The sequence below is a fragment of the Taudactylus pleione genome, unplaced genomic scaffold (assembly GCF_031769625.1).
Source record: "Taudactylus pleione unplaced genomic scaffold, aTauple2 ptg000953l, whole genome shotgun sequence".
Taxonomy (NCBI): Eukaryota; Metazoa; Chordata; class Amphibia; order Anura; family Myobatrachidae; genus Taudactylus; species Taudactylus pleione.
In genome coordinates, this window is record NW_028285354.1 from 1,711,015 (window position 1) to 1,855,193 (window position 144,179).

Below are 144,179 nucleotides of genomic sequence, written 5' to 3' on the forward strand. Positions count from 1 at the left end.
ATAAGGACCACTCCTAGATTTCCCCTGAATCTGTCCCCATTTGAAATATTGTTTGGTAGACAACCTCATTTGATTATAAGTCCACAGGAAGATCTAAAGGGTAACAACGAGGTAACTGTAAAGTATCTTATATTAATGAGTAAGCAGTTAAAGCAACAGCAGCAGAAACTGAAAATGTTGTCCCATGATATGCCTGAAATGAACTGCCATGATGTTGAACCTGGAGAATATGTAATGATCCGAAATTTCTTACGTTCAGGTTGTTTGACTGATCGGTGGGAAGGTCCGTACCAGGTGCTGCTGACGAGTACTACATCTTTGAAAGTGGCCGAGAGAGATACCTGGGTCCATTCCACTCACTGCAAAAAGGTCAATCAACCGGTGGAGAAACAAGTCGGAGACAAAGGTGATAGTGTGGATCTGTCGCTCGCGAGCTTGTTCCGGGAGGATTGAAAAGGTCGTAGTGAGATACCTGAACTGAGAGAAATTTGCAGGTCTTGTTGTGACAATGGACGGGCCTGCCTGCTGTGTTAATTTTCATATTCTCTTTCAGAGTGTTCACCATCCTGGTCGGTTCGGGAATATCCAGTTTCTGTGATTGAGGAAACGGGAACTGATTGCAGTGCTGATGGAGTGGAGAAAGGAGGAGTGCAATGCCAATCAGGGGAGTGTCTGACCAATCTTAGTACTGTTATTGTTAAGAGAGCTGTCATTCCGGATACTCGGGGAAGGTGCGGAGGGTTATCGTCTGAAGATTCCTGTATTTGTGAGTTTTGTGGGTCCCTAGTTCAAGAGAACTGTATTCAACAGTGCCAACCTAAATATAACCTGTACTGGGGAGGGTATCCTTTAGAGGATTATCACAGCATGGTAGGCAAACTGTTAAATCAAACCGATTGCTGGGTGTGTTCACATGTGCCACAGGCACAGCATAATGTAGGGTTGGTGCCATTTCCGCTGAATATCACGGAAATTTTAGAATTACAAAAAGGGAAAACATTGGATGGAAAATTCCTCTCATCCAAACCACCTCATTTCAAACTCTATCAATTCCAAGTAGATAAATCACTTTTGTGTTTAAACATAACCAACCCCAATAAACCCGGAGGTTGGGAAGTGACGGGGAATAATCAGACGATGACCTTCTCACAAAGAGCTGATAATGAGTCCATAAACTATGATCTGCTACGCTCAATTAGATCAAGTTGGAAATATTTTAGGTACCGGTATACATTGAGTTCCACCAAAGAAATGATTGGTAAAGTACCAGATGGTTATTGTGCTAAAATAATACAACCAGAAACTTGAGATAGGATTGTTTGCAAGAGAAATGTGTTTAATGATAATGATGCATACCATTCCTTATGTTCTCCCTGATAATGTATATTTTATATGTGGAAGAAAAGCGTATAAATGGCTCTCCCCGAGTTCCGAAGGTTTGTGTTACCTGGGAAGAGTAGTCCCAGAAGTTATGACCCTCACACATGTTGAAATGTTGGGAATACATAAAAACACACCGTCACCATATCTTCACACACAATATGAGCACAGAGGCAAGAGAAATATGATACCTGGTGATATGCATAAAGCCGCTCAGTTAATCAGTGAGACAACTGGCTTCCAAGTTTTAGTCGCCCTGGATCCCACCAGAATTGCTAGGGGTACATAAAATTTTAGGTATATCCAGGAACTTGCTAAATTAATAGATAATATCACCGAGATGTACGATGACACATTCAGGTACACAGGGAGAGAATTGCAAGCGTACAAGAAAGAACTAGTGCAACACAGGCTAGTGTTAAATGATTTAACTGCTGTTACTGGAGGGTATTGCGTAACGTTAGCCACCCAATTTGGAGTAAAGTGTTGCACTTATGTCACCAATGATACCAGCGACCCTAAGGAGGTGATAGACCAGAAGATGGATGACATTCTGCAGCTAAAGTGGGAATTTCGTAAGAACCATAACGCATCAGTGGCTGAAGCAGGGGAAAAGATAGAAGGATGGGTGTCATGGCTGAACCCAGTGAAATGGTTCTCGGGTCTAGGAGAATGGGTCAAGGAAGTGATCGCCAGCATAGGCAAATTCTTAATCCTTATACTGATTGTCATTATAGTAATTGGCATATGCGTCCGGTGTGTTCCTATTGTGTTGAAGTGTGGAAAATGTGAAAACAGAGTGAAACGAAGGAATTAAACTATGATGGTGGTCAGAAATGATAATATGTATACTGAGGTAGATACAGAACTGCATTACAACCCTGAGCTAGGAAGTACCATCATTTAAATGTATAATATTTAGACATGCATAAAAGATATTATTGAAATGTTATTTATAGAACACCCAGACAATGTAAAGTCTCAAATTCCCCTTCAAGACTGCTGTTATAAGACTGGTGCATTCCCACACCTGTCACATGATCTCCCAAGATCCGCGGTGTGCGTATAATAGTAGTTTTATGCCCCCGCCCAGAGACACATTATTGATGGATTAAGAACCACCTTGTGCCATCCCATAATAACACTAAATAATATGTGAATGTAAGCCTAAAATAAATTTATATAGCAGATTGTGATAGCATGTTGTTTGCTATCAAAGGGTGGACTGTCGAAGCTGAATAATTGGCTGAGACAAGTTCAGTTTAAAATTTAATCGCATCGACGCCATCTTGCGAATGGCCGCAAGACTCCATTTTAGAAAATGCGATCGCAAGACGCCATTTTGCGAATGGCCGCCTAAGCGCCATTTTAGGTGAACTCACAACATAGTACATGTGGCGATATTTTTATTAGCACTATGCGATCGCTTCTTTCGCCATTTTTCATACGCACAATTATACTCACAAGGGCGCTATTAAATAATCGCAATTAGCGAATGCATAAGACTTTGTATGATACCGCTGAAAAAGTAGCTTTATGCGCACGCATCTGCCCCAAGTTAACTAGCGTCCTTATACCAAACCCTGAATACTCACATATTACATATTCACACACAAGGTTCCATAAGCATCAAAATGTATGATTCAAGTTGGTTAAGTTAGTTTAAATGCTAAGAAATACAGGTTTTTGATAACTAAGGTATTATACATGATAAGCAAGGTGTGTTTGGTTTTGTTCTGATGCATACGCTTTTTACAGCATCCCGGTGTTATCTGTGGAGAGATCGCATCATGCAAACTCAAGTTACGGATCACAGAACTTACAAGCAACAAAATGTTTAGCTGATGAAATGTTACAGGAGGCGTTACTAGAAAGACCCCTGTTGTTGGAGGCAGGGAAAGTCTATTTGAAACAACCTGTTAAATGTGCCGTAACATATGCTTCTCCTCTGGGAACCAATGATATCAGCAGGAAGTTCTCCCTTTGTCCAGCTTCAGTCTGGGGGGAATAAATACATGTGTCCGAATACTGATTTCCCAGGTCATGCTGAATTTTCGGTGTACTGAGGATCTCTAGTCTGAGGTCTATCTCTGGGTCCAGAGGCGCAGCGTATGTATAACCGTACTTGGGTCTGTATTATTTCCTTTTACGCCTAACTTGTGTATGTATAGATTGCGTGTAACTGACTGTACTTTTACCTGAATAATACTTGTGCGTTGGAACCACAGATTCCACTCCTGTCTTTATTTGCGGTCATACTGCGTACGCAATTAGCGTTATGTTTAGAGGTTATAGGCAGGTTTTGTCTTAGAGGTTCTAGGCAGGTGAATCTTAGAGGTTTATAGACAGGAATATACTAAAGGTTAATACTGACAATTCAACAACTGTGACGGAAACAAACAGTATTCCTGCTATTCTGCTACATTGCTATAACATGCAAAACTGCTACACATTGTTAATAGCAAAAGTCTTGCACCAGAAAAAGTGTTTTATGCTTACATCCAAATTCATCACAGTATATCACTTTTTTTTAACTATTAAAATACATATATTCACAATTAATTATTTCAGCCCTCCGACCATATTCCCTACATTCTCTCAGCATCCACCATTGCCTTTGCCATCTACATTGTACATACTAATGAGTGGGAACCCTATAATGCTAAGGAAGCAGGGAGTTTACGACTGGGTTTGTGTAGTTACGATTTTCTAGAACTTGAAAATTAATGTTGCTATTGCTAACACCTCTTGTTTAAACATTATCGCTACATAGTAGCTGAATGCTCACCAAACACCTGTGTAATAATCATTAGCAGAACAGAAATTAGGCAGATTTTTCAAGTATTACCATTATTCATGTCATATCTCTTGTACAGTATACGAGTTTCTTGAATTCGATATCACCCAGACTAGGCTGAACATTATATCCTATCCAACCACTTGACAGTCACTACAGGTTTCCACGGGTCTGTAAAAAAAGGAAATATCCAGGAGCGAATGTGTTAAAGTGTCCAACATCAAACAAACCAGTTAGCTTTACACACACCTGGTGCTCACCTCAAAAGTGGGTGCTGATGCTTACAAAACATTAAACAGAAGAAAAACAAACAGGGAGCACTTATGTAGAGCAATAAGTTTTACTGATAATATACAACAAAAATAATAAAATTAACAATGGTTCCAGGAGGAAACAACCATATAAGTAGAGACAATTCCACCATATAGTCTCTAAAAAAGCAATTAATCTGGTGAGCACATATAAAACTAAAATTCCATATTAGCGCAGCATAATAAAGTAAATAGGTTAGTGAAGCAGCCTGTCTGTAAAGTTGAAGCTTTTAAAACATTACAAGAGCATCTGAAGATCACTGAAATGTAATGGCCAATGTGGAGGCAGATGTTAATGCAGTCTTTGTTAGTATCATCAGCCCAAACAGAGGTTGTAAATGTTCACCAGCACATAACATGGAATGGGTATGAAGTCCCGGCAGCTGAATAGCCACTTCATATCCAGACGCAGGCAGCCCAAAGGGAGAAGATGCCGACAGGACAGGCAAGTACCCTCTCTCTACCCCTCCCCCCTCCTAACCCTTCCTTAGTGGTGCCTAACCCTAACTGCCCCCCCCCCCCAAATAGGAAAAAGGTAATAGTATTGCTGTGCTCCTGTGTTGTGAAGCAGCTCAATTTTTAAACAAAAATCAATTATAGATACGATGGTATTGAGCGCTATTAAAAGACATATGGGAAATAAATAGGGAGAGAATAGGGTAGGAAGAATAAGAAAAATATAAATATGAAATAAATAAAGAATAAATAAAGTGAAAAAAAAAAGAAGAAAAAATGAAATAATAAAAATAAAAATGAATGCGATTGAAATTAAAAAAATATCCAAATACTAAAAAAAAGTGGGTGAAGGGAATAAATGCAATGTAGGTATGACCAATGTATAAATACAGTGTTTTAAAATGAAGCAATAATTACATATGACTTGCACTTAATAGTGCTAATGGATGTTTATAGCCTTTAATGGCAATGTGAGGAGTGAGCTCCGGGAAAAGGGGAAGCAGTCCCGCCTGGTAACAGATCGTTACCGGTACTAAGTGTCCCTGTTCTTACCCTACTCTGGGGATTTCACTTGTTGCGGCAGTCTCCGGCTGGTCTGTGGGAGCACGTGGTGCCGCGCCTCTCGATGACGTCGGACAGCCGCTGAATGTGCAGGTCTCTGCGATCTTGCTAGCTCCAGCTAGTATCTCTGCTTGTGGTCTCACTCCAAGTCCAACACGTTTCACACCGCCTAGGGTGCTTACCTGCCCCTGAGGGTGCCTAACCCTAACCCCCTCTTACCGCACCCTAAACCTAACTCTCACAGGGGGGTGCCTAACCCTCCCCCCCCCCCTCAAACCTAACCCAACTACGCTCCCTAAACCCACCCCCCCACGGCTAACGCTAAGGGAGCCCCTTTACCTCGTTCTTGCTGGCGTCCTTAGGCGCCGGGATTAAGACAGGCATCAGTATTTTGACGCCTATCTTTAGTCCCTTGTCAGCAGGGGCGGATTGGCCCTTACTTTTAGTGGGGAAAATCCCGGTGGGCCGATTGGTCTGTGGGGCCGCTTCTCAACCTTGGCCCCGCCCCCCGAATCGCGTCACCCGGCTGTGATTTTTTATTTTTTTTAAGCATGACGGCAGCCCGGCATAGAGAGCAGTAAGCTGCCCACGGCCCGTGACCTGCCCACCTCTAGCGCGAGAAGAGGCTTCTGAGCCTTGGCCCTGCCCCCCGAATCCCAGTCAGACACTGCGCCGGCCCGCGCGTCAGCACTTTGTAGGAAGAGTGCTCACTGCTCAGACGCGCGGGTCTGCAGCCGAAGTCTCCTGTGGCTGCAGCGGCGGATCCCTTCCCCTCTACCTCCTGTACGTTTGGAGCAGAGGGGAGCGAGACATGCGGGCGGATCCCTCCCCCCTGCACGTGTGGAGCCTGTGGAGTGAGACATGGAGGAGGAGTGATGGGGGAGTTTAGTGGCGGCTTGGTACTGGAGATCAGTGGAGTGGCTGGAGGAGAAGTGCATGGTCCCAAGGTAAGTGTTTGTGATTCTACCCCAGCAGCTCCATGGCACTGTCCTGTATGTGTGTGGGGTGAGGGGGGCTGGCACTGACCCCTGTGTGTGTGGATGAGGGGGACTGGCATTAACCCCTGTGTGTGTGGGTGAGGGGGGCTGGCAGTAACCCCTGTGTGTGTGGGTGAGGGGGGCTGGCACTAACCCCTGTGTGTGTGTTTGGGGTAAGGGGGGCTGGCACTGCCCCTATGTATGTGTTATGGTGAGGGGGGATGGCACTGACCCCTGTGTGTGTGTGGGGGGTGAGGGGGGCTGGCACTGACCCCTGTGTGTGTGTGTGTGTGTGTGTGTGGAGTGAGGGGGGCTGGCACTGACCCCTGTGTGTGTGTGTGGGGTGAGGGGGGATGGCACTGACCCCTGTGTGTGTGGGGGGAGAGGGTGAGGGAAACACACATAGAGGATGATAAGATCACTGGTACTATTAGAAGAAAAGACTAGGGGACAATAATCTTCAGTAAGACAACAATTGTAACAAAACCATATTACTGATGCAAAGGGAACCAAATTAGCAAATATATTTTATTAATATAAAATTGTTTGATATGGGAAACCCATATTTGTTCTGCCCCAAAACATCTGATTGAACCTCTGTTGAACGATAATGACATTGGCTTTATTACTACACAAACAGGCGGCTTCCGGACCATGTGATCTCCTGCATGAATAGTGATCACCGTCTCAAGACACTGCCTGTCCAGGGAGGATCAATTTCTTCAGAGGTTCCCTCGTTGCAGAGATATCATATAGGTAAGAAAATACTCATTGTCATTAACATGTTTGCTGTGCTTATTCACTACAAAGAGGGATTGGGGGCATGGCTATCAGCTTTTGGAGCGGTGGGAAAAGGGGGGGGAGTGGCTTGCGGGCATAACATTTCACATTAGGCCACACCCCTGCCACAAGGCCACACCCACTACGGCACGCGCGCATGGGGCCACTTTACGAGTTTTTTTTCCAGGGCCACTTTAAATTCCCAATCCGCCCCTGCTTGTCAGGATTTTGATGTAGGTATTGAGACCGGCGGCCATAAGATGTAGCTCAGCTGTACAGCTGAAAGTCAACAATTAGATTGCTGGGAATATCCAGGCTCAAAGGGGGGCACCTGTACAACAGAAATGTCCACTTTCTTGCTCCAAGGGACACCAATGTTGGTCTGGCCACATGTGCAGCTGGCAATAATTTGGAGTTAGTTTGTCCTGGTACAATGATGAATACTAGCCCTCAGCAAGGAAGCTCTGAGTACAAGGCACAGAAAATTGCACCTACTTATTGACACTTCCGTTGACTCCCTGTGTCTGTATTATGGTGCAAAAACACGAACAGATTTTCTGTCAGATTTGAACGATAACGATTTTAAAAATCGTTTAATCGTTCATATCTGAAAGAAAAATCTGACATGTGGGCAACAATGAACGATATGCGTTCCCGATTGTCAGATAACGATATCTGAAATTTGATGTGTTTGCAGTCAGATTTCGTTCATCATTTTATTGTTGAAATCGTTCAATGTGAACGATCAAATGCTTTAACGATGAACGATTTTTGCCAAGGTAGCCACTCCCCGGCATCCATTTTGTGAAGGTCGCTACGCTGACAGGAGCAACAAGTTGCAGCTCAGCAGGCACCTGCTTCCTCTCCCTAAAAGGTAAGTTTTTTTTTTGCTTTTTCCCAGACACCGCTGGACACCAATGTTGGGGGCACTGTATAGGGGTCCAACGGGGCCCAGTGCGGCGGGGCAGCAAACGTGGAATGTGTAGCAAACCTGGCATGTGTAGCAGACCGCAAACCTGGCATATTTAGCAAACCGCAAACCTGGCATGTGTTGCACCCTGCCATGTGTAGCAAACATGGCATGTGTTGCAAACCTGGCATGTGTAGCAAACTGCAAAACATGGCATGTGTTGCAAACCGCAAACCTGGCATGTGTTGCAAACCTGGCATGTGTAGCAAACTGCAAACCTGGCATGTGTTGCAAACCGCAAAACTGGCATGTGTTGCAAATCTGGCATGTGTAGCAAACCTGGCATGTGTAGCTGGAGTTGGGGCCACCATCGGTGGGGGCAGCAAACCTGGCATGTGTAGTAAACCTGGCATGAGTTGCAAACTGCAAAACTGGCATGTGTTGCAAACCTGGCATGTGTAATGTAGACAGCAGGGGGCACAGCATATATGGAGGCTTTAAATAAGGGGGCACAGCATATATGGGGGATATGCATAATATGCTATGCACGGAATTAGTGGGCATTGCATAAAGGGGCCATAGTATAAGGGGGCTGTGCATGATGGGGACAGGCACAGCAGGTGGCATAGCATAATGAGAGCACAGCAACATGGGGGTACAGCATAAGGGACTCTGCATTTTTTATGGGTCAGATGTAATGAAATGATTAATGTGGTTTTGAATTTTTTTTTAGATATAGTTTTTTTGGTTTGTAATGCCTCTTTTTTAACTTTCAAATTTCAGACATGACTGGTAAGCGCGAGTACTGGACAGGATTCCTGGACTGTACCAAGCCAAAGAGTGTCTGTGGAATGTGACAAGCCAAAGAGTGTCTGTGGAATGTGACAAGCCAAAGAGTGTCTGTGGAATGTGACAAGCCAAAGAGTGTCTGTGGAATGTGACAAGCCAAAGAGTGTCTGTGGAATGTGACAAGCCAAAGAATGTCTGTGGAATGTGACAAGCCAATGAGTGTCTGTGGAATGTGACAAGCCAATGAGTGTCTGTGGAATGTGACAAGCCAATGAGTGTCTGTGGAATGTGACAAGCCAATGAGTGTCTGTGGAATGTGACAAGCCAATGAGTGTCTGTGGAATGTGACAAGCCAATGAGTGTCTGTGGAATGTGAAATAAAGAGAGTACTCAGATCGGGGCCCTATAAAACAAGGCATATTTGAAGCTGCTGGAGTATTGCAGGTGCCTGAATAAGGATGCAGACACTGATTGGGTAAAGTAGACGATCAACAATTTCCGGACAAAATTCATGCGGGAGCACACAAAATATGTGAATGCCAAATGCTCTGGAGCAGGGGCAGATGAGGTGAAGAACCCAACTTTATGATACTATGACATGCTGTCCTTTGTCCTGGTGAAAGAGCCAGAGAGTCTGTCTATTAGCTCACTGGATGAGGACGTGGAGGAGGATCATCCTGTGGAAGTACTGGAGGAGTCAGGATTCCGTAAGTACATCAACCAGTTTCTAAGAAAAAAAATGTTTTTTCTAATTTTTGAGTTTACACATGGGATGTAGTCATGAAGCCACCAGTAGAAATGTCAATCATTGCTTTCTCAAGGGTGATTTTCCAGCATGGGAGTAATGATTGGCCATTTTAGTTTTGTATGTTATTGGATAATTAACATTTGTTTCTCTCCTAGATTCTTCTTACGGAGGAAGTGGATCCTGGCCCTCTGGCCAGTGAGCTATTGGAACTTGAGGAGACCATCGTGGAGGTGCCTCCATCACCTTCCCAGCCAGCCGTCAAGAAGCATAGGTCGGCGGGCAAGGCGTCTCAAGTTCCGGACTGGGTCGGCCAGATACATTTTTAAAGCATGCTGAGGAGGTTCTGCACACAAATTCGGATGATTTAACCGTTTTTGGTCTCAACATGAGCAATGAATTGAGGAACATGAAGCCCAAAACCCAGCATCTTTGCAGAAGGCTTATGTATGAGGTTGTCTGTCATGGTATGGTGGATGAGGTTGACGAAACCACGAAGCTAACCCCATACATACCCGTGCAAAGTGCTCCCACAGATTGCAGTACTTGTCACCACCAAGCACTGTATCCACAAAATCCTCCTCAGCAGTGTTATACACCTTCTGCATCGGGAACCCCTGCACCACCAACCAACCTCCCTAAGCCTTCCTCAAGTGGCATGCACTCAGCTTGGCGGAGTGCATTGTCCATCCTTGCTGAAGATTTTTTTGACACGTAATTCTTTCAGTGCATGTTTTTAAAATTGTTTCTGCCCGATTTTTCCTGCTCTTTCTTCAGGATGTGAATCAGTTGTGATTAGTATCATAAAGTTGGACTTTCTTCACCTCATTTGCCCTTGTTTTTGAATGTTTGGCATTCCATATTTTGTAGTGACTTCTGAACGCACTGTTCGGAAGTCTGTTGGATCTTCTGCTTTACCCAGTAAGTCTGCATTTTTCTATGGACCCCTGCAATACTTCATCAGAAGCTGATGTGCCTTGTTGCCCTGATCTGAGTACTCTTTATTTTGAAGACACTCATTGGCATGGCACAAAACAGGAGATCCTGTCCAGTACTCCCTTGGTTTTTCATAAACCTTATTTATATAAAAATTCAAACTCGAACAAAAATGGTTGTCTGTCTTTATTTACTACATATATTGTCTAAAAAATATTTTTACAAACGTATTTTAATGCTATTTTTTCAAATTTAAAATTTTTGTCCAACAATGGTTTACCATGTCACAAGTATCCCCTTGGAGATATTAATGAGCAATTGAAACATATAGCAACATCGTTATCATTCAATTGCTCAATAAAACCGGACATTATTTACACAATTTAATGTGAGAAAATACCGGTGATGTACACTCCCCGCTGGTCATTTTCCACATCATTCATTACCACAACATGACGCTCAATCTGAACAACATATTGTTTAGTGTAGGGAGTACAGGAACTGAGGAGCAATTGTACGATTACAAGGTTCTAATCAGTGATCAGGAAGAAAGGTCCTACAATGTGAGTCCCATGGCCTCCTGGCTTTTAAAAAAATTCTTGGCCTATTCCACCCTTTTTTCTGTCCTCAAAAATGTATGGCCCACTGTCTGTGGAGTGTATTAAAACATGCTATAATGCATATTTTGAATAGACAATTAAACAGGAAGAAGGGCACAGGGGTGGGAGGGGAGTGTACACAGGGGAGCAGAAGGGCTACAGAGATGGAGAGGTGGTAAGAGGGGGCACTGGAGAGGCAAAGTGGACCAAACATGGGGAGAGGGGAAGGGAGCACAGAGGTGGAAAGGAAGAGTACACAGGAGAGCTGATGTTTTATTAGCATTAGTGTTTGTACGGCAAACCATACTTATACCCTAAACATACCTCACTTTTTCAATTAAAAGGTACACAGTCTAAAACTGAATATAAAGTGTGTGTTTGTTTCCAAGTGTTTTTCATCTGTTATCAGCATGATGTTCTGCTATCCCTCCCCGGTAATAACACCCTGTGAAAATTTAGAGTTGTTATGGCCCACTGTTAACAGGACATTGCTGTGTACTTGAACACCCAGACACAAATTACCTGCAAGTGCCCTGTGCACCTGTCTCTCTCCCGCAGAGGATTCGCGGAGAACAGTGGAAGATGGGCCCCAGGAACACACCTCTTTCAGGACACCCTGAGATTCACTAACTCCATGGCGCACATCTTAATTGTGCGCAAGTGATGTGGAACCCACAGGCAGCAGCATTTGGTAGTGTGGCCGGCGGCAGTAATTGGCTGCTGCGGCTGCTGTGTGTGCACTGCAGCAGCCAGTCACTGCTGGCAGTATCTTCCCTGCTGCTCTGCGGTGCACCTATTAAACTGCGCTGTATATTTGGTTCTCTGCAGCGCAGCTGTGCTGGATACCTGGTGACACCCTGTGCTGTGGTTAATCCTTCACAGTTTGTAATGGTTTGTCCACAGCACAGCACAGCACGTCCCCTTTTTAAAAGGGAGTCCCTTGTCTGCAAACCTTGGTAAAAAAAACACGCTATAGTGTATTTTACATTGTGCATTTGTCATTTAGATACTCAATATAGTAGGGTGCAATAACCAGGGTATATTATGGTTTAGGAACGCATTTAGTGGGGGGGAGGAGGGGGGGACAAATCACAAACCTACGTGTACTTTAGTGAAAAAGAAAACACAGAGTGGGTATTTAACCAACAGTGAAGTAGGTTTGTGGTGTGTTAGGAAGAGGGGTGGTTTGGGGGGTACCTACCACTTGAAGTCAGACTCTGCGTTGTTCCAGTTTTGTGGGTGCACCTACAGTAGGGGTGACCAATAAGCGGCCCCACAGCTGTTATGGAACTACACATCCCAACATGCCCTGCCAGAGTCTTGTTATTTGGACATGGTAAAGCTGTTGCAAGGCATGCTGGAATTTGTAGTTTAACAGCAGGTTGAGGTCCGAGTATTGACCATATATATATTTAACATGTTTAAACAGATAGATATATATATATATATATATATATATATACACACACACACACACATTAAAAAAAAATAAATTGCCCTCCAGCACACTGCACATAAATCAAAAAAACTTGAATCCTACATGATAATAGAAATTCAGAGATATTGGTTTACATACATTTGCAAATATATGAATAAGCGCTGGGCCGTCGTCAAGGCTCCTCTATACCAGTGTCCCTAAAATTAAGGGGTTCACGTCCGAGAAGCAAGGCACCCCAAAAAATTCCAGCCAAGGACCACCCCCAGGGCATCACACGAAAAGGGGAAAAAAGTTCATAGTGAAGTGTTAAAGGATAGGTGTGTAAAGATAAATCAATAAGTGTTAATGAGATGTATATATTAAGCTGATTGAGCAACTACCATATTTTTTGCTTGCAGTTTGGAGGCATGAAAGGAGTCAGCATTAGGAGGAGGTGCTGATCCTTATAGTGCCATGTGGAGGTTTTTTGGGGTACCTCCAAGGTAAGTTAGCTCTCAGCTCATACATGTACTGTTATCTTGCAGTACATCAATTTATTATATGACCCAGAGTGGGTGCTACTATTATGTAGCAATAATTATTTTGGGGTGAGCGTTTGGGAGTGGGGCCCCCGGGATTGTTCTGGCTGGACCTTGCTCATGGCATCACCACTTAATTCACATAGAATATTTTTTCACTTTTCTATGCGTTTGTGTATTATTTATGTCATTTTAATTCTTTTACATCTCATTAACACTTATTGATTTATCTTTACACACCTATCCTTTAACACTTCACTATCACCTTTTTTCCCCTTTTCGTGTGATGCCCTGGGGGTGGTCCTTGGCTGGAATTTTTTGGGGTGCCTTGCTTCTCGGACGTGAACCCCTTAATTTTAGGGACGCTGGTATAGAGGAGCCTTGACGACGGCCCAGCGCTTATTCATATATTTGCAAATGTATGTAAACCAATACCTCTGAATTTCTATTATCATGTAGGATTCAAGTATTTTTGATTTATCTGCAGTGTGCTGGGGGGCAATTTTCTTTTTTCTGTGTTCAGTGTAAACCCCGCCCTTTACAAGCACCTGTAGTATATTAAGCTGATTGAGCAACTACCATATTTCTTGCATACATACATACATGGTTACAACAAAATACCTAGCATCACTTATTAAAGGCTGAGACAAGAAAACATTTTCCAAAGTTGTGTTTAATTAACAATTCCTTCTAATTTTGGTACTGCACAGTTTAGTTTTTGAAAACTTTGAACATTAGGCAGAACACTCTGCCTGCCAGGGAATGGCACCTTCAGCGTTGAAATATGCAAGGTACTGCTCCCTGATTTCCTTTGCCCCTGCTGTGCCAATTTGTGGAAGTGAAGGGCGACTCATTGAGGGCCACTTGTGAACACCAGGTTCTGTGGAATTTCCAGCAGACAAACTCAATTGTCTTTGGGTGTTGCGCAGCAATAAATTATGTAGGACACATGATGTGAGGACCACCCAATTGATCTTATCGATCCTCATGTTGATTGGAGTGTGGAAAACTCTAAAGCGATTGCTGAGAATCCTAAAAGCATTCTCCACTGTCCGTGCTCGGGACAGCCGGTAATTAAATACACGTCTTTCTGGCATCAATGTCCGTTGGGCGTACGGTTTAAGTACACGTTCATGTAAGGCAAATGCCTCATCTGCAACAAAGACATATGACAAACCATGAGCACATTCATCTGCTGTTTGAAGATTTAGGGTCTTCTTCACCATCTGTCTTAAAATGTATTTTTAAAAGAACTCCCATCAGAGGCGAGACCATTCTTTCCAACGTCTACAAATATAAACTCATAATTTGCCGGAAACAATAGCCATAAGGACTATGCTAAAAATAGCCCTTGTAGTTAAAGTACAAGGAGCCACTGTTGCTTGTTTGGGTTATCCTGATATGCTTGCCATCAATGGCACCGCCACAGTTTGCAAAGTTCCATTTCCATTCGAAAACAGCAGCGATGCTCTGCCAATCAGAAACAGTAGAAGGAAACTGAAATTAGAAAAAGAAAGTGTTAATAAATGGATTACACATTTTATAGTTATAAATACATCAGCACATGTAAAAGGACTATTTAATTAAAGTGGGTGGACAGATACTGATCCGAATACAAAGGTGTATATGTATTATCAGATGAAGCCGCCTCAGCAAACGTTGTGTGCGATGATATGGCTTCACCACCATGTATGATTTGGGTTTTTGTTTAAAATTGGCAAAGGCACTCACCCCTACGGCGCTACCCGCTAGAGACCTCACCACATCAGCATAGTTGTCCCAGCTGTGAAGATACACCGTTGCCAGACTTTAGCTGTCCATAGTAACAGCTACAGCGACACGAATAAGACTATCGCCAATGCTATCTTGTAGGTAGCAGCGTTGATAACGCCATATGCATAGTGCCCGTATAATTTACTAGCCGGACCACCATTAATACGTAGGGGAAAAGCGGTGTCAGTTTACATAACGTACACTGATAACGCTTCTGCTGTTCATAGACCTGAACAGATATCACAAACAGGGACATAGTGAATTAGCTCTGAAAAATGCTGTCCTTTTTCTCAGCATCGCTGGTTTTCCATGTGAAGAAGTATCGTACTCGTCCCCACTTACAGTAAAAATGTCCCTAAAATATGCTGTTAAAGGTATTTGGGGTACTTAAATGCTGTCAAAAGCTACTAATTAGCTTCTTTGCATAAGTGGTTAAGAATAGCATTTAGCCATTTTTGAGTTAAAAAGAAGTACTCCTAGTAAATTTGGGTAACACAAAAATGGGTGCTAGCATAATTTTTAAGTTGATAAAGTGACATTTTACAAAACATAAAAAATAAACCTGCCGCAGACACATGCAAACTTACAAACACCTGGAGCATATTTGGGGACCCCCCTGGAGTCAATCATGCAACTTACGTTTGTCCCCAAATTTGGATTTTATCTCCCCCTTTTTCAAAGTCATTTTTAGGGGTCTTCTTAGGTTTTTTTTGCAATTTTTGGAACACAGTTTACCTTTGGGGGACTGTCCTAAGGCTGTACGGGGGTTCCTGCAACTTTGCACCCCAAATCTGCACTTTTTACCACCTCCATTCAGAGGCAAATATTTTATTACAATTCAAATGCATTGACTTTCCACACCGTCAAAATGTATTTAGAATTGAATACGGGGATAACATTTTGCTGGATGAAATGAAGTTACCGGGGAAACTTTTCCACAGAAATTGACTTTTCTGAGCTGATTGGATATGTCCCACAGTGTGTCATTGCATGCATTTATCTAAGTGCATAATGTGCAAATTTATCTTACCTTTAAGTACTCAGACTTGAGGGCCTGGTATATGGCCTTACACGTCTCGGGTATGATGACGCCCAAAGCCTGTGGTGAAATAAGGGAACCGAACTTAAGGTCTGCCAAGGATCTTCCAGCAGCTCAAAACCGCATGGTAGCCACCACAGCCTCTCCTCAGCCGATATCGCCAGGGTCACAACCTGCAGCAACTCCTGAAACATCACCTCGTCCATTCGCAAGAAATTCTGGTAGTCCGGATTATTCTCATGAATTTCCATCAATAAAGGCATGTGGGACATGGTATCCCTCCGCAGCAGCCACTCCTTTGTCCAAGCGAGGCTTTCTCCTCCTCTCGGCCCTCTCCTCAAACAAGATCGTGACACCTGCGTACGCAAACATGATTCGCTGACGAATGGGTTCCATGTCACAATATCAGAATAGACAGACTTTGTAAAAGGCAAGCCAAAAACAAAGCGGAGCAAATTAGCAATGCAACAATGTTTAGCAGGTATAAACCGAACCAAACTAGCCACAGAGCAAGAAATGCAGTTTTAAAATGGCCCCCACCTTCTTATTCCCTCATGGTAGCCCCTCCCACCATATCACACACATCTGCCCAGTATACACCCTTCAAGAATAGTTGGACCAATCATTGGAATTGGAATTATTCTTAATTTAAATACTGTCAGATATCGTTCATCGTTAATGAATAATTGTTCAAATCGTTTGTCGTTTTTGATAAATTGTCCAATGAAATCGTTGATCTGACAGACCTGACTGTGTGTATGCACCATAAGTGGCCTCCAGCACCTCAGTCAGCAATATCTGATGTATCAGTCAGAGGCTCTCAGCTTCCCAGTCAGCTGCTTTCAGTGGCTCAGTCAGCAGCTCATGGCGGTTCACAGATCAGTGCAGAGTACAGCTATACGCTGCTTCCTACTTCTTGGTCCTAGTCACATAGGGGGAGATGTATCAAAGCTCTGGAAAGTGATAAATTGGAAAGTGATAAACTACCAGCCACTCAGATCCAGTCATGTTACAGGCTGTATTTGAAAAACTACAGTTAGGAGCTGATTGGTTGGTAGTTTATCACTCTACAATTTATCACTTTCCAGAGTTTTATCAGAGGTAGAGTGTTGCTGGGGATAATCTTTATAAATGCGGTAAATAGAATACAGCTGAAGCTGATTAAACAATTGAAAGGTTTCATTATACAAGTGGGATACACCTATACAACCATTTTAAAATAAGTTTTAACTGAGGCTGGATAATAAATACTAACAGAATGAATGCTGTTGTAATGATATAGTATCTCATTAAAATAAAAGGACAGGAGTATTTAAAAAAAATCTATATAACATATTAAATTAAAAGGGACAATTCATAAGAGTAGATACAAATAGAAATAAAAACAAATTGACAAACATTAAACCTTAAAGTTGACAATGGAAAGCCTACATATGACCGATGGGGAACTAAAGTGTCACATGGAGGATGTTGATATAAATAATAAATAAAACTTAAATTTGATTTAGTTTCAGTGTCATTGAGACCATGGGGAACCAATGTATTTAATTGAAAAATCCAAAAGGCCTCATGTTTACACGTGTGGAAAAGGTCAATCCCACTTTTTGTACACTCTACTGTATTTTTCAGTGGCCTTAACTGTTAGACCATCTAAACTACACCCTTGGTAACTATTAATAGGATGAGATAAACTGTGTCTTCAGTTTAAGAATATTCTGTCTATGTTCAGAGAACCCAATAGAAGGTGTGGCTATTAAATAACAAGACTGTACAGGAGTCTCCCATATCCAAATATTCCGAAATACGGAATTATTTTGGAATGACTGAATTAATGAAACCTTTGATTTATGATGGTTCAATGTACACAAACTTTGTCTAAGGCACAAATTATTAAAACTATTGTATAAAATTACCTTCAGGCTTTGTGTATAAGGTGTATATGAAACAAAAATTAATTTAATTTCTGTACACAAACTTTGCTTGAGCCACAAAATTATTGAAAATATTGTATAAAATGACCTGGAGGCTGTGAGTATAAGGTGTATATGATACATAAATGCATTCTGTGTGTATTTTGGGGTCCCATTCCCAAGATATTTCATTATGATATGCAAATATTCCAAAATACGGAATATTCAGTTATCCAAAATACCCCTGGTCCCAAGCATTTTGGATATGGGAGACTCAACCTGTACTTGTACAAAATAAACCATACTGGGTGAATTAAAAGGGGATGGGAAAACATGGACTTTGGGCTATCCCAAAATCTTTTTGTAAGTTTCACCTCTATCACACAGATAGTTTGCTGTCACACAGCATTCAAAGAAGTTGTGTTTTTCCTGTGCGTGGTAAAAATGCTTAGTTCAAAAGTAGAGCAACATGTTAACTTAAAATTTTAGTTACATTGAACAAAACACCCATGGCATACTAACCAAAGCTTAAAGGGCAGATTATATGTCATGTGCACGTGTGTTTGAGTGGCACAAAAGATCTAGTGATGGGACGTGAGAATGTCAAAGGTGATGAACATCCCAGGAAGCTTTTGTACATCAAGAACAAAAGAAAATATGGAAAAAAAATGAGAAAAGTGTTCGAATTGACCGTCGACTCAGCATCCGAATGATAGCAGAAATGGTAAACATCAACAAAGAAACTATAATTTTTAGCAACAAAGAAACGGTTAGGTAAGTTTTGCATCAAGATCATAAAAAAAGTTTGTGCTAAGATGGTTCCAAGGATTCTCACTGCCAAGCAGAAAGAAATTGAAAGCAAATTTGTATAGACATTTTGTAACAGATTCAATTTTTTTAGATAAAGTTATTACTTGTGATGAAACATAGTACTCCTAGTACAATCCTGAGACAAAATGCCAATCCATGCACTGGAAAACACCATCACCAAGAATGAAGAAAGCATGTCAAAGCAAATCTAATTTCAAAGCCATGTTAATGGTTTTCTGAGATATCGAGGGTGCTATTTTGGAACAATGGGTACCAGAAGGCGTAACATTGAATCAATATTACTACAAAAATGTTCTAGCAACTTTGCGAGAAAGAATCAGAAGAGGCCAGAGTTGTGGAAAAATGGTTTCATCATCCATCAGGACAATGCACCAGCCCATACACAGCTCTTTCTGTGAAGTAGTTTTTGGCCGAAATACAGATTGCAGTGCTAGAACACTCTCCATACTTGCCAGACCTAGGCTTGCTTGACCTCCTGTTCGCCCATTCACTCTAAGAGACCTTGCATAACTAGAAAAGGATAAGGAACGTCAGCCTCAAACTAAGAGTGAAATTGTGAACCTTCTGTTCTGCTAGCTCACATGAGACCTGGAGTTTGATGGGCTTCATTCTAGAACATCCCACATGTAGCATCCCTCAGGTACACACAACTATGGCGCTCCTAGTGCCAAGTGGATCTAAATACTAAGGATCAGGCAAAGACAAGCCAGATGTCAGTAAGCACAGTACTGTTGCAATGCAGATTTCAAAGACAAAGTCCAGAAAATGGTAGTAGTGAAAACAAAAAAGTTACATCAGAAAAGTAAGCTAAAGTACTAATACCTGTTCATTACTTCAGTTTGCACTGAGCGGTTCTTTAAACCCAATGCCTGTTCAAAGCAGAGTGAACACACTCCTCTCCAGGTGGTACTGTGAGTAGGGATGGAGAGGTAATGAGACAGTGCTGCTAGCAATTTAAACAAGGGTAATAGACAGAAGATTACAATTTGCTGATGTTTTAGGTTGTTACTCCAACAATATTAAATAAAATATTGTTGTGTCTGAACCCATTTCCCATGTTTGTCAAAGAGGTAGGAAGATGAGAACTGTATGCTATACAATACACAAGAGCATTGTATAGCATGCCTACTGAGGAGAGTGTGAACTAGAAGTGTGTAGCAATTTTGGAGAAGTCTTCATTTGCCTTTTTTTCTTTTTAGCACTACTCGATTGTTTTATGTTATAGAAATAAAATATGAAAATGTTTATACTCACCACCATATATGTTTTCTTAGCACCTCTTATAGTTGTTGCTTCCCAATTGGTGTGTATGTGTATATATATATATATATATATATATATATATATATATATATATATATATTTACATAGGTAGGTAAACAAACCACACCATGCTTCAATTGTATTGAATTTTCAAATGAACCGCATTACAGCAACGTTTCTGGACCACACAGGGTCCTGTCCTCAGGCTGTCATAGATATCAACAATGTGCTAAAACTATTTCTTACCTTACAAACCCCACCAGTGTAGTGCATGCCACCCCGGAAACTGGAGGCGCGCTTCCATGCACTGGGTCGCTGCTCAGTGACGTAGGTGCGGTGCGCCTGCTGGTTGTCAAGCAACCTGTTTTCTTCTCCTGCTCCCGGATACGGTTGAAAAAAATTTGCAAAAAGTAAATAAATTGGCATATCTAATGGCAGGCTACTATACCGTCTAAACTATAAGCTAAATACATGATAAAGTTTACGCAGACACTGACAGAAAAATGTAAAACAATGAAAAATGTAGTAAACCATGGGAGATGACCACAATAGGGCACTGACATGAATACCACGCCATCAGTAACATTAATACCACTATAAGAGATAAGGATTTGGTCAAATTGGCCATAAGAAACAATGTGGCACGTCGATGTACATGAATCATATATACTAGAGGGGAACAGAGTCCCGCCAATTAATGTGTGTGATACTACAGTATCTCTGGTAAGTTTCGATCCAAAAGTGACTGGCAGATATATCACCCGTCATTGGAAAGCGTTCCAATTAACACGTTCATTCAGTCCCCTGGAATGTATGGTGTCCAATTTATATATATTTATATATCCATCGAGACATGTCCTTATGTGTTCATCTAAATTTGTTATTTATTACATTGTTTGCCCCTGCAGTCTTTATTACATAGGGATGACCAGCCGCATGTTCAAAGAGAGGATGGCCCTCGGCTATCAGGTCGGCTCTATCTGGAAAAGACAGTGACTTACCAGTGGCCCGCCACTTCAAGGTCAAAATCCATTCTTTGGCATCATTGAAATATCAAATTATAGACCATGTACCAACATTCCCTAGGGGAGGAGATCGGAATGCAGCGTTATTGAGACTGAAGTCTCGCATGGATATATAAATTGGACACCATAAATACCAGTGGATTGAATGAACATGTTTATTGGAACGCTTTCCAATGACGGATGATATATCAGCCAGCCACGTTTGGATCGAGACTTACCGGAGATAGTATCACACAAATTCATTGGCAGGACTCTGTTCCCCTCTAATATATATTATTTATGTACATCGACGTGCCACATTGTTTCATTAGGCCAATTTGACCAGATCCTTATCTCTTTTAGTTGCATTAATGTTACTGGTGGCATGGTATTCATGTCAGTGCCCTATTGTGGTCATCTCCCATGGTTTACTACATATTTCTGTGTTTTACATTTATCTGTCAGTGTCTACGTAAACTTTATAATGTATTTAGTTTATCCCATCTAGTAGCCTGCCATTATATTTTATTTATTTCCAGTTATTTATATAGCACATATTCCGCAGCGCTTTAGAATAATTGTCCATTCACATCAATCCCTTGATGAGACTACAATCTATATTCCCTACCGCATGTACACACACATACTTACACACTAGGGTTATTTGTTGTTTGGAGCCAATTAACCTGCCAATATATTTTTGGAGTGTGGGAGGAAACCGGAGCACCCAGTGGAAACCCACGCAAGCACAGGTAGAATATACAAACTCCGCACATGTGGGGCCGTGGTGGGAATCGAACCCATGACCTCAGTGCTGTGAGGCAGTAATACTAACCATTACACAGTCTGTGCTGCCCCTTATGCCACTTAATTTACTTTTTGCATTTTTTCAGCCGTATCCCGGAGTGGGAAACAACGCAGGTTGCTTGGCAATCAGCAGGCGCACCGCGCCTACGTCACTGAGCAGTGACCCGGTACATTGAAGCGCGCCTCCAGTCTCCGGGATGGCATGCACTACACTGGTGGGGTTTATAAGGTAAGAAATTGTTTTAGCACAAGGTTGATATCTATGACAGCCTGAGGACAGGACCCTGCGTGGTCCAGAAACGTTGCTGTAATGCGGTGCATTTGAAAATACAATCGCTTTATACTGTAGTGCCGAGCAGGGTGTGGTTTCTTTACCTACCTATGGAATACATATGATATGGGGCACGAGCATGCAGGGAGTTTTTGAGTTTAAGGGAGAGTGCCGGATTATACTGGAAATTATATACTCAATAACCTTTTATTTATTAATACCCTGTTTTACTACATAACATTGTATCCAGGTTATTATGGATTAAATATTGCCTCAGGGCTCAACAATGCTACCTGGCATTGCCCTAGGGCAAATCATTTTTTTGCAACTGGAAGTATGCAGATTTTTTCTTTCAAAAGGGTTTCATTGCGATCTTATACTTTTTCAATCACTGACGGTGAGTGATAAACATATTTCCTCTGATTCACCTTCTCTCTGCCAATGAATTACACTGTTTGTTTCGCTCTTTATGCTTGTATCACAGAGAATAAAAGGGAATTGAAGAATACATTTGATGTTGTTCACACACCCAACAGCGTGCAATGGTGTTGGATTGCCCAAAGTTTACCCACTGCATGGAATACTGTAGGTGGAAGTCCAAAATCACTGCACTTAATACTATATATCAGGAATACACTATGTACCAATTCTTTTTAATTTTCATTACCCGTCTGAAGGAACCTTATTTCTGGGGATATACGGTAGATGTGTGACTAGCGCTCATGTAACAGGGGGTGCTTGTGCTGGCTGCAGAAAGTGAGAATTGATCCCTCTCCTCCTGAAATAAATTGGAAAATAGTTGGTTTAAGCCGAACTCTGCTACAAGATCTCTCTATTCTAAATATGTAGAATTATCTCTTGCTTGGCTAGTGACAAAAAGCGAATAAAAGAAAACATTTTAAACTTCTTAATTAGTCATCAAGGTGTATGTATATACTTATATGCTGTGGTTAGTGAAATTGAGACCAATTGATCTATCTAAAAACACCAGATGGACACGCATGCTTGTTTCAAGAACTTTACTAAATAATGTTAAGTTGTATCACATAAAATAGTTAACCAAATGACGGCCTAGATAATGTTAAATTGTATCCTCAATAGTAACATAGGCACCTGTGAAAGAGCTCCAATATTAACTTATCTAAGTGCCATTAGATAGGTATGCAAGGGCCAGAAGATTTAGATTTTAAATAGCTCAAAACTCAAACAAAGGAACAAGCATGAATGTAATAGGAGCTACAGCAGGATATAACACCTTGCCTAGTTTCAGGCCATGTGGATGTGTGGGGGTTTGAGCAGGTGCAATGCATGATGGGAAGAGCTATATAAATTGAAAGAGCCCAAAAATCTCTTTCTTCCTCTGCCATTACCATCCAAGAGACACACACACCAGGCTTCCTGAGATCTGGATATACCACACTTGCTTAATAAGACACATACCTGGCTCACTGGACTTCCCTGACTATTCAAAGTACTCTGTATTAACTCTCCTCTGTAATAACTTGCCTGTACCTACTATAATAACTCCCCTCTGTAATACCTTTACTTTCTATAATAACTTGCCTGTATTGCCTAAACTTTCCTTCCCTGCCTATATCTGTAAAAGCTAATACTCACACTAGATAGGACAATGAATCTGAAATCCTCTCTCTCTCTTTCTCTTTGTCTCATCTAGTGTACATGCTCACAGGCATGCAACACCATCATGGCTACCAGGCCTTGCCATGAGGTTTCACCCCACCCCCACATACATAGCAACACAAAGACACAAGGATGCCATCATGGCTACCATGCCATGAGGCTGCAACACAAAGCACACTCTCTCTCTATACCCATACATGTATTCTCTATTTTCACATATGCACATCCATACACACAATTTGCCCTCCACAATTTATCTATAGACTATTAGTTTTGTCAGAAGAGCAAGGGGGAACAGTTATCCCTTAATTACAGTATATCATATATCCCCCATACACACACGCACACTTCTCACACTACTTCCAGCCATATGCTTTCTTCACATTTTTATACATGTACACAGAGAAGAGCAAAATTATATAACGCTTGCATACACTTTTCTTACATACACACATACATATAAACATATATACATATACAGTCAGGTGCATAAATATTGGGACATTGACAGAATTTTCAGATTTTGGCCTCTATTCACCACCACAATGGCTTTGAAATGAAACAAGATGTGCTTTAACTGCAGGCTTTCAGATTTAATTTGAAAGTAATTACATCCAAATCAGGTGAACGGTGTAGGAATTACAACGGTTTCTATATGTGCCTCCCACTTTTTAAGGGGCCAAAAGTAATGGGACTATCAACTCAAAAGCTATTTCATGGACAGGTGTGGGCTATTCCCTCGTTATTTCATTATCAATTAAGCAGGTAAAAGGTCTGGAGTTGATTCTAGGTGTGACATTTGCATTTGGAATCAGTTGCTGTCGACTCTCAATATGAGATCCAAAGAGCTGTCACTATCAGTGAAGCAAGTCATCATTAGGCTGAAAAATCAAAACAAACCCATCAGAGAAATAGCAAAAACATTAGGTGTGGCCAAATCAACTGTTTGGAATATTCTTAAAAAGAAAGAACGCACCGGAGAGCTAGCAACACCAAAAGACCCGGAAGACCACGGAAAACAACTGTGGTGGATGACAGAAGAATTATTTCCCTGGTGAAGAAAAACCCCTTCACAACAGTTGGCCAAATCAAGAACACTCCAGGAGGTAGGTGTATATTTGTCAAAGTCAACAATCAAGAGAAGACTTCACAAGAGTGAATATAGAGGGTTCACCACAAGATGTAAACCATTGGTGAGCCTCAAAAACAGGAACACCAGATTAGAGTTTGCCAAACATCATCTAAAGAAGCCATTACAGTTCTGGAACAACATCCTAATGACAGATGAGACAAATATCAACTTATACCAGAGTGATGGGAAGAGAAGAGTATGTAGAAGGAAAGGAACTGCTCATGATCCAAAACATACCACCTCATCAGTGAAGCATGGTGGTGGTAGTGTCATGGCATGGGCATGTATGGCTGCCAATGGAACTGGTTCCCTTGTATTTATTGATGATGTGACTACTGACAAAAGCAGCAGAATTAATTCTGAAGTGTTTCGGGCAATATTATATGCTCATATTCAGTCAAATGCTTCAGAACTCATTGGACAGCGCTTCACAGTGCAGATGGACAATGACCCGAAGCATACTGCAAAAACAACCAAAGAGTTCTTTAAGGCTAAAAAGTGGAATGTTATGCAATGGCCAAGTCAATCCCTGACCTGAATCCGATTGAGCATGCATTTCACTTGATGAAGACAAAACTGAAGGGAAAATGCCCCAAGAACAAGCAGGAACTGAAGACATTTGCAGTAGAGGCCTGGCAGAGCATCACCAGGGATGAAACCCAGTGTCTGGTGATGTCTATGTTCCAGACTTCAGGCTGTAATTGCCTGCAAAGGATTTGCAACAAAGTATTAAAAAGTGAAAGTTAGATTTAGGATTGTTTAGTTTGTCCCATTACTTTTGGCCCCATAAAAAGTGGGAGGCACATATAGAAACCGTTGTAATTCCTACACTGTTCACCTGATTTGGATGTAAGTACCCTCAAATTAAATCTGAAAGTCTGCAGTTAAAGCACATCTTGTTTGTTTCATTTCAAAGCCATTGTGGTGGTGAATAGAGGCAAAAATATGAAAATTTTGTCAATGTCCCAATATTTATGCACCTGACTGTATTTGAACGAACACTAAGGTTATATACTAGTGAAAGATTAAATAGAATCTGCATTGAAGTTTATTTAGCAACTGCATGGGGTAATTCATTACTAGGATTAAAGTTACAAATTCTCTTCTGAGGTTATGTACTGTACTGCATACTGTATTATTCGCATGTAAACCATCTATTACCTTGCAATTTCCGTTTATGGAGTAAAATACTTATATATCATGTACATGGTCTGTAGATAACTGAGAATGATTTCAAGGTTTAATTAACATGCAATAATACATTATGGGTAAGATAATCAGAGGACTTGATAGAGTTGTCAAGGAATATTTGGGAGGTTTCGGCCCCGTATAAGCCTGCATGTTTAGCTCACATGGAGCTTTGTTGTTATGCCTAGCATAACAATGGCAACCCTCTGTCTGGGTTTTTATGGTAAAGGATGGAATACGTAAGAAGACTGTATGGAGGATTAATAAAGTAATCTAGGGGGTCACAGATGTAGCAATATCAGACAGAGAAAATAGATTAAATAAGAAAATATTGTGTCATATTCCTATAATTATAATTGTCACTATTGCTGAAGAGAAGATTGTGTAACTATTAGATCCTCAGAGAGGAGTGGAGGTCATGCAGACCACCAAAAAATACACTTTTATGGAGCGTACACACGGTCTGATTTGTCAGACTTGTCAGATTTGTCAGATGAACGATTGAACGATTAAACGATTTGAACGATTTTACCAAAGTTTTGAACGATTTGAACGATTTTTGACTGCATTAAAATGAATGGAATCGTCCAAGTCTGACTGCAAACCCATCAGATGTCAGATATCGTTATCTGACAAACGGGAACGCGCATCGTTGATCGTCCATCGTTCAGGCATGTCAGATATGAACGATTTTCCTTCAGATATGAACGACTGAACGATTTTTAAATCGTTATCGTTCATATCTGAAGGAAAAATCTGATCGTGTGTATGCACCATTACAGTCCCCATTTACTAACGAGGTTTATCACCAAAATGAGTGATAAATGTCACTGTGTATGATAAATGAGGCTCCAGCCAATCAGCTCCCAAATGTCATTTTTCTAACAGTTGGGAGCTGATTGGCTGGAGCAGCATTTATCATACACAGTGACATTTATCACTCGTTTTGGTGATAAAACTCGTTAGTAAATGAGGCCCATAGTCTCTGTTCTGTTTATGGAAATGTCACTGTATTGCCAGCCAGCAGTTTGTTGGTCATTTTTATATAAGATGGGAAGTGGTCAGGGGTTTTGTCACCCCGCATTACTGAAGTTCCCATTCTTACACGCTCCTGGATTCAGATAGCCCTTCAGGTCCTGTTCTTTCCCCCACTCTATCAGATTCCTGGGATTACTGGTGGGATTTCTTTAGCCACAAGAACCTGATTCCTGGTGGCAATCCTGGCACATGTATTCCAATGTGTGTAGTACCACACACTGACGTGGTGCCGAGGTTTCCTTCTCAGCAGCCACAAGACTTCCGGGTACAAGTCTCAGAATACTTTTCTTTGTTTTTTTTCAGATGGCCATCTGTTTTGGTCTTCTCATTTCTGTAGTATTACTCATAGAAAATGTGCTGATGTTCGATCTGACGCGTAGTAGCTTCCTGGCCTTCTTCAGGGATGTTGGATTTGAAGGGATCAGTCCTTTTTATTCTCAAATGTCTGATGTCACATCATTGAAAGGAATCCCGGTTACCATAGAGATGTGACGTGTCCTTGTTTGGATTCAGAACTCGGCGGCTAACTCCCTCATTGCTGCATTCTGTGACTTGTAATAATCTTTGACAGTGGTTAATGTTTCATAATCTCTTCCATGGTTATATGTTGTTTTAATTGTTAACATACTGTCTCTAATCCAGTGGTTCCCAAACTGTGTGCCGTGGCATCCTGGGGTGCTCAGGGCACTTGCAGGGGTGCTTTGGGTTGGTGGTTCAGTACTAAATAAAATTATTTGTAGTCAGTGTGACAGGCAAAACCAGTGCTAATGACAGCTAATTAAAAACTGTATGGACAAAAAGAAGAGCAGCCCTGTCAACCACCACATAACTGAACCGGGTGACATATAAGCACAATTTAATTTCTGGTGAATTTCTCAATAAGAAACTTTTGGCCCAGGGGTTCCGTGGAAAAATGCTGATACTCTAGGGCGCTGTGATTAAAAAGGTTTGGAAACCACTGGTCTAAATCTATCGTCTTTACTTCAACTTCTAGCCGTCATCCTCATAGTTTTTAATAATCTTTGATCTGTATTTTCTTCCATTATAGATACTTAACATAAAATGATGTCTCTATTATGTTAATGATTCCCAGAGTGTTGTTATTGCTATACATGGTAATTGTGATACCTTTCATTTAATTTACCCTCATACCTTGAGGTCTTTAGTAAATAAGAAGCTCAAGAATTTTCCAAGAATATTTTGTGAATTTATTGAAGTGTTTAGTGTAAAGATTCATATTAATTCCTTCTTGTTTATAATCCTATCAAAGTCTCCTCCTCTCCTGTTTCTTTTAACAACAGGGTGGTACATAAGTGTGGAAACACCCTTATAAAAAGGAAATGAGTAAGGAAATATTAATCTAGTGTCTACACATGATACAGAATTCAGGGAAAACTTTTTAAAGTAGGTCACCAGTATGGCGGTCTTCTTGAATGCAACTGATTTTTTAAATTGGGAAGGTAGTCATGTGACATATCAAATAGATGCAGACTTTCATAAGAAAAACAAACAATGGTATTCTTCGTTTTAACGTATCTTTATTCATTCTCAAGTTTTAACAAAGTTTATAGGAAGTTTGAAGTGCTGTCCACCATGTTACAGTGTTAAGGCAATTCTCTTTTCCCAGTCCTGATGAACCTTGACCAACATTGTCTGGCTGATTCTGAGCACAAGCATCAACAATTTGTTGGTGCAGATGATAACGATCTTGTATCTTCACAGCATAAACACGTTCCTTCTGGTCATGCCAAGTTCTACTGTGCTTCATATACAGAGTCAGGTGCACACAGATATACAAGTGTTGCATATCAAATAAATCAGCGACTTAAAACACTTTCCGCAAAAAAAAAAAAAAGACCACCCATCGTTCCAGTAGTACGGGATCTGGCAGGTCGCTCACGCCAGGCAAGTCGTGCTGCATGGCATATTGAGGCCATATGATATATGCATGAGGACACATCTGTATTAAATTATAGAATCCCTTTTCCATGGACAATCTAGCTAAATTCTTATACTCCTCTTGTTATCAACTTGTATGCTGAATAAGAGGAGTTGATTGAAGAATCACTCACTGATATTTCTAATGTAACTTGTTCAACTGTTGGTGTCCGTACAGCTTCTGGTTGTACTCTTCTGTTCACTGTGTAATTTGGTCATTAACTGCTGATATATCAGATTTAATTTTTTGTATATTGGTTCGTACTTTCTGTCCTCCTAGCTCCTTTGTATCTCTTTTGGATCTAATTATTTTTGAAGGTTTAACCAGTGTATTAGTAAGATTTGCTTGACTCAATTTTTTGGTTGGATGTTTCTAACCTATTTTGCCTCTAATGATCTTAGAAGATTTGGCTGCTATATCTTCATTTTGCTTTAGCGAATTTCTAATTCTGCAAATTTTGTCACTCCTATGAGTCTAGTTGTTCATTCAGTTGTTGTATTCTTTGTCTATTATTTGAAGGTCTGATTCATGTTTCTATAATTAACTTTATGCCAATCCTTGAGCACTCATGTAAGATTGATTACCATATTGATTCTTAAACCCCTTGGTGTGTTTGTCAGATATCACTGGAGTTCTGTTGTCCCACCATAGTTTAGTTTCATTATTAATGAGTTTTTCTATTTCAAGGAAAGCATCACAATTTTTAAAATTTTTCATGTGGGGAAGTGGTTTCCCTAAGTTGTGTAAAAATATTGCAGGCTTTAGTAGCCCTATGTTCTCTAATCTCTTAAATTCCCATACGTAGGAAGCTGCTGGTCTTTGGATCCTGCAAACTGTAGAGGTGTGACTAGCGCTCACCTAACAGGGAGTGCTTGTGCTAGCTGCAGAATAGTGAGGATGCATCCCTCTCCTACTTAAATAAACGGCAAAATAATGGGTTTAAGCCACGCTGTTACAAGATCTCGGTTCTAATATGTAAAATTAGATCTTGCTTAGCTAGTGACAAAAAGCAAATAAAATTATTTTAATTAGAAATGTATACAGTATGTGTTCACCCACCTCTCGGGAGTTAAATCGTGATAAAAAGGATTGGTTACAAATTGACTACGAAACAAATATTGCACATTTACAGAAAGGATACTTTTTTGCATATGCAACTTTATCCAATTTTTAAACAAATGGACACAAACACAATACAATTGTTTGAGAATAAAGCACACAGCTGGTGCTCTTTATTGAGTTCTCTATGATATGTGTGTGTGTGTGTGTATGGATTTTTATATATGTACAGATCAGTTGACATTGAGCTGTTTTCATATTATCTACTGTTAAAATTTAATATGCAAGTTATCAATTTGTGATATATATTGAGTAAAATAACAGGAGATATGGTAAGAACTTACCTTTGTTATCTCTGTTTCTACGAAGTCCTTAGGGTCCACAGGGATACCTTGGGGTATAGGGCTTGGCTCCAGCCATGGGCACCACATAGTTAAAATCTCCATCCCAGGATGCACCGAGCCCCCTCCTATACCCCGCCCCCAGGCCAAGACACCTCAGTTTTAGTATCAAGCCATAGGCCGGGAGAGAGGAAAAAGGAAGAAGAAAGTCTGGAATACACAAGATTCACATTCTCACAGAAAAAGGAGACAGATACTGGCGACCAGAACAACACCCTACAGAAGCACAGGGCATCAGGGCGGGCGCCCTGTGGACCCTAAGGACTTCGTAGAAACAGAGATAACAAAGGTAAGTTCTTACCATATCTCCTGTTTTCTACCTCAGGGTCCTTAGGGATCCACAGGGATACCTTGGGGATGTCCCAAAGCAGTATCCTTCAAGGGAGGGAATGCTCCCGTGCCGAGAGGAGAACCCGCTGCCCGAAGGAAGCATCCTGAGAAGCAAATGTGTCCAAGGCGTACTGCTTGATGAAAGTATGGACAGAGGACCAGGTGACCGCCTTACAAAGCTGAACAGCTGAGGTGTCACGTCGAGCTGCCCACAAAGGTCCCACAGATCTTGTAGAATGAGCTTTCACAGAGGGTGGCACTGGAAGCCCCTCATGAGTGTATGCCTCAGAGATTGCCATGCAAATCCAGCGTGCCAAAGTCTGTTTATTGGCAGGCCAACTCCTCTTATGAAATCCATATAGGACAAACAGAGTCCGATTTTCTTAAAGAACTGGTACGGTCCATGTAAATTCGCAGAGCCCATACCACATCCTATGAAGCCTCACCAGCCGAGAGATCAGATGAATTAAAGGATGGGACCACAATTTCCTCATTAATGTGGAAACTAGACACTACTTTAGGAAGAAAGTTGGGACGGGTACGAAGTACCACCCTGTCCAAATAAAAAATTAGAAATGGGGGACGACAAGAAAGAGCCCCCAAATCCGACACCCTTCTGGCTGAAGCAATAGCCAAAAAGAACACTGTCTTTGACGTAAGCCATTTCAAATCCACAGAACTCAAAGGTTTGAAAGAAGGACCCTGGATCGCCTTCAGGACCACAGCCAGATCCCATGGAGCTACCGGATGGACATAGGGAGGCTGGGTGCGAAGGACACCCTGCATAAAGGTATGGATATCAGGCAGCGTAGCAATCCTATGTTGAAACCAAACATACAGGGCAGAAACATGCACCTTCAGCGAGGCAAGGCGTAGACCTAAATCCAAGCCCGCCTGTAGGAAAGCCAACACTCTTGATATCCGAAACTCGTGAGGATCATACGCTTTAGGACGACACCACTCAAAATAGGTATGCCACACCCTGTGGTAAATTCTAGCTGAAGCCGGCTTCCGAGCACGTAGCATGGTATTCACCACCGCTCTAGAAAAACCCTTGGACCTTAAGAGGGAAGACTCAAGAGCCACGCCGTCAAAGATAGTCGTCCGGGTAGAGAGACAAGGACCCTGAGACAACATGTCCGGTCTCTGAGGTAACAGCAATGGAGTGTCGATGGACAGACACTGAAGATCAGAGTACCAACTCCGTCTAGGCCACCAGCAGGATCTTGCCTCCTTCATGCCTGAACTTTCAAATTACTTGAGGCAGCAGGGAGAACGGAGGAAACAGGTACGCGAATTGGAAGTTCCATCGAGCCGACAGAGCGTCCACAAGGATAGCTCCTGCGTCTCTTGTTTGGGATCCGTACGCCCAGTTTGCGCTTGTGTCTGGAGGCCATGAGGTCTATTTCGGGAAGACCCCACTTGTCCACCAGGAGTTGGAACACCTCTTGGTGAAGAGACCATTCCCCCGGGTGTACATCGTGGCGGCTGAGGAAGTCCATTTCCCAGTTGAGCACACCCGGAATGGCATCCGTTAGAAGGACCCAATCCAAAATCCAAAACGGACGTCCCCTGCCGAAATGGGACTTTTGTAACCATCAAGTCAAAGACAGGCGCACTTCCAGAGTGAGCCTGATCATCTGCGTCTTTATTCAACGAGGATTTCTGTCCCACCTGGAGAGGATCAACATCTGCAGAAGCCTGGAATGGAACTGGGCATATTCCACCATGTCGAACGTTGACACCATGGAACCCAGTAACTTAATCGCTGAGAGAAGAGACACTCGGCAACTCCTTAGAACATTGCGTATCTTGGACTGCAATAGGGCTATCGTTTCCTCCGTCAAGAAGATCCTCTGTTGCTGAGAGTCCAACAATGCCCCGAGATGGACCATTCTCTGAGAAGGAATTAGAGAGGACTTCTTCCAGTTCACTATCCAGCCGTGAGCCTGCAATACTCATATTGTCAGTTGTAGATGGCTGCAAAGGACCTGTGGTGACCCTGCCAACAACAGAAGGTCGTCCAAGTAAGGTAACAGGCGAACCCCCTGCAACCACAGGTGTGCTGCCATGACCGCCATTACTTTTGTGAACACCTGAGGAGCCGTGGAGAGGGCAAACGGTAGAGCCTGAAACTGGTAATGGAGGTCAGACACCGCAAATCTGAGGTAATGCTGATGAGCCTTGGCAATGGGGATATGCAGGTAAGCATCCCGAATATACAGGGACACCATAAAGTCCCCAGGCTGCATAGCTAAAACAACAGAACGCAGAGTCCCCATTTGGAACCGAGGGACCCTTAAAAACTTGTTCAGGGACTTGAGGTTGAGGATAGGTCGGAATGATCCATTTGGTTTTTGAACCAGAAAAAGGTTGGAGTAATATCCGGTTCCCCTCAGGGATAACGGAACAGGCTCTATTACTCCCATCTGAAGCATAGAGGGCACCGCCTCTTGGATTGCTAGATCCTTCGTTGGATCTGAAGGACAGCCTGCTACAAAAAACTGATGAGGCCTTCTGCGGAAGGAGAGGGCATATCCCTGAGATACCACCTACCTCACTCAAGTGTCTGTGGTGGCTTGGAACCAACACTGGGCGTATCGCAGAAGTCGGCCTCCCACCTTGGGGTCCCCCAAGGGGAGGCCCAGCCCGTCAGGCTGAGGGTTTGCCCTCCGGCTTGGCGGCTGGACGTCTGGTACTCCAAGCTTGTTTCTTGGTCTTAGCGGCCTTTTTGGGGCCTGAAGGTCTCGGAAAGGACTGAACCTTAGGTTTTCCCGGAGGGCAATAGGGCCGAAAGGATGGATTTTTAGACTCAGACGGAGTCGGGGCTGAAGGTAGACATGCAGATTTGGCAGCTGCCGGCGTGTCCACTATCTTGTCCAAACAGGACCTGCCCATTGTAGGAAAATCATTCCAAGCCTTTCTTGGATTCAGCGTCCGCCCTCCAAGAACGTAACCACAAGGAGCATCGAGCGGCCACAGCCGCCGCGGAAATCCTAGAAGCAAGCAAGCTCAAATCCAAAGCTGCTTCGTTAATGTACATAGCGGAATCCCGTAGGTTACCCACTAACACCAACTGTTCGCTGGTACCCTCAGAAGTAAATGTCTCCAAAGCGTCCGCCCATCTTTCCATAGCCTGGGCCACCCAGACAGCCATAGCTGGTCTAGATGCTCCTACAGCGAGGGAATAGGTAGACTTAAGGCACACCTCCACCTTATGGTCTGCAGCATCCGTCAGCGAAGACATAGACGGCATAGGCAAAGTTGTGCTCTTTGCTAAGCGTGTCACATGGGAATACACCCCATTTAGTGAAATAATCTTCTGCAAAGGTATATGCACGGCCAGGCGCTTGTGAGGTTGAAATCTTTTTCCTGGAGATTTCCACGCCTCCTCCATGTGATCAACTAGCTGACCATAGTTGGAAAAACAGCTGCAGCTCCTTTATGCTCCTTAAAATAAGCATGAGTAGGCGCTGCAGGTAGGTTGTCGTCAGTAATTACCATGGCAGCACGGACTGCCCGTATGAGACCTGGAATGTAAATACTAGACTTAGCCTCTGCCCCTGCATGAGGAGTGTCAGTGTTTGACAGATCTAGAATTTCGCCCTCATCAGAAGACCCGTCATTCCTCATCATCCTGTGCGGATGTATATGACAATGGTCTTTTAGCAGGTCTATACTGATCCTGCTGAGTGTTCTGCACCCCAGAATTAGACAAACCTGGGTCTGCCAGAGTAAGGACCTGTTGCGGGGGGCACTGCGTAATTACTATTGGCCTTGGTACCCCTAGAACTGGAGGCGGGACTACCACCTGTTGTGCGAACCCCGATTGGGGAAACGTAGGAGGGACTGCCAACCTATTTACAAGGACAGTCAACGCTTGCGCAAAACAAGCCCAAGGTGGTTCCTGAGAGGTGCTGGGTACAGCAGAGGTACCAGGAATGGCCAAACATGCAGCACATAAACCATCCTGAAGTACCGCCCCCTCCCCCACACCTGCTTTACATCTGGAGCAGTAAAAATAGGTGTGCTCCTCTAACAGAGTCCTCACTGGACAGTGGTATGTGACACTTTCTCACAGTAATATATTTTAAACTGTGAGGCAGATTCCCACCCTGACAGTACTGGCACTGAGAGGTCTGGTCAGTAAGGAGAAATAGGGATAGCTAAAATGACTGACAGGTGAAATGTTCAGGCACACAGCGCTAGCATAAAGGCACATACAATGCAGAAAAATCTTGCACTAAGTGCACTATCACTTACACAGACTTACAGCCTGGCAGTGATAGCGCTACATACTCTGACCTTATCTGGAGAGGCATGTAAGGGGCACCCAGGCTCCAGACCCTGCACCACAGCGTCTGACACATAAGATGGCCACCGGAGGATGAAGGGAGGCGGGCCTGGGGAGGATCACTGTCTCAGCCCGCCAAAACCTCAATGTAAGGTGCTGGAGAGCAGTGAAGAGGAGGAGCCTCCTTTGTGCTACAGGGAAGGCATCCTCCCCTGGCAGGCCATTAACCCCCGGTATGCTGGAGCGCGTTCCGCAGCGCTCCAGCCCCGCATCCCTGGTGGTCTAGTGTGAGTGCAGGCATCCGCCTGGCTCCACTATACTGCCGCCCCCAGCCCTGGGGACACCGGACTGAGAGACAGCGGGCGCCTACCGCAGATGCCCGCTGCTTACCTTTTGCTGCCCCTCCATACATCCGGCCACAGTCCACGGCCCCCGGGGCTTCCGCTGGCTAGAATCCCCAAGAGACTGCCGAGTTCCTCGGATCACTACCGTGGTCGGCACCGGCAGGGGTGTCGGAGCGGTAGCATGGACGTCCGCTTGACTGTCCTATGCTACCGCTCTTGAAGATCTTCAGGGGCTGTTACACACAGCCCCCCTTTGTGATGACCCAGCTCCCGGCCGGGCACCTACTGAAACTGAGGTGCCTTGGCCTGGGTATAGGAGGGGGCCCGGTGCATCCTGGGATGGAGATTTTAACTATGTGGTGCCCATGGCTGCAGCCAAGCCCTATACCCCAAGGTATCCCTGTGAATCCCTAAGGACCCTGAGGTAGAAAAATGATCTTTGTATTTACTTGGATTGTGTTTTTTGGGTCCGGGATAGACACTGTGGCGCTATACTTTATTTACTAAAATTATTTTTAACTTCTTAATTAGCTATCAAGGTGTATGTATATACTTATATGCTGTGGTTAGTGAAACTGGGACTAAATTATCATTTATAAACACCAGGTGGAGACATGCTTGTTCAAAGATCTTTACTAAATAATGTTGTATCGCATAAAATAGTTAACCAAATGACAGCCTAGATAATGTCAAATTGTATCACTTGTAATCCCTAATAGTAAATGGTCTCTAGTTCTGTCTATGGAAAGGTCACTGTACTATCAGCCGGCAGTTTGTAGGTGAATTTTTATGTAAGATGGGAAGTGGTCAGGGGTTTTTCAGAGAGCATTGTCCCGCATTCTGGGTATGTTATTTTCTACGGTATCTTATTTTTTGAACACAGAAAACTACTACATTCTGGTTGCCTGAGCCAGCTAAACAAATGAGACACTGAACGAAGGGTCATAAAACAATAAAAAACAATCAACAGTAATGTGATTAAACTTTTCTCTTTAAAAGGCACGGAGGAAAAGCACTGGTGTGGTGGGGGGAATAAAGGGATTTTTGTGTATAAGGTCCCCATACTCCTTCAAGATGCTAGTTTTGGACATGCACGCACATACAAATGACCAGATCACGGTCACATGGGTGTGATAAAAAACCACTAGCAGAGTTGGATGATTACCACATACATGAGTAGTTGTTGCAATTTAATAATCATATTTGCTTTCAGTGCTAACCAACAGATCCCAATCAGATATTAGGATCAACAGACCACCCCTTAGCCACAGCATGATTGACATGCTGCAGCATTTGGAGGATGGAGACTTGGACTTTTGTACAAAATGGGGGGGGGGGGGTTTCGGCTAACACGGGATGGCCGAGGGCTATGACCGGTCGCGATGGTGAAGCAATGCTGTGTCCTTGGATGCAGCATTCAAGTCGCAGATGCATGCAGGAATTTGTCTATTTTCTACAGACACCTCCTGCTGAATTTACATTTTAGTTGTACGGTATTACACAGCCACTTCCCATGCTCACTGTACACCGTGTCAACTTCATGACTGCATTCTGAAGGGATGCAAAGCTTACATTATGTTCAAGGAATGAGAATATTTTTGCCATTCCAAACCATCTTTCTTGTTGGTCATACTTGAAAAGACCTAGACAAATGCATGATTTCACAAACCAGTAGTAATTGGGCAAAAAGAAAAAAAAAAAAAAAACATTAAAAATTAAGAATCAAAACACAAATATAACATTTCTAAATCGATACATTTGCTGAAATTTATTGTATTTAATTTTAAAGAATTCATTCTATTAGATTTTTTTTTCACAGAAGATTATTGGGAATGCTTTGTCATTCCATCTGTAAACATTGTAATACAGATCTGGGAGATCAAAAAAAGTGCATGTTACAAAATCAACGAAAATAAATTTTACATGTATTTAGTATCTTCCCCACCATGTTTAAAACTACCAACTGCATTTTCAGTTTTAAAAATGTCTTAATAGTTTAAGAGAAACGCAAAAAAAACAAAAACAAACAAACAAGATCAGTAAGCAAATACGCTGATAAAACTAGTACATTCTAAACGACCCACAACATGCTGCTAGAAGAGACTAGTAACTCACATTTAGCAGTGACATTGGCTTCTAACAAAGTATACATTCTGCTATGAAAATGTGCATTAGGGCAAATGTTTTTGGTGACATTTCACAATGAAACAGACACTCATTAGCAAATATAGTGTATGTATAAAGCTGGTCATTCATTTCACTGGTCTGAATAAATACTATACACAGAAATATTGCATCATGTATAGTTAACTCCTGATGACTTTCACAAATTGCTTACACTTGGATTAGTCCAATTCAAGATATGTCCAAACATAAGGTCCTAAACCTAACTTTAAATGCATTTAAGCTTATCTCCATTCAGTCGAGATCCAGACAATTGCATTTTACAAGGAAAGCAGGAAGGTACACAACATTTTTTGTCTACACTTATCCTGTATTCTTTTTAAAGTTCAGGTGTATGGTCACTACATTTTCAACAGATTACTTACTTTAAATCTAGCAGCTAAATCACAGAAAATACGCAGGTGCCTGCAACTTGCATGCTTTTACATGTACTGTAGCCCTAAAACTTATTTTTTTTGTAGATAGGTTTGTGTGTTAAACAAAATGGCCACCACTACTATTCATTCTTTTTTATTTACACTGGTGCATATGTTTTGGTTCAAACTTTTTTGTGACTTTAAAAAAAAATAAATGACAGTAAACTAAATAAGTTACTTGCCCTCTTCTGCAGTTTTTTGCCCAGGCAAATAAATAATATTAATTGTATTTCTTTTTTTATTACTTAACTGGATATGAGAAGATATTTGTATTAATTCTGAAGAGATGTATTCATTTACAAGGCATTATATTAATTTTGTAAGATGGTCAAATTATTTAAAAGTTAATGAATTTTTAATGTACAGTATGTTTATGCCTCATTATTTTGATTTAACATGTTACTAAATGTATTTTCTTTCATCATTGCAGCAATTTGGTTTTCTGCGCTTCATTCCAAATTCAAGCATTCTGAAATCCTGCGTTTGTACCTGCAATCTGTGAAGAGTGTATATCAGGAATGAAGGAAACAAAGAATATATCTGTGGCGAAATCTCATGAAAAATAACTAAAAAATTTTTCTTTTAAGAATTTTACTTTCTGATATATATTTATCCAACTGATGACTTGTTATATGGGTTTCTCCTGGTTTTACATAATTTCTCAAAATTATAACAATCTATAAACCCACTGTTTGACTAATCACTGCTTTTCACATTTAGTCTATTGAACCAAATAGTAGCACATTTTTGCAGCACACAATTCAGATCTCTGCTTCAGAGATGGGTTAACATGTAGAAAAACAATACAGGTTGAGTCTCCCATATCCAAATATTCCGAAATACGGAATAATTTTGGCATGACTGAGATAATGAAACCTTTGATTGTTGATGGTTCAATGTACACAAACTTTGTCTAAGGCACAAATTATTAAAAATAATGTATAAAATGACCTACAGGCTGTGTGTATAAGGTGTATATGAAACATAAATGCATTTCATTTCTGTACACAAACTTTGTTTTAGCCACAAAATTATTGAAAATATTGTATAGAATAACCTGCAGGCTGTGTGTATAAGGTGTATATAACACAAATGCATTCTGTGTGTAAATTTGGGTTCCATTTCCAAGATATTTTATTATTAAATGCAAATATTCCAAAATACGGAATAATATGAGATATGGTAAGAACTTACCCTTGTTATCTCTATTTCTACGAAGTCCATAGGGTTCCACAGGATACCTTGGGTATAGGTGTGACGTCAGTCATCGGGCACCATAGAGTTAAGCTTTCAGCCTCCCAGGATGCACTAGGGTCCCCCTCCTATACCCCGCCCCCGAGCCAAGGCACCTCAGTTAGTTACCAAGCCATAGGCCGGAGGAGGAGAAGGAAGAGAGAGAAAAAAGATCTGGACACACACAAGAATCACATTCTCACCAGAGGGAGACGGAAAAACCGGTGACCAGAGCAAAGCCCATCTGCAGCACTGGTGCGACAGGGCGGGAGTCCTGTGGAACCCTATGGACTTCGTAGAAATAGAGATAACAAGGGTAAGTTCTTACCATATCTCATATTTTCTACTTCAGGGTCCATAGGGTATCCACAGGATACCTTGGGGATGTCCCAAAGCAGTATCCTTTAAGGGTGGGGACGCTCCTGTGCAGAAAGGAGAATCCGCCGCCCAAAGGAAGCATCCTGAGAGGCGAAGGTGTCAAACCTGTAATACCTCACGAAGGTATGGACAGAGGACCACGTAGCAGCCTTGCAGATCTGGACTGCAGAGGCACCACGTCGAGCTGCCCACGAAGTACCCACAGACCTAGTGGAATGAGCCTTCACAGAAGGAGGAACCGGCAGGCCTTCATGAAGATAAGCTTCAGAAATAGCCATACGGATCCAGGCTGCCAAAGTTTGCTTTGAAGCAGGCCAACCCTTTTTACGGGAGCCATAGAGGACAAACAAGGCGTCCGACTTCCTAAACGAAGAAGTGCGGTCAACATAAGTCCTTAAGGCCCGCACAACATCCAAAGAGGCCTCACCCACGGAAAGACCAGGTGAGTTAAAGGCCGGAACAACGATTTCCTCGTTAACATGAAACTGGGAAACAACTTTGGGAAGAAACTCGGGCCGAGTGCGGAGCACTGCCCTGTTCCTATGAAAAACCAAGAAAGGGGGTCTACAAGAAAGAGCCCCTAAATCAGAAACACGTCTGGCCGAAGCAATAGCCAGAAGGAAAACAGTCTTAGCTGTTAGCCATTTAAGATCCACTGAGCCCAGTGGTCCAAACGGCGGTCCCTGGAGAGCCCTCAGGACCACAGCCAAATCCCAAGGCGCCACAGGTGGAACAAAGGGCGGCTGAATGCGTAGAACACCTTGCATAAAGGTGCGCACATCGGGGATTGTAGCAATCCTACGGTGAAACCAGACAGACAGGGCCGAAACCTGTACCTTCAAAGAAGCAAGGCGAAGCCCATGGTCTAGTCCCGCTTGTAGGAAGGAGAGTATCCGAGACAGACGAAACTCCCGCGGTGCATAACCTCTCGGTCGACACCACTGGAAGAACGTATGCCACACGCGATGGTATATCCTCGCGGAAGACGGTTTCCCAGCTCGTAACATGGTACGCACTACAGAACTGGAAAACCCCCTGGACCTCAGCATGGCTGTCTCAACAGCCACGCCGTCAAAGATAGCCGAGTCAGGTCCGGGTGAAGACAAGGACCCTGAGACAGAAGGTCCGGTCGTAGCGGCAACCGCAGAGGACTGTCCACGGACAGACCCTGAAGGTCTGAGAACCAGTGCCGTCTGGGCCACGCGGGAGCTATCAACAGGAGCGTCCCTCCTTCCTGTTTGAATTTCCGGATTACCCGTGGAAGAAGGGAGAACGGAGGGAACAGGAATGCGAACCGGAACGTCCACCGGACGGACAGAGCATCCACCAGAGACGCCCCTTCGTCTCTTGTGCGAGACCCGTACACCGGCAACTTGTTGTTGTGTCGGGACGCCATGAGGTCGATCTCTGGAAGACCCCATCTGTCCACCAGCAGTTGAAAAACGTCCGGGTGCAGGGACCATTCCCCCCGGATGAACGTCCTGGCGACTTAGAAAGTCCGCCTCCCAATTTAGCACTCCCGGAATGAAGACCGCTGATATGGCCGGAAGATTGCGCTCCGCCCATACCAGGATCCGAGAGACCTCCACGAGAGCCGCCCGACTAAAGGTTCCTCCTTGCCTGTTTATGTAGGCCACGGTGGTAGCGTTGTTCGACTGGACCTGTACCGGACGACCCTGGAGAACCCGATGTGCCTGCTGGAGAGCATTGAAGACCGCACGGAGTTCCAAGATATTGATTGGAAGCTCCGCTTCTGTCGGCGTCCACCTGCCCTGGAACAAGTGTGGACCCGAAACTGCTCCCCAGCCCCGAAGACTGGCGTCCGTTGTCAACAGGACCCAATTTGGAACCCAGAACGGACGTCCCTTGCTGAGATGGGTCGTCTGTAACCAACAGGCAAGGGACAGGCGAACCTCCGGGGTGAGCACAATCGTCTGGGACTTCAGAGACTGAGGCAGCCCGTTCCACTTGGACAGGATCAGGTGCTGCAGAGGTCTGGAGTGAAACTGGGCATATTTCACCATGTCGAACACCGACACCATGGAGCCCAGTAACCTCATCGCCGAGTGTAGACACACCCGGCGGCTGTGCAGACAACTGCGCACCCTCGACTGTAAAGCAGAGATCTTTTCCCCCGTCACGAAGATCCTTTGCTGTTCCGAGTCCAATATGGCTCCGAGGTGCAGAATCCGCCGAGACGGGATTAGAGTGGACTTCTGCCAGTTGATTAGCCAGCCGTGCCGTTGCAGTAGCGCAATGGTCAGGTCCAAGTGGCGTAGAAGGAGCTCTGGAGATCCCGCCACCAATAAAAGGTCGTCCAAGTACAGCAACATGCGGACTCCCTGCAGCCGCAGAGAAGCCGCTATGACCTTGGTGAACACACGTGGTGCTGTCGCCAGGCCAAAAGGTAACGCCCGAAACTGGAAGTGGTCGCTGCGGATTGCAAACCTGAGGAACTGTTGACGGCGCAAAAGAATAGGGACATGCAGGTAAGCGTCCTGTATGTCAAATGACACCATGTAGTCCCCAGGTTCCAGCGCCAGAATGATGGACCGTAGGGTCTCCATCCGAAACTTCGGTACCCGCAAAGACCTGTTGAGAACTTTGAGGTTGAGAATCGGACGATACGACCCATTGGGTTTCTGTACCAAAAAAAGATTTGAATAGAAACCCTGGCCCCTCTGGGAGAATGGAACAGGCACTATAACTCCAGCCTGGAGCATAGTGTGCTATACCGTCCGCAGCTCCGTAGCCTTGTTCCGGTCTGATGGTAGACCCGTGGTGAAGAATCGAGCCGGGGGTCTGTGCCAGAAAGAGGGCGTACCTGTGGGAGACCACCTCGAGAACCCAAGTGTCAGTCGTAGTGACCGACCAACACTGGGCGAACTGCAGAAGGCGGCCTCCCACTTTGGGATCCCCCAAAGGGAGGCCCGGACCGTCAGGCCGCAGGCTTGTCATCTGGCTTAGGGGCCGGATGTCTGGTACTCCATGCCTGCTTCCGGGGCTTGGCCGATTTCTTAGGGCCAGCCTGTCGAGGAAAAGACTGTGGTTTGGGCCTGCCCTGGGTCCTATAAGACCGAAAGGACGATGGTCCAGAACCAGAAGGAGCAGCGGCCGACGGGAGACAAGCCGATTTGGCTGCCGCCAGCGTGGCCACAATCTTGTCCAGATCCGGACCGAAGAGAACTTCTCCGGTAAATGGCAACGCCTCCAAACCCTTTTTGGAATCTGCGTCCGCCTCCCAGGATCGCAGCCACAAGGTGCGACGAGCAGCCATCGCTGCTGAAGAAATTCTAGACACCAGAGTACTAATGTCTAAGGCCGCCTCGTTGATACAAGTGGCCGAATCACGGAGATTACCAATCAACTCCGCCTGTTCGGCCGGACAGTCGGAATCAAAAGACGCCTCTAAAGAATCCGCCCAGCGCTCCATCGCTCTGGCAACCCAGCAAATGGCCATAGCCGGCCGTGCTGCCCCCCCGCAAAGGGAATAAGCGGACTTCAGGCAGATCTCCACCTTGCGGTCCGTAGCATCCTTAAGGGAGGACATGGATGGCATCGGCAATGTGGCACTACGGACAAGACGGGTCACGTGAGAATCCACCTGTGGAGGGGATTCCCACTTTGCAAAATAATTATCCGCGAACGGATAAGCCACTGCCAGGCGCCTCTGCGGCTGGTATCGCTTGCCAGGCTGTTTCCACGTCTCCTCTAAATGGTCCACTAACTGACCCGAAAGAGGAAAGACTGTGGCATCGCCCTTCACATCTTTAAAAAAGGCATACTTGGATTTAGCCGCTGGGGGAACTTCATCCTCAATCACCAAGGCTGTGCGGACTGCCCGAATAAGTCCAGGAATATATACTTTGGACTTCGCATCAGCGTCCTTAGTATGGAGAGGTTCCTGATCGTAAGGATCCAGAATCTCCCCATCATCAGACGTCCCCTCGTCATCCTCATAAGGAGCCGACAGACGCCACCGGCCGTTTATGTGGCCGCATCACAGACTCCCCTTGCAACACATCCGACAAGTGCTGTACAGAACTCGTCAGGGAGTTAACCCACGCCGGCTCCTGAGAAACCGGGAGCGGGTAAATAGGGAGACTGTGGGGTACCACCAATTGTCGTGGAAAACCCTGCATGGGTGACGACACCACTGACTGCTGGGACAAACCCATCGGCGTAAATGCGGGCTGCGGAGCTAACTGGCCCACTAAGGCTGTAAGCGCCTGAGCGAAACAAGCCCAGGGCGGCTCCTGTACCGGTGCTGTAACCGTAATAGGCCGCGCCATAGACAAACACTGCCGGCAGAGGCCCTCCGCGCTACCCTCCCCCTCCGCTAACGGTACTTTACACGTAGTACACTGTAGCCGGAGAGGAAAATCACTTTCAGACATGATGGCACCAAGTATGTGACCCCTCTCACCAATTATATATTAAATAGGCGAGAGACCACCCTGCAGCACCGCACCGCAAGGGCTTAGCAGAAAGGACAGGGACAGTAATAAAGCTGACAGTTAGAATAAAAGTTACAGGCAGCAGCGCTAGCACAGTCACATACAATGCAAAGAAAAATCAATTCCTGCACTAACAGCGCTGATCACTCAACTACGCAGACACAGGGCCTGGTAGGACACAGCACAGCATACACAGACCTGACCCAAATCGGAGGAGAGGTATGCGGGGGGACCTAGACCACGATGCTTCCGTCTAGTGCTTCCAGCAGCGTTCACCATGCGTTGGAAAGATGGCCGCCGAGGAGCAGAGAGGAGGCTGGCCTGGGGGAGGAGCGCTGCTACAGGACCAGTCGGCAGTGTGCAGAAAGGGCTGTGTGCAGCGGGGGAGGCACCGGCTGTGAGACAGGGAAGGCGCGCTCCCCTGGCATGCATTTAACCCCCGGGACGCCGCAGCGCTACCGCTCTGCTGCGGTGCGCTGGCCCAGGGGGTAGTGGAAGCGCAGGTTCATACCTGGCTCCACGCTGCAGCCAGTCCCCAGGGAGCCCCCTGCCTGGGGACTCTGGACCATGTAACAGCGGGGACCCACCGCGGGACCCCACTGCTTACCTGCTGTCCCCCTTGAATCCGGCCATGGTCCGGAACATCTGGGGTCACCGCTAGCTGTGACCCCAGATGCTCACCAGCATCCCCGGATCGGTACCGGCGTTCTGGTACCGGCGGGGGTGTAGGGAAGACAGCATGGACGTCAGGACTGACTGTCCATGCTGTTCATTCAGATGTGCAGCCACAGCTGCATGAAGAAAAAGCTTCAGGGGCTCTTCTAGCCCCCACTCCAACAGGTGCACCCGACTCCGGCCGGGCACCAAACGAAACTGAGGTGCCTTGGCTCGGGGGCGGGGTATAGGAGGGGGACCCTAGTGCATCCTGGGAGGCTGAAAAGCTTAACTCTATGGTGCCCAACGACTGACGTCACACCTATACCCAAGGTATCCTGTGGATACCCTATGGACCCTGAAGTAGAAATTCCGTTATCCAAAATACCCTTGGTCCCAAGCATTTTGGATATGGGAGACTCAACCTGTATTAGCATTTTGCTAAATGAAGCAATAATTTCAATACTCAAAAAGAGAGTGGTTATACTGTAACTATTGTGCATTGTTGGGAATGTGTAAAGTCGTCACTCTTTAAGGACAACTAAACTTTAATTACAAGTTGTCTTACATATTATTACTATGTAGAAAATTTGCTCTGCAGTTGTGGGCAATATACAGTTCTATAATACTTTCTGCCTAATGAAGGCCTATTGCAGTTTGCTTTCAACAAATTTTCTGCAGGAAGACTGCTGGGTATGAAAAAAAAAACAAAAAAAAAAAACATTTTTCTAAATGACCACATTAGCTCATACAAAAGAATGATTTCATATATTTTAAATAAAATGCTTATTAGAGAAACTGCCACATTATCGACTTAATTAAAGTATGTTCTTAACATATAGGAGGGGACCTGATTATAATCTTCCTCTGTCATCAGGCAATTTTATAGAAATCCCCGTCATGCAGGACTCGCCCTAGGATATTCACCTAAACATTTCCAAGTTTTAATCCCTGCCTCTAATCCTGTACTAATCAAAATAAGGATTTTTTTTTTCCATCAGACTACATTTTATATAAAAAATATTTATTGACATACTATTGCTAATTTTCCATAGTCAAAATTAAAATTGAGCAAAAAAGTAAATAGGGGTCATTGAAAGAATAAAGGAGGTTTAAAACTCTAAATATCACACAAACCATTGCCATGGAGGTAATGTCATGCATGAAGCACAGAAATTAACTACTATGTAGATGCTACATCAAGTACGCTGCCATATCTGAACTGAAATCAATGACTATATCAGTATAATGACACAATTAAAATGGCCTACAGAAGAAATAGCCTTTATCACAAACTGAAAATATAGGAACCACATTTGACAATTATATTAGAGTGTTTCAGGATTTATTAGTATAAACATTTTTCAGGCAGTGACACATGGGTCATAAATTATTACAGGTTGAGTCTCCCATATCCAAATATTCCGAAATACGGAATATTCCGAAATACGGAATAATTTTGGCATGACTGAGATAATGAAACCTTTGATTTTTGATGGTTCAATGTACACAAACTTTGTCTAAGGCACAAATTATCAAAAATATTGTATAAAATTACCTTCAGGCTGTGTGTATAAGGTGTATATGAAACATAAATGAATTTCATGCATGTACACAATCTTTGCTTGAGCCACAAAATTATTGAAAATATTGTATAAAATGACCTGCAGGCTGTGTGTATAAGGTGTATATATAACACATAATTGCATTCTGTGTGTATATTGGGGTCCCATTCTCAAGATATCTCATTATGGTATGCAATTATTCCAAAATCCGGAATATTCCGTTATCCAAAATGCCTCTGGTCCCAAGCATTTTGGATATGGGAGACTCAACCTGTACTAACTTTTAGGTGTCAGACAGTGCAAATGAATCTTGGGATTTTGCTAGAATGGAGTGTTCCCTAAAATTCTTGATTAATACCCCATCAGTGTATATGTAACAAAATAAAGTATGGATTACTTTTCCAGATAATAAAGGTTTGACCTTTGTTTAACCACTAAACTGAATATTTTTTCCAAAAACGCCCCCAAAATTGTAAATTTTTTTTAATAATCAAATTCTCAGTGTTAGAGTGGAACGGAGCTGTGCACAAAGAGAAACGGGAACAGGCAGTAGTCAAAGCAGGGAACAGAGTAACGAAGAGGGGTTAGGCCAGACAATGGGGGGCAGGGCAGACTGAGGTGATCTGGCAGGGGCGGATTGGGATGGAAAACCAGCCCGGGAAATTTATGGAAACAGCCCCAATGGGGGCGGGGTCTGTTGGTGGGGTGGGGCCTGTCAAGGGAGCGGGATCCCTCATCATAGGGTCTGATTCTGAGTTGGACACAGTCGCAGACTTTCTAGCGTCTTTTGCGTTGCATCAGCGACCTTTTTGCTAATGCTGCTACAAACCCCTTCCATGGTGTGCATTTATGCGGAAGAATGTGCAAAATAGAAATCTAAGACCAGAGACTGACTATAGCTGTGATAAAGAACTGGGACAGCTCTCGTCACTGCTAGGCTTTTTTCCCTGGGCTGACCTTCATTTTTTTCATTTCATTTTTTCCCCTGCCTACTGAGTCCTGTGTCTAGGAGCTGGGCTGGACTGGGAGGTCTCAACACATCTACAGACCACCTTGTATATTATCACTGCTGATGGAGGGTGAGAGCCTGGTTACCTGCCTGTGTGTGTCCCTGGGCCGGGCTGGGGAGCGTGTAATCTGCATCTATGGGCATTACTTCCCTTCCCTGGGCCAGGCTGGAAGCTATGTGTCCTCCCCTGTGCTGTCCCCGTTACTAGCCGCCACTGCCGTCTATCTTCCCAGGCTCCTGGCAAGGAGACCCAGGCAAGTTAGTAGAGCCAGACCCCGGTACCTGTAGAGCACGCCGACCGCCGGGATCACGTTGTGGGCTAGCTGCAGAGCTGTTCTTGGCTAACGGCACGCGGAAGTGCCTGCCAGCCGGAGCCTGTAACAACTTCCGGGTTTGCGATTCAGGTGGATAGCAAATCCCGGAAGTACACCAATCAGCCACTGGCAGTGACAGGCCAAAAGCATAAATCATCAGCACGGGCTGGTAGTCATAGCGGCTCGGCCCAGCAAACGGGGTAAGCCGGACCGGCAGAGGTGGGAATGGGACCGGCCCAGCGGGAAATTACCCGCTGTCCCAATCCGCCCCTGTGATCTGGTATATAAAAAATTCCAAACCGGTGGCACTCAGGAATAATATACACAGGATTTGATCCATTTCAAAGCTCTATCCACGCCAGCCTTAAACTTTTGCACAGTAATGTATATATATTTTTTTTGCAAGAGAAGTCAGCAGCAGTGTGTGGGAGTTTCTGGGTATCGCCTATAACTGCTGCTGGATGCCTGGAAGAGGGTCCACTGGGGGGAAGTGACACTTAACTGCCCCATTACTGTGGCCAGCAGTGATTGGGACACATTAGGTGCATAGCTGCGGCTGTCTTGCTTGTAGTGCACACTCAAGTGCACTAAAGGGGGTGTTGCTGGTCTCCCCAATTACTACTGGCCATAGTGATCAGGACAGACTGAGAGAAGCCATGCCTGCTATGTTTACTTTGCAGTCAAGCTACTCTGCAGCCGCCAGGTTGCCCGATTATTGCTGGCAACAATGATTGATTGGCGACGTGGCTGATCTGATTCCACCACTCCAGATAAGTGGTAAATACAAGGTGGGAAAGCGGTGCATTATGGGTACATTGTTCACTATTTGGATCTTCAGCCAATACAAGATGAGGCCAAATACTTTTATGGGTTAAACAACTTATACTAAAAACATGTTTTTTGAGAGGTTCTATGTTCTTTGCAAAATGTCACATAGGTTTAAGGTCTACTAAATAATTTATATATTTTTTAAATTTACTACAAATTCAGTTACACTGCATTTGAAGGAAAATGCATAACACCATTCTGTTATACATCTATTTTAGTTTGCAGAACACGTTTTTTCTTAAATAACATTTCTGAGATCCAGTTTGATGTGATATTTGCCTAGCAGAAGGGCCATCTGCAAAGGTTTTGCTGCATAAATTACAATTATAGGTGGAATGTAGATATAAGCCACTGAATTCAATTCCAACATTTTATAAAGATAATAATAAAAAAAAATAAATGCAATCTAGAATACAAACTTATTTTTATCATTGTCCGACAACACACATACTACATGGTCTCCTCTGCCATTACATATGATCATTTTATATTTTTTCTGTACATGACCAGCTACAATTAAAATGTGCAAATGTGGATATGTTACGTCCTAGTCTACAAAATGTTTGTGAATAAAAAGAAAACAAAGTGGCTTAAAGACTCGGATAGTTAAACACAAATCAATAAACAGAATTTTTAAATCTCATTGTTTGCATGTAGTCATGTCACAATAATTTAAGTATGCCCTGAAATATTCTGAAGTGTATATTTTAGCACTATTAGCTGCAGTAAAAATGTTGAACATATTTATCAATGCTGAAAAATTCATGCAGAGTACAACTGATCACATTGAAAGACTCCTATGCAGTTGCATGTTATAAATAAAACCAAGAAATAAATAAACGGAATGCATCTTAAAAATCTGCGCAGCACAAAAATTTAAGTATACACAGCGGGGGGAGTCTAAAGCATCAGGTTTTAATAATAGATGGATATCCTGTGTCAGGGATAAAAGGTGCGTAATTTAGTCTGCAGGCTAAAGAGCGATGTATCAAACCTTCTAAAAGGAGAAGTTGCCCATTACAATCAAACAGCTGCTAGCTATCATATCTAGTACATTCTATAAAATAAGTAGAATTTGATTGGTTGCCATGGGCAATTTCTCCACTTGTCCTCTTTAGGTTTGATACATCTCCCCATGAATCTGTACCCACTGCAAATCACTTCACATAATCTGCCTTAATTGACTTCTTATAGAATACTGTACATATTACTGTATGTATGTTTTTATAAATACAGTTTTATATTTCTTTGTTGCTTGAAGCATGTAGAATTGTTGTTTTTCTTGTTATTTTGCTATTTTTAATTGACCATAATTCACCTTAAAAAAGGGGACTAGATGGCCCTTTAGATAATTTTTGTCTGCATGAATCTAATGTGGAATACACACTTCAACAACAAATCGTTAGAACGGTTGGTGGATCAACCGTTCTAACAAACGATTTGGCACGGTTATGCACAAATTACCTTGTGCATACACTATTACCAATCAGCCGCCCAATAGGTTTGGCCGGTCGTATGTACACACAAGTTGATGTGAAAGATATATATTTCAGCTATATCGCATCTGCCGTGCAGTATGGCTGATGCAATATGTCTGTGAAAGAAGTATTTCACAGATATATTAGGTTTGCCAACTGCCAAATGTTGGCTGTACGAACCATATATTGTTTAGTGTACCCACCATTAGTTTATATTTTAACAAGACACTTTAAACCTCTTTTCACATCCTTCGATTGGGGTTAATATAGCATGTACCAAGTGGCATAACTATATTGACCCCGTTTTCGCTATTTTATAATTATATAAATCATGAGATCCTCCTTTGTGTTGGAAGCACTAAACTTAAATAAACATCCTCCTGTCATCTGTAGCTGGAGAACTACCCATTGGAGCGGTTGCGATCTTCTGAAACTCTGGAGGGTAAATTACCATAAACAAAGTGACTATTAGCAAAATTTCATTTAATACATAAGGTGTGTGCTGCAGTTTAATTTCCCATAATAAAATAATCAAAAGAACAAATGTCTACAATTTATAGAAATACTTTCATTGTAACTTCAAATTTTCAGAACTACACACATCTAACTATCATTTTTGGATAACTTTGGAAAAGGAAAAGGACAAATTATTTCTCAAAATTAAACAGTGTGCAGAAGTGTGCATGGCTGCAAATTCAAAATAGTCTCACTATTTTTAATGGAATATATATATATTTTTTTTTTCTTAAAAAAAACTTTCTACTATTAAGGAATCTAGGCAAGTGCTAGTATAAAATTTTAAACACTCAAGAGGAGAAAGAAACTGAATAATCAATCAACAGACAAACCTCACAAATTGCTTATGTGCTAAATTGTTCAAACTAGTCATTTAACATAATATAAATTCAAAAACCGTCAACATATTACATCACTTAAAGCTGCATTTCAAACTCTGGTACATTACATTTTTAAATAGTTCATAATGTTGAATGGTTAAGCGCAAAATAACAAAATATGTCAGTGAAGGGAGTCAGGTGATCCTGCTCTAAATAAAAAGTAAATTAAATTTAAAAATGTCACCTTTCCCAAAAAACCCTTGTAAATTATAAATGAATGCACTTTAAGTTCTTTTGGTAACAAACATATAACCAAAATTTAAATTCATTTTAGACAGCTCACAAAAAATATTTGGAACAAACCAGAATAAAATCACACAAAATGTTAAAAGCACTGTTGAAACACAACTGGTACTTATAATTTTAAATAAATATAATTTTTTTGCCATCATAGGCTTATTTTGAAAGCATTTGTAAATTCTGAGTATCTTGTGGTAATTGTTGCTACTCTACAATGAGTGGGTGGAAGATCCTGGCATATATTTACCAAAAAAGATGATCAAGAGCAGATTATAGATTTTGGCACGGAACACACAACTCATCTTTAACTTTCAAAGGTGTATGGACTGCCAGATTTTACACTTTTAGAAAAGTAGGCACAGGTCCAGGTGCACACTAGTATAGCCATTGTTTGCCTGCTGTGGTATTCAAGTGTTCAAACCATATTTAATTTAGCGGTCATGTTAACAAGAAAAAAAAAAAAACTTTTGTTTTGGCTGGAATTAGGTGACCTGAGAAAAACAAAGTTTTACTTACCACCACATAGTACAGGGGTTCCCAACCACGGTCCTCAAGGCACACTAACAGTCCAGGTTTTAAGGATAGCCATACTTGAGCACAGGTGACTTAAGTAGTACCTCAGTTATTTTGATTTAACATCTGTGCTCAAGCATGGACATCACTAAAACCAGGACTATTATAGTGTGCCTTGAGGACCGAGGTTGGGAATCACTGACAGAGTGGATCAGGTATTTAAGCTGGCAACCTGATGCTATCAATATGAGTGGGTCAATCCATATTAAATGGTCCAGAATTAAATTAATTGGTTGCTTGACCATTTTTAAAATGTTTTATTTTTTGCATGTGATAATCCCTGTAAGTTAGTAGTCAGAAACCACCATTACTTTATTTTTATTTACCTTCATATGAAGATGGCGGCAATTTTTGTATCATGGCGTATGACATTTTTCACAGTTGCAGACGTTTGGGGTAAATGCAATATCTCAGCTCACAAAAGTCATAGAAAGCTGGGATAAAAACCATTATTTTCAGCACATTTCAAGCTACATTTTTTGTCATATAATGTAACTATTTCCCTACCTCACTTCCTTATGACTGAAATTTAAGCCCAAAGTTAATAAGCAGATTTAAAAAAGTATATCCTTTGGATTGTATTTCAGTGGGAAGGAATAAAATTTCAGAGCTGTAATTTTTTTTGCAAACCGCTATATACTCAAAGATTTGCCAAACAAATTGTGATTAATTCATCTTGTCAATTTCTTTTTATTAGAGCACTTTACAATTACTATTTTTTTTCAGTTTTTCACCTAAATTGACCTTTAATCTCTGGTGGGGAACCTGATAAAAAATTTAAAATCACAGCATACACAGTACTCTATGAGGGATAACTGTAAAAATAACCTGGAGTTTGACAAAGCTACACTAAGAGAATATCAAAATCCAAATTTTTTACAGTTACCCCTCAGATTATATAGCCATTCCCAAAAAATTACAGCTCTGAAATGTTATTCGTTCCAATGGAAATACAATCCAAAAAATAGACTTTTTAACATCTGCCAATTAACTTTGGGCTTAAATTTCAGTCATAAGGAAGTAGAGAAATAGTCATATGACAAAAATGTAGCTTGAAATGTGCTGAAAATAATGTTTTTTTTATCCCAGATTTCTATGACTTTTCTGAGCTGAGATATTGCATTTACCCCAAACGTCCGCAGCAGTGAAAAGTGTCATACGCCATGATACAAAAATGGCCGCAATCTTCATATGAAGGTAAATAAAATAAAGTAATGGTGGTTTCTGACTACTAACTTACAGGGGTCATCACACACAAAAAATAAAATTATTAAAACAATGGTCAAGCAACCAGGGCTGGACCACTCCACATGGATTGACCCCAGCAGAAGATCGGCTCTCCTGTTTGATCAGGCCTTATTTAAAGTTGTCAAAAACATGTTCTACATAAACATTAGATTCATGTGAACGTCACTGTATGGGATTGCATTGCATTGCAAGGTACTGAGGGATTATGAGGCATGAAATACTGTTCTGAACATTACATGCTAGTAAGTAAAACTTTGAACTTTATTTCATGTTACTTAGTTTCACCAAAAACATATTATTTAGAGTGGAATTAGCCTTCTAAAATGGTATTATCCTACTACAGTAAGGTCACTTTGCCATAATGTTCTACCTATGTGCTCATTTATCTCCGAATATATATTTGAAAGATAATTATCACCATGGGCTTCTGTGACTATATATAAAAGGCATAATCTCTCTTGCCAAGTAACTATTATTCAGGATTCCAAGTTATCTCTAGTAGACTTGCCCAACAGAGTCTCCTAGGGTCACAACATTGGCAGAATTTTTTAAATTAAATTACCCTAAACTTCTATATACCCAGAGGCCTTGGTCCGTTAGGGGACCCCAAGGTTAAGAATTGGATTTATAACTACAAAAACACAATACAAGTGCTTTTATCTAGAAAGCACTGAAATTATAGTATTGTAGTTGGTCATTTTAGGCTTCGTTTTTTTCCAATTTTTACAATACAATTTAATAAAATAATCACATGAATAATTAGAGAGCAAGGCCCTGTATATAGATCCTCTAGCATCTGGCTCTATCACCTCTTTGGTATCATTATAAAAATAATAATATCCAAATTCTCTCTGGCTACACAGAATTCTTATAGCATTAAATATACTTTAGCATTTTATTCAAAGGTTTGTGCCCTTGCAACCCTAGTTCTCACGTTTAAAATTGGGCATTAAAACTGAACATGCAGAATTCTAATTTAAATGATTACAGCAAGAGTATGAAAACAGTGTGATAATTCATTCTTTGAATTAGTGCAAGCTACAAGTTTATCTACCAGTTATTCAGATTTAATTTAATGTATTCAGGTATAAATGTCCTTTGGTTTTTTTGTGTTTTTGTTGATTTAATTTTTACTATTAAAATTGAATAGCTGGTTCTTCCGATAAACAAAAGTATATCTAGATTGTATACACATAAGGCAAATGGCAAGTATATTGAGCAATCAGGTAGCAGTTTCTTAGCACAAGAGTAATGTCACTATTGGCGGCCAAGGAAAGAGGAATTTTTCTTTCTTTTGGACAAGTGACCTTTGTTAAAACACTAAATTTTTTTTTAGTAATCTATCATCACAGAGCAAGCCAGTACTTGTTACATGTATTATATTTAACCTCGCTCTACTACTTTCCACCCTACACAGACAAATGGGGACAATTGTTGTAGAACAATAAAAAGCAGCTTGTCTCTTGTACACACTATTCACTAACCAGTTTACTTTACTTTCCACTAAGAGAAAGGCCTGAAAAACAATCAAGTCTGACAGCTAAGAAGATATATATCTTTATCATAGAGAATACTGAAATATAATTTGGTTGGATGCAAAAAAATATATATATGATGAAGATTGACAATAGCTGATATCTGTAGTATCTACTCAGGGGTTGACATAAATGGGAAGAAAAACTGCTGGCAAACTGATAATTTAATTGTTGGGGAATATTATAAATTAAGTTAATAAAAGAAGAGGGTGTGCTCAGTCTGCAACAGGTCATTCTCAACACAAATGAGAAAGGCAACACAAAAAGAAAACAAATCCTGTCTGACCATGCAGAAGTAATGACACTTCTGTCTGGGTTTGACAGGGACCTGTGTGACACATTAAGGCATTTGAACCAAGCTTGGTCCATTCATGCACTAACATACATCCTTGCAAACATGATTCCTGACCTGAAGTACTGGCTTATGTTTCCCCAATATATATATAATATATATACTTTATTATATTTATATATATATATATATATATATATATATATATTTATGTTATATATTTTTTTCTCATTTTCATTTTTTATTTCTTTTTAATTACTGCTCATCTCTAACGAAGTGCTGTGCTTTCATCTGCTGAGTACTTGTACCAGTGTCTTTTCCTGAATCCAGAACCAAGAGGCTACTACAAGAGGTTCCCAACTCCCCTCTGTGCTTGGGGATGCTGCTGGGACGATGTCTGAAACAGTCTTGGGCCGCAGAGGCCTTGCACTCTTATGCCGCTTATGCATGTCAATGTGTCCTTCGGAAGCTGCAACTACTGAGGGTTCTTCAGGATACGACCATGTCTGAAATCGTACACATGTCGGCACAGGAATACTAGCTCTGCGTCGGTGCTGTCTGGAACCCTGCGATGTACTGGGGTGCAATACTCTTCTGAGGGAGGGACAATCAAGGCTTTCCTATTTGGACAGCCCTCCTTTCGACGCTTTACCAAGGCACAAAATCTAAAAGGAATTGCACAGTCAGAGTAATGTACTTTATCTCTCTAGCAATAAGTCAACAGCACATAGCAGGTAAGCATACAAAAATATTAAATTAAATAATTAAACTTAAGAAACATAATACACTTAAATAACAGTATGTTTTGCAAAACTCATTAAAACAAAGACAATCTTTATTAAAAAGCTGTTGTAAGGCAAACACATGCATCTGATCTATCATTTTGATGAATTATTTCCTTTTCTTCTGTCTGGGGAAGCAGCAACAGTACTAACTCATTAGTATTCTGCTGTTCTGTCTTGATACACCACCCCGTGTCCCTTCCCGCCCAGCTTGGTCCCCTCCTTCGTCTCACTCCAATACTTAACACATTCCCGGCAACCAGCTGGGTCCTACTCCCAGGACAGGTCTGTCTCATCTCCCTTGCAGTGGGAGCCATTGGAGCCCGTACCTCAGCTCTCACTGCACATGTATGTTGAAGACAGGGCAGAATTATTATATAGATGTATGCTTCAATATAGTCCCCTGATCAATGGGTACGGGATGCCAGCTGTCACAATCCAGACACCAGCATCCCGAAGCTTTGTCGGTCAGTATCCTAACCCTCCCCCCTCTCCCTCCCAGTTGCCTAGCCCTAACCCCCCACCCCAGTGCTTAAACATAACCTCCCCTACCCTAAACCTAACCCTCCCCCCTTAGCACCTAACCCTAACACCCCCCCTATTGCCTAACCCTAACATTCCCCCTTAACCTCGGGACTTACCTTCGGGATTCCGGCAGTCGGGATGCCGGCGCCGGGATTCTGATAGGTGTCGGGATTCCGGCGCAGGCATTCTGACCTCAGTCGGCATTTTAACCGCATCCTGTTCTATAAACCCATGTTAATGCAAATATGTAGAAAAATTTGCAACAATAACATAGCAGTGTCTTACTGAACATACCGACAAATATACACTGAAGTGACAAAAGTCATGGGATAGCAGTATGTAAAGGTAATGGTAGGTAACGTCACCGTACTGTGACGTCTTGGAAATGCACAGACCTGCATAAGCTGTACATCTTGTGAGTCAGTTTGAAGACTGGCTAGGCAGCTCATGACAAGGTGGCGTGAATTATCGGAGTTTGAACAGGAGAGGATAGTGGGTGCCCGACGGATGGGACATTTCATTTCGGAAGTTGTGCGGTCATTCAACATTCTTCGATCTATGGTGTCACATGTGTACAGGGAATACCGCATGGAAGGCATTACCGCCCACCATGGACAGCGCAGTGGCCAACAACGGGTGCTTAATGTTCACGGACCAGCTGTGTCTGGCAAGAATTGTCCATGGTAACAGACAAGCGACCCTGGGGGAGATGTATGAAGCTTCGAAGTGACATCAACACACGTTATGTGCGCTGATACTGCTTTGCCCAGATGTATTATCGGGGGGTTTCGCGGTAAATGACAGAGAAGTTATGCGCCCATCATTATAGCCTGGGCAATGTATGAACGGTCAGTTCGCCTGACCGTTCTGCCCGCTGCAGCTGTCGCTATCGACAGTTACAGCCTGGCGATGCCCTATCCCCACAGCAGGAATAGCGGTCACTGATACAGTGGCTGCCGGCTCCAGGGCTGCATGCGGGATCTCGCGATACTTGCGAGATCCTGTGCATGCTCAGTGAAGCCGGCCAGGACTAAGACATAGCGCATCAGCAATAGGCTCATTCGCTGTGTACTCAGGCAGGGATCGTCGGAGGGGGAGTTAACACAGCTCATAGTTAGTGCTTCCTGCTTCGTCTCGGTAAAGACGTGCCACTATAAATACATCACCTCCCACCGACTCCAATTACATCCACATTCAGTGCAGGAAGTAACAGATGCATATCTAGCAGATCAGTGCAGCGTTCTTTAGCTTCTATGGATCATGGGAACAGAAGACCTACCAGAGTGCCCCGTTAACACTACGACACCAGACACAGCTTCTCACCCGGGATTGTGACGTTGCCAATTGGACCCTGGAGGACTAACAACATTTGGTGTGGTCTGATGAGTCACAGTTCTAGTTGTTTCAAGCTGATCATAGGTTTTGGGTGTGGCGCAGAACCCATTAGGCCACAGGTTCTCAAGCTCGGTACTCAGGAACCCAAACAGTGCATGTTTTCTATTTCTCCTCACAGAATTGCAAGTGAAATAATTAGCTCCACCTGTGGATCTTTTAAACTGTGTCATTAAGTAATGAATACACCTGTGCACCTGCCAGTGGCCTGGAAAATGTGACCTGTGTGGGATCCTGGGGACCGAGTTTTAGAACCACTGCATTAGGCCATGGACCCCAGTAGTCAACAAGGCACCTGCAGGCTGGTGGTGGTTCCATAACGGTGTGGAGTTTCACGTGGCATAGGTTGGGTTAACCTGAACGCGTCGCTGAACGTTAACCGATATGTTGCGTTGCTTGATGACCATTTGCAGCCCTTCATGGACTTCATGTACCCCCACAACGAAGGACTATTCCAGGAGGTTAACAGTGTTATCGCTCCCAAGTTGTCCAGAATTGGTTAGAGGAGCATTCTGCAGAGTTATGATGAATGGTGTGGTCACCAAGTTCACCCCTCATGAACCCAATCAAATATTTAAGGGATGTGGTGGAGAAGTCCATTTGCACCCAAGATCCTGCACCCACAAATATCACGAGCTGTGGGAAACCATCCAGACTACATGGGTCAACATCTCTAGAGGTCTTCCGTCCACTTGTGGAACTGATGCCACGTCAAGTTGCTGCACTTCGCCAGGAAAGAGGGAATCCTACATGATACTAGGTATCTATCCCATGACTTTTGGCACTTCAGTGTATATCAGAAAATAACCTATAACATAATTACAGAGTGAACTATAATAATTACAAATGCACAAAATTCTTGTTTTAGGATTCAGCTGAATATAAAATCCTGGTGGACAAGATTTTTTTTTAATTATGCACTATATATAAATTTTTATTTATATTAAGCAGGAGTTACTAAAATTACTTTTTAGTAATTAATTATGTGCAGATCGATTTCTGCAATGTCACTCACAGTGCTCCAAAAGTCACAGCATGATTGACATACTGCTGGTGTATGGGGGCTGCAACAGGCAGCGTTACAGAAAACGGCGTCATTTCTGCCCCGTTTCTGGGTGTGCCCAAGCCAGTGCCTGTAACCTTGGACGCAGCTTCACTGGCCCTGGCATCATGATTTCACCGGACATCCTGAATAATCTAAGGGTTACTCCTTCACAATACCCACCATTTTTTTGAGCAAAATTTATAGTTACGCAACTTCGACTGCGGGTGTATCTGCATGCAAAATGCTACATTACACTATCAGTGACTGACACTAACGTAGTGTTTCGCATGCAGATACACCAACAGACACACACAGAATATAGGCATACTGCATATCATTTTAATCAGCAGAAGCGGCTTGTGAGTTCTATTCACATATTAGTGTTAATAAAACGCATCTGAAGGTAAAAAGTCACACAGAGATACACTCGTCAGTACAGTGTTAGGCCACTGCATGGCGTGACTAGAAGGGCTGTTTAACACGTAAGGAGGCTAGATGTATGTCGACACATCTACAGTATATATAGTGCTAGCTACTATGGAACAGCTTAATTACCCACATACATACAATGAGCTGTAGCACAACTAAATGTTCACTAGTGGAGGAAGCAGACAGTGACCATGAAACGTGCAGCTTTATGAACCTTCTAAAATTGAGAATACTTGTTTTTAATATTATGCTTTATTCTCTTATATATACACTTCATATTGTTCAATTCTACGTTCTAATTTTATCAATTGCCTTTTGTTTTTATTGTTAATGTATTAAGTGTTAATATTGACTTCTGGAACTGATATTTTATAACATTTAAGTGTCTACTATAGGGGCCCTCCCCAGGACACACTGTCATTATCACTGATATTACAGTACATTATTCCAGGGATTTTTACTCTCTCTGTATACCAATGGGAGCATTCAAACTCCAAAGTAAAGAAGTTCGTAATTGTCATTCAATAAAGAAAATTGTATTTGTTTCCACTTCCACTAGTGAACATCCATTGCATGTGAGTAATTGAGATGTTCCAGAGTGGGTTTGATTTTATCTATATAGAGTGGTGTTTTAGACAGAGCTGGGGATATTTTGCTTTCCTAATATACGCACACAAGCCCTCACAACGAATATTATATATATATATAAGACATAATTTTTTTTTTTTTTTTTTTAAGTGCCGTTTTTATTTGACTGCTAGAGAAAAAGTGTCAGATTTTATATATTTTATTTTAGTGCTGTTTTTTTAGTGCCGTTTTATTATTCTACCAATTTCTAGCCTACATTCAAAGTGATATTTTATGGAATATATTTTTTGCCTGATTTGGTTTTACTAAATAAAACTGATGTTATATTTTTAACACACTGCTCAGTCATAATTTTACGGGCTTGGGACACCAGAGGTCGCTGTCACCCTATTTTTTGTCTTACAATTTGTTTATAAAGGCCACTTACCATTGCCTGAGTGTCAAATATGACTGAGTTCTGCTAAATTGTGTGATAGAGACTGGTGTACTGTGGCGCTGTTTACATTACTATCTACAGTACTGGTTCAGCTGTGTTTTCCAATTGGTGGACATAAATCAGGCCAAAATACCACAGGTGGAGGCAAAGTAATCGATAGTCCGTTTCGGTACTGAAAATATATGCCTTCAGAGTACATCATTTTCTCTGTAGCAATATTAAAAACACATGATTTTGTATTTTTCATAAAGTTTGCAAAAACTGAAGAGAATTCAGCAATAGCCTCATAATTATGTGGTTGCAGAGATGCATCATTTAAAAAAAAACAAATAATGGGATGTTACTTCACTGTTTCTGGGGCCCATCATAATTTATAATTTTGACCTCCTTGTATGCCCTTTAAATGCCAGTCAGACCTCCCAACATGCACCTTGCATGCTCTCAGCCCTCTGCACATTTCTCATAATTGCCCCAAGACCCCCTCACAAGTCAAAACACTCTCTACATGCCCCTTATACCATCCTACATGCTAACTGACCACCTCATATGCCCGTTAAATGCTCATCAGACCTTTCTACAAGCCTCTTTATACAAAAGCACTTCCTTGTCTATCCTCCCTACACTGAGTTGTGCAACTCGGCCACGCCATGCGTCTTTCACCGCAAATGTGTCTTATTCGCAAGGCGATGCAAATAAGACCCACAAGCAGGTTTTGCTGAATACAATTAAATGCAGCATGTGTATGATCTGTGTGCGGCAGAGTGTGTCAAATCACAACAACGGAAAGTGGTGCGGAAAACAGCCGCTGACATTGCAATGTAGCATTTCGTATGCAGATACAGCTGCAGTCACACACAGAACATACACATACCGCATATCAATTTCATAAGCAAAGTCTGCTTGTGTGTTTATCTTGCCGCGCAATGCAAATATGATGCATTTGCGTTGAAAAGACGCATAAAAAGGCGCTAAGAATCAATAAACTTGCATGGGACTAGGCGCGACTAGAAGAGTTGACTAACGCGACTGCAGCAACAATGACACATCTGTATGTATTTTCTTTGCCTATGAAATCACCCAACATGATCTCAGACTGTCAGACCTCCAAACAGACACAGGATTTATATTATTCAAGAACCATGGACCTTACAACGTCTCAGAGCAGGACACGTTAGTACAATTGAACTATTGCCAGCTGCAACAAAACTATATAATTTACTTATATCATAGGTGCAACACTGAAATTTCCTTATTCACGAAGTAAGGATCAATAAGGGTTGAGGTAACAATATGTTTAAAAATGAGGCAGACTAGATGGGCCAAGTGGTGCTTATCTGCCGTCAAAGTTACAGCAGGAGCCTCATGAATCCTCTGAAGCAGGATTTAGGGAGCATTTATTTGGCAGCCCCAAAAGGCAGTGATTGGCAGTAGTGCAACCTGGTCTTTAGCCCCTCACAGCTATTTTATAGCAAAAGATACATTATAACGCATATCAGCAAACACTGACTTATTATTTTGTGGAAAGGGATGACCGATTTAACTTCAACTGAAATAACTTTATAAAAAGGGAAAAAGAAAGCAATGAAATACACTACAAAAATAGCAGTTACTAGCAATGGCTTTAACTAGAAGATATTAATGTTTAAAGAGCGACACCTACCTGCAGTACTCTGCAAATGTCAGGACATAGCACTTTTCCTCAATGCAGGCAATACTGTTCTCATCTTGATGACGGGAGGCGAAGATCTCATTCTGGGAATACAAAGATTCTATTTTGGATAAGTGGCAAAAAGAATATAAAACTGCACTGGGTCCCATATATTGTATAAAAGGGATTTGGAATAAAGCAGTGCATATAATGCTGCATGCTAGTATAATAAACACACACACACACACACACACATATATAGTGACACAGTTAGGTTAGGGGGTCCCTCTCCTGGGTAGAGGACTCCTTCCTTACACACACACACAGCAGCAGGGAAGCAGCACACCAGTCTGGATGCAAGTACAAGCTGGTCGGCGCCAGTCTTTATTGTACAATGACAGAAATATAAAGAAAACAAATATAAATCCTAGCCCTGTCGGGGCACTAACTTCACAGGTAGTTCCCTCACTACCAGAACCTGGCAGTGCCAAATGCCCTCGCCAGCAACAAAGCACAGCACAGTACTCACTGATAGGTTTTTCAAGTGTCTCTGAGCAAACTCCCTGCCTGCTCTCCCAGGTGAGACAATCAGCCCTAAACACACTAGGCTTATATTGGCCACCCTCAGGTGGGAACCCAATCAAGCCTGTTACCAGGCTGCGAGAACCAAAACCTGGAGTGGCCGTGGGTGGAGCCCTCCCTCTCCTCTCACCCAAAACCCCCAGGTCCCAAACCGGCTTTTCAAAAAACCGAAACTCAAGCCTGCTACACTGCAGACTTTCTCCTGGGGGTTTAAAACACAAAAGACAGGAATCTGGGACAAATGTACCTGCCACAGACCACTTTACCAGTGATCCTATCACATATCCCCCCCCCCCCCTTTGTTTCGACCTGTGGGGCGGAACAACTGAAGCCCCCAAACAATGAACGCGTGACAACGCGTCAGCATTGGCCAGCTGGCTTCCTGGCCTGTGTTCCACTGAAAATTTAAAAGTTTGTAACGCCAAGAACCATCTTGTAATTCTCGCATTACTGTCCTTATTTTCAGACATCCACTTCAGAGGGGCATGGTCAGTGATCAATTTGAACTTTCTTCCGACCAAGTAGTACCCGAGAGCCTCTAACGCCCACTTTATGGCCAACGCCTCCTTCTCCACTGTGGCATAGTTTCTCTCATGTACATTCAACTTTCTGCTAAGATAGAAAATAGGGTGTTCCTCACCCTCCTTGTTCAGGGACAGGACCGCTCCTATACCTACTTCTGATGCATCGGTTTGTACTATGAATTCCGTTTCAAAATTTGGAGTCATCAGGACTGGTTGGGAACACAATGCTACTTTGAACTCCTGAAAAGCTTTCTCTGCCTCAGGACTCCATTCTACCATGACTTTTTGTTTGCCTTTGGTCAGGTCAGTCAGTGGGACTGTCATGGTGGCAAAGTTGGGTATAAACCTCCTGTAGTACCCCGTAATTCCCAAGAAGGCTCTCACCTGCTTCTTATTCAGAGGCCGTGGCCAGTTTTGTATGGCATCAACTTTATTGAGCTGAGGCTTTATCAGGCCTCTGCCAATGCTGTATCCCAGATATTTTACTTCCTCCATGCCTAGACAACACTTTTTTGGGTTGGCTGTCAAACCTGCCTTATAGATGGAGTCCAACACTGCTTGTACCCTGGGTAAATGAGACTGCCAATCAGTACTATAAACGACCACGTCATCCAGATAAGCAGCCGCATACCGTCTATGGGGCCTTAGAATCCTGTCCATCATTCTTTGGAAGGTAGCAGGTGCCCCATGTAGCCCGAAGGGCAACATCTTGTACTGAAACAAGCCCTCTGGCGCTGAAAAAGCTGTCTTTTGTTTGGCGCTCTCGGTTAACGGTACTTGCCAATACCCTTTGGTTAGGTCAAGAGTGGTTAAATACCTTGCCGTCCCTAGTCTCTCAATCAGTTCATCCACTCTTGGCATCGGGTAGGCATCGAATTTTGAAACACTGTTCAACTTTCGGAAGTCATTGCAGAAACGCACACTCCCGTCGGGCTTTGGAATCAACACAATGGGACTTGACCATTCACTATGTGATTCTTCAATAACCCCTAACTCTAGCATATTTTTAATTTCTTTCGACACCGATTCTCTTTGTGCTTCTGGTAACCTATAGGGCTTTAGATTAACTTTAACCCCTGGGTCAGTGATGATGTCATGTTTAATGACCGAGGTTTTCCCAGGTACGTCAGAGAACAGCACCCTATTTCTAATTAGAAACTCCTTGACCTCTTGTTGTTGAATTGCCGACAGGGTTTTTGCCACTGTCACTTCGGGAACTAAGGGCCCTGGACTTACTGGAGGGTCTCGGACGGCCGACAGTACCGTTCTATCTTTCCAGGGCTTTAACAGATTTATATGGTATATCTGTTCCGGCTTTCTTTTCCCCGGCTGGTAAACTTTGTAATTGACCTGCCCCACTCTTTCTAAGATTTCAAAGGGCCCTTGCCATTTAGCCAAAAGTTTATTTTCCACAGTGGGAACCAATACTAACACTCTGTCCCCAGGAGCAAAGCTGCGTAACCGAGCATTGCGGTTGTATACCCTCTGCTGTGCCTGTTGAGCCTGTTCCAGGTGCTCTCTCACTATCGGCACTACAGCAGCAATTCTCTCCTGCATTTGAGAAACATACTCAATCACCGTTTTGTAAGGACTAGACTCCCCCACCCATGTCTCTTTGGCAATGTCTAGTAACCCCCTTGGGTGTCTCCCATACAACAAGTCGAAGGGTGAAAACCCGGTGGAGGACTGGGGAACTTCTCTTATGGCCAACAATAAATACGGCAATAAGTAGTCCCAATCCCTACCATCCTTGTCGACCACTTTCCTAAGCATGTGTTTTAACGTCTTGTTAAACCTCTCGACCAGCCCATCGGTTTGGGGGTGATAAACCGAAGTTCTTAACTGTTCGATTTTGAACAGGCGGCATAACTCTTTCATGACTTTGGACATAAACGGTGTACCCTGGTCAGTTAGTATCTCCTTAGGTATACCCAGCCTGCTAAAGACATGAACTAGCTCTCTGGCAATGGTCTTGGTTGACGTATTGCGCAACGGAATCGCTTCCGGGTACCTGGTAGCGTAATCCATTATGACCAGAATATACTGGTGTCCCCTGGCAGACTTCATTAAGGGTCCAACCAAATCCATCACTATTCTTTCAAACGGCACCTCTATGATAGGCAATGGAACTAGTGGACCCTTAAAATGTGGCCTGGGAGCATGATACTGACACTCAGGGCAGGATGCGCAAAAGTCAGATACCGCTTTATGAAGCCCGGGTCAGATAAACCTCTGCATTATTCGCTCAGTGGTTTTCTCTACCCCTAGATGGCCTGGCTGTATTCCGCTAAGGCCCGGCGGGTTTCCTCGATGGCAACCTGTTGTTGCCCCTGGGCTGTCTCCAAGGCCGACAGTTGCACCCTGGTGGATTCCTGCAGAGCCCTGGTAGATTCCTGCTGAGCTGCTGTAGCTTGGAGCAGGGCTTTAATAATGTCCTCCATTTTGTACTGGGGTGTAGGTTGGAAGCTGAACCTTTCCTCTCTGAGCATGGGCTGACGCCTCCTCTATGGGACTCCAAGGACACAGCGTTATTTCCACACTCACAAATTGGGTGTCTGTCCCTTTAATTTTTTAAACAGAAAGTTTTCCTCTTGCTGCAACTTCAGTGTGTGTGGGTGCCCGCATTCTCCACCATATTGTGACACAGTTAGGTTAGGGGGTCCCTCTCCTGGGTAGAGGACTCCTTCCTTACACACACACACAGCAGCAGGGAAGCAGCACACCAGTCTGGATGCAAGTACAAGCTGGTCGGCGCCAGTCTTTATTGTACAATGACAGAAATATAAAGAAAACATAAATATAAATCCTAGCCCTGTCGGGGCACTAACTTCACAGGTAGTTCCCTCACTACCAGAACCTGGCAGGGCCGAATGCCCTCGCCAGCAACAAAGCACAGCACAGTACTCACAGATAGGTTTTTCAAGTGTCTCTGAGCAAACTCCCTGCCTGCTCTCCCAGGTGAGACAATCAGCCCTCAACACACTAGGCTTATATTGGCCACCCTCAGGTGGGAACCCAATCAAGCCTGTTACCAGGCTGCAAGAACCAAAACCTGGAGTGGCCGTGGGTGGAGCCCTCCCTCTCCTCTCACCCACAACCCCCAGGTCCCAAACCGGCTTTTCTAAAAACCGAAACTCAAGCCTGCTACACTGCAGACTTTCTCCTGGGGGTTTAAAACACAAAAGACAGGAATCTGGGACAAATGTACCTGCCACAGACCACATTACCAGTGATCCTATCACAATATATATATATATATATATATATATATATATATATATATATATATATATATATATATATATATACACATACATACACACACACACACACACACATCTAGCTGTTATCTCTATAGGCAGAATACAGGTTTACAGAGGAAAGAATACAAAAAAAAAGTTCGAGAAATAAAGAAGTTGTTATAACAGCGTTTTATTATGATGTTTGTGGAAAACACAGCAATGATTTTGTCTATTTTCCTTGGAAGCCATCTTTATAAAGGACCTCTTACATCTGTCACTTTCAAGCCCTCTTTTGTTACAGTAAGTACAGGCTATTGCAAAATTCTTTGCGCCTCGTCACACAAAAGAGGGACAGATAACACGTGTGCTAAATATGCTAACTGTACTCTTTCCTACACCAGCAACTCCATAGTGCATGCTAACCTTCTCACTGGAGTATAGCTTGCATGTGGAGCAGGGAGGGCTGTAGGTGTGTGTCAGAGATTATTACGATGTAGGCCAGTTAAACAACTTAATATGCTAATATCCAAGCCTGGGCTTTTTCTGGTTGAACTGGTAAATGCAAGTGTAATGTGCTATCAAAGTAAACAATACTGAATGTTGAAATTCATTACAACATAAAACACAACATATACTGAAACATAAAAGTTTCAATTGGGAGTACACTAATTAATGAACCTTTACCCATATGTATTGTTTAATTATATTGCATAGGAGCAGTTTACCTAAAAAATATTTAGTTATAAGACTAGTAGTATTACTGTACTTCAAGCAATTCAGATGCATAAATTCTGACTGGGAGTGTGGCGGTCTCATGCTAGGGGTACGGCCATGAGCTTGCCAACTCCCTGAAATAATAGCAATCACCCTGACTCCCTGAAGAGTCTAGTAATCTTCTTGATTGCACCTTACCCCCATTATGTAGCTGTTACATAAAAAAAAATATATATTTATTTAGATGGGATAATTAGAATCATTTCCCTGCATTGGTTATAAGGCACAATGGGGCAGATGTAAGAAGCTATGGAAAGTGATTAAGTGCTGAGTGATAAACGACCAGAAACTCAGCTCCCAACTGACATGTTACAGGCTGTGTTTGAAAAATGACAGTTGGGAGCTGATTGGTTGGTCGTTTATCACTCCATTTTATCATGTCCCAGAGCTTCATACATCTGCCCCAATGATCCCTATAGCTACATGCATTTTCTGAAAATGACCAGTGTGTTTTCATAAACAAGTAGATCTAACTGCTTTGGGGCTCGTTTACATTTGGATGTGTGGTACCCCCAAGTTTGTTCCCAAATAGGGGTCCCCCCAATTTTTTTTAAAATATATACTGCAGCCCCAATTCCATATAATAGGCAGGTATAGTGAACTTTGACTGACCTTGCTCTCCCTGAACCCCACTGAGCATGTGCAGACAGGGAGGTAGAAAGTGCCCCTTGGTCAGCGACCCATTTTTGGAGGGAAAATCCTGCCCCATTGATTGGTAGCCTGGGTGTCCAGGCAGAGATCCCTGTAGGCGGCCTGTTGCTGGGGTCCCCCTGTCCACTCATAGATGCCAGACTGACAGGGAGGAGAGTGAGGGAGAGCTTATATAATACCTTCCTCAGGACTGTCAGTGCTGAGTCTGGGAGGAATTTCTGTAGAAAGAGTCTGGGGAGAATTTCTGTAAAAGGAGTCTGGGAGGAATTTCTGAAAAAGGATTGTCTGTGAGGTGCTTCTGTGGAGTGTCCCTGGATCTGTACAAATAGGGGTGCAGTAACCCCTCTCATTTACCCAGGATTACAAATACTGCACCTGGTGCTGTCTGTAATGAGTTGCTGTGGAGTGCCCTTGGAGCTGTAAAAATAAGGATGCTATAACTTTTTTGTTTGCCCTGGATTACAATTACCAGACTTCACATTAGCCTGGAAGGCTACCTATCCAATCTGCCAGGAGAGGTGCTCTGATGCTGGATGTGAGTCCCTGGAGGAAGCTTGCCTGGGGATTTGCATAGAGCACCCTGCTTTGGAAGAAGCCCCCTCTGAATGAAGGACTGCCTTCCTAAGTGCCTGTTATCAGGAGGAGCCACATTTGTAAATCTGCGCATGCTGGGAGAGAAGACGAGCTGCCTGGGAAGGAGGTCTCATCGCTCCATCGTCGCAGATGAAGCCCCAGCTGAGGAAAAGGTTCCGCCAGTGACGAAAACCCTGCTGTCACCCGCACGGGCAGAAGAAAAGACAGCCCCAGAGGAAGAGTGCTTCAGGACCCCTCCTGCTGCTGTGTGTTTGCTGGACAGAGCCCCTGTGGAAAGGGATTTTGCACCTGTTGCTCCTTGTAAAATACCTGCTGAGGTCTGCAGCTGGAAGCTCTGGTGCGGTGCATCGCTGAGTTTCCCTGGACATCGGAAGAGGCTGAACAGCCACTGCCAGGGGTGAGATCATACCAGAACCTCCCTATACTCTGTCCCTCCACAGCTCCTATCTTCCCTCCATTAAGGCCCTGCCCCTCTGTATACCTATCCTATATGGGTCCCCTAGGTCTACTGCATTATCCTTTACCTTGTGGATAACCATGATTAGGCTGGGAGACTAGGTTTTGTGTAAAAGTTGGGACCGGGGGTTAGAATCCCACACAACTGGGTGTAGAAAGGAGTCAGTGTTTTAAATTAGGTAAATAGTGTATGTAGTGATGAAATAGGAGGGGAAGTAAAAGATAGGTCACCCCCTCTTCTCCCCAAATATTGTATTGGTGGTCATTTTCTTTCCTGTGAACCTCTGGCTCATGTCCAGGAGGGGACGTGCCTTATGGGTGTCGGCTCATGTCCGATGCCACTGTGGGTGATGTACAAAATATTTTATGTCTAGCTTTAAAGTAAATGTAATGCCATGTGATATGTATTTGGCTCTGTTTACTGTTTGATTCGCGTGTAAGCTAAAGGGTTTATAGTGGCCCTTTATCTGTTATAATACTCTGTAAAGCTGTTCACTGCTCGCTGTGTTATTATTGTCAATGCTGATTAATATTATGCTTGCATGAAATGTTTGAGTATATACCCGTATTGGTGTTGATGTAAATTGTTTCTTATACACTATTTGGCCCGGTAACCATTTCAAAGTCCATTCATGCTGATGTAATGTATATTGCTTGTTTATTTAGCCCTGTGTAGCCCCAGCTGGCAATTCTGGTGATAGTAATTTGTGGAATAGGCAAGTAGGAAGACTGTTGTCCCTATTTTCTCAAGGCTCAAGGACTGTGTTACATTATTGCAAGTGGCCGGTGAACTACTTCTACCAACATAGCCTCAGTTGTCCTTATTTTCTCAAGGCCCAAAGACTGTGTAAGTTACTGCAATTTGCCGGTAAACTACTGCTATCTGCATAAACTGTTAGCCGTTTTCAGCTGATGAACTGTATTTTTAAACTATTTGTTGGTACAGCTGGTGCACTACAAGAACCTATCCAACCGGCAGGTGCATAACCCTGCTTGCAGCTAATTATTTTGCATAGACTATTTGTTGTTTCAGCTGGTGCACTACAAGAACCTATGCAACCTACATGTGCATAATCCTGCTTGGAGCTAATTATTTTGCATAGACTATTTGTTGGTACAGCTGGTGCACTACAAGAACCTATCCAACCTGCAGGTGCATAACCCTGCTTGCAGCTAATTATTTTGCATAGACTATTTGTTGTTACAGCTGGTGCACTACAAGAACCTATGCAACCTACATGTGCATAACCCTGCTTGCAGCTAATTATTTTGCATATACTATTTGTTGTTACAGCTGGTGCACTACAAGAACCTATCCAACCTACATGTGCATAACCCTGCTTGCAGCTAATTATTTTGCATATACTATTTGTTGTTACAGCTGGTGCACTACAAGAACCTATCCAACCTGCAGGTGTATAACCCTGCTTGCAGCTAATTATTTTGCATATACTATTTGTTGTTACAGCTGGTGCACTACAAGAACCTATCCAACCTGCAGGTGCATAACCCTGCTTGCAGCTAATTATTTTGCATGGACTATGTGTTGTTACAGCTGGCGCACTACAAGAACCTATGCAACCTACATGTGCATAACCCTGCTTGCAGCTAATTATTTTGCATATACTATTTGTTGTTACAGCTGGTGCACTACAAGAACCTATCCAACCTACATGTGCATAACCCTGCTTGCAGCTAATTATTTTGCATATACTATTTGTTGTTACAGCTGGTGCACTACAAGAACCTATCCAACCTGCACGTGCATAACCCTGCTTGCAGCTAATTATTTTGCACAGACTATTTGTTGTTACAGCTGGTGCACTACAAGAACCTATCCAACCTGCAGGTGTATAACCCTGCTTGCAGCTAATTATTTTGCATATACTATTTGTTGTTACAGCTGGTGCACTACAAGAACCTATCCAACCTGCAGGTGCATAACCCTGCTTGCAGCTAATTATTTTGCATGGACTATTTGTTGTTACAGCTGGCGCACTACAAGAACCTATGCAACCTGCATGTGTTTTCCCACGTTTTTCTCAGCAAAAAGGGAGCGTTAACCCAGACTGTATTTCACAGCTATAGACTGCCAGAGCACAATTGATTCAAGCTAGACCAGCAGGTTTCATATTTAGGTCTCTCATTTGTTTTTTTGGTAAAGTAAAGTTCTGCAGGAATTATGATTCTTGATGGTTTCACATTGCTTGCCAGCTAGGGTCACCGGTAGATGACGGGGAGGTAATAAATAAATACCTTGTCATTGAATAGTGTAATTAATTTAATTCCATCTGTAAATGGTAAATATCTCCTGTCATTTGTTGTTAATTATTAACAAATAATAAAATTGCATTGCACCTTCCCTCCTGTCTGGTCATTGTGTCTGCAAAAGGGGAATACAGGCTTGCCTCTCTGTCACGGTGTGTCCTATCTGAACACGGGGAAATCGGCCACTGAAGCAATCCGAACACACCTGAACCTGGTGCTAGTGGTGCAGCACTGTACAAACCAGTCAGTACATCACAGATGTAAATCAATTTTATGACACACCTCTCGGATGTATTTGTACATGTTCACTTTAACGCAGTGCTCATAGGTGTTGCTTTCAGTTTCCCTGAAATGCTTTCTTAAAAGAGGGCAAGTATGCCATTAGCAAAGAGATATGCCAAGCGCTGCTGCTCATTAGCCTCATCCCCTAAAAACACCCATTAATTGCCGCATGCGCCGCAGTGAACGGCACATATCTCCTGGCGTTCACACCATGGGACAGACATGTTCGCGGATGGGATGGTAGAACTCAGGATATTTGGGAGGTATAAATGACTGTCTTTTTGCAATACATTATTCTCCAGAAAGATTAGTTTGAATGTTAGTGTTCACGATTTGAGGTTTGTGTAATGGTGCGTATCCACTAGCAGACTGTGAAACGACTGCACAATTACGACATTGTAATCTTGCAGTCGTTTCACAGGCTGTGCTGTGCCTACACTGAACGATCTGTCGTTTAGTGTAAGCACCCTCCCTCATCCCCGAACATGGGCAACCTGTCGTTATCGGCAGATTGACCAGCATGTTCGGGCGATGATAGATGTCAAAAACAACTAGCGGTAGCATGCATCGATGGTCGTTCTTGACATTAAGCTGCCTGATTAACAAGCGACTGAATGATAACGATGTCGTTATCGTTCAATGACTCTGTTTAATAGGGTAGTGGATACCTGCCTTAAGAATGATCCTTAACCATGTTATCAAGGCAGGCATTACCAAGCCATCACCAGGTCATCAGATATTTATTTATTCTTAGACATCCAGACTGCAACAGCATGTATCTGCTTTCAGTGTCCCACTTTCCTCCTATACTTGTCTGACCGTTGACTTTGGCTGAAATGTCATTCACAACCATATGCGTTTCAGTCCCAAAACAGTGGCACACTCAGACCTACAATAACGTGTTGGGATACAGGATGCCGGCGCTCGAGATCCCGGACGGTCAGAATCCAGACAACAGCATCCCGACCAGGTTAGAATGCTGAAGCCCTCAGGTAAGTAACCCTAACCTCCCCCCCCCCCCCCCCAGTGCCTAAACCTATACCTCCATCCCCGTAGCCTAAACCTAAAATGCAGTCTGTCCTGAAGTTTTTAAATCCTCCAAACAAGATGACTGGCAGCCTTGTCTATTTCACAGAGAGTAAAGACCAAGTAAAAGCAACCACAGGAAAACTTGTAGATGTTTGGAGGGTAGATTATACTATTTAAACCGTAAACACAAGAATGCTGATTAAACCCTGGTTTCACCCGCATAATCTCCATAAGCTATTCTACCCAATTACATCCCCTCTAGACAGTCCATGCATAACTATATATATTTTCTCTTTCATCACTTACTCATCATTCTGATCCCAGGCCAACATTCTTGTGTGATGGGATCATACAGCCCACCAAAGACATCTGCAATCTGGCTGGACATTGTATAACAATGCCTATTTCCCTGTACATTGTAAACTTCAGGTCACTCTTTATCTATTTGTCTGTCTGCTATTATCCAATCTATTTTGTAATACTATTTTATTACTAATTGTATATTTATTACTAATTGTAAAGCTCAACTGAATATGCTGGTGCTACAGATGTGTCCTCATACATCAAGCCTCAATATGGCACGGAGCGCGACTTGCCTGGCGTGAGTGTGCTACTCTGCTAGTGTTGGGCATCTATTTTTTTTTTAAATGTATACAGACTCAGAGGCTCAGTTGCACACAGATATACAAGTGTTGCATATCAAATTAGTCAGCACTGTCTGCTGGTACGTCCCAGTCTCATTGTAAACTATGCAGTTTCTGTCAAAAAAGATGCCTGGAGCTAGAGTGCGGAGACAGGCTTTTGTAGTGCAACAAAGGTGTGTAAGGACACATCTGTAATTCAGTTACTGTTAATCAATAATAATTGTATGGTCCACTGGGGCAGACACTGATGTGAGTGGCCAAATATTCTCTGTAAAAGCACTGCGTTATATGTTTGTAGTGTTCCAGCTCAGCTGCCCAACTTTAAAATGGCAAAATGCCCTTATAGCAGCACCCTGCTAAAACAGCATGCCCTGTGTCTTCCCCACCAGCGGACCACAGTGTCCCACGAGTGGGAAAAATTGCGGTTACCGCAAGCCGCTGGGATAATCGATGCAGTGCGCATGGCATCTATTCACAGTGAGGGGAATGCCCAGCATCTCCGTAACAGCTGGGCACGCCCCCAAGTGTGACGAATTGGGGGCGTGTTACAAGGACACGCCCCCTTCTTGCCCTGCTAGAACACTGTTTGCGCTATATAAACAGCTGTTAAAAAAAATAAATGTTGCAAAATAATGTAAAAATGTTGTGACACAGTGCAGAACCTCTGGTACACCCCTCCCAATAAATAATCACGCACTTGAAAGGGTTTTAATAGCATAACGTGGCCAATAAAGACGTGTCAGTTCTCTAAAAAGCTCAATAGTGGGTTAAATGATGTAGGACATGCAAGGTGCAGTGTTGTATTTATGGGAGAGGTGTTTTAGAACTTGCAGATTGGAGCTAAAAAGTATTTGTTTCCCAATGTTTTGCAAACTTTAATTAAAGCTCTAAAAAAAATAACTACAGACATTTTTCTGTTCCCCAAAATGCTGGAGAGACTTTAAATTGATGAAATACATTTGCTTGAATCATTAATAAAAAAGTGCAAAAATCAGCCATTTCGCAACTTTTAAGAACATCCAGTACTTTTCTAATGGCCACTAACAACCTTCCATATGGTTCAATTGCTACTTTTTTGGGGTCCAGGATGGTCTCCCCAATTTATCATGCCCTTCTCCCAGGTTGCTTTTAGTAGAAAAGTAGAGCAAACTCGCCGCAAGTCCTGGGAATTGGCATTTTTCATTGAGTCTTGCATTTCTCGGGTGCACACATTCACGTGATGTATGCGACTTGCATGAAACAAACTCGCTTTCCCAAACTTGCTAATTAAATTGACACCTCAGAAGCACACAAAAAATACAAGAAAGTATAGTAACTATCAGCTCAATTTAGATTCAGAAATAAAACTAAAATAAACAGAATCTTCCATCAAAACACAACTGGTATTTCAGATAACGTTTCATCACATTTTTTCTACACTTGGTTTATAGTTTACATTTTTCCATCAAATATAGATATTTGATGTACAACCTACTAGACTAATACCCCTTTTACACCGGAGCTAAAACCCAGGTTTTTGAAGGGTTAACCCGGGCAGCTTCCTGGTGTAAAAGGGCAGAGGGTTGGATCGCCGGGTCGAGTGACCCGGCAATCCAACCCAGGTAACTAGCAGGGTTTAACACGGGCATAGCCCGTGAAACCCTACTATGGGAACAGCGCACTCCGGGTCACGATGACCTGGAGTGCGCTGCTAGCCGGCCGATTGGTCTAGCTTCAGTGGCGCTTGGAGATGACGTCATCTCCAAGCGTCCACTTTCACTCCGCAAAAGCCGGGTCTATGCAGACCCGACTGCGGTGTGAGCGGCGCTGACTCGGGAATATCCCGAGTCAGCGCCGGCAAAATTCCGGGTCTGATCCGGATAGAAACTTTGTTCCAACTCCGGGTCAGACCCGGAATTTAGGTGGAAAAGGGGTATAAGTGATAGAAAACGGCTAGCTTAAAAATGCCTTTAATCGTGTTATCCGCTGTAACCCTTTTCTGCTCTATAAGAGTACTCTGGTGGAGATTACTTTCCTGTGGCCTCCACCACTTGCTGTGCTTAGCATGAATGCAGGGTGGACAGCCTGGACATCAGCTGATCATCTACAGTGCTGCTCATGTGTCTCAGAAAATGACACGAGCGGTTCGTAAAATCTAAACGCTGGTTAAAGAAGTGTCTCCCAGGGGACAGTCCCATAAAAAAGTATGGGGATGGCGAGGTTTAATTTAATATTAGTGGTTCATTCAATTGCTGGCGATGCTGGCCAGTTTAGTGCATGCATATGCCGCACTTACAGTAGGGCGTGCCATTGCTGGTTATCCAACGCTATCGCAACAGTACATTGTGGGCATAGCCAGCAATTGAATTCACTGTGTAAACTGAAAAAAATACTTTAAATGAGTATAAAAATGGGTAGCAATATATATATGAGCAGCTAGGTGGAGCTAAAGCATCAAATATTAGTGTACTCAAGATGTGTCACTCACCTGGTGAATACTGGGATTACGTCCTCCCTGAGTGTGCTCTGGCCGGTAGTACCAGAAGAGACTCATCATCAGCTCACCTGGCAGAAACACAAAGCAATGCTTCAGTAGCAAAAACACTGTATATGAAGAGTCACATAAATACACACTTATATAAAACTGGGGACCAAACGTTCGATTCTGGCCTATTCAGCTAGATAGTAGAACATAGCGAATAGACATAAGTGAAGCTGCAGGGACATTTCATGCAATTTAAGTTCTGTGGTAGAAGAGGCTGTTTTGCAGGTGAAACTTTCCTGTGACTCAATCATTTGCTTCACCATTCCATCAAATTGCTTTTCCGCAATGTATTTGTAAATGCAAATTTTGCACCATTTAGGCTATAAATAGAGCTAGGATGACAACAGTGAAGGCACTGGGCTATGTGGTGTAGTTGGGGAATGACTGGGAACGCCTAAGGCAAAATTTAGTCAGTAAAATGTGCAACTTAGAGACAAATGAGGAATGAGGCAAATATTTCCCTGGAACAGTTCTTATAACCTGCTCATATCTAGTGGCAAGTATGCAGTGCAAATAACATGTATGACCAGAAAAACTGTACATAAACCCTGTTTTCTTAATAGGGACTGTAAGTGACAAATCCCAGCCAGTAATAGATACAATTGAAGGTTTCTGGTACCGGTTTTGGGTTCTTCCCAGAGGGCAGATATCTTGGCCACATATGGCATTGATTTTTTCCTGGGACCGGATTTTAAAAGGACAGTGTCTCGGACTCGAATAATCTCTCCATTCCTCTCCACAGCTTGATAACTCCTTCTGAGAGCAGGCTCAGGCTCATTCTGGGGACAAAGTAGAATATAAAGGAAAATGTGTAGAGAGGTCACATTTATGCAAGTTATACATCTAAACCTAAAATAAAAGCTAATCCCATATGAAAAGGTAAGTTATAAAATAGACTTGTATGAGAAAGTTCCTAGACCTTAAATAGACCTGAATATAGAAGGTGATAGGAACTTTTGAGGTACACGCTGAGATTGCCAGATAGAGCTTTGAGTGGTGCACCTGTCCCTTAGCGGTGCACACTATAGCAAGGGCCCAGAAGGTGCGTCTAGTCGGGCTATATTTGGGGTCTGCATTGCATCCAGATGGTTCGTACATTAACTTTCCGAGTATTTGCTAACATTTAATAGTACCTCTTTCACACTGCCAACCCGGGTCACAACCGGGATTTTGTACATGGGTCCACCCCGGGTAAGACTCCTTTCAGATTGGCGGCTCGACCCGGCTTATTGCGGGTCGATGACATCACCACCATCACGTGCTGAGCTGACGCTTGGAGAGACCTCCAAGAGCCGGCTCTTCCTAGGCTATGAACGGGACCCAGGTCGCATCGACCCGGGTTACCCGTTCACACTGCACCATGAGCAGGGTTGAACCCGTGTTCAACCCTGTTCGCTACCCAGGTTATTTCAACTGGGTCCTTTCACACTGCACAATAACCCAGGATGCTGCGTGTTCACGTGCAATAATTGGTATAACCCTCCAAGGAGGAATTTTTCTAAGCTCTGGCCAATACTCAATCTTCCTAGATAGCCCTATATAAATTATTATTACAATATTATTAAAACTCTGCTATAGGAATCCCTGTAAAAAATTCCTTAACAGTAGTGGACATTTGATACTGGAAGTTGCCTTAAAGTTTTAACTGACTCCCGTTTGCATGTTCTATCAATACAAACCTGAATGGACTGCTGTAATGATCCGACGGTTGTATTTATCCTCCATTTCTTTTATCAGCATAAAAAGGGACATAACCCAACTATAACAATTACTTGGTTTTTATATTTACACAGCCAAGCAATTGATCTAAAGCTATGTTACAATGTTACAGTAAGTATTGTTTACATTTCTTTGTTGGCGCTTGATGCTTTTATTGATTCAATAATTAAAAAGAAAATTTCATCAGTCATTTATCTGAATTATTCCCTGTGAGCACAGCTATATTGTTTAATGCGTTTTTTTCTCTAAAGGTTGGCAAATTTCTTCCTCATTTAGCCACTGCTGAGGGGATCATTTGTAGCCATGCAGCACCAAATACTTTATTTTGGATTCTGAACATACAATTGATTTACAACTAGCATACTCAATTAAAAACAAGAGCAGCTGATGACCATATACAGTGTGGGTGTTATGGGTGTGTATGTGGTCATCTTCTTCATGCTCACTGAACAGATCTGCCCAATTTGGCCATTTACACTTCCGGGCAAGAGTTTTAAACACCCCATTTTTCCAGTTTTTATTGAAATTTACACAGTTTAAGGTCTCAATTTTACTCTCACAGTAAAGCATTTTAACGAAATTTGATCTAAATTTTGTATTAATTAAAGTAGCCACATTTTGCTGAGTCTTTCTACAATGGAAATCAAATATTGCTCAGGAAGTTCTTCCCAACACTGTGGACCTTCTGTAGGTTGCTTTGCTTTCACCCTTCCATCCAGTTCATGGGTTTGAAGCCTACCATCTTGTTCTGACATAGCCTTGAGGTATTGTTTGGGGGCATTATCCTGCTGGTGGATAAACCCTTGACCAACTAGGTGTAGACCAGAGGGTTTTGCATGGTGCTTCAACATGCTGTGGTAGCCCTTCTGGTTCAGGATGCCAGTCACTCTGTGCAAGTCACCGACTTAAGGTCTACCAAAAGAGTCCCAGATATCATGCCGCCGCCTCCTCCTCCTCCACGTTTGACAGTTACTCATGCGTGTTTAAGCCCAAAATGTAAAAGGTTAATCCTTTAAATAGCAAAACATGCAGTGTTTTGCTATTAAAAGCATTTCCCTTTTTAAATTTTGGGATTAAACATGTTGGGAAGCAGCGGCTTGTGAAAGACGCTGTTTAGAAAAAAAAAAGCACTGTGAAGCCAACAGTCAAACGTGGAGGACAATGAGTGATGGTCTTGGGCTCTTTTGCTGGATCGTCATACATTGATGAAACATCCTTTCACCTACTTGAAGGCATACAAAACCCTGTGTGAAGACCAAGATTTAAAATTTTGATTCATTGGTCCATAAGTGGTCAGTAGACCACCGGTGGTTCTACATGGCCTAGACAAGCCTCTTATTCCTAGACCATTACTTGTTCCCTGAAAACGGCTGCTTTTCTATTTTAGAACTCTGAAATATACATTATTTTTTAGTTTTTGCTATCCTAAACTTTAAAAAAAAATATATATTTATCTGTTTACCTTTGTACCAATTCAGGTTATTCGCTGGACTTGCATTGCTTAAATTTCAATAAAAACTGGAAAAACTGAAGTGTTCTAAAACTTTGAAGCTGTATTGTAAATGTGTGGTTAATAGTGACATTCAGGACAGACTGAGGGCCTGATTCAGAGGTGCCCGTAGCTGCATCTATTGACGGTCGCCCGCCTGCAACTTTATGCAAATTTAACTACAAACCCTTCCTTGGTGTACATTTGTGCATCCGGATGTGCAAGGTCTGAGACACCCACTTTCAGCTTCCATGCACACTGTAATGCAGATTGGTGTATCTTTAGACGTACCATCGGTCACACCATCGAAACTTGCACCAGCCCTTTGGCAGGTGAGGTTTCTCCTTCTGAGTTTGGCCTCCTACGAGAGCATTTGAGCGTCAGTGTATGCAACCAATTTTACAGGTTTAACACGTCCATAAGACTAATACATCTCCCTGTCACTGCACAGGAACGCCTACTACATTTTCAATACACTTCTCCATGCGTGCATCTGAAATCACAAGTGAGACTCTGTATGGACACAATCGGGATGTATGTGCAGTAGCAAAAAAAACAAAAATGGCTTCCCTACATTAGACATTAGCAGTGCGTCCACCTCTGAATCAGGCCCTGATTGTATGTTCACTTGGCAAGTAGCCGACTGCAAGCTTTTGTTCTTAGTCATTACTGAGGATATCTAAAGCAGAATACATTGTACAGAGTTTTTATCTTTGAAATACATACCACCACATAAACTGCTTTCTCACAAGCTGTTCCCAAAGGCATCCAGCCATTTGTAGCTCTTCTTCTGCTGATCCTTTGCTGCTTGGGGTGGTTTTTGCTTGTTTTGCTGTCAGCTGCATGGACACACCCTAATGTGTTCCGGACACCTGATTTGGAGCCACTTGGGGGCTTGGAGCTCTGTGGGCATTCCCGTGCAGTTTTCAGCATGGTCATTGTCTGAGGCGTCTGTAGGTAGGGGACTGGCTCAGCAGCTGGTGGGACACTGGGTACTGGGCATCCTGAGAGTGGGTGAGCAGGAGACACAGGGTGACCTGCTGTGGGGATTGTTATGCTGAGCTGGTCTAGTGATTTGTATCCTTCTAAAGAGCAGGAGATAACAAATTATGCTTAATAGCAGTGACATAACAGTTAAAAGAAACTTATAATTTTTAAGCAGAGGTTCCCTCCATCCCACTGCACTTGCCTGCTGCACTCCTAATTATTCCACTTTTCTCTGATGTAGATAACTTGAAGTATGAGACAATCAACAATAAAACAGAAAGTTGAGCAATCAGCCATTTTTCTACATTACATGCTCCGCTGAGAAAGTATCAACATTTATGTACACTAATGAGATGGGATTCATTCACACACTTCCAATTCATTAAAAAACAGACACTGGTGTATGTTAAAACCCCATTAACAGCCCATATGCCCTGTAAACTTTAGGAAGTAAATATTTATCATGATCCAAATAATTTGTCCTACACTGATCACAAGTAGGGATTTGCAGGCTCGGATAGGTTCGAGTTTGCACGCAGAGTTCTGATTTTTCCCTCCAAAAATCGGGTCTCAGAAAGAGGCAAAACGTCATCTTTCATGGACAAACATCTTCCATGGACTTTTGCCTCTTTCTGAGACCTGATTTTTGGAGGGAAAAATCTGAACTCGGCGTGCAAACTCGAACCTATCCGAGCCTGCACATCCCTAATCACAAGTAACGTAAACTTGGTTGATTTGGGATAAAACACATTTATCTTATAAGAATATTAGTGAGCAATAAGTTATCAAGTTATAAAAGTATTGTACAGTTTAGAGACTTCGAGAGAATTCTGGTCTTACACGGTGTTATCATATAGTGTATGATAATGGTAGAAACCAGCACACACACACATCAGCTTCTCTCAATAATTAACAGTAGTCAGTTAAATCTGAGTTATAAAGAAGTTTTGCTTAATAATAATAATAATAATAATAATAATAATATAAAAAACAACCTGTGGATCGCCTTCATTTGATAAAACATTAGGATAAAGATGAAAACAAAAAAATAGAAGCTGCACGTCAGATCGTGCTGTAAAACAAACAGCGGTTATTTATAAGAGGTTACACCAGAAAACTTATGCAAATATCTGGTTCTAAGAGATACTGTAGCAATAAAAACAAATTCTATATAAAACTGGATGCTGTTATTTGTTGAGATGTGATTGCAAGAGTCAGTTTCTTTTGTTTGACAGTTGACAGTCGTGGATTCCATATCACAAACATATATATTCCTGCCCTTTCATCTTTTATGAGACACAGAATCAAGAATTCTATACTGTACAGCCATGGTCGAAAGTTTTGAGAATGACACAAGTATTCGTTTTCACAAACTTTGCTGCTTCAGTGTTCAGAAGTGTCACAGGCTTTTATTGACAATTACATTAAGTTTATACAAAGAGTCAATATTTGCAGTGCTGACTCTTCTTTTTCAAGACCTCTGCAATTCGCCCTGGCATACTGTCAGTCAACTTCTGGGCCACATACTGACTGATGGCTGCACATTCTTGCCTAATCAATGTTTGGAGTTTGTCAGAATTTGTGGGTTTTGTTTGTCCACCTGCCTCTTGAGGATTGACCACAAGTTCTCAATGGGATTAAGGTCTGGGGAGTTTAATGGCCATGGACCCAAAATTCTGATGGTTTGTTCCCTGAGCCACTTAGTTATCACTTTTGCCTTATGGCAAGGTGCTCCATCATGCTGGAAATGGCATTGTTCAGCACCAAACTGTTCTTGGATAGTTGGGAGAAGTTGCTCTTGGAGGATGTTTTGGCACCATTCTTTATTCTTAGGCAAAATTGTGAGTGATCCCACAACCAAGCATCCCCACACAGAGATTTAAGCCTTGTCAGGTGTTTGAAAAGAAATTACGTGTCCTACTCCAAGACATTAAATGATATTGGGTACAGATACCATGTAATATGTTGGAGACAAAGATGTAATGTATACAACTTAGTGGAAAAAAAAATGTGTATATGGGGGAGATTAAACAAACACGAGAATAGTTTTAACACCGCTCAGGATTGAGTTTTCATTTGCCCACAGTACATGTAGTGCTTGCATTGCATTGATGTCTTGGTGCATTCAGCTGTAAACAGAAGTAAATAGATGGAACACACATTTTACCAGAATATGGGTACAGACTTGTACAATCACACTTTCGATTTTATTTATTTTTGAAAGTCCCGATCACAGCGCCGATAAGCGCGTACACACCTAAACAAACTAACCTGCAATCTTCGACCCCCCCCATCTGTCTAAAACAGTGGTTCTCAAACTCCGTCCACAGGACACCACACAGTACACGTTTTCCTGGTAATTTTGCAGATACAGAGGTGTATTCATTACTCACTGACACATTTTAAAAGATCCTCAGGCTGAGCTAATTATTTCATTTGTAATTCTGTGAGGAGACCTGGAAAACATGTACTGTTTGGGTTCCTGAGGAGTTTGAGAACTTGTGGTCTAAAATAGCTGCTGAAAAGACAGGAAGGCAGGGCTGCTGCTGGAGGAGTATGGGCAGAGGTTTCGGACAGAACGGTCGAAAGTGTGTACAATCTAGAGACTTTGGGCCAAGAGTAATAGGGTTACAGTTTTAGTTTAAATCTAATTCGCACCTTCTCACATTTTTTGAAGGTGCGAGTTGATGCTGGGACTCGCAAATGTAATAGCCTGCGACAGAAGCCTTCATGGATCAGCGGGATCCTTGAAGGCTTCAGTCTGTGTGCCTGTGTATCTCTCATGGATATGTGCATGTTTCTGTGTTACTCAGACCTGCTAAAGATATACTCGCTATCCTGAAGTTGGTCTATTGTTTTTGCGATTTCTCAGGCAGTAACATGAGCGAGTGAAGCACTTGCACTCTATTACATTGCCGGAGTTCCATCTATTGAATGGGAAAACATCTGGATGCAAGATGTATTTATGCAAGCAACAGTAAAACCCAAAAAATGCGAGTTTTACCTCATTACATTTGAGAGTAAGTAAAAAATGCGAGTTTAGCGTTAAACTTAAATTTGTAACAAATTTGCAGCCTATTACATTTGGCCCTTTGTGTCTAATATTGTGCCGTCAAATCCAAAGAAAATTAATCTGCAAATAAAACTAATCTTTCAATGGAACCAGGTTTCTTCCGAGAAAACATGATCGGAGGTGTGTACACACTCTTATGGCATGAACAGGTTGGGAATCGAAAGAACAGTCCAACAATTGTACAGGTGCGTACCTAGATTTAAGGACCAATGGACACTTTCTACTACTTTCAGAATAAAGTAGGTAGGGTAGTATAGCGAATGTAAGCAAACAATGCTTAAACTGTTTTCAACCTCTGAAATGTCAAGACTTTTACATTGCAATGAAATACATAGCATACATTGCTGTTCACTTCGCAACCCCTTCATCTTTTACTGCTCACTATTTACTTCGTATACAGTATATTAACAGATCATTAAATGTTAATTTGTGGATACTTATTACACCTAAAGCCTACAACAAATAATCAAAATCCAAAATGAACTTGCATAACAACTACTTACTGACAATTGGGTTGCAGAAAAATATTCTAAAAAAAACAAAATTCTTATATTATAGTATAGTAGTGAATAATTAAATTTATCCAGATATTTATTGGTGCTAGAAAATACACCCATCACAGTCATAGGGGGCGATTCAATTCAGCGGGAATTGAATAACGTTGGGAGGGAGCTCTCGGAACTATTCAATTTAGCGCGCTGTATAGTCCGACTAATGATTTCTTCTTGCACCCTCCTGGGAGAGTGAGGAGAAATCCGACTTAAGTGCCGGCCGCGCGGCTGTTTTCCAACTTAGTGTGGTGCTAACAGCTTCGCGGCCGCAACTTTAGTCGGAGAATGCCGGTTCTCACGAATACACACCCAGGTTAAGTTGCGAGAACCGTCATTCTCTGACTTCACCGCTTACCATCAGAGTAAACATCGTGGTGAATTGAATAGCTCCCGGGAGCTCCTTCCTGGCGCTATTCAACTCCCAGTGAATTGAATCGCCCCCTTAAAAGTTGAAGAGCTGGGAGTTTGCTGCTGCTGCACCAGCTGTTGGTAGCTATGGCCCAAAACACAGCTCTGCCATTCTCCCCAGCTCTGCATAAAGCACCAGCAGCCACTAATATCAAGTCCCATCTCAGAACAACATTCTCCACCTGTTTATCTGTACTAAAAGCAGGAGTCGTACTTAGTGGCTTGCTGGAACTTCAAACCAAGCTGAGGGGAGAATGTCTATACACCTACTGTTATCTAAGGGAAAATAATAAGATTTTTACTCACCATAAAGTCTCTTCCTTGGAGTCCATCTGGGGGATGCCATTACATATGGGTCATGCGTAGTGAGGTGTGGAGTTGGGCACTAACTAATTAAAACTGTCTCCCACCCCCTATATATCCCCTCCCCTTCCATATGGCTCAAATTTGTCCTTTAAGAAAGGACAATCCAAGACCCTTAACCAACCCCTCTCGCAGAAATGACGAGAGACAAGACACTCAGAACTTTTATGATTTGAACTTGTCTCGTTCACACCAAGAAATATATATCTTCCATATCCGATGATAAATCTGGGAAGTGACCGGTTTGCGAGCCTGTATCATGGTTTTCACAACAGATTCTGAAAACCCTTTGGCTCTCAAGATAATGGATTCAAGAACCATGCCGTCAAAGACAACCAATGTAAATCGGGCTGACAACATGGACCCTGAAGTAACAGATATGGACGCAGGGGCAGACGATGCAGAACATCTGTCAGCATGTTCCGAATAACTGTGTACCAATGACTGAGCGGCCAGTCTGGAGCCACCAGAATGACCAGCCGTGCTACTGATTGAATCCGCTGAATTACCTTTGGTAACATTACCAGAGGAGGAAAGATGTAACCCAGCTGGAATACCAAAGGTGCTGTCAAGGTATCCACCAGAGATGCCTAAGGATCCTGGGACAGAGATCAGTACCTTGGAAGTTTCTTGTTGAGATGAGAAGCCGTTAGATCTATGTCTGGCGATCCCCACCTGGAAACTATTTCCACTAACACCTCCTGGTGTAATTCCCATTCCCCTGGATGCACACTGTGGAGACTTAAAAAGTCTGCCTCCCAGTCCACTCCTGGAGTGTAAATTGCAGAAATAGCTGGAACCCAATTTTCTGCCCAATGGAGGATGTGAGAAACCTCCATCATTGCTTGCCAGCTGTGTGTGCCACCCTGCTTGTTTATATAAGCAACTGCCATGGCATTGTCTGATTGGATTCACACTGGTAGGCTCCTTAGATGATATTGAGCCTGAACCAACGCATACCAAATTGCCCTTAATTCCAGTATATTTATGGAAAGAGAAGCTTCCTGGACGGACCAAAGATCCTGTAAGTGCCTGCCTAGAACCAACGCCCCCAAGCCTTTTAGGGGGTTCTGGACTATAGACAGTAATTAGATTGACAATGTCTAGATTAACATCTGGTGTCTGACAGTCAATAGATAGACAGGAACAAAAGTTTGACATGAAAGTGGTGGACACAAAAATGATCGACTTTTTTTTTTCCAACAAGCCTCTCTCTCCCACAAAGCCAGCAGCATGTTGCTGCTCTGTAATAGCAGCCGGCGGTCCTCCAGGAGGAACAGTTAGGGTTTGAAAGCGGCGGGTGCTGTGGAAGCCCGGGGAGGTGAGTCACGCCGACCTTACAGCTGCAGCCACGTGAGTAATAACATGACCGTCTGCTCTGCTTAAAAGTGGCGTGCCGGGAAACAGTAAATACAGCAACAAGGACTGGTATGGAGAGAGACCCAGGGACTATGTAGTTTGGTGACTCTCCCAGGGGCTGTCTTTAGAGTGGGATACAGGGTTACACGCAAACCGCTATTCTATCTAACTCCCACTCTGGTAGTGCTTTTCGTCTTCTGCCAGGAATTAAGCACCCAAACCAAACAGCAAAATAAAGAAATTAAACCTAACTAAAAGCTAGGACCTAAAAACAAGACTGAGGTTCTAGTGGAAGGGGAGGGATTATATAGGGGTGGAGCCAGTTTTGATTAGTTAGTGCCCGACTCCACACCTCACTACGCATAACCCAGAAGTAATGCCATTGTCCAGATGGGTGAAAAAGTAAAGGGAGTGAACCCTAGGTGCTGCTCTGGGCCAAAGTAGGGGTGATTAGTATATAACTCCAACTGTTAATATATACAAATAAAATAACAGGGCTTGACAAATTTTTCAAAAATATAGGAGCCAGCATAAAAGTTAAGGAGCCAGACTATCGTCCGCAACCAAAGTATACGAAAACTTCTATAGATCACTCATGCCCCTTCAATGATACTCAGGCCTGCAGACCCCAATGCACACATTCAGTGCCCAATTCATAGTATGACCCTAATACATAGTATTCCACTCCTTAGTTCCCTCAATACATACATACAGTATGCCACATCGTAGTGACCCGAAAACATAGAATGCCGCACCATAGAGCCAATACATAGTATGCCACACTACACTGCCCCAGTAAATAGCATGCCACACCTCAGTGCCCCCCAATAGAATGCCAAACTGCAGTGTCCAAATATATAGCATGTCAGACCATAGTGCCCCCAATACATAGTATGCCACACAACATTGCATCCAAAATGTGTCAATGTATATCATCGCATTTTAGGTTTAGATTTATTTGTACTTTTATTTTATTTTGTATTATCTATTTATCTATACATTTTCTTTAATATGAAGAATGTTTAACTCTGATAAAATTGCTAGCAGCAATTATACTAGCAATAATGAGAGGGTCTCTGAACTATATGGCTAATTTAGTTAATAGCCGGATCAATCCGGCTTATTAACTAACTACATCTGCATGGACTTTATTCCTATACAGCCCGGTACTATAAGGGGAGGAGCAGGAGATCCATGGAGCACACTTTCAGAAAGTCCAGTCACATGGACGAAACTAGTCAGAGAGCTCCTCCCCTTTAGCAGACCCGACATTACAGATTCACTAGCAGCTCTTTTCTCCAGCCCGTCATCGCAGGTTATGTGACTACACCCGGACAGGACTTCTCTCTGTTCGGCAGACTCCGGCGGCTTCACGGCATAACACAGAAGTCTATTGGAACCGTGCACTGTTAGCCCTGTACAACCAACACGGCTGACATACTGAATGCCCTGTGCCTGAGCACACAAGCAGAACTGCAAGACATCGCACGGTCCCTCATTGTAGCCGCACACAATCAGTTCGGCTACTCAGGAAGGTGGGACACACATTGTCCAGGTGCCGGCATATGATTCCATCCATCCGTGTTCACTGCTGTAATCGGGACACCGACTTCGAGGACGAGCCCTGTCCCTCAGCGACCATATCGTACAAGTTCCTAATAGGGTGGCCACCCTGTATACTGGTAACTAACAAAATATTTCTGAGGAGATGTGTTTTTTTTTTTTCTCCTACACTAATGCTGGCCATACACACTACAATTATCGGGGCGATCCGTCTGATATCGGCGGATTGCCCCGATAATTGTAGCGTGTGTGCGGGCGACAGAGGGTTAAATATTGCTCGGTCGGGCATGCCGGATTGTCCAGCATGCCCGTCCAATGCGATATTTACCCGCTAAACTGTCGGCCGCATCGGGCAGTGTATGCCCAGCCGCGGCCGATAGACAGACATTTCCTGTGTTCCTTCCTACGGAAGGAACAGATAAATGTCTCCTCCCCCGGGGGCGGAGCACGGATGTCGGGCTGATACACTGAGATTTCTCTCACAGTGTATGCAGCGGACATCTGCGGCTGGCAGGCTGCCAGATAAAACCTGTCAGTCTGACAGACATTCCATCTGGCCGTGTATGCCCAGCATAAGTAATTCCTGAGCTCCTTAACATTAATGGACTTCACCTATTGAGCAGAAGTTACATGGGCTATATGCACATCAGAAAAATACCTACGCATCTGCCTTGATTTATCCAGACTATATTTTGATGGTTTTTAGCCTAGTTTGCCACTGCTGCTATATATGGTTTTATATTTTCATGGTTTTTATACTTGGTGTATTAGTTGTATAAGTAGAGGTTTAAATTGCATATGTACACACTGTCAGTTTCTAGAGTACGCATAACCATTGCAACATTTAGGTATTTATTGATACATTGTGTGTCACCTTATAAATAGAGTTTCCAGTGATTATTCAAGGTTTGTCTGATATAGCATTTGTTTTTGATGGAGATTACTGGGACAAAGAAAGTTATCTGTACCTAGTTTATGAGGTATTTTAAGATTTATATTCTCGTTTGTGTTTTTATATTGACGAACTAATAGGAATAAAATATGCAAGTATAATACTATACATATTTTATGCAAACAAAATGTATCAGACTGGCGCAAATAAGGCTAATGTTATTATCCAATGAAGAGCTACACACACCTATGGGTCTGTGTACACCCAATAAAGACCACCAGATGGTCAATTATTCAATACTGATGTTGCGCTAGTGATCTGATTAGTATAGCAATAACTGAATATGGCAGAAAATGGAATCAAGACACCAAAAGCAGCAAAAGATCATCAATCTTTACACAAAATTGCTTAAAAATATAACATTACAATAAAATTTAACATGCTAAATAGACAAACCTTCTGCAGAAGTCTATACAGACTCTAATAATTATGTATATGAACCCCTCTATTTCTACAAATTACTGTATGCACAAATATCTATAATGAGGACCATATATTTCAGTCAAATTGAAAAGCATGTAGATCTCACCGGATAGCAATCCACAAAAATGACAGTCTTATGTCCACAAATCTCAATAGGAAGACTGAAATCTTTAAGTGGTTTCTGAATGATAAGTACTGCTGATGTCTTAACTCCAAGTCTTATACGAGCACTTACTCTGCTCTGTACACCGCGGCAAATATCTCCGTGAATCCAGGTGAGCCGTTACACCGATAACCTTCAGGCCTTAGCAACTTTAAAAAGCCCGTATTTAATTATGGGGGCCACTGTAGTAATGCCCCTAGATGACGTGGATGGGTAAGCAGGTTCTCTTGTAGGAGGGGAAATCCTGAGGCTAATAATAAAGACAGCCCTTAAACGCCACTTTCTCTTTACTTCCCTCCATATCTGACCAAGTCCCGCAAAAGTGGTCAGAAATTGGATGACAAGTCGCTTATGGTTCCCATAGAACAATGTACAGAAATGTACACACACACACACACTGCCTTGCTAAAGTATTCACTCCCTTGGCTTTTTACCTTTATTGTTACATTACAACCTATAATTTATTTATTTTTGAATCTGAATTTTATGTGATGGATCTGCACAAAATAGTCTAATTTGGTGAAGTGAAATGAGAAAATATATATAAAAAAAATAATCTTTATAAATAAAATTCGGAAACTTGGCATGTGCATATGTAATCACCCTCTTTGCTATGAAGATTCTCAAAAGTTCTGGTGCAACCAATTACCTTCAGAAGCCACATAATTAGTGATATGAAGTCCACCTGTGTGAAATCTAAGTGTCACATGATCTGTCGGTATAAACACACCTTTTCTGAAAGGTCCCAGAGGCTGCAACACCACTAAGCAAAAGGCTTCACACCATGAAGACCAAGGAGCTCTCCAAACAAGTCAGGGACAAAGTTGTTGAGAAGTACAAATCTGGGTTGGGTTCTAAAAAAATATCGAAATCTTTGATGATCCCCCAGAGCACCATCATCAAATGGAAAGAACATGGTACCACATCAAACCTACCAAGAGAGGGCCGCCCACCAAAACTCACAGACCGGGCAAGGAGGGCATTAATCAGAGAGGCAGCACAGAGACCAAAGGTAACCCTGAAGGAGCTGCGGAGTTCAACAGCAGAAACTGGTGTATCTGTGCATGTGACCACAATAAGCCGTACACTCCATAGAACTGGGCTTTATGGAAGAGTGGCCAGAAAAAAAACCATTACTTAGTGGTAAAAATAATAAGACATGATTTGAGTTTGCCAAAAGGCATGTGGGCGACTCCCCAAATGTATGGAGGAAGGTGCTCTGGTCAGATGAGACTAAAATGTAACTTTTCGGCCAATAAGGAAAACGCTACATCTGGCGCAAACCCAACACATCCCATCACCCCAAGAACACCATCCCCACAGTGAAACATGGCGGTGGCAGCATCATGCTGTGGGGATGTTTTTCAGCAGCAGGGACTGGGAAACTGATTTGAGTCGAGAGAAAGATGGATGGTGCTATATACAGGGATATTCTTGAGCAAAACCTGTTTCAGTCTGCCTGTGATTTGAGACTGGGATGGAGGTTCAGCTTCCAACAGGACAATGACCTGAAGCATACTGCTAAAGCAACACTCGAGAGGTTTAAGGGGAAACATTTAAATGTGTTGGAATGGCCTAGTCAAAGCCCAGATCTCAATCCAATTGAGAATCTGTGGTCAGACTTGAAGATTGCTGTTCACAAGCGGAAACCATCCAACATGTAGGAGCTGGAGCAGAGCTTTGAGGAATGGGCAAAAATCCCAGGGGCAAGATGTGGCATATAGTGACTTGCAGCTGTAATTGCCGCAAAAGGTGGCTCGACAAAATACTGACTTTAGGGGGTGAATAGTTATGCACGCTGAAGTTTTCTGTTATGTTGCCCTAAATGTTGTTTGATTCACAATATAAAAAAAAAAAAAAAAAACACAACTTCACAGTTGTAGGCATGTTCTGTGAATGAAATGATGCACACCTTCACACAATCCATTTTAATTCCAGTTGTGAGGCATCAAAACATGAAAAATGCAAAGGTTGGTGAATACTTTTGCACGGCACTGTATATAGTAGTGGTATCTGATACTAATGACTGCATGTAACAAGTGATCTAGCAGGATTCTCATAGTTACTGCAGATGCCTTTTTTTGTCAAATCAAAGCCCTCTCTGTTCATTGATTTTTTGCTAATAAAGACATCCCTACTGTGTTAGTCCTGATTCTGCATTAACGCTTAATAAAAGCAGACATTCTACAGTTTGAGTGAATCATTGTAGCTATTTCCAGTGCTGCATGAGTTCATGATATATATTTACCTTCTGTGAAAATAATTATATATTTTTTATTTCGTCCACTACATGAAAACATGTAAAATACAAAGGGGGTGAAAATTTTTGCAAGGCACTCTATATCCTACCTGGTGTTTGGTAGTTGACTAGAGAGCTTAGTGTGTGTGTGTGTGTGTGTGTGTGTATATATATTGATTGTAATATCTGTGTGCATTGCATGTGACTTATGAAATCTGCCGTGTTATGCTGCTTTGTCAGTCATAACCTATCACTGCTGTTTCTCCTCATTAACCCTCTACGACAGGTGTGTGGAATATATTGAGAGCGAAACGATTGTCACATTGATACTCAGACTTTGGATAACTTTAGAGATATTGTTATGTCCAAAGAAACTGAAAGACAGGTGGCAGAAGCCCCTGTGCTGGTGTCATGTATGGCCTGTAAGTGGGTTTGTCCTCACGGGATTTAATACAAGATGGATTATGTGGTCACTGTTTTAAGGAGTCACCACAGCAGTCAAATCTACCAGCTTCTGGACAGGAGCCTCCTTGGGTTGCCTTTGCCAGATCATGAAGCTGGTTGCAGACAGGTTGGCGGCTCCTACGCCGGTCCTGATAATGGGGTACCCTCAGTAGCTGCAACCTACTATGTTTATGCCCCCTATGCATCCATCCTGGAGGGACATGTATACTCAATCGGGTCAGAAGGTGGCTTCGTCCTCAGCAGCTTTCCAGCAACCGCAAGCAGCTAGGCCAGTACAGCCAAAAACCAGAAGGCAGTCGGTCTCACACGCCGTCCAGCCCTCAGATTCTGGTACATCTTCTGGTGATTAGGGGGATACAATGGTCTCCTCTCAAGAGTCACTCTCAGGAGAGGAAGACCGGTTTCCAATAGCACATGTCCCCTCTCTGATTAGAGCGGTCAAAGGTGTGCTAAACATAAATGATGTGGAGCCGGTACAAAGAAAGGCTCCAGTATTCAAACGCCAGAAAGTTGTGAAAGCTCAATTTCCCAAATCTGAGCATCTATTCGGAACTTAGGGAGGAAGAATGGAGTTATCCGGACAGGAAAATCCATATTACAAGAAAGGTTGAGGCCTTATATCCCTTTCCAGTACCATCTGCATCTGCCTTTAAATGTTCCACTGATAAAAGACTTGAAGCCTGTCTCAAGGCAGTCTTTTCTCTATCAGGAGCTATTTGCCTGGCCATGGCTACGGCCTGGGTTTTCAAATAAAGGCACAGACGATCTGTCTCTCGCCAGAAGTGCGATTGTCCCTGTCAAGGTGGTTGCAGACGTACCATCTCAACAAGGGTCGCCCATTCTGGATCCAGATTGGGTACTCCTCACGAATGATGCCAGCCTCCGCACATGGGGAGCAGGGACAGGTCGACACACGTTTCAAGGAAAATGGACGACAACGGAAAGCCGTCTGTCCATAAACGTCCTGGAACTAAGGGCAGTATTCAAGAGCGATTGTTCAAGCTCAGGAAATTCTAAAAGTAGCAGGCCTGTATAGGTACAAATCCAACAACGCAACCGCAGTAGCCTACCTCATCCATCAGGAAGGCACGTGGAGCCAGGCTGCCATGGCAAAAGTATCAAACATTCTGATTTGGGCAGAATGTCATTTTCCAGCGAGATCGCTGTGTTCATACCAGGAGTCCTCAATTTGGAAGCGGACTTCCTAAGCCAGCAGGATATACACGCCAGAGAGTGGGCTCTTCATCAACAGGTGTTTCAGAGCCTTGTGCACAGATGGGGACTTCCAGTGGTAGACCTCATGGCCTCGAGTCACAACCACAGGTTCCCCAGGTACGAGTCCAGAACCAGGGATCCTGCAGCAGAGTTTGTGTACGCTCTGGCAGTAGAGTGTAACTTCAGACTGGCGTATTCTGTTTCTTCCGTTTTCCCCTCTTCCAAGGGTCATCAGGAAATACAAGCAGGAGAGTGCAACAGTAATACTGATAGCCCCCGCTTGACCTGGACGCCATTGGTTCACCGACCTACAGAGTCTCTCCATAGACACTCCGTGGCCTCTTCCTCCAAGGCTGGACCTGTCAATACAGGGTCCCTGCCTGTATCCAGATCTGCCTCGTTTGTCTTTGACGGCGTGGCTCTTGAGACTGCCGTCTTAAAGGGAAAAGGTTTTTCCAATTCTGTAATTCAGAGGGCACAGATACCTTCCTCTGGCCGCATTACAAAATTTGGCACTCGTATTTTCAGCGTTGTAAACTGAGAAAATGTGACCCTAGGGTGGTTAGGGTTTCGAGTGTTTTCTTTTTGTCAGGCTGGTTTAGACCGGGGTCTCCGTCTGGCCACCCTGTGAGTTCAGGCTTCTGCACTTTCAGTTTGGTTCAGCGGAGGATCGCCCCATTGGCCTGACGTTAGAATATTTTTTCAGGGTGTTCTGAGGGTTCAGCCACCCTTTGTCCCCCTGGTAGCCCGTGGGTTTTGACATTGGCTCTCAGGACTTTGCAGGCTCCTTCATTTGAACCCCTGAAATCAGTAGACCTAAAGTGCTTGACAGCGAAGACAGTTTTCTTCTGGCTATCGCTTCTGCCCATAGGGTCTCTGATTTGGCAGTCCTGTCTTTTCGCTCTCCTTTGCTGATATTTCATCAGGATAGAGCTGTTCTTTGTATTAGGGCCGGGTACCTTCCTAGGGCGGTCTCCCGATTTCATGGGAAATTAAGAAATTGTGGATCCGGCTTTGCAAGCTTCAGGCCTTTCGGCTAGTGAAGCATCACTGGATGTTGTTTGTGGATTACGTAACTCTGTAGATCGCACCAACTCCATTAGAAGGTTTTTTTTATTTGTGTTGTATGGTTGTCATAAGCGAGGCTGGCCAGCTAACAGACAGACTTTGGCCAGATGGTTGCATACACATCTACTCCCAGAGGAAGGCCACAAGAGGCTGAAACGCGTTGGGGTTCCATCACTGAACTGATCACCTAACATTTGCACAGAGAGAGAAGCTCATCGTCAGTATCCTGCACCAGCTGAGCGCTCGGCGGCTGACGCGCGCACCCAGAAGTATGGAGACCAGACACCAGCAGGCACCTGAAGAAAGAAGACGCCGAGGGATGGTGAGATCTGAAATGGATACCAGAGAGGATCGAGTGCAAGGGTAAGTCTCTGTCAGGCGGCGGTTCATCCGGCGATCAGTTCCGGTGGAGCTCTTAGACGTGACTGAACCCCCCCAGACCATAGTCGGCGAGTTGGGAGACTCTAGATCCCGGTGTTAGGCCTGTGACCAGGCTTGGCGCTGAGACCGGAGCTACAGCTATACCCGGCCTGGCGCACCTACCACCATCTAGGTTCCGATCGGGAAAGGGGGTTACCAACAGCTGCAACGGTATGTGCACGAACTTACATCAGTACCACACAGACTAGCGGGACGCCGCAGTCTGTTTGACTATTTACATTTCTGAATTACTGACATCTTATTGAGCTTCCCCATCAGCAACAATTTCAGCACCTGAACTATCTTTCAATTGGTTTTTCATTCAACATTTTTTCCAATCATCACAAATAGATTGGGTTACTATTGTGTACTTTTTTGGAATATTTTTTCTATTTTTTCGTTTGTTTTAAAGTCATATACCTTTAATTCTGTGCATATTGTCTGTGTTAATATAGTGTAGTTGTGTGTATTAGGCATTTATACTTATTTGCAGAATTATCTACAAGACCCATTGTTGCATAATCTGTATAACATATGTATTGTATATACAGCATTTTATTTACACAGTAAAACCCATTAAACCAAATCCACACCTTATCTATTTTCTTTTGACATATATAGGATTAATTAGAAGTAATTAATTCAGCTATCAGTAGGTTGAGCGCTACATAAACCTACTATTCAGATGGTTGCATATGACAATTTCTCAAGCGTACACACAAGCTGATCTTGTTGTGCCGAACACGGTCACAGCACATTCTACTCGATCTGTGGGAACATCGTGGACGGTGCGTCGTGGAGCCTCTGCTGAACAAATATGCAAGGTAGCCACGTGGTCTTCCGTCCACACCTTTGTCAAATTGTACGCATGATACCTTTCCCTTTCAGGATGCTTCCTTCGGGCGTAGGAGTCTCCTTTCTACTGAAACACAGGAGCGTCCCCGCCCTTAGGGGAACTGATTTGGGACATCCTCAACGTATCTGCTGTGGACCCCATGGACCCCGGTGAAGAAAATAAGAGTTATGGTATAACATACCTTCGTTAACTTTTTCTTCGAGGACACCCATCCTAACGCACCTGGTGTTATTGGGTAATCTTTTGTATCTCTGTTTTCCCTCTTCTGTGAGAGAATGGTCTAGAGAACAAGGGTTCTTCCTTCTTATCCTTTTGCCTTCTCCTGCTTGGGCTTTGTAACAAACTAATTGCCTGTAGCCGGGGGCGGGGTATATGTGGGGAGGACCCAGTGCATCCTGGGAGCTGAGAGCTTGTTTTAACTGTTTGGTGCCTGGATCACGCCAACCACATACCCCAACGTATTTGCTGTGGACCCCATGGACCTCGAAGAAAAAGTTAACGAAGGTATGTTATACCATAACTCTTATTTTCAGGTTCATCCTGGGTATTACGGAGTTAATTTGTTGAGCACTGCTGTAGCATGCTGGGAAAATGTGTAGGGTGTTGTTGGTACATGCTGTGTACTGTTGATGTATATCAGTGGCCTCCGTTTATTGAGGTGTGAGCTACTTTAGAAAAATGAAACCTCCTGAAGAGCTACTAAAATTGTAGAAAAAAATCTGGCTAATAAACGAACACTTGAAGGTAATTTGATGAAAAAAAAAATTTCATAGAAAAAAATGCATTTAGTTATTAGTGATATTAGTGATATTGTTGTAGTTAGTAAAATGTGCCTGTGCTTACATTTTATTCACAGTTAATTACCGGTTCCAAGAAGGTACATGCAGTAGAGGAGCAAAAGATATAGGCAGGGCTGCTGTGTGATTTTCTGACAGGGCTGGGCGGGAGTCAGACGCTCCGCCGTAGTGTAGACACAATGGGTGGAACCACGGGGAAGCACCTCCGGTGATTGCTGTAGAGGCTGCGGCAATCACCTGACGTGCTTCCCTGTGGCTCCACCCATGGTGTCGATGCCATGGGGGAGCAAGGCCGCCATCAGGGGGGGGGGGGGGGGGACGACTACCGGGACTGTAGTGCCGGGCCCAGACACTCGGGGGGCCTGTCTGCTCCTACCCCGCCGCCACCGCACAATAGCAATGAGTGATTGACAGGTCCAGCCCAGGGACACCCTCTCGCCTCCTACCAACACCGTTGCCAGACACTTAGGGGGCCTGGGCCTGCTCACTCCTAGTACCATCCGTTACTGCAATAAGTGGCGTAACGAGGGTGGGGCAAGCTGGGATGTTTCATGAACGCAGGTGAGGAGGGAGCACCAGTGCAGCGCTGGACCACACATGCTGATAAGAGCTGCACACCAATCCTGTCAATTGCCTACCGGAGACCGGTGCTGCTTCCTAAAAAATGGCCGGCACCGATGATCTCTATCCAGGCAGCAGCACCTAGCTCCTGGAAGCGTCGAACTCATGACGTAATGATGATGCGTCGATGCCTCAGAGGAGCCGCCCGTGAGAAAACAGAAGGTACAAAAAGAAGATCGCCTTTCTTGGTAGGTACAGTAAGTAGGCTATAGTCCTGGGGGAGCATGATACTAATCGTGGGTGGGGGAAAGAGAGCCCTATCAGGAACATACAGGTGGAGGGGGAGCAGAGTACACATTGTGGCAGTTACAGACAGGCTATGTGTGTGAGAAAGGGGTAAGGATGGAGCACATTAATGAAATAAACAACTGGCAGGGGGTGGGGTGAGGAGCTACTGTATGTAAAGAAAATAATAATGGGGAGAGGCAAAATAAAAAAAAAAGGGGGCACTATAATACAAATACAGACAGGGGGGCACTAGAAGAATAATGCAGACAGGGGCACTAGAAGAAAAATGCAGACAGTCAGGCACTATAAGGATAATGTTGAGGCTATGGGGGGCCCTGCCTATTTAGTCAGTCCCGGGCCCCATAATTTCTGATGGCAGCCCTGTGGGGGCTGGGGGAGCACACGTCAGAGGTCACTTCCTTCTAGTTGACTCGGCAGTACTGCAGCTAGGTGAGCTACCAAAATGAAGACCGCGAGCAGTAGCTCGCTAGCTACAGGTTGGAGACCACTGGTATATACTGTATTGGGCAATATTGTACATCACACTCTGCACACCCCAAGGTTTTTTCCTTACAATTTGCTGGCTCCTTTGGAAAAATGTTTTAAGCTCTGCAATACAAAGTTATTACACCTTTGGGTCGAATGGCTGGACTCTGGCATCCAACAGCCTATGAAATACCATTATAAAAATGTGGGCGAAAGGGGCATTGTAAAAAAAACCTCACTGTACTATAATATAAATGTACTTCTAAATAAAATGGTGGTTCTTTTTTAACTACTTCATGTCTGAATGGTAAGCGCTCTGGAACAAACATTTTTAATTTTATGGAAATTATGTAGCGAAAGTTTGGAGGTAAATCCCCTTTTCATGATTGTTCTGCAGGTTACTTTTACATAAAGAGCTGTCCTCTGAATATTTATCCAAAAACAGAGCACTTATGTCTGCATCTACTAAGTATAAGCAGCAGAACAGATCGTTTACAGGGGCATATATTAAAAAGTTTGCACTGTGATGTGCACAATGCTCTCATGGCAACATTCACTTGCGTGTAACATGATTCCGGCTCCGTTGATTTTATGGTAAAGTGCAAACGGGAATTCCCAAAGCCGTACAAAAGTATGGCTCTCCTCCAGATCAGTCTCATGCACAGTTATGTTCGAATTACACACAAAAAAAATATGAGATATGGTAAGAACTTACCCTTGTTATCTCTATTTCTACGAAGTCCATAGGGTTCCACAGGATACCTTGGGGTATAGGTGTGACGTCAGTCGCTGGGCACCATAGAGTTAAGCTTTTCAGCCTCCCAGGATGCACTAGGGTCCCCCTCCTATACCCCGCCCCCGAGCCAAGGCACCTCAGTTAGTTATCAAGCCATAGGCCGGAGGAGGAGAAGGAAGAGAGAAAAAAGATCTGGACACATACAAGAATCACATTCTCACCATAGGGAGACGGAAAACCGGTGACCAGAGCAAAGCCCATCTGCAGCACAGGTGCGACAGGGCGGGAGTCCTGTGGAACCCTATGGACTTCGTAGAAATAGAGATAACAAGGGTAAGTTCTTACCATATCTCATATTTTCTACTTCAGGGTCCATAGGGTATCCACAGGATACCTTGGGGATGTCCCAAAGCAGTATCCTTTTAAGGGTGGGGACGCTCCTGTGCAGAAAGGAGAATCCGCCGCCCGAAGGAAGCATCCTGAGAGGCGAAGGTGTCAAACCTGTAATACCTCACGAAGGTATGGACAGAGGACCACGTAGCAGCCTTGCAGATCTGAACTGCCGAGGCACCATGTCGACCTGCCCACGAAGGACCCACAGACCTAGTGGAATGAGCCTTCAGAGAAGGAGGAACCGGTAGGCGTTCATGAAGATAAGCTTCAGAAATAGCCATACGGATCCAGGCTGCCAAAGTTTGCTTTAAAGCAGGCCAACCCCTTTTACGGAAGCCATAGATGACAAACCAAGCGTCCGACTTCCTAAACGAAGAAGTGCGGTCAACATAAGTCCTCAAGGCCCGCACAACATCCAAAGAGGCCTCACCCACGGAAAGACCCGGTGAGTTAAAGGCCGGAACAACGATTTCCTCGTTAACATGAAACTGGGAAACAACTTTGGGAAGAAACTCGGGCCGAGTGCGGAGCACTGCCCTGTTCCCATGAAAAACCAAGAAAGGGGGTCTACAAGAAAGAGCCCCTAACTCAGAAACACGTCTGGCCGAAGCAATGGCCAGAAGGAAAACAGTCTTAGCTGTTAGCCATTTAAGATCCACTGAGCCCAGTGGTTCAAACGGCGGTCCTTAGAGAGCCCTCAGGACCACAGCCAAATCCCAAGGCGCCACAGGTGGAACAAAGGGCGGCTGAATGCGGAGAACACCTTGCATAAAGGTGCGCACATCCGGGATTGTAGCAATCCTACGGTGAAACCAGACAGATAGGGCCGAAACCTGTACCTTCAAAGAAGCAAGGCGAAGCCCATGATCTAGTCCCGCTTGCAGGAAGGCGAGAATCCGAGACAGACGAAACTCCCGCGGTGCATAACCTCTCGGTCAACACCACTGGAAGAACGTATGCCACACGCGATGGTATATCCTCGCGGAAGACGGTTTCCGAGCTCGCAACATGGTACGCACCACAGAGCTGGAAAACCCCCGGGACCTCAGCATGGCCGTCTCAACAGCCACGCCGTCAAAGACAGCCGAGTCAGGTCCAGGTGAAGACAAGGACCCTGAGACAGAAGGTCCGGTTGTAGCGGCAACCGCAGAGGACTGTCCAAGGACAGACCCTGAAGGTCTGAGAACCAGTGCCGTCTGGGCCACGCGGGAGCTACCAACAGGAGCGTCCCTCCTTCCTGTTTGAATTTCCGGATTACCCGTGGAAGGGAGACCGGAGGGAACAGGTATGCGAACCGGAACGTCCACCGGACGGACAGAGCATCCACCAGAGACGCCCCTTCGTCTCTTGTGCGAGACCCGTACACCGCTGATGAAGACCGCTGATATGGCCGGAAGATTGCGCTCCGCCCAAACCAGGATCCGAGACAACTCTACGAGAGCCGCCCGACTGAGAGTTCCTCCTTGCCTGTTTATGTAGGCCACGGTGGTAGCGTTGTCCGACTGGACCTGCACCGGGTGAACCTGGAGAAACCGATGAGCCTGCTGGAGAGCATTGAAGACCGCACGGAGTTCCAAGATATTTATTGGAAGCTCCGCTTCTGTCGGCGTCCACCTGCCCTGGAACAAGTGTGGACCCGAAACTGCTCCCCAGCCCCGAAGACTGGCGTCCGTTGTCAACAGGACCCAATTTGGAACCCAGAACGGACGTCCCTTGTTGAGGTGGGTCGTCTGTAACCACCACGCAAGGGACAGGCGAACCTCCGGGGTGATCACAATCGTCTGGGACTTCAGAGACTGAGGCAGCCCGTTCCACTTGGACAGGATCAGGTGCTGCAGAGGTCTGGAGTGAAACTGGGCGTATTCCACCATGTCGAACACCGACACCATGGAGCCCAGTAACCTCATCGCCGAGTGTAGGGACACCCGGCGGCTGTGCAGACAACTGCGCACCCTTGACTGTAAGGCAGAGATCTTGTCCTCCGTCACGAAGATCCTTTGCTGTCCCGAGTCCAATATGGCTCCAAGATGCAGAATCCTCCGAGACGGGATTAGAGCGGACTTCTGCCAGTTGATTAGCCAGCCGTGCCGTTGCAGCAGTGCAATGGTCAGGTCCAAGTGGCGTAACAGGAGCTCTGGAGATCCTGCCACCAATAACAGGTCGTCCAAGTACAGCAACATGCGGACTCCCTGCAGCCGCAGAGAAGCCGCCATCACCTTGGTGAAAACACGTGGTGCTGTCACCAGGCCAAAAGGTAACGCCCGAAACTGGAAGTGGTCGCTGCGGATTGCAAACCTGAGGAACTGTTGATGGCGCAAAAGAATAGGGACATGCAGGTAAGCGTCCTGTATGTCCAATGACACCATGTAGTCCCCAGGTTCCAGCGCCAGAATGATGGACCGTAGGGTCTCCATCCGAAACTTCGGTACCCGCAAAGACCTGTTGAGAACTTTGAGGTTGAGAATCGGACGATACGACCCATTGGGTTTCTGTACCAAAAAAAGATTTGAATAGAAACCCTGGCCCCTCTGGGAGAATGGAACAGGCACTGTAACTCCAGCCTGGAGCATAGTGTGCAATACCTTCCGCAGCTCCGTAGCCTTGTTCCGGAAGGAGGGCGTATCCGTGGGAAACCACCTCCAGAACCCAAGTGTCTGTCGTAGTGGCTGACCAACACTGGGCGAACTGCAGCAGGCGGCCTCCCACCCTGGGATCCCCCAAAGGGAGGCCCGGACCGTCAGGCCGCAGGCTTGTCATCTGGCTTGGGGGCCGGACGTCTGGTACTCCATGCCTGTTTCCGGGGCTTGGCCGATTTCTTAGGGCCAGCCTGTCGAGGAAACGACTGTGGTTTGGGCCTGCCCTGGGCCCTAGATGACTGAAAGGACGATGGTCCAGAACCAGAAGGAGCAGCGGCCGACGGGAGACAAGCCGATTTGGCTGCCGCCAGCGTGGCCACAATCTTATCCAGATCCGGAACGAAGAGAACTTCTCCGGTAAACGGCAACGCCTCCAGACCCTTTTTGGAATCTGCGTCCGCCTTCCAGGATCGCAGCCACAAGGTGCGACGAGCAGCCACCGCTGCTGAAGAAATTCTAGACACCAGAGTACTAATGTCTAGGGCCGCCTCGTTGATATAAGTGGCCGAATCACGGAGATTACCAATCAACTCCGCCTGTTCGGCCGGACAGTCGGAATCAAAAGAAGCCTCTAATGAATCCGCCCAGCACTCCATCGCTCTGGCAACCCAGCAAATGGCCATAGCCGGCCGCGCTGCCCCCCCCGCAAGGGAATAAGCGGACTTCAGGCACATCTCCACCTTGCGGTCCGTAGCATCCTTAAGGGAGGACATAGATGGCATCGGCAATGTGGCACTACGGACAAGACGGGTCACGTGAGAATCCACCTGTGGAGGGGATTCCCACTTTGCAAAATAATTATCCGCGAACGGATAAGCCACCGCCAGACATCTCTGCGGCTGGTATCTTTTGCCAGGCTGTTTCCACGCCTCCTCTAAATGGTCCACCAACTGACCCGAAAGAGGAAAGACTGTGGCATCACCCTTCACATCTTTGAAAAAGGCATACTTAGATTTAGCCGCTGGGGGAACTTCGTCCTCAATCACCAAGGCTGTGCGGACTGCCCGAATAAGTCCAGGAATATATACTTTGGACTTCGCATCAGCGTCCTTAGTATGGAGAGGTTCCTGATCGTAAGGATCCAGAATCTCCCCATCATCAGACGTCCCCTCGTCATCCTCATAAGGAGCCGACAGAGACGCCAACGGCTGTTTATGCGGCCGCATCACAGACTCCCCTTGCAACACATCCGACAAGTGCTGTACAGAACTCGTCAGGGAGTTAACCCACGCTGGCTCCTGAGAAACCGGGAGCGGGAAATAGGGAGACTGTGGGGTACCACCAATTGTCGTGGGAAACCCTGCATGGGTGACGACACCACTGACTGCTGGGATAAACCCATCGGTGTAAACGCGGGCTGCGGAGCTAACTGGCCCACTAAGGCTGTAAGCGCCTGAGCGAAACAAGCCCAGGGCGGCTCCTGTACCGGTGCTGTAACCGTAAGAGGCCGCGCCATGGACAAACACTGCCGGCAAAGGCCCTCCGCGCTACCCTCCCCCTCCGCTAACGGTACTTTACACGTAGTACACTGTAGCCGGAGGGGAAAATCACTTTCGGACATGATGGCACCACGTATGTGACCTTTCTCACCAATTATAACTTAAATAGGCGAGAGACCACCCTGCAGCACCGCACCGCAAGGGCTTAGCAGAAAGAACAGGGACAGTAATAAAGCTGACAGTTTAGAGAAAAGTTACAGGCAGCAGCGCTAGCACAGTCACATACAATGCAAAGAAAATCAATTCCTGCACTAACAGCGCTGATCACTCAACTACGCAGACACAGGGCCTGGTAGGACACAGCGCTGCATACACAGACCTGACCACAGCGGAGGAGAGGTATGCGGGGGGACCCAGACCACGATGCTTCCGTCCAGCGCTTCCAGCAGCGTTCACCATGCGTTCTAGAGAAGATGGCCGCCGAGGAGCAGAGAGGAGGCGGCCTGGGGGAGGAGCGCTGCCACAGGACCAGTCGGCACAGTGCAGAGAGGGCTGTGTGCAGCGGGGGAGGCGCCGGCTGTGAGACAGGGAAGGCGCGCTCCCCTGGCATGCATTTAACCCCTGGGACACCGCAGCGCTACCGCTCTGCTGCGGTCCGCTGTCCCAGGGGGTAGTGGAAAGCGCAGGTTGGTCGCCTGGCTCCACGCTGCAGCCAGTCCCCAGGGAGCCCCCTGCCTGGGGACTTAGGACCATGTGACCAGCGGGGACCCACCGCGGGACCCCGCTGCTTACCTTTGTCCCCCTTGGATCCGGCCATGGTCCGGAACATCTGGGGTCACCGCTAGCTGTGACCCCAGATGCTCACCAGCATCCCCGGATCGGTACCGGCGTTCTGGTACCGGCGGGGGTGTAGGGAAGACAGCATGGACGTCAGGACTGACTGTCCATGCTGTACAACCAGAGGTGCAGCCACAGCTGCACTTGAAGAAAGCTTCAGGGGCTCTTCTAGCCCCCACTCCGACAGGTGCACCCGACTCTGGCCGGGCACCAAACTAAACTGAGGTGCCTTGGCTCGGGGGCGGGGTATAGGAGGGGGACCCTAGTGCATCCTGGGAGGCTGAAAAGCTTAACTCTATGGTGCCCAACGACTGACGTCACACCTATACCCCAAGGTATCCTGTGGAACCCTATGGACCCTGAAGTAGAAAAAAAGACAAAACCAAAAACATTAGTAACATGTATCATGCCCCCAGCACAGCTGTTACTAGATGCATTAGCCACTTCCTTTCCAAGTACACAAGTAGCAGGCCTGCCCATTTGAATGAGCGTTAAGTTCACTTTAGGTTATATAATGCAAATTATTGGTCTTGCCTGCCGCATAGAAACTGTCTCATGGGACTCAGCAACTCTCCTGTGTACAGATACAGACAACACCTATAGTTTAGAAATCCCAGCATTTGCAGTGGAGAAGAAAAAGGGAAGTAATTGCTACCTACTGTACTGTGGCTGAAATCTGTCAATACTGTCACAGTAATAAATGCATGGAATTACAAAACTGGGGACACACTTTACATCCTGATCTGAAGCTAAATTAACTCATTTATTTAACCATACTAGGGCATGTTTTAGTGCATGGCATTACATAATTTGGGTGGCAACCATGCCTGTAAAAAAAACAAACAAACAAAAAGAGTCTTGCACAATGTGGAGGCAGCAAGCATGTGTATTTGTCTGTAAATACCATGTAATACCTTGAATTTATCCATCTAAAGAGGGGTCAATCTCTGATGTCACATTAGGTTACTGGCTTGTATGTTCCTAGATTATATTGGTTATTGAAATAATGGTAAACACTTGTTTGGATATAAATACTCCTTGAAAATGTTAAAAAGGAGTCCATTAACTGTACAGTAGAAAGACCACTACTGCACGTTCCTTTAGAAACATGCATGCATTGTACACTCGTGTGAATAGGCCCCTAAAACCAGTTACCATGATGGTATGCGTACCAACACAGATAAACCTGAGGTCAGTGGAAACCCCAACAACTGAAACTAAGCTGCTATCCGGATCACGTAGTCTACACACTGCATAGTCCTGATATGGAACATGAATGTGAGCGGTGTAAGATCCGCATACAGTGATATGGCTAGGTAATGATTTCAGCTCCAAGGACATTTCTGAATAGGAAAAAAAAAAACACAATTTCCCTTCTGGCTGCTATATCTTGCCTTGGGATTAAGTGCAGTAATTCGGGCACCAGCCAAAAGCACTTCCATTAGGTAGATGTGAATGAAGCATAAAGCAATCCTCAAAATAAACTGGTAGTTGCTTTTGCAGAAACAAGGATGTTAAAGAATATAGGATTGTGCTAGATGTAAACATTATTAATGCATAAAGGCAAATATGTTTAACTGCCCAAGTTTTTTTTTTCTTTAAGTATTGCGTTTTCATGCAAAATCCATAAGTTCCCTTAGCTCTGTATGTATTAGAACTACGTTGCTAATGAAACCATTCCAATCACTGCACATTCACCTGACCTATTATACAGTTTGTCTAACTTATACACTGTTGGAAACAGGGCAACTTCTTACAAAAGTTGCAGCAGGTGATGGACTGGCAGCCTGGAAACACACTGAAGAGTAGGCAGAGCAGTTAAAGACATTTTCCCTCACCACTTAAACTTATGCAAAATGCTCAGAATGTATGTAGTATTTCAGTGGAGATTCAATGGTAGCAGCAAATCATGAACAAAATAAAAAATATATAATTATTTTCACAGAAGGTAAATATATATCATGAAGTCATGCAGCGCTGGAAATAGCTACCGTACATTGATTCACTCAAACTGTAGAATGTCTGCTTTTATTAAGCGATAATGTAGAATCAGGACTAACACAGTAGGGATGTCTTTATTAGCAAAAAATCAATTAACAGAGAGGGCTCTGATTTGACAAAAAAAGGCATCTGCAGTAACTATGAGAATCCTGCTAGATCACTTGTTACATGCAGTCATTAGTATCAGATACCTCTACCATATACAGTAGCCCAGACAGTATCACTGACTTCTGCTGGTAAGTCAGACAGGCATTGATCTTTAGGATAAGTGATGTGGCAGCATCTATTCTCAGTTTGTTAGATACAACCAGAATTTGCTGTGAGGGTCAGGCTGCACATGCTATTGTTAGGGCAAATTAGTTTAAGTTTAGTGTTAATCCAATAACTTGTAGATAATTTTCTCCTTTGACTTAGCATCTGTTAAAATAATTTGTTGCCAATTCTAAACTAGCCACAAGCCTAAAAATGCAGAAATTTCACCTAATCAAACATCTAAATTTGTGACCAAATATAATAAATGTGTTCTTTCTGCATATTGGTGAACTTAAGAGACCATTAGCAAATGTACTCAAACAAATGGTCAAGTACATCTTGCAAGCTGCATGTTAGTTAAGAAAGACTAAAACGTGCACGTATTTCTAATTGTTCCTTACCATCGCTGATGGTTACTGCAGGCCCAACCACAGAAGTTTGGGGATTTTGAAATTTATACAGAGCAGTTGTTACCTAGGATTCTACAAGCCGATCAGGGGAATAAAATTAGGTGAGAGTTTGCAAAAAGCGGAAAGACTTGCACACTTCGCCCTATAATTCGTTCACTTCGCCATCATGCTTGCACCCGATACTACTTGCAGTGACAGTGTTTGAATTTTGTCCAAAAAGTGAATAGGGAAAATAGCATAAAAAAAGTGGACACCCCGTCCTGGATCCCAAAAAAGTGAAAAACTTTATTAGCAGAATCATGTAGAAGACTGTTAGTGGCCATAAAGAAAGTACTGTATAGTTTGAAAAGGTGTCAAATTACTGATTTGTGCATTTAAAAAAAAAAAAAAATCAAATAAAAAGTAAAAAGCTGTAGAATTTCATTTAATTACAAAGGAGTTAAATGGAAAATGCTAAAAAGTAGAAAAAAAGTGATTTTGGGGTAATTTGAGGCAACTTTAAAACTTAAAAAAAATATAGAAAACAATCATTTTTTGTTTAAATAAACACTCATTAAATTTGGGGTGTATTTAGCTAAAAAAACAAAAACTTATTTTGGGGTAATTTGAGGCCATTTATTTTTTTCACCCCAAAAATGACATGACATGAAATTATTGGCCCAATTAACCTAATTGAAAAATTCCAAATGCCTAATTAGTCATTAGGGGGGTGCCAAGGGGTTCTGTAGCAAGTTCCAACATTTTTACCTTAAAATACAGATTTTCCCTTCCTTTTCACCTGCTTAGGGGGTGCAAATAAAAACAGGGAAATTTACTCTAAATAAGAAATGCGAGTTTGGAATTGAATTGGCAAGGCAAATTTGCAGTGATTTCGGTCTTGCGGGACCAAACTCGCACCTAATTGAATTCCCCCCTATCACTCAAATGTTAAATACAAATACTGTACATGAATGGGTTGTAAGACAACTGCTCATATGGTTTTAACAGAATACCAGTAAAATATTTAATTACTGATTTGGGAGTTTCCACAGAAAAGAAAACTATGAACTTAATTTTTGGTGAACTTCGGGGAATTATGTTAAAAAAATGTCACTAACCAGCAGCTACCCCACAGTAGTGCAATATAGCATATTTTTTTTTATAATTTTTGAAATTGCTAGTGCAGTTGTCAAGGCCCCTCCCTCACGGATGAATGAGAAGTTCATTGACACCTTAAATAAATGCTGCCCTGAACCGTAGAGAGGATCTCCCAAATAGACCATTAGCAACATTGCAGGACCTGTCTGATCACATGATCACTTGGATTGTAAGCTCCTAGGAGCAGGGTCCTCCTCTCCACTGTCTCACAGCCTTCTTCTCTAGCACTTCTATGACAGCCTTCACCTTCAGAGCTGTATTGTGTATTGAGAATTGTGTTGCTAACTGTTACTTGTGTTCTGTTTATATTTTGGTTACTGTATTGTAATGTAATGCTCTGTGTACCCTTTACTGTATGTACAGCGCTGCAGACCACTTGTGGCGCCCTATAAATAAAATGTAATAATAATAAAAAACAAATTTCTCTTAGAGCCCCCAAAAACCAAATATAGAATAAATGTATTTTGGGTGATGTTTACCAAGATAAAGTACAAAGCTCTACTGGTAATTCCCTGATCTGGAAAGTCCCTCTGAAAGCTTTAACAGTCCAACATAGCAATCCTCTCTCCAACAAAAGCCAGATATTTTGAAAACTAATGTCAGTCTCGTAAATCTCCCTCCCACTTCAATTCATGCAAATGAGAAATTAACGAAAAAAAGGGAATAGATAAGTCCCTTGACAAATATGGTCCCCTTGGCTGATTTACCAAAATATCTCTTCCCCATTCAGCATTTAATCCTCTAGTCACAAAGCCCATAAGTAGAAATGAAACAGAGGTCACCCCCCCCTTCTATTTACTTATTGTCCCCTTTTTCTTTTGTACTTTTTTTTCTAATTTCATTTCCCTTCCTTCGCTCTTTTCTCTACTTTTTTTTCCCCCGGATGGCTTGCCACACTGTCACTGCTAGATTATTTTTTTGCTCTTATATTTTTCTTAAAAATGAATCACTGTGCTTCTGTTTGATATACTCCATTTAAATATTATGTGATTTATGTATATATGATGTATTTTTATTGTGATTCACTTAATAAAATGGGTTTAAAAGAAAAAAGGGAATAGATAGCAATGCTAGTAGAAGAGATAATTGCAGCACTGGACCACTGTGAGTCTTCTAGGGGATTTGCACGATTACAGGTTGAGTCTCCCATATCCAAAATTCTTGGTACCAGGGGAATTTTGGATAACGGAATATTCCGTATTTTGGAATACATGCATATCATAATGAAATATCTTGGAAATGGGACCCCAATATACACACAAAATGTGTTATATACACCTTATACACACAGCCTGCAGGTAATTTTATACAATATTTTCAATAATTTTGTGGCTCAAGCAAAGTTGGTTTACAGAACTGAAATTCATTTATGTTTCATATACACCTTACACACACAGCCTGAAGGTAATGTTATACAATATTTAATAATTTGTGCCTTAGACAAAGTTTGTGTACATTGAACCATCAAAAATCAAAGGTTTCATTATCTCAGTCATGCCAAAATTATTCCGTATTTCAGAATATTTGGATATGGGAGACTGTAGTATAAAGCCACATTCAAAGTAGAACTTCCAATTTTATCTTTTTGTACTTCACTAAAAATGGTATACTTATTTTTTCAATTTCAATCATAACCAGATCTAAAAAATATAAATTATTGCTATTTAAATGACAATCCAAGATAAATGCAAACACTGCTGCTGTGCCTAAGAAGCCTTTTTATTATGGAAGTGCTAGTTCACTACTATAGTACTGAAATATACTGTAGATGTGTGTAAGTCCCAAGCAAGAATTAATTTAATTTATATTCTCAACATGTTTTTCGCGATTTCATAATTATTCCCAGCAGCCTGCCCTCATGTCACCCAGCACATATTGACAGTAGCCACCAGTAGATGTGACCACTCAGCAGCAACACTACAGTGTTTTTTTTTTCTGTATTGTCACAATGCTGCAAAAAGCAGTGATGTAACACCGCAGCTGAGAAGTGTCATGTCTACTGGCTGTTCTTCTATCCAGTACGTCAGCACCAGGGAGGTGTCGAATGGAGGAGCTGCCAACAGGTTATGTATCCTCATCCAGCAGCATGACCACCTCAGTCATCAAACAAGGGGCATCAACCTGTGGCATATTCATGTTTGACAAAATTATTTACACTGGGGGTAGTAATGTGTAACAATCATGTTGACTGTGAGCATCAATTTGAGGCTTAATTATGTGAACTGGAGACATCAATTTGTGACATTATCATTTGAACTGGGGGTATCAATTTGTGGCTTCATTTTGAATTTTCAGCTTTCCCATATTTTTTTTTAAATGTCATTTTCTATCAGTTACAGTGGTGTGAAAAAACTGTTGCCCCTTCCTGATTTCTTTTATTTTTGCATATTTGTCACAATTGTTTAAGACCTTCAAACCAAATTGTATTTATGACAAAGATACTTTGAGTAAATACATAATACACTTTTTGAATACCTTTCTTCCTTCAATAAATTTAGAAAATTACCAACACCTAGCCCTGTGCAAGATAATAATTACCCCCCTAGTTACTCATTTAACCAATGAACCAAATTGAATTGATAATGGGTTCAATTAGATTAGACACAATCAGGCTTGATTATTGTTAACCCTGTTGAATCTAAACATCACTTAAATAGAATCTTTCCAGAAATGTGAAATTGGCTAAAATCTCGCATAACACGCAGCCCAGCATGCCGCGATCAAAAGAATTCCAGAAGAGATGAGAAAGAAGTGATTCAAATATATCAGTCTGAAAAGAGTTACAAGGTCATTTCTAAAGCTCTGAACTTCAGCAAACTACATTGAGAGCTATTATCGCCAAATGGTGAAAACTTGGAACAGTGATGAATCTTCCCAGGAGTGGCCAACCTATCAAAATTCCCCCAAAAGCCCATCGACAACTCATCTAGGAAGTCACAAAAGATCCCAGACGATATCTAAGGAGCTGTAGGCCTCGCTCGCATCAGTTAATGTCAGCATTCATGATTCGAGCATAAAAAGGAAACAGGTCAAAAATAGTATCCATGGGAAAGTTACCAGGTTGAAACCACTACTAACCAAGAGGAACCAAGAGGTTTTCCCACATTTGCCAAAAAAACAAAATCGCTTGGGCTAATGTTCTGTAGACTGATGAGCCAAACATAGAACTTTTTGGAAGACATGGGTCTATTTACATCTGGCGTAAAGCTAACACAGCATTCCACAAGAAGAACATTCCAACAGTGAAACATGGTGGTGGTAAAGTGATGGTGTGGGGATGCTTTGCTGCTACAGGACCTGGGCGAATTGCCACAATTGATGGAATTCTGCTCTCTACCAGACAATTCTGATGGAGAATTACAGGTCATCAGTCTGTGATGTGAGGCTTAAGCACAATTGGGTTATGAAGCAAGGCAAATCCACCTCTGAATGGCTCAGAAGAAGCAAAATGAAGGTTTTTGATTGGCCTATTCGAAGTCCTGACTAGAATCCAATTGAAATGCTGTGGCAGGACTTAAACGGACAGTGCATAGCCCTCCAATATGGCTAGATTAAAGCAATTCTGACAAAACCCCTCAACATAGATGTGAAAGATTGATATCTAGCTATCAGGAGTGTTAGGTTGCAACTGGTAAAAGTGGCACAATCATTTTTCACATTGGTAATTTAGGTGTTGGATAATGGTATTTCGCATTTAATCAGTGTCTGTCATATTCAATTTTGTTTGATGATCTGAAACAACTAAGGGGGCGATCAAAATGTTTTTTGGGTAGTGATAATTAATGGGCTCCTGACAGAGGAATGCAATTGTTTTGGGCGCCCAATAACTATTGCACTTGTTTCTCCTAAAATCACCGGGTTCAGCAGCATTAAGTGGCTAAACCAGCCTAAAATCCTGGTTAGGGCCCAAATATGGGTCCCTTAGCACATTTCTGCTCGTCACCTCAAGGGACAGCGAGCAGAAATGTTGCGCTCAAACGCAGCAAAAATTGAAAATCAGGTCAGCCATAATTTAAAGATGGCTACCATTTTTATAAGGAAGGGAGTGCAAGAAAAATGTGTGTGGTTTTGAATTATTGACATATAGGGGTGATGAATGACAAAAAAATAATATTTAATTATAAATGGTCAAGCAACTGCTGTTGGACCACTGTATCTGGTTTGACTCATAATGCGAACTGGGTGCAGAAATAGTCGTCCTCTGTAAGACATACAGCTGTGTAGCAGTTTCTGTGTGAGCACATGAACACAATTCTTGGCGGTGGAGTTGGCTGTAATGTAAGGGGCATCAGCTAATATCTTGCCTAGGGCACCAAATTGGTCAGGACCAGTTCTGATATTCAAGACAAGTTATTAGAGCTATCTTTCGGCTCAACAATTCTTTGAGAAAATAATTGTTGAGATAAGTATATAAACTGTCAAGTTACTGTCTAGCTTTTTGGTAGTTTAAAGTAAATGTAAATAAGGAGAGGAGCTTTAAAAAAAAAAAAAAAAAACCATCTAAAAACAGAAAAGCATTCCAATTGCATTTGTTCTCTAATTAGACCACTAGTGTCCACTGTAAAAATTATTATGTCAACTGTCACAAAAGAGCATATAATGAAACATGATAAGGCAGTGGTTACTTTCTTGAATCACGGTAGAGTATCAGCATTTTATTCATGGCACCCCTAGGCCAAATGTTTCTTATTGAGAAATTCTGCGTAAATTGTGCTTACCTATCAGTCATACTTAGGCTCAGTTATGTGGACAGCGTTGCACTTATTTATTACATATTGTATGACCAGCAGCACTAGTTTTGCCTGTCACACTGACCATAAATAATTTGATTCGGTCCTGGACCATCAACCCGTGGCACCCCTGCAAGTGCCCCGCGGCACTCCATGGTACCATGGCACCCACTTTGGGAACCACTGTAATAGGGCCATTTATTAACATTTCACTGAACACCACAAACAAATATGACACCTTGTTACATTGTCTAATTTGGAGACACATAAAAGCTGATATTTGGTGCGATTTAATGCAAATTGTGCACCTAAAAGCTACGTTAAATAGTAAAATAACCCTAATGGCAGTAAATATAGGTGACATTTAGGTATTCCTAAATAATTTAACAGAATTGTTTTTTTTATTTAAAAATAAAAAAGCTAAAAATATATTACTTCCGTTTTTAAACAAGCTACACTAGGCAGTTAGCACCTACAGATGTGTCTCCATACATCTTACGTCCATGCGCTACAAGTCCCGTGAACCATAATGCCCGTCAGCGCTGTGCAACACGATAGCGCCAATTTATTTTTTTATGCAACTTTTTACCATGAAAGGAGTCTTATTCACAAAGTGATGTGAATAGAACACAAGCAGAATGCCCATATTCTGTGTGCGACTGTGGGTGTATCAGCATGCGAAATGTTACGTTACAGTGTCAGCGGCTGTGAATATAGGCATACTGCATATTTTAATAAGCAAAAGCTGATTGTGCGTCATATTTGCATTGCTTTGCGAATAAGACACATTTGATGGTACAAAGTCACATGAAAAGTTGCTTGGCGCTACAGAGTCATGCCACAGCATGGCGCGACTAGAAAGCTGTTTAACGCGCAAGGAAGTAAGATGTATGTGGACATATCTGTATCATCATGATACAGATCTGTTCTCATACATCTAGCCTCCTTTGCGCATTAAACAGCCCTTCTAGTTGCGCCATGCCGTGACATGGTAGCGCAGAGTCTTTTCAGTCGAATATAGGCATGCCACATACCATTTTAATCAGCAGAAGCTGCTTGTGTGTCCTATTCACATCGCTGTACAAAAAAAAAAAGAGATGCACCTGAAGGTAAAAAGTCGCACGAAAAGAAGCTACAGAGTCACACAGAGCTCCAGCATTATGTGTACTACGACTTGTAGTGCACAGCAGTAAGATGTATGTGGACACATCTGTAATTGTTTTCAAGTCAGTAATGTCAATTTCTGACTTGTGCATATCCAGGGAGTATGCTTATAAAGTAAGGGCTCCATTGAAATGTATGATGTTGCTTAATAAAGGAACTCTTTAGACGTGGTAAACTTGTGCTAGAAAAGAATATATTCCCTGCTTCTAAATAGTGCAGTCTATTTAACAAAGCTCCAAAAGAAATATATGTTATTATTTAACAGTGCTTTTTTTTTTTCTACATGTAGCATTGATCATATAAATATATTTTCATTTGCCGTGTGTAGTGGTCCATTCATGACCATATTGTTTTTTTCTAAAATCTTTGCTAAATTTGTGATTCTGCAAATGTAACTTATTACTGAGAAAATTTAATTTAGTCTCCTGTAAAACCAAATGCACCTATTTTACCATTTAATGATCTGCTGCATAACAGGCATTGCAGTTTGAACATTGAATTAGTATAGAATGAAAGTATAATATGAAACTTTAAATATACTGTAAGAATAAGATGAGTACTGCATACCTGCTGTTAAAGGCTTTTTATATGGATAGCTACTAGATCCCGTATGAGTGTTGCCAACTCTGCCAAGTGGCAGCCGTATTACACCATAGAGACTATCTGTGTTGGTCCCAGTGTCTTCTCCATGGGAATAACGAGAATTGCACCAGGGAAGATGTTCAAACATTGCACTGGGGTGTAAAGAGCTCTGTGATACCAAGAGTTCTTCGCAGTGAACTGGCTGTGAAAACACCTCATCTTTTGGATACATGGAGAAATCCGAATACCCATTATATGGTAATCCACTTTGGCCATAAGAAATGTAGGTTCCGTCCAAAGAATGTATGTCTGAAGAGCCATAGAGACATACACAATCCGTGTGACTGCCTGGAACTGGCAAGTGATGAAGCTGCTGTACTGGAAATGAAGGCTGCTGGAAGTCTTGTTTGGGAGTGGGAGACTTTTCACCTGGCCTTCCATACTCTGGCTTCATAGAAGCCTGTCCTCCCATTAACAAAGGAAGTCTGTGGTACAAAGGTTCTGGTCCACTACAGTGCTTGGAAGACTGCTCCACATGAACACGTTCCATTTTATCCAAGGACTTTGTGGACTCCTGATGCTTCGGTTTCAGAAATCCAACTTCAGATCCCCCTTGCCAACCAGGGTAGTCCTCAGACTTATGATGCAAAATAACTTTTTTAGACTTAATACAGTTCTTTTTAGGAGATCTTGATGACTTCAGTTTAGATTTTGAGCAAGTGTTTATAGAACGGCCACCGTCTCCACTTGATTTGCTCCTTTGCTTCAAAGGATGGCCTTTTTCATTAGTAAGCTTTAAAAAAGCTACAGCGTTCAAACTTGCCAACCTCTTTGGCGCAGGAGAATAAGACACTTCACTAACCTCTCTCTTTATGCCGTCATCAAACACATCGTCTGAAGATGATCTAAGGTGGGCTATGCAACTCTGCTTGTTCTTCTTGCTGACTGCTGGATGACCTGGCTTTTTTAAGGAATTCCAATCGACAATAGATTCGCAATTTTCACCAGCTTTGTTTAGATCCTTATTAATTCTCCTGGAAGAAAAACCATCAGCCCTCTCGAAAAGTAAGTTATTCATTGCTTCAGCATTGAGAGAAGCTAGCCTACGTTTTCGGGGTTCTGGAAAATCGATTATAGAACCTGCCCCAGCAGAAACCCGTGGGGAAAGTTTTCCTTTAGAACCCATCCTTCGTGGTTCTGAGGGAAGGCCAGTATGAACTTTTAGAGTTCCAAATTCATCCACCCAGCAAGAAATGCTTGGTGATGTCCCACCCTGACTCTCCACAATACAGGACCCAGTCACATCTTCCAGCCTAGTGAGAACAACAGCACAGGTCTTCTCGTTAATTTTTGGTGACAGTTGTCCATGCAATTGGTATGAATTTCGTATATCCTGATTTATTTTTCCTCTATTTTTAACCCGTCCATGGCAAGTTAAGTTCTTGAAAAGACTCTGACCTGTGTAACCTGCTTGGGTACTATCCATCATAAAGCTTGCTGTGTGTCACACTTTGGTCTACAGGAACAACATAGCTATTTTTTTCTTCAGCAGAAAAGAAAATGCTCCTCTTCAGACATGGTGATTATGTTGTGTACCTGTGGAGATAAGTAAATATAGATAAGTAAAGTGATCTATAAACAGTCACTACACAACAATCAAACAAATAACATCTCAAAAAGATCAGGAAACCATTGTGTATTAATGTTGTTTATTTTGCAATTCAGAATGGTGCGATTTATATATACAATATGGTTAATTAACCATATTAGATTGTGTGTATACATTTATTCAATTTAGAACAACTTGTGTTACAAACAGAACAAAATCATGAATTCTCAAGCAAAACTTGCAACTAAGCAAAATAATACAACTTAACATGGTCTAAATATTAAAGCCAACCTATATGCCACTAAAACATTATATTTAAAGCCCAAAATTATTTTAGTTTAACAATTATAGTGGCTCAAAAAGAATAAAAACTAAGAAAAAAAATGTGTTGTGTAAGATGTTTCTCTGCGAATTCTAATGAAGTGATTAGGTCAAGAGATTTAAGGAAGGGAAAAAAAAAAAAAAAACACACAGCCTTTTAAAAGCAACACATAACCAGTATAATTATTACTGTAACAAATATTCAAGACATATAATATGATTTTAATTAAGAGTTTAAAATTAGGACTTTTAGTAATACAGCTAATGCTAGCAAAGCTTTCCTACAATGAGACTGGTCTCTTGCCTGCATGGCAAGTCTGGTAGTGGCAGCAAGGTATATAATCTGACAATGCTGTGTGATGCCGTACGTGGGCAGATGCAGCTACTAGCTTTGGTGCTGAATTTAGCTTCTAGCAATGTTGCAGTTCTGTGATTCCACCAGTTCTCTTCCCCTTTCTCTATTGTGAATTCCCTGGAAAGTTAACATGACTAATCAGAGAATGACAGGGCATTCTGTACACACCCTGCTGAGTTTGCTATCCCAACCTCTGTCTCCAGTCACAAAACCATGGTCCTGTCATTTTGTGCCCAACTATTGTATCCTACAGGACAATACTTTACAATAGTGAAATTCTGGTCAGTATAGGGACCATAATAATGGCCCATATGTGCATAAAATAAATTAGCTGTGCTGCTAATGATCAGCTAAATGTGGTAACAAATACATTGTTTAACAAATAAATATATTTTTATTTAAAAAATGGAGGGGAGAGAAATATTTCTAAAGAACAATGTACAGAAAAGCTTTCTATAAAATATATATTATACATACATATATACACACACGCACATACATACGTACACACATATACATACAGTATACTCCAAGTAAACGCTAGCTGTATAAACAGTGAGTTCTGATATCAATTCAGTGATCAGTAGTATTAAAAAGAACAACTCTCTCCCCACTGCAGATGATTATAGATCAATGGCTGAAAGCTCACTATCCCACATATAAATGTATTATATACATATAAATGTATTGGGCTGGTAGTAGATTCTATTGAACGGCCAATATATCGGTCAGTGTGTACCCAGAATTTGTCTCGTCTCTCGCAGGACTATTCCATGACGTGGGGCCTGATTCAGAGATGAACACTTTTGCACAGCACCTGCGTCCAAAGACCAAGATCAGCCCGCAGGCTGCACTTAACGCAGATTTCTGTTCACTCCGTCCTGAGCCTCAAACAGAAATCTGCATTAAGTAGGGCTTTCTGCCCTTATCGTGGCTGAATCGAATGCATAACCCATAAGCTCTGGGTACGTATACCAGAATCTATGGGGTATACTTACTAACGTGCGGGTTTATAGAAGTGGAGATGTTGCCAATAGCAACCAATCAGATTTTACCTATTATCTGGTGCTAGATAAAGATTAAATAGCATCTGATGATTGGTTGCTATGGGCAACATTCTCCACTTCTGAAAACCTCTATGGGTTACTGCACATTAGCCGCAGATTTACAGCACAAGGAAAAGGTCTTGTAATTGAATAGCTTCAGGCGTGAAAGTCTGCGTCTACAACCCTTTTCCTCATGCAGCAAGAGAACAAGGCTAATTGAATCTTCCAACACAGATTTCCTGGCCCTGGTAGTGTGAAACCATCAGCTGCACATCATTGAAGCAGGTCTTCCTACTACAGCATCGCTGCTGCATCCAAACAGGCAGCAGTGATGCTAAATCCATCCACATCAGAATCAGGTCCTATTAGCAGCTTCATTAAGAGGAAGAGGATGTAAAATGTAATGTGAGGAAAGACAGGGGGAAGGTTTAAATGTGTTTTAGTCTATTTTAGGCAAGATACGTCAAATTACACGTCCTCACTAACCTAACCTCAAATCGCGACAAATAGGAATGATTGTCTTGCCATAAAAAGTGTGACTAAGCTGTGGCATGTTTCCCATAACTCAGCATTTCTTACTGAATTTGCATATGTTTTGCACTGCTAATGCAATAAAAGCACAAAGTACGTGTACCTTGTATGGAATCGGTAGGACATATCGCCGGGCCAGCCCGGCGTATGAAATATCGAAGCCGGAAGTCCGGCAGATGAAGATCCTGACGGCGCCTGGTAAGTTTCCTAAAAAGGAAAAAGACGCTGTGCAGTGTAAAAAAGATGCTGAAGTGCCAAAATCCGAGAATGGCTTCCTGTGGTGTTTAAAATCATGCCATATAGTGCAAAACGCTAGGTGGAAAAGGACACACCTGGGGGTCGTTCCACGCCAAATCATCACCAAAACATTACTTTTCAACCCAACCATCTCAGATTTTCGTCAAATTTGGTAGGATGGTAGACAAAATAAAGTAACTTTCATATGTAAAATTATAGCCCTCAGTGATGCACAACCTTCATGCAACAGGGACAACAAAATAAAATGTTACATTTATGCTTGCCTGGTCAACTACAACAAATCATAACTGATCCGTCCTGGAAAAACAGGTGAAAAAAAAATTAGTAAAGTTCTCCTGTATTTTCCAGAACCAGCACCGGACTTTTTCTAGCAGGGGGCTGGTTACGCAGAATGCGGGGGACCCCTATGTCATTTGTCCCCCAGTATTTTGGCAACCAGGGCTGATTCCGACTAGCCCAAGTGCTGGTTGTGCTTACATACGGGGGACCCAAACGTCGTTTGTCCCCCTGTATGTGCCTAACCAGCAGTGGGTCCCTAAATGCCCGGGGCTGGTTGCTCTTGGGGGTGGGGGGGTGTACGCAGTTATTTTTTTTCAAAGACTTAATTTATTTAGTTTTTTCACAGGTGCATGGATGGTTCTCACTGAACCATCCCTGCATCTATGCTTATTTTATTACAGACAGATGCATGCATTACGGATCTCCCCGTGCGTGCATCAGTCTTTTTTTTTTTTTTTTTTACAAATGAAGCCGTTTGAACGCACAATGCATCGCATGCTGATAAAACAGCACGATCAGCATACGAACACGATGGTTAAGATGGACTGCACATCTGATCACACGATATGTTTTGACAGCTGCAGGACCGCGCATCACATCGTACCTAAAAAAAAAAAAAAAACACGATTTCCACACGATCCATTGTACGGCGCGTTGAAAATCGGGTTATCGGCCCAAAATCGCATAGGTGTATGGCCAGCATCATTTTGAGAAGCCTTTGGGAACAGGAGTAAAACAATTTAGAGATATGGTAAGAACTTACCCTTGTTATCTCTCTTTCTTCGAAGTCCATAGGGTCCACAGGGTTGACCTTGGGGTATAGGTTGGGAACCAAATCCGGGCACCACGCAGTTAAAGCTTTTAGCTCCCAGGATGCACTGGGTTCACTCTCCCTATAACCCCACCCCCAAGCCAGAGGCACCTCAGTTTGTAAATAGCCTAAGGCCGGAGAAGGAAAAAAGAGAGAAGACTGGAACACTCAAGAACCATACTCACAGAGAAGGAGACGGGAAACCGGTGACCAGTAACACAGCCCATATGAAGCCAGGAGCGTCAGGGCAGGTGCCCTGTGGACCCTATGGACTTCGGAGAGAGAGATACCAAGGGTAAGTTCTTACCATATCTCTCATTTTCTTCTTCAGGGTCCATAGGGAGTTCACAAGGTTGACCTTGGGGATGTCCCAAAGCAGTTCTGATAAGGGTGGGGACACTCCTGTGATGAGAGCAGAATCCGTTGCCCAAAGAAAGCATACTGAGAGGCAAAGGAATCCAATGCATAGATCCTTAGAAAGGTGTGGACAGAAGACCACGTGGCCACCTTGCAAGGCAGAACAGCCGAGGCGCCACAGCGAGCCGCCCATGAGGGGCCCACAGCCCGAGTAGAAGACTCTACCACCGGCAGTGTGCGATAAGAGTCAGAAGACCATGAGGACCACCTCTCGGAGGCCCCCTCTGGTCACTAGGAGTTGAAACCTCTCTTGGAGAGGAGACCAGTCCCCCGGGATGCACATCATGACGGCTGAGGAAGTCCGCTTCCCAATGGAGAACTCCCGGAATGAACACAGCAGAGGCGGCCAGGTGGAGACCCTTGGACGTCAGAATGTGTGACATTCCTGTCATTGCTGCCCAACTACGAATGTCTACTAGATGTAAGCCACCGTAGTGACATTATCGGAGTTAGGCCAGAACAAGGGCCCAAGACAGCTTAATGTTCCAATAAGATCATTGGCAAGGTGGAATCGCAAGACATCCAACTTTCCCGAAAGGAGTGCGGACCGGTCACTGCGCCCCAGAGACTGTTGTCCGTTGTAAGGATTACCCTAGATGAGATGGCCATAGCCACCCAGATAGAGACAGACACAGCTCCGGAGAGAGCATCATCGTCTGAACCGTGATCCGATGGAGAAACCCGTTCCATCAGGAGAGGATTAGTTTTTGCAAAGGCCTGGATTGGAACTGAGCATATTCCACCCTTCCGAAGATAGATACCCTGGATTCCAGAACCCGCATTACAGAGTGTAATGACACTTGTCGATTGTGGAGACATCTGCGCACTCGTAGATAAAAAGTGGATATCTCGTCTGACGTCAGAAGGATTCTCCGATTCGGAGAATCCAGTAAGGCTCCCAGATGAAGATGAATCATACCCTGTGAGGGATACAGGGAGGATTTTTTCCCAGTTGATTAACCATTTGTGCTTGTGAAGGAAAGCAATGGTTAACTTGAAATGGCTTCAAAGTAGCTTGGTCATCCTGCTAAGAGCAGGAGGCCGTGTAGATACTGGAGCAGTCGGATATACTGAACAGGTGGGCTGTAATAAAATCCATAAATCTGGTAAACCCTGGTGGTGGTGTGGACAGTCCAAAGGGCAGAGGCCGAAAATTGTACAATCAGCAACCCTGAGCTAACGCTGATGAGAGGGCTCTAGAGGTACCCGTAGGTACGTGTCCTGAGTATTCAGCGATACCATAAAGTCCCCAGGTTCCAAATCTCAGATGATGGAGCGTAGGGCTTTCTCCGAGCCCAGGCACCTTTAGGAACCGGTTCAGGGATTTGGGACAGAGGATAGGCCAATGAGGACCATTCGGCTACTGCACCAGAAAGAAAGTAGAATAACCAGTCCCTTGCTGAGATAGTGGGGCTGGCATAAATAGCTCTGCTTACCGCAAGGACTGTATAGCTTTCTGGATTTGTAAGGCCCTGTTCAGGTCTGAAGAAGGGCCTGTGTAACAAAACATGTGAGGAGGCCGTCTGAGCAATGAGAGGGCGTACCCGTGAGAGACTACAACTCCTACCCAAGCATCCGTGGTGACTTCAGCCCAGTATGCAATAGCATTAGCCAACCATGCGATAGCCATGGTAGGATGGGCAACAGCCCCTGAAAGCGATATATATTGATTTCAGGCAAAGTTACCACCTACGGATCCGTAGAATCCGTCCAGGCAGGAATGGGAGGCGTAGTAATGCTCGTAATCAGAGTAACATGAAAATCCACCCGAGGAGGGGATTCCCATTACTTGTTTCCCATTCCCTGAGGGTCATCACATGAGGCCAAACGCTTTTGTGATACCTCTTATCTGGTGATAGCCAGACTCCCGCCATGAGATCCACCCCGCTGGTCAGAGACGGGGAACACAGCCGAAGACACGTTAATGCTTAAACTGAGGGTGTTTGATTTAGGTGCAGGTTCAACATTCTCTATAATTAGGATGGACCTGACTGGCAGCACCAAAGCAGGGATAATAGCAATACTTGATTTAGGCTTCCCTTCGTGTGAGAGGGAAGGAGCCCGATACATCATCCAGTTCACCCTATGTTAGACGGCAGAGGAAACTGGGAAGTAACCACAGGGCGTTTATTACGCCATTTCGGAGAAACGACATCCACCCAGGGTGGTAATCCCTGCAAGGGGAATGACAGACTGTTGTGGTACCAGAGGGAATTTCATGTACTGTGAAAAACTCCAGTAGGGAGCGATAGACTGTGTCACAGGAGTAAACCGTAAGAAACCGCGAGATACCCTGAGACGAAAAGGCAGTATGTTGAAGTAACCCCAAGTGAGTTACAACAATGGGGGCCGCCAGGCGATCCGCCATGGAGGCCAGGATCCTGAGAAACAAACCACCCAAGGGGGTCGTGTAAGGGGCCCGGCACCAGATGGCGCTGCATACATAACCCTTTCTGACTCAAATCCTCCGCACTAATACCTGCAGTCCATGACTTGCAGGATAGCAAAAATGGGTGCAGTACCGCGCTCTATCCCCTGGTCAGACCTGACTAATCATCCTCACGGAAATATTAAGCAGTCTATACTGGTCCTGACTGACGCTAAAATTTGCTGCGGGGACCCATTGTCAGCGTATGCAACACACAGTTCCACATACAATATGGCAACGTGCAGCACGCAACAGTATGTGACAAACCTCACATATATTGACAAGTATATATATGTGAGGTCTCAGAACCACCCTAAGTACACCTGTATTAGGGCAGATTGTGAAGAAAAGGGAAAGATATATACTGGCAGGTGAGAGAAAAAGCACAGACAGTCAGCACTAGCATAAGTCACATACCATTTAGAAATATATATACATAAACATTTCATATAATATACTGCAAATGGCACTACAATCAACTGCCCAGATTCAGTGTCTGGGAAGGCTATAGCGCTGTGTACACATACCCAAATGGTGAGGTACGCAGGGGAACTGGACCAACTGCTGTTCTAGGAGTTCTTTGCTGCACCATAGAAATAAAATGGCCGCCTGGAGACCTCAGAGGAAGTGTGGCCCGCGGAGGAAGTAGTTCTGCGACGCCAGACTACAGCACTGAAAGGCACGCTGAGAGGAGGAGCCGCTACAACAGGGAAGGCTGCCTCCCCTGGCCGGCTATTAACCCCCGGGACGCCGGCTTCCTGCGCCGATCTTAAAGTCCCTGGTGGTCTAGTGGACACGCGGGGTATGGGGGAGGGCCCGCCGCCACTGCCAGCACCTCCGGTCTGTCCCCAGAGACCGGAGGCATCGGACTGCATCTTAAATGCGCAGATCACTGCAAGCAGTGACCCGCGACCTTACCTGTCCCCGTTGATCCGGCAGCAGTCCTGGGCGCCCGCAGAGTCCGGCTAGTACAGACTCTGGGGTCCCGCCGAGATCCCCAGATCTGTACTGGCGTCTCAGCGCCGTCGGGTTGACGGAGCAGCAGCTTGGACATCCTACGGACAGTCTGACGCTGCCGCTCTGAAGAGTCGAAAAGTAAATAAATAAAAAAACCTTTAACTCATAAAATAAAGCTTAGGGGCTGCTAATGAGCCCCCCTGCGATAACGATGACCCGACTCCGGCCAGACACCAACTTAAAACTGAGGTGCCTCTGGCTTGGGGGCGGGGTTATAGGGAGAGTGGACCCAGTGCATCCTGGGAGCTAAAAGCTTTAACTGCGTGGTGCCCACATTTGGTTTGCAACCTATACCCCAAGGTCAGCCCTGTGGACCCTGAAGAAGGAAACAAAAAAGTTAAGTAAGGCAGTTGAACCCTTCTTGCAGTAACCATGCAACTGGAAACTAGCGAGAAAGCAAAAAAGATGTCTTTTAGGAAATATAAGCAGACTTAAAATAATAACGACAAAGAGGTGTTTCTTGGCAGAAGGAAGGAGGCTAAGAAGGTGATTAGGCGTGCAAAGGCAGAAGCCGAGGAGAAAATGGCCCAGTCAGTAGATTAAAAAGAAAAGTTTTGCCCCCTTTAAGTATACAGGTTATAAGTGAAAGGAGGAAGTCAAATAAAGGAATAATTAGACTTAAGGCAGAGACTATGAGTAAATGATTGAGGGCGATAAAGAAATAGCAGATCTAAATAATTATTTTTGTTCAGTATTCACTACAGAAGGAGAGGAGAAGGGGCCACAGTTAAGTTGCAGAGGCATTCATAAAAATGAGGTACATGAAAGTACATTTACAGGAGAGGGTCCTAACAGAACTCTCAAAACTGAAAATGGATAATATCAATCAATGGGGCCAGATAGGATACATCCACGGATACTAAAAGAGCTTAAAGGGGTTCTGGTAACACCATTAACAGAATTATTCAACCAGTCGCTAGTATCAGGAGTGATTCCAGAGCACTGGAAAAGAGCAAATGTAATACCACTGTACAAAAGTGAAAGCAAAGAAGAAGCAAGTAACTACAGACCAGTGAGCCTTATATCAGTAGTGGGAAAAATAATGGGAACACTATGGGCTCGATTCAATTCAACGCAAATTGAATAGTGCCGGGAATGAGCTCCCGGAGATATTCAATTCAGCGCGCTGCTAAGCCCGACTAAGGATTTCTTCTTGCATCCCTCCTGAGATGCGAGCAGAAATCCGACAAAAGTACAGACGGGATGCTATTTTCTGCCCTTAGCGCGGCGGAGACAACATCGCACCGGGAAGTTTAGTCGGAGAATGCCCATTCTCGCAACTAAACACCCTGTTTAAGGCGCGAGGGGAGTGAGAATGGGCATTCCCCGACCTAACAGCGCACAGTATTGAAAACGTCCAAGAACTCCTTCCCAGCGCTATTCAATTTGCGTTGAATTGATTCGAGCTCAATTAAAATAAATAGTTGTGGAATATCTCAAATCCAACAATTTTCAGGATCCCAAACAGCATGGATTTACTCAGGGGAGATCATGTCAAACAAATCTTATTTACTTTTTTTTGACTGAGTGCCAAAAGTAAAAGATCAAAAGGGGGGGGGGGGTGTAGATGTAGCTAATGGTGCGTACACATGGTCAGATTTTTCCTTCAGACATGAACGATAACGATTTAAAAATGGTTCAGTCGTTCATATCTGAAGGAAAATCTGACAAATCTGACATACCTGAACGATGGACGATTTCCGATGCGCGTTCCCGATGGTCAGATAACGATATCTGACATCTGATGTGTTTGCAGTCAGACTTGGACGATTCCATTCATTTTAATGCAGTCAAAAATCGTTCAATCGTTCAAAACTTTGGTAAAATCGTTCATCTGACAAGTCTGACACATCTGACAAATCTGACCGTGTGTATGCTCCATTATCTAGACTTTAGTAAGGCTTTGACACGAGCTTGCATCTCAGATTGATAAACAAACTGGAAAGTTTGGGATTGGATTCTATGACTGTTGAATGGATAAGATTTTGGTTGCAGGATAGGAAACAGAGAGTTGTAGTAAATTGAGTGCATTGACGGGAGGGAAAGGTTACCTGTACAGTACCCCAGGGATCTGTACTTGGACCAGTGCTTTTTAATATCTATGTTTGTGATATTGCAAATGGTATTGAAGGGAAAGTTATGCCTTTTTGCAGATGACACAAAAGTATGCAACAGGGTAGACACACCAGGAGGGGTAAAACAAATGACTGGAGGATCTGGGTAGACTAGAGGAATGGACATGAACATGGCAACTACAGGTTAATGTAAAAAAATGGGTCTCAGTAACCTAAAGGCTAAATATAATTGGAAAATACAGAGGAGGAAAGGGATTTAGGAGGCACCATTTCAGATGACTTGAAGGCAGGCAAGCAATGCACCAATCATTGAGGAAGGCAAGTCAGATGCTTGGTTGCATAGGGAGAGGAATCAGTAGCAGGAAAAAAAAAATAATAATGCCCCTGTATAGGTCTTTGGTACGGCCTCATCTAGAATACTGTGTTCAGGCCATATCTCCAGAAGGATATACACACATTAGAGACAGTACAAAGAAGGGCAACTAAAATGGTGCATGGCCTACAGCACAGAACTTACCCGGAAAGACTAATGGTGCATACACGGTCAGATTTGTCAGATGAACGATTGAACGATTTCTGACAGTATTAAAATGAATGAAATCGTTAAAATTTGACTGCAAACAAATCAGATTTCAGAGATCGTTATCTGACATGCGGGAACTCGCATGTTTCGACGATGCATGCCCCACATGTCAAAGATATGAACGATTTTTTTCAATCGTTATTGTTCAAATCTGAAACAAAATCTGACCGTGTGTATGCAGCATAAATGAAATGAAAGGGGGCAGACTAGATGGGCCAAGTGGTTCTTATCTGCCGTCAAATTCTATGTTTCTATGTTCAGACTTGCCTTGTAGTGTCTCTCTCTCTCTCTCTGTGTTCTTCTCAGTCTGGCTGCAGCTTCTGCATTGAGAACTAGTGATACAAGGAACTAAAGCTAGGTACACACTGGAGTGATGTCATGCCGATTTGGCCTAATCGTAACGACATATCGTGCATATCATGCAGTGTGTATGCACAATATGCACGGTCCCGCAGTTGCATGCAACATCGCCAGGTTTGATGTGCTGCACATCAAACATGACACTGTCGCAAGCAGCCCTCTTCAGGTTAATGAAGGACAGAACGAGTGGTCGTTCCGTCATTCATAACATCGCTCTAATGTGTACCCGCGGCACGAAATGTCGGCCAGATGGGCAGACATATCGTCCCGGTACACATCGTCTTAAGTTTATCTCAGTGGTTCCCAAATTCAGTCCTCAAGGCACCCTAATAGTCCAGGTTTTAGGGATATCCATGCTTGACCACAGGTGACTTAATTAGTACCTCAATCAGTTTGATTTAATCACCTGTGCTCAACAATGGATCTCTCTAGAACCTGAACTGTTGGATACCTTGAGGACCGCGTTTGGGAACCTCTGGTTTATCTAATGGGGGCTAACATTTTGCATGTAAAAGTTACTTTACAGATGTGTCCTGCTACATATTTGCTGCGTACGCAGAAAATCACGCCACGCATTGCACGAGGCGTGTGCCCGCGAGCGGATACATGCACTGCGCTCGCACCCTCGCCGTCATAGGAATGCATGGTGCAATCAAAGTGCGCTCCGTAGCGTATGCTGCTGCGGGTAATCGCATGGCGCGATGCGTACGCACATTTGTAGCACGATCGGCAAAGATGTAGCAGGACACATCTGTATGTCGTCTATCATCCTACCAAATGTCATGAAAATCTGAGATGGTCGGGTTGGAAGCTGTGATGATTTGGCATGGAATGAACCCTTTATTGAAAAAGTTATGTGGCAAGATGGAAGTATTCTGGATCATAAATCAATGCCTGTATTTGATAACCTGGGAGAGTTGGCAAATACGATTGTGGTGGCAGAGCAGGGCTGCACTAACTGCATGCAAGTACCCTTTGGCAATATCTTGGAAATGGTATTTACCTACTTGATTTAAATTTATAATACAAGCACCATGCGTCAGGGATAAATCAATACAGGTTGAGTCTCCCATATCCAAATATTCCAAAGTACGGAATATTCCGAAATACTAAATATTTTTAGCATGACTGAGATAGTGAAACCTTTGATTAGTGAAACCTTTGATTTTTGATGATTTAAGGCACAAAATTAGTAAAAATTAAGTATAAAATCACCTATAGGCTTTGTGTATAAGGTGTATATGAAACATTAATAAATTTCATGCATGTACAAATACTTTGAGCCACAAAATTATTGAAAATATTGTATAAAATTACCTTCAGGCTGTGTAGATAAGGTGTATATGAATCATAAATACATTCTGTGTGTAGATTTGGGCCCTATTCCTAAGACATTTCATTATGAAATGCAAATATTCCAAAATACGGAATATTCTGATATCCAAAATACCCTTGGTCCCAAGCATTTTGGATACGGGAGACTCAACCTGTATGAAGTAATTTTTGGATATAATGGAATCCCAGTGAACTGGATGTAATGCAAGTACATGAAAATAGGTCTGATGAATGATATATGTATTAAGCTGGTCATACACGGTGCGATCCAACGTCCAACATATCGGGTGGCCAAACGCACAATATGCCACCCCATATCGCTGCATGGGATCACACATCGCATCCCCAGATCAACTGAACGTGCAGTAAGATCTGGGGGTGCGATGTACGACCCCACGGGTTCGCACTCTGTCCGATATCATGCCCAGACAAGGTAAGATATAGCAGCCAAATCGTACCAATCAGTCGGATCAGCCTCTTTTTTCGCACCGTGTATGGCCACCTTTACTTAGTTATGCTGTATGATGAATACTACATTATGCTTCAGCAAAACAGTATACTAATACTTGGCTGCGATCACAAACCTGTTCTCCATTCACCAAAATCAGCTACTCTTAAAACCGTCCTCTATTCTGCCCGGCCAATTCCTTCATTTCAAAGTCCCTTTAATCTCCTCATACACCCTTACCACTAGCCTTGACAAACGTCCCAATCACAAAAATCATGTAAACTCCCACTCAGGCTATCATTACTCAGACAAAATATTTCTCCAAGCTTTTCTAGTGTTCTGCATTAGACCTATGACAGTACTATATACATTGCTCTGTTCTGCCATGATTTCCCTGTGTTATAGTTCATACCATTTCTCTGTGATTGCATACTGTCTGCAACATGCTGCCTGGTGTTGGATTTTGTCAGTTTATGTTGCAGTGTGATATAATGTTATATCAATTTCTCATCATAATGCTTGATGAGAGCTCTTGATGTCATTTTAGATGTTAAGTAATATGTCGTGCTTTGCCACTGCACAGGAGCGACGCTTGCTCTGGAGACCTCAGGCTACTGCTTATATTTGCATAATGGTAGCACCATTATGCAAATATAGCCAGTGCTGCCTATGGCATCCATAATCTTTGGATACTTTACTCGGCCACAAATCCCTACATGTGCATTGCTCTAGCTGGGGTTGGGGTTGGGTTACGAGATGCCGACGCTCGGGATCCCGGCGGGCAGAATCCCGATGCCTAACCCCCCCCCGCAGCCTATCCCTCCTTCCAAGAGCCTAACCCCAGTACTTCCCTTCGGGATACTTCCCTTCGGCGGTCGGGATGCTGGCGCCGGTATTCTGATAAGTGTAGGGCGTCGGAAATGCCGGCGTCGGCATTGGGACCGCTGGAATCTTTAGCCCAAATTTCACTAACTTCTATCAGAAAGTAAATATAGGGAAATCAGGACACAACCATAGCGCTCAAGGGATTGATTAAATGCAAGCAAAACTGACCATCTGTCACTTTTCTTTGAGCTGTCCAAAACAAATAAGGTCTATGCGCATTGGGTGGGTTGGATACATTTCTTAGACAGTCTAATTTCAGACATTCAAAACAGACATCATGATGTCGACAGGTACAATATTTAGACAACCAGATATATACAGTAAAAAGATTTGACATTCAATATATAGAATTTATGAAATGTTGACAGGGCCAAAATATAGACATTTAAAATATAGACAAATCATAAGGTCGACAACCAAAATGTAGACACAGTAAAAAAAAATGTACTTTTAAAATATAAACAAATCAGAATGTTGAGAATCAAAACATGCCCTGTTCCAACAGTTTCATTGCAATTGGCATTACAATGGATTTGTAGTATCATGCTAATTGCAATCAGTCTACACATGACAGGGTCACTATTTACTGGTTACCACAATTTCTTATTTGTCGACATTTTAACTGTCTACATTTTGGTTGTCGACCTTATGAATTGACTATATCAGTGTTTACCAAACTCATTCCTCATATACGATGTGTGCACCACAGTAATCCGACTGATGACTCCCCCTGCCGACATATAGGGCAGCCAGTACACATTAGACGATCTGGTGTCCGCCCGATATGCCAGACCCTGCCACATCCCACTGCATGGGGTCATCAGCCGCATTGTCAGGTTGAGCTGTATGTAGGGCTGACCTGATGATGTGACAGACGACCCCACGGGAGCGTGCTCCGCCCGTCCTAGTGGGTACACACTTGGTGATTTCAACTATTTGTTTTTCCCATCTGTCGGAATCCGGCAAATCGTTAAAAAAAAAAAAATCGCTAAGTGTGAACCCAGCTTAACAGTGCATGGTTTCCATTTTTCCTAGTTTGTGCACAGGTGTATTCATTACTGGCTGACAATTAAAAAAAAATTCATAGCTGTAGCTAATTATTTCCCTTGTAATTCTGTGAGGCGACCTGGAAAACATGCACTGTTAGTGCTCCCTGAGGAATGAGTTTGGAAAACACTGCACTATATTTTAACTGTGTCAATATTTTAATTGTTGACATTTTGACCCTGACTTGAAATTTATTCACTGTCGACCATTTGACTATCCGTCAAATTTTTGATTGACTAAGTTTTGAATGTCTGAATCTTAACTACATCCCGCAGTCTCAGAGTATCAACCCAGTTAGACAAGTTCTGTGACCTATAATTCTCCTTTAACCGAAACCAAGCTCATAATTATTTGATTTCCTAAGCAACCCCATTTAACAAATGCGGTCTTAAAAACACTTAAGAAATCCACATCAGAAATTCTTCTCCTATACAGCTACAACAACTTTATATTATGCAGCTTTTTTAGATACTTTAATACATATTAAAATGACATTTACACCTATTAGTGGTAGTTTAAAAAGTTACCAGATATTTCCCCAAAATATTTCTGATGAACAAAAAATTGTTAAATAAAACAAAATAAGGGAGCAATAAAGTTCAAATGACTATCAATCCTCTTGTATGAATTTGATACCATTTGTTGCAGGCTACAAGAAAAATGCAAGTTACAATATACACTATAAGTATATGATGTATATGGTGTATGTATAGATCATATACTCTGACAGTAGTATGACGGTATCTGTCATGGAGTTGGTGAACATGGGGTAATGTGTATTAGATCAATAGAGTGGTTAGTAAAATAGCATTCAACAAGGTATTGCTAAACAAAACAAAATAGAACGCAATACCGAAGAGGAACTATGGATGGTGTAGGATTACGATTATATGCATTTAATTTCCATACGAAAGTAAAAAGTAATTCTACCTTTTCCGCAGCTATCCCAACTGTACAGTCCACTCACAGGAAGCTGCCACTCAGTACATCACTGAATAATCAAATATGGCAGAGAACTATGAAACCGGCAACATTGGAAACAGCACAAATATGGCTTTCTTAAGCCAAATGCAAGATATATTGCAATCCCTAAAATATGAGCAGTAACACCTAGCAGGCAATTCACTGAACCACACACTTGACACTTCTTAAAGGTTCTATAACCTGTTATTTGCTTAAAGGTGTCTCCACAGAGGAATGCAAATGTTACGCATGCTTTAATTTCTCTCTCTCTGCTGGGTAAGAGAACATTCAAGGGCCTGTAGCATTTCTCTGCCATTCGTGATACCCTAACCACATCATCAATGACGTAAAATATCCTGGCTTCAGTGATGTCACACATCCCCTGCTAACATATTACACCATGAACCTTTTATAATGTGACAGAACTGTCACACTTCAATGAAATTGGCAAGAGAGCTTTGAGGAGAAGATTAATGTACTTGGAGAAAAGTAGTGAGACCATGTCATCTTTACTGAATGATGAGCTCTGCCTGAAGACTTATTAGTGCTATTATAGCAACTAGGAAGTCTATTACAAGAACAGTTTTATTCATACATTCCTCTGAAAAATAAACAATTAACAAAAATTTAATTTAGGGATAGAGGTCATTTATCCACACAGCATAATAGTTAGACAATTTACATTTATAACACTGTTCGATATTATAAGTTATATTTAAAACAAAGCAGGAATAACAATACCTGTACTGCACTACTGAAAAGGAATAGCAGCTAATATGAAAAAACAACAAGAGTTTTAAGTATAGATGTGCGCCGACCCCCGTGTTTTGGTTTTGGATCTGGATCTCCCCTGGTTTTGGATCTGTATTGGTTTTGCCAAAACCTCACCTCCGTGTTTTGGTTTTGGATCTGGATTGGTTTTGCCAAAACCTCACCTCCGTGTTTTGTTTTCGTGTTTTGGATCTGGATTTTTTCTTAAAAAATAAAAAAAAACAGCTAAAATCACATAAAATGGGCCTTTTTTGTTCCTACAGTATTAATAACCTCAATAACATTTATTTCCACTTGTTTCCAGTCAATTTTGACCACCTCACAGCTCACAAGGGGACCAGGAAGCATGCTTTCCAAAAATAAATAAACAATTGACTTAAATAATGCTTTGCAAATCTTCTATAAAAGCATTTCCCAACCTGTACAGGGACATAAAAAAAACAGTTAGTTAATGGCCTTCAAACGGCCGTTGTTCCCACTGTCCACTTAACCATATGAGATATATTGTGAACAGAGCAGCAAATGCAACATTTCAGACTTAAGGTTTAACAATTACGTTGTGTCTTTCTTGGGAATTCTTTCTTGAGCGCCATGCCTGCTTGCTGGGAGTTGATTTTTTTTCATCCCAGAAGGGGACCAGGAAGCGTGCTTCCCAAAAATAAATAGACAATTGACTTAAATAATCCTTTGCAAAAATTCTGTTCTGTAACAGAATTTCCCAACCTGTACAGGAACATTACAAAAAAAACAGAGTTAGTTAGTGGCCTTCAATTTGCCATTGTTCCCACTGTCCACTTCTCTTAGATATGTGAATGTTAGAATAGAATGTAGAAGGCCAAAAATTGGGTGGACCACACAAGGCTGATTGATCAACCATGGCGTCTGGATTAGTGTCATAAGGAAGAGGAGGCTGCAAACTGGGTGTCATGTTATGTTATGAGTTGGCCATATGGGGTATGTTGCTGTTAAGGGATCAGGCTGGTTATCATCAGTGGACACATTAATTTATTATAGTTGTTTTTATTTTGGGTTGCCATCTCCTGAAGGATGTTTACCAACAGACAGACTACCTATCAGCTCAGGCATAGACACTTCCTGAGGAACAGAACTCTGTTCTTTGGAGGGAAGCCAAATAGGTGGGAGCCCCTGTTCCAACATCTGAAGCTCACATCTCTCCACATCATTATTATAGAAGAAAAAAAAATGTCATTGGGGACATCTAGCTCCTCTTTCTGTGCCCTGCTTACCGTTTTTTGGGCAGGAAGTCCAGGATGGATGGTTTGGAAGAAGGTTTAGCAACAGATGGGGATGGTCATTATCAAGACCTGATCCCCCCAAGTGGGTGTAGTCTGGGAGGTATTGGTTGGCATGCAGGCAGCGGAATAACAAAGGCCTCCATGTTGTCTGTGCTTACTATTCCTGTATTTCAGTTTGCGATTCAGGTAGGAATAAAGTCGGCTACATAACACAGTGACAGAATCCCTGGATGTCTTAGTGCATTCAGGCCAAATACGATCCATGAATTCCCAGACAGATGAGTCCTTTGCTGGTAATAATCTTTGGTAATTCCTGGCAAAGGTAGGTGTTATAGCCAGACACTTTGAAGGCTGTAACGTTGAACTGCTTTATAGAAAACATGTGAATGAACCCTATCCACACTGCAGAACATGATGGAGAAATCCCTTGAAGTTCAGCACCTAGAGCATCTTTTTTCATGTTCTCGGAGGCCTCTCCTGACTGTGAAGAAAGATTCTCCACACTGTAGTCTTCCAATGTGACTTTTTAATGGTGATTTCAATGTTGTCCACTGGCTGAGATCCATCTCATCTGAGGGTTGGGTTTTCCCCATGCAAATGAGACAATTCACATCCAGAAGGTGACTCTTTATGTTTAGCCATGGTGTCAGTCTCTCTTTTGGCAGAATTAGGCTTCAGTTTTTTACAAATATAGGCATTAGTTTTTTAGAGCATATAACTTTATAAGCTGTTAGGATAACATTTCTGCTATGTGTAAGATTAAAAAAAAAAAAAAACTTTTTGTAACCCAATAACTTAAAAAAAAAAAAAGTTTTTATTGCAATATTCATGCAGCCCCTTGACAGACAGCAGCACAGCACCCCTGCGCAGCTATGCCGATGTCAGGTGTGGCTGACATGCACACAAAAAAAATTATTTTGGCCAGCAGCCCCTCGACAGACAGGAGCACAGCACCCCTGAGCAGCTACGCCGATGACAGTGACAGCCAGGTGTAAAATTGATCATAAATTAATTTAAAAACAATTCATTGCGTGCAGCCCCTGGCTGTAAAATTGATCATAAATTAATTTAAAAATAAATCATTGGTTCCTAAACCAACCATAACATTAATTTAAAATGTCAGGCAGCAAAGCCCTAACCAGCACATAATGAAAAGGAAAAAGGTGCAAGATGGAATAGTCCTTGGGCACTCCCATCCACCCTTATGCTGTATACGAAACAGGACAGTTTAACAAACCAACCATTTCAGCGACAATGATTGGTTTGTTTGGACCCCCATAAAATAAGCTGCCAATGTGCATTGGACATGGAAATGATCCCATACATAAACTGGCTTTACATTACAAGTTGTCCTTGTCATCCCCCATCAGTGTATATATCCTCTCCTTCACACAATACTAATTTGTCCCCGCTGGAATCCACCATAGGCGCCTCTGTTATTTTTTTATGTAATTGTTGGTAGAGGTCTTCCTCGTGGAATTTGTAATTCATTTTAATGAACATCATCTTTTCCACAATTTGAGGAAGTAACTTCCTACGCCGGTCACTGACAAGGTTGCCATCTGCACTGAAAACTCTTTCGGAGTACACACTGGAGGGTGGGCAAAGTAATGCAAAGCCAGTTTGTGTATGGGACTCCAAATTGCCTAATTTTCCTGCCAGTATTGAAAGGGACTGTCTGACATGTCTATTAGGATGTTATATCTGAAATAGTCCTCCACCATTCTGTGAATGGAAACCGTACCCACACAGTCATGGTAGAAGACATGTCACTAGTAGGCAGTTCTCTCAGACCCGACCAGATGTAATTTTTTGGTGAATGATCTGCATGACCAGCAGGCATTCTGTAAGGAAAATTGAGTTTTTTCCTGGCAGCTGAAGGAGGAGATGATGGCGTTTCACATGCGGCTGCAGCTGACAATTTGTTGATCAACAGCTCTTTGCATAGTTTTAGATTTTGGTCTGTTGGAAAAAAAACTCACAAGGTAGGACTTACACCTAGGATCCACAATGGTGGCCAAAATAAATTTTTCAGATTTCAATAGATTGACGATTGAAAGTCTGTATTGCCCGGCGACAGCCCCAAAACATGACACATCTAGAGAAGATCTGCATTGAAAAGTGGGCCAAAATACCTGCTGCAGTGTGTGCAAACCTGGTCAAGAACTACAGGAAACGTTTCACCTCTGTAATTGCCAACCGAGGTTACTTTACAAAAGCATTGAGTTAAACTTTTTGATTGTCCAAATATTTTTTTTTTTTAGAAAGAATATACAAATAAATTGTTTAAAAATCATACAATGATTTCCGGAATTTTTTGTTCCGATTCTGTCTCTCACAGTTAAAGTGTACCTATGATGGAAATTACAGACCTCTCTCATCTTTTAAAGTGCAACAACTTGCACAATCGGTGGCTGTCCAAATACTTTTTTGCCCCCACTGTACTTCTTTGCCCTTGCAACCGATTGTTTGACAGTTACCGTAATTGTTTTTTGGAGGATATGCTACAAGTAGTCTTCTTCCTGGTCCCCTTCAGGGATGAAGATCCACTCACAGCAGCAGCAACAGGCGTAGTCATCAAAGATCCTTCTGAGGAATCACAGATAGGAGAAGAGTCAATCATGCTTCGAATACCAACATTGGATGCCGCAGGACTACTTCCGATGATGAATGAGGATGTTGATGATGCAGGTGTTGGGAGATCAAAGGCGCTTGGATCTCACAGAGAGGGAGCAGGTAGGTGACACTGGACTGTTTACGTTTTGAGTTTTGGAACTTGACGACGTACACTTTGATGAATGCGCTCCAAGTGACGTAACAAGGAGGAGGTTCCTAGGTGGTTTAGGTCCCTCCCTCTACTCACTCTTGCATTGCAACGGGCACATATGGCTTGACAACTGTTGTCCGGATCGGGATGGAAATAATTCCACACGTGAGAAGTAGATTTTTTTTGTCTTTTGTCCCGGCATGACAATGGTCTTTGGCTTTTTCAAACCATGGGCAACAGCTGTTGCCTTACTTAAGTATACAAAAATATAGTTCTGAACCTGCGCAATTGACGCTGCAGATACTGGTATCTAAAGAGACTCCCTCTTTAGATCGAAAACTCTCAAAAAGAAGAGAAAGAAAATAGTGCAATATGTTCCACACAAAAAACTATTTATTAAAAAAAATATTGCACTCACATTTCAATAAAAATAACAGACATATCGCATCATCAAATAGATGCACTCTCTGGGTCAGTTGTACAGGGAATACCGGTAAATCTTTGTTGTAAAACAATGAAGGGTATAAGGTTCCGGATACCCGCCACCACCTGACAAAATCCACCGCTCTCCCGATTCCAACGTCTCTGGAGTGGGACGGACACTGCTACTACAAGCAGAAGGGCTATTAGAATCAGCAGTCTTCATAAAGAAAGGCCAAGACCTTATCCTTTCCTTGCCACTTCGTGTAGTGAATGGTATATTGCCAATTTTTTGTTTATCTAAAGGCAAATATCCTTTAAATTTTTTTTCTTAACTTCAGTAAAACTTACTTTACCATATGGATGGCGTGACTTAAGCCCTGGGGCATGGGCCTTTATAGAGGACGAGAAGTTGACGACCTTGCACTGCTGGCGGCAGCTACAATATGTGGTTCTTGGCCTTGCTCTCCTGTCATGTGACAGCCCTCCATATTTTCTGCAGTCTTGAAGCAGTGTCGCAATCACCAATAGTGTAGCCAAGGTGCGGTTACAAAATTCACACACGTGCAGTCGTGCGCACACACAAAAATATTACAAAAAAAGACAAATGATGATTTTTATTTTTTGTCAGTTCCAGAAGAACTTGGCCCCAGAGCAACGATTGATCACGCTGGAGTCAGGCAACACTAGCTTGCGTTGCTGACTGGATCTTGTGCGGTACTGCGGCTAAGCCTAACACGCACGCGTGCACACACAGAAAAATATAAGAGACACTTTGATTTTATTTTTTTGGGAGTCCAGAACTTGGGCCCAGGTGGACACAGCACAAGCCCAGATGTATCTGCAGTTCTGCACCAGCCCAGATGGACACGGCAGACATGAAAAACACCAGCCCAGAATGGATCAGCAGCACCAGCCCAGGACACAGCAGACAGCAGAGTGACAGCACCGTGACCAGAATGGATCAGCAGTCACCAGCCCAGGACACAGCAGATAGCACCAGCACCTCTCCCAGCCCTACACTACCCACCCTCCCTGTTCAGTCTCCACAGCCAGAGTGAAATGGCGTCCGTCGCGTGATCCCTTATATACTACATTGATCATAGAGACGAAAGCTCGCGAACCGCGAGATTTACAACTATCGTTTTGCCTCGGTTTCGAGATCCGACCAGGAGGGAAACTCCAAGCCTGCTTGGATCCGACTCGGTTATGCTAAATTTGGGTGGGTTCGGATCTCTGGAATCCAAACCCGCTCATCTCTAGTTTTAAGTATAGGGAGCATTAAGTACAAGTGTCCAAAAGAGTAAGTAAACTGAGGAAATTTTCTTGCCGTCACCATGAATGACCAAATATATTTGGTGTAGTTTTCAAATGCTAAATATATATTGGATCCAATATTTTTCAAGAAATTTTATTTTTTGGTCTCTCTCTATTTCCGCTATCTGTTGCCAGAAAAGTCTCAGTAATTATACAGTTGAGGATGTGTTTTAAAGTGCCAGTGCAACCAACATTTTCATGCACTAATACCCACTAATTTACATGTTTCTTATTCAATAAGTTCCTCAAGGTCACACAACACAAAAAAGAATAAAGATAAAATAAAACACATCAAACTAATTCTAGGAGGCTTGTATCAATCTGAAATATGATTACAGCTGTGCCACTTGCTCCTACCCTTCGGAATGTAAACTGGACTATTATTATTATCCTTTAATGATAAAGTGCCAACATATTATGTAGCACTGTGCAATGGTCAGTCAGGCAGGACCATTGCACAGGATGAGGAAACATTTTAGCCCTTTTCACCTCCTCTAAGCAGGCAGACTGACTGATCTCACTGACAACCAGGTGAGAGAGTACTCCATCCACATCATACTTTAACCATCGATTCAGTATCATTGAATAATATTAATAATCACCCGGCATCATTGAATAAAATTAATAAGCACCCAGCAATGACAGGTAAGAAAATGTGATATGTGTATATTGTAAGAGAGTTAGATAGGGAAGCTATGAAGCTTATGTGGGCGGTTCTGGAATCTGATAGAAGAGGTGAGTTTTCAGAGAACACTTGAATGTTTGGAGACTAGCAGGAAGTCTTATTGTGCGTGGGAGGGAATTCCACAGGGTGGGTGCAGCCCGAAAAAAGTCCTGTAACCGTGAATGGGGGCAAATAATGCGTGGCGATGAGAGACGCAGATCTTGTGCTGAGTGGAAAGGTTGGGTTGGGAGATATTCTGAGATGAGTTAAGAGATGTATGTTGGTATGGTTTGGTTAATAGCTTTATGTGTGAGTGTAAGTATTTTATATGGAATATGGTAGAAGACCAGTAGCCAATGGAGGGACTGACAGCGTGAATCAGCAGACCATGAACGTTTGGCGAGAAAGATCAGCCTCACAGCTGCATTCATAATGGATTGTAGCCGCAAGAGTCTGTTTATGGGAAGACCAGTAGGGAGACTATTGCAATAGTCAATGCGGGAAATAATGAGTGCATCGATTAGAGTTTTTGCAGTGTCTTGTGTAAGATATGGTTGAATTTTGGCTATGTTTTTTAGATGTATGTAATAGGATTTTGAGACAGATTGAATGTGGGGAACAAAGTACAGTTCAGAGTCAAAAATGACACCAAGCAGCGAGCTTGTGGAGAGGGTTGATTGTTGAGTTGTCAACAGTGATAGAGATATCAGGTTGGTAACTACTACAGGCTGGTGGAAACATAATTAATTCTGTTTTGGATATAAGTTTGAGGTGACAAGATGCCCTCCAAGATGATATGGCAGAGAGGACATTCAGTGACACGGACGGACCAGCACAGATGGTGACAAATCTGGAGAGGATAAGTAGATATGAGTATCGTCCATGTACAGAGGATACTGAAAACCAAAAGAGCTGTTTAGTTTGCCAAGAGAGTTGGTATATAATGAGAAAAGCAGAGGACCCAAGACTGAGCCTTGCGTTACTCCAACTGATAGAGGTAGCGAAGTGGAGGTAGAATCAGAAAAGCGAACAGTAAAAGAGCGATTAGATAGGTAGGATGAGAACAAAGAAAGGGCTGTGTATTGAAGACCGAGGGATTGTACTGTTTGTATGAGAAGAGAGTGGTCAACTGTGTGAATTTTATATATAAAATTCATTGGTGCTTGTTTATTTGTCTGTTCAGTTATGCATTCAGACACCCCTGCAATTGGGATGAAACTATCGTGAGGTGGTCCAGTTGGATCCTGGCCAGATTTTAGCGGGGTTAGGGTCCCGGACGGAAGTAACGTTGGTGTATGCTGGAAAGAACATTGACCCAAGGAGCCTGTTCTGAGCCTTTCACTGGATCAATTTGGACGAAAACTTCAGAGTGGTCACATTGGATCCCAGAAGACATACTTGGGGGTTGATGTCCTGGTCGGACCTCCCGTTAGTGTATGCTTGGCAGAATTTTGACCTGGGGAGCCTGTTCTGGGCCTTCCATTGGATGAAAACTTCACAGAGGGGTGGCAATTGGCCTGGGATGACTAATGGAGTGGTTGGGGTCCCGGTCAGACCTTCCGGCGGAGTGCACCGGTAAAAACTTTGGCCCAGAGAGCCTGTTCTGGGGCTTCCACTGGAAGGATTTGGACGAAACCACATAATAAACTTAATTTGAAGATTTAGATCCGGGTACTTCAGCTAGTTATTTATAACAGCAAGATGATGTGGGTTACATTTATCTATGGTTCATAAAGAGAAAGAAATGTGGGCCTGATTCATTACAGATCGCTATTACGATCGCACCTGCGATTACGCAGGCAGACTCTCTGCAAAAATATGCTAGTATTTGCAATTGCAATGCCATTGTAGCCTAGCATAAAGACGCCCACATCCCTTTACTCACATCCGTAATACTTAGCAAGTCTGCAAAACCATCGGTAACAGTACCATCGTAGCCTCGCGTACAATTGCACAAGGTCAGTCCTTACTCAAATTGCTAACCTCGTTGCACGCAGTGGGAGCTACCATCGCAGTGGCTAATTTCTGCATGCCTCTGTAACAGAGTTCAAACGCACTGACATGCCTGCGTGTCAACGACCACCCCCGTCATCACCCCGTCAATCACTCTGCGAAGGGCCCATGTAGTGTCTGAGTTCGCAGTGAAACCTACGCGCACGCACATTGCGATGCATACGCAGAACGTAACAATCGCCATCTATGTGCGTAATCGCAGTTGCGATCCGTAATGAATCAGGCCATGCGTTGTGAAACTGTATACTCTCAGACTACCTATGAAGAAACATGTTGCAAACTACCGCCAGTCATCCCTTGAATAACTATAGTGTGCAAAGTAGGATTTTATAGCATCCATTCAAACAGATCCCAGTGGACTTATTATCAAAATGATCATGGTGCCTGTATTGAAGTCTATGCTGTGTAGAACAAAACAGATGTAAAAGGGTAGCTAAGGGGTCATAAGTGGTATTACTATGTAGTAAAGCTCATTCATCCCATTAAAAGTAAACAAATTGAAACATTTTTTATAGAATTACTACATTTTGAAAGCATGGTGCAGATTAAAATGTATTGTTTTATAATACACATCAATGGAAATTGTTAAATGACGTTCTGTAAATATTTGTAAAATCTGCATGTCTTGACTTCATTTTATTGATCATCGCAGCAGCTGCTTTGGTCGCAGTTGCTAGCGGTCAGATGGCCAACTGCAAGCAGCAGCAACAGTACCCAATTCCTGCAGAACATCTTATATGCTACCCAAGCTGAGCTCAGAAATAATAACAGTTTCAGTTCCGTCAACATCAACTTCCAGTAGGTGCAAGACGTTCAAATCACTGTTGGCGGAGACAGGTGACTAAGGGCTATGTCACACACGCCGGTTTTTCACCAGCCGGCATAAATCCAGGAAGTTTTTTCCCATTGGATATTTTCCTTTCACACACAGCGGTTTCGTGCAGTGTGTGATGCTTTTGCCGTGTTTATGTTTTTTTCCCCAATCTTTAACATTAAAACCATGGACGGCAGCCATCCATTTCAGTGGATATTTCTGGCTGTAACAATGCGTCCATGCCGTGTCTGTGCAGTCTGAAAGAACCCATCAGTTTTCATTCTTAATTAAATTTTATACACTGTAAAAAAAAACCCTGTTTTTTGCCGGCTGGAGAAAACCGGTATGTGTGACATAGCCCTCTGGGTTATGCAACTACACAGACATTTATTAGATAAAAAATAGACAAATATTAATATATGTCTATCTATGTTACAATTTCTAGAGCAGCACATTTTGTAACATTTACGGGGCTAAATTGAGGGGAAGGTGCCAGGGAACGTGGGCAAGAAATTAGGGTACTAGTAATGATGGGAGTGTGTCACGTGAAACCAAGTGAGTGTGCGCCTAGATCCACGTGGACAGTTTATAATAAATGCTGTAACAATGCATCTTTATCTACCATTTAATATTTCTACCTTATGTGTAAATGTTTTCCTTTTCTTCCTCAACATCTCATCTCTTCACAATGCTAGATCTATTATTTCAGCTCAGCTCGGGAACATTACCACAATGCTTCCTGCACCCTAAAAGGGGATGTAGTGCATATCCCGGTGGACGAGATGCCGGCTGTCGATATACAGACACCGGCATCCCGCCGCCGGGCACAAAGCTGACGCCGCTATATCCTTACGTATCAGGATACCGGCATCAGAATCCCGACAACCGTCATCCTGATATTAGGAGTTACCCCCCAAGGAAGAGTTAGGCTGCGGGAAGGGGGGGGGGGGGGGGTTAGGTTTGGCCAATGTTTGTTTATTGGCTGGCCATCCTTTCTTGTGAAATCCATAGAGCACAAATAAGGAGTCTGATTTCCGAAGGGAACTGGTCCGGCCCACATAAATTCGAAGCATGGACCACATCCAATGAGGCCTCACCTGCTGAGAGATCAGGTGTGAAAGGCCGGTACAATAATTTCCTGATTAATATAGAAATTAGAAACCACTTTAGGAAGAAACTCAGGGCGAGTGCAAAGCACAGCCCTGTCCAGATGAAATATCAGAAAAGAGGGAGAGCGCCCTCCTGGCAGAAGCAATAGCCAGGAGAAAGAGAGACTTAGCTGTTAACCACCTGAGATCCACCAAATCTAGTGGTTCAAATGGAGGGCCTTGGAAGGCCCGAAGAACAACCACCAAATCCCAAGGAGCCACTGGGGAAGTTGAATCTGGAGAACACCTTGTAGGAAGGTGTGGATAACCAGGAACGGAGCTATCCTTCATTGGAACCACACTGACAGTGCAGAGACATGTACTTTCAACATGGCCAGGCGAAGGCCTAGGTCCAATCCCGCTTGAAGGAATGCCACAATCCTGGAAATACGAAACACCTGAGGGTTGTAATCCTGTGAGCGACACCACTAGAAATATGTATGCCACACCCTGTGGTATGTCCTGGCCGAAGCAGGTTTACACGCTCGGAGCATCGTTCTGATGTCTGAGCTAGAGAATCCCTTGGACTTTAGGATGGATGTCTCAAGAGCCATGCCGTCAAAGACAGACGATCCAGGTCCGGGTAAAGGCAAGGACCCTGAGACAACAGGTCCGGACGTTGAGGCAGCAGGAACGGAGTGGCGATGGAGAAACTCCGAAGATCTGGGTACCAATGAAGTCTGGGCCAAGCTGAAGCCACCAGCAGGACTATGCCTCAGTCTTGTTTGAACTTTTGAAGAACTCGAGGAAGCAGCGATACTGAAGGAAAGAGGTACGCAAACTGGAAGGTCCACTTTACTGACAGAGCGTCCACCAAGCTTCCTTCGGTATCTCTTGTTCTGGACCCGTACACTGGTAACTTGTGATTGTGTCAGGAGGCCATGAGGTCCACCTCTGGGAGGCCACATTTGTCTACTAGGAGTTAAAACACCTCTTGGTGAAGAGACCATTTCCCTGGATGCACGTCGTGACGGCTGAGGAAGTCCACTTCCCAACAGAGAACTCCTGGAATGAACACTGCCGAAATTGCTGGGACTCTACACATGTCAAAATGCGGGACACTTCTGTAATTGCTGCCCGACTTCGAGTGCCTCCCTGATGGTTTATGTAAGCCACTGTAGTGGCGTTGTCGGACTGAACCTGCACGGGCTTTCCGTTAAGAATGTGTATTGCTATTCTGAGGGCCCTGTACACTGTCCAAAGTTCCATTAAGTTGATGGGCAGGGCTGCTTCGATTGCTGTCCAACAGCCTTGAAATGAGTGCGAACCGGTCACTACGCCCCCCCAGCCCCGGAGACTGGCGTCCTTTGTGAGGAGTACCCAGTCCGAGATCCAAAAGGGGCGTCCTTTGGTGAGATGAGGTGTCAATAGCCACCAAGACAGAGACAGGCGCACCTCTGGAGAGAGCACCATCATCTGAGCCTTGTTCCGTTGAGTTAAGCCGCTGCATCTGGAGAGGATCGGCCCCTGCAGGAGCCTTGAATGGAACTGAGCATATTCCACCATTTCGAAAGTGGACACCATGGACCCTAGAACTTTCATCGCGTGTACTGATACCTGACGACTGCGGAGGAATCTGCGCACTCGCAGTTGCGAGTAGATTTTTCTGGAGTATGGAAGATTCTCTGCTGGTGAGAATTCAGAAAGACTCCCAAATGAACCACCCTTTGAGAGAGAATTAGGGAGGACTTTTTCCAATTGATTAGCCACCGTGCGCTTGTAGACAAGCGATCGTCAGGCCTAGGTGGTGTTGAAGCATCTCTGGAGAACCCACCAGCAAGAGGAGGTCATCCAGGTATGGCAGAAGTCGTATATCCTGACTCCGCAGATGGGCTGCCACGACAGCCATAACTTTTGAAAAGACCCTTGGAGCCGTGGATAGGCCAAAGGGCAGCGCCAAAAACTGGAAGTGTTGGTGCAGAATAGCAAACCGTAGATAACACTGGTGAGAAGACGTTATGGGAATATGCAGGTAAGCATCCTGAATGTCCAGGGATACCATATAATCCCCAGGTTCCATAGCCAGTATGATGGAACATAAAAAGCTTCCATCCTGAAATGGGGCACCCTGAGGAACTTGTTCAGAGATTTGAGGATAGGCCGATGAACCAGAAACAGAGAAGAATAACCAGTCCCTCGTTGAGATAGTGGAACTGGTACGATTACCACTGCTTTCAGCAAGGACTCTATGGCTTCCTGGATCTGCAAGGCCTTGTTCTTGGAGAGAGGGCTCGTACAGAAAAACTGGTGGGGAGGTCTTCATCAGAATGAGAGGGCGTACCCCTGAGAGACCACTTCTTTTACCCAAGCATCCGTGGTGGTGTGACACCAGCACTGGGCGAACTGAAGAAGTCGGCCTCCCACTCTGGTATCCCCCAGAGGGAGGCCCATCCCATCAGGCTGAGGGTTTATCAGCTAACTTGGAAGCAGGGCATCTGGTGCTGCAGGCCTGTTTCTTAGGCTTGTTGGTCAACTTGGTCGCTGTTTGTCTAGGAAAAGACTGTCCTTTGGGCCTTCCTTGAGAATGAAAGGAAGAGGTTCTAGCCTTGGAAGGTGCAGATGCTGATGGCAGAAATGCTGACTCAGATTTTTCCAATGTGTCTTCAATTTTGTCTAGGTCCGGGCCAAACAATATCTCCCCATTGTAGTGCAAGGCCTCCACTCCCTTATTAGAGTCAGCATCTGCCCTTCAGGAGCGCAGCCACAGGGAGCGGCGAGCAGATACTGTCGCGGCCGAGACTGTGGAGGTCAGTAGACTGGCATCCAAAGTAGCCTCACCAATATAAGCAGCTGCATCTCTGTGGTCCACCAAAAACCTCTGAGTCTCAGGAGCCTCCTCGGGGAAAGTGTTCTCCAGAACATTTCCTCAACTTTCTATCTCCTAAGCCTCCCACGAGATAGCCATGCACGGACGGGCAACCGCTCCTGAGAGAGAGTAAATCGATTTCAGGCACGTCTCCACCTTCCTATCTGTAGAATCCTTCAAGGAAGAAATGGAAGGCATGGGTAGTGGGGCACTTTTAATTAAGCAAGTAACATGAGAATCCACTGCAGGAGGTGATTCCCACTTCTTACAGTGCCCCTCGGGGAATGGATAACATGAGGCCAAACGCTTTAGCGGCTGATACCTCTTACCAGGTGCTTGCCAAGCCTCCACCATATAGAATACCAGCTGGTCAGAGAGAGGAAACACCTTTACCTGTTTAAACTGAGGGTATTTGGATTTAGGGGCAGGTTCGTCATCTTCTTTATCTAGTATGATTCGGACCGCCCGAACCAAAGCCGGTACATTAATACTTGATT

The 144,179-nt window shown here is 43.2% G+C and overlaps 1 protein-coding gene across 1 annotated transcript; it reads right to left on the minus strand.

Annotated features, from left to right (window-relative positions):
• Positions 1-52,930: 52,930 nt before the first annotated feature.
• Positions 52,931-114,521, minus strand: LOC148473234 (bromo adjacent homology domain-containing 1 protein-like). The gene is made up of 6 exons (XM_088459930.1): positions 112,924-114,521; positions 79,111-79,469; positions 75,796-75,955; positions 75,120-75,196; positions 61,619-61,710; positions 52,931-55,426 (listed from the first exon to the last, which is right to left on the minus strand). Exons 1-6 carry the CDS (start codon positions 114,425-114,427, stop codon positions 55,237-55,239), a joined length of 2,382 nt encoding a protein of 793 aa, XP_088316056.1. The 5' UTR covers positions 114,428-114,521; the 3' UTR covers positions 52,931-55,236.
• Positions 114,522-144,179: the final 29,658 nt, after the last annotated feature.

Bases quoted from the DNA above. Each gene is read 5' to 3' on its own strand.
- LOC148473234 (XM_088459930.1), bottom strand. From the start codon at position 114,427: ATGATGGATAGTACCCAAGCAGGTTACACAGGTCAGAGTCTTTTCAAG. The intron at 75,197-75,795 runs GTACCAGAAACC...TGTTTCTGCCAG, and splicing joins CTGGGAAGAACCCAAAACCG to GTGAGCTGATGATGAGTCTC. The intron at 55,427-61,618 runs GTAGGTGTCGCT...AATTCCTTTTAG, and splicing joins ACATTTGCAGAGTACTGCAG to ATTTTGTGCCTTGGTAAAGC.